Raw genomic sequence first — 140617 nt, 5'->3', positions numbered from 1 at the left:
GAGGGGCTCAAGTCAGAGGCTGTCATCCTTCCTACTGTCTTTCACACTTTACCCAGGCAGGACAGAGGCTCTCCAGCCTCTTGCTCAGTGCAGTGACCTCAGGAGCACACAGTGCTTGCATTTCCCAGGGAGGATAGTTCTGTGGAATATTCCCGGGTCAGGGGCTCCAGGGGACACTTCATCAGACTCAGCATTTTCTGTTGTTTTAGTGGAAACATCTGTGATCACTGACATCAGAAACCTCTTTTCTCTCCGGAGTTAGTGAGTGAGCAAACTGCACCTGCTGTGATGGGATGCTGGCTTGTGCATGGAGGGCTGAGAGGCATTGCTGGCTGTGGAAAAGCTGTGGTGTTTGTGCAGTGAACCATATCACCTCCTGGGTGGCTCACAGAGTGTGAGAGGGCAGAGAACCTGCTCAAGCTCTAGGGAACAGGCCCCTAGTGATGCTTGGGAGGTCCCCTAGAAAGACTTCCAGGTACACATCTCTCAGTGTCCCAGACTCAGATCCTTCATCTGAAGAGAGAAATGGTTGTATAACGCCTTTGGAGAGCTATTAAGAAGATGAAATGAGGGGGCGCCTGGGTAGCTCAGTGGGTTAAGCCGCTGCCTTCGGCTCAGGTCATGATCTCGGGGTCCTGGGATTGAGCCCCGCGTCGGCCTCTCTGCTCAGCAGGGAGCCTGCTTCTCTCTCTCTCTCTCTCTCTCTCTCTCTGCCTGCCTATCTGTCTACTTGTGATCTCTCTCTGTCAAATAAATAAATAAAATCTTAAAAAAAAAAGAAGATGAAATGAGAAATGTATGTCTACACACACATATGAAGTTTTATTAATATAAATTTCCCACATTCCCTCCTACTTCTTCCTCTGTTCCCATCAGTGAACACACTTTCCCAGGCCGGATGACAAGTCCTGAGGATCCTACCAAGACCCCTGCCCTTGTTACCCTATCCTGATTCTTACTGAAGAGAATGATGTTTAACAGAACCACACACACAACCTCAAGTGCAGTATAGATCTGGGTAGTAGGGCAGGAATTCGTGTGGTAGGAATTCATTCAGGCATGGAGTTTGGATGTACACATCACTCATCATCCAGGCTCTGTCCTGAGGTTTTTCCTTTGCTCTCTCGTTTCTTGGACTTCCGTGATGCTCCACTCCTCCAGGTGAGTGACTCACTAGCTCAACATGGAATTGCTCATCCTCCAGGGAATTGCAGAGAGAGCAGCCCACTGAAGCACCTGAACAGCTTGGGTGGGCACACCCTTCAGGAACATGACTAAAGGGATCCCAGGGGATGTGCAGAGAGAACATCAAATGTGTCTGCAATGAGTCAGTCTCTGAAGAGTAAGTATGTAAGTAGAAGTAAGTGAATTTCTCTGCTGTGACAACTATAACAAAGCCACCCCCCACACACACACACACGAAGGAGAAGGCTCATCTAAGGCTCATCAGGACCTTGGTTCATCCTTTCCATACATGGGGAGTCTTAAAGATGGAAATTTGAATGCATTACCTGTTCACTTCCATTCAAACACCTCCTCTTCATGTATCCATTTCACAAGTGTTTACTGATCATATCATTATATATTTTTCTAGTCACAAGAGAAAAAGTAGGAAACAAAACAAAAATGCCTGCCCTTATGGGTGGGTGGCGGGGGTGGGGGGTGGGTACATGGGACCAGAGAAGATACAGACAAATAGTAGATTAAGGTAGAAAATATATGGGGCAGGGGTGCCTGGGTGGCTCAGTGGGTTAAAGCTTCTGCCTTCAGCTCAGGTCATGATCCCAGAATCCTGGGATCAAGCCCCGCATCAGGCTCTCTGCTCAGCAGGGATCCTGCTTCCCTTCCTCCTTCTCTCTCTGCCTGCCTGTCTGCCTACTTGTGATCTCTGTGTGTCAAATAAATAAACAAAATCTTGAAAGAAAGAAAAAAAGAAAAGAAAAGAAAAGAAAAAAGAAAAGAAAGAAAAGAAAATATACAGGGCACCTTGGTGGCTCAGAGGGTTAAGCCTCTGCCTTCGGCTCAGGTCATGATCTCGGGGTCCTGGGATCAAGCTCCGCATCAGGCTCTCTGCTCAGCAGGGAGCCTGCTTCCTCCTCTCTCTCTCTGCCTGCCTCTCTGCCTGCTTGTGATCTCTATCTGTCAAATAAATAAATAAAATCTTAAAAAAAATACAGATTTGAAAGTGTATATGCACCCCAATGTTTATAGCAGCATTATTAACAATGGCCTAAATATCCATGGACTGATGAATGAAAAAGAAGGTGTGTATATGTGTATAGGTGTGTATATACGGTATACACACACAATGACATAATCCTCAGTCATCAAAAAGAATGAAATTTTGCCATTTGCAACAACATGGAGGGAGATAGAGTGTATTACACAAAGCGAAATAAGTCAGAGAAAGATAAATACCATATGATTTCACTCATATGAGGAATTTAAGAAATAGGACAGATGAAAGCAGGGGAGGACAAATAAAATAAGATGAACACAGAGAAGGACGAAATCATAAGACTCTTAACTCTAGGAAATAAACTGAGGGTTGTTGGAAGGTGGTTAAAGGGGTTAGGGGTTGGGTGATGGGCGTTAAGGAGAGCACTTGATGTAATGAACCCTGGATGTTATATGCAAGTGACCAATCACTAAATTCTACTCCTGAAACTAAGAATACAGTATATGTTAACTAAAATGAATTTAAATAAAAAATAAAAACTTTTGCTTTCACTCTATGAGTGGGAACACTGCTTGGGTATTTACCTGAATCTGTGCCCCCACAATTACAATTCTTTAATACCAAATACATGCTCATTTTTGTCTCGTTGTGGTTCTTTATTTTCAGGTTGACAATTCCTTCTTTCGTTCCTTTATTCTAGAAGCAAGTTCTTTCTTTATACTCTAAGCAAATTCTTATTGAGTTTCTACTGTGTGCTAAATACTGTAGTAACACTGGAGCTCTAGGAATGGAAATCCTGATTTCGTAGGGCTGGCTTTCCACTGGAGATATAGAGGAGGTGTGAGATAACTAAGTGAAACGTTAGCCAAACTTAATGTGATAAGCAGAGCAGGGCCATCCTCTACTGCCCACTAGTAGTAGTACTGGCCACTAGTATTTGCTCCACTGGGACAAATATTCAGATGGGGACAAGAGCATGGAGATGTTGGATTGTGAAGATAAGCAGGGCCTGAATTCTGCCTGACTGGAGAGGTGCTCAGCACATAGCCTCTGCACTGTCCTAAGAGGGAAAGAGAAGTTGTCCTGGTTCTCATTCTCTGTGATTGGGTCCTTGTTTTACAGTAGTTTTGCCTGTACACTGGGTGATGCCACATCTTTTATAATTAATATATTTGTATTATAACTTTACTTAATAAAATTATAATTTTATAGTTAATAAATAGTAGAATATATGTTTGACTGACCACTGTGTCAGAAGGAATGAAGTAGATCTAGGCACATCAACGTAGAGAGATGCCCCAAACAATACTGAGCAAGTGAGGAACTGACCCTGTTAGGGGTTTTCATAGAAGTTTTATTACATAGACACAATTGATGCAATCACTGCCATTAGTGGTTGAACTCAGTCTCTAGTTCCCCTCACCTCCCTGGAGTTGGGGGAAGGAAGGAAGGAGGCTTGAAAGTTCTAACCCTCTAACCTTGGCTTGGTCTTTTTGGCCATTAGCAACCCCCCTCCTGAGGGCTCTCTACCCCAGTCATCTCATTGGCATACAAAAGACATTCCTATTGCTCAGGAAATTCCAAGGGTTTTGAGTTCCTTCTAGGAATCCCTTCACACCTACCACCTTGTACCTTCTATACACGCGAGAGCTGTGACAGTATCTAATCAGTTCCTGACCACCTCACCTGAAATCTCTGTGTGGCAGTTTCCCTTGAAATGGAGCAGCAATTATTGCCAAGCCTCAGCCAAAAGTGAGAAAGAAAGGAAGAATAACATTCTGATGTCTAATATACTTAGCTTTATTTTTTTCTTTTCAAATCTTTATTTAAATTCTAGTTAGTTAACACATAGTGTAATACTGGTTTCAGGAGTAGAATTTAGTGATTCTTTACTTACACATAACACCCACTAGCCCAACCCCCACCTACCTCCCTCCATCAACCTCAGTTTTTTCTCTATCACTGATTATTTTATGGTTTGCTTCCCTCTTCTGCCCCTCCATTCCCCTCCTCCCAAATATTCATCTGTTTTCTTTCTTAAATTCCACATATGAGTGAAATCGTATGGTATTTATATTTCTCTGACTTATTTCACTTCGCATAATACACTCTAGCTCCCTCCGTGTTGTTGCAAATGGCAAGATTTCATTCTTTTTGATGACTGAGTAATATGTCATTATGTGTATATACATATATACATATACCCAATATGTACATACATATACACATCTACCCAAATATTGATCTGTTTTCATATGATTTCACTCACATGTGGAACTTAAGAAACAAAAGAACATAGAATAAAAGAGACAAACGAGAAAACAGACTCTTAAATATAGAGAACACAGTGGTGGTTGCGAGACAGGAGCTGAATGGGGGGAGGGGTGAAATAGATGAAGGGGATTAAGAGTACACTTACTTTAATGAGCACTGAGAAGTGTATAGAATAACTGAGTCATTAGATCGTACACCAGAAACTAATAGAACACAGCATTGCTAATTATACTTGAATTAAACATTTTTAAAAACTATATGTGAACCTACAGTTATCTCAAACTTTCATTAAAAAAAATAATATAGATGATATTTTTAAATCCCTAAAGCAAAAACCTAAAAGAAAATTGTTGGCTTTGATGACATCAAAACTGAAGGTTTCTCTTCAATGACAGTCACCATATACACAACAGAAGAAGCCAGATAAGAAAAAGATATAAAAATTTTTTTAAGTGTAGAGGCTTTATTTCCATTTAGGCCCCTTTATCCTCCCCCACTTTAGACTATAATGGTCTTAAATATTTTCTCTACATGCACTGAGAACCACATCAGACAATAATTTTGCTTCAAGCATCTAACACATTTTAGAAAGCTGAAGAGGAAGATAGTTTTTATACCTCCCCATAGTTCACTTTTTCTGTTGTTCTTTCTTCCTTCTTCGTGTTCCAAATCTCCTTCTTTTATCACTTCCCAGAAAAAGATATTTAAAACAACTGTCAATGGCCAGAATATATTCTACAACTTGAGATGAAATGAACAGGCAGCACTATGGAAAAATAAAGATTATGAAAAGGCATTCCACACAAGGAGAAACATAAAAGGCCAATACATACAGGAAAGATTGCTCAAGGTCAAATGTCCTGAGGAAAAATGGAAATTAAAACAAACATGGGGCACTCCTCCATGAGTATCAAAGACGAGGAAGGTGAGGCCACATGTAGGGGGAGATGTTGCAGAAAGAGCCACAGTATACCATGTATACATGTATACCACACATATGCCATGTATACCACACATACATCATGTATACCACACATACACCATGGAAATAGAGTTAACAAATTTCAGACTGAGGCTGTATAAACCAACAATGCATTTATTTGGGGTCTTAGGAGTTGCAATTCAGGAGACAAAAGACTCAAGAGGAATTGAATGAGTGTCCCAATTTAGGGGAGAAATTAGGGGTTATAAAGACCAAAACTGCAAGGTTATATAACCGTTGTTGAAAAAGTTGTGACTGATGCTGAGAAAGTTTAAGCTGACTATCTAATACATGGAAATGTTGCAGGATGTGGTTATGTGGTTAAGGCTCAGGTGTGAGAGTTGTTTCCATCTGGGTGTGGAAGTGCATAAACTGTTTTCCTAATGACCTCCTGGCTCCATTTTGGGAACCCCTAGCAATTATAACTCTATTTTGTAACTCTGTTTCCATTGTCCTCACGGCAAAATGGACATAGATCACAATTCTGTGAGAAAAAATAAAAAAGAACCTGTTCCAGAGAATTGTACTAGTCGTAAATTTAAGATAAAAACACAAACCACAACACAGACTTCTCAAAGATGCAAATGAATTTAATGATACGTGTCAAAGCAGGACAAAAGTCATTGAGCGAGAGAGGAATAGAATGAAAGGATGAAATAGGATTAAGACTTGACTTACTAAAGAGCTGCTAATGTTAAAAAAAAAACTGTCAGTTATTTTATCAGCAAAAATGGGGTTTTGGGGAATAGCAAAGAATTACAATTCAGGACAAGCAAGCTATGGCAAAACCGTAGGCAAGTCTGGAGAGCAAAGGAGAAGAATGCTGTTTTATAGAGAAAAAGGGGAAGTTGGGAGGACCTGTTATAAAAGAAAAGTCCATTGGAGCAAACTAGGAGTTCAAAGTACAGTAGCTTTTCATTCTAGAATGAGTGGTAACTTTATAATTAGTATTTATGATGCAAAATCTCATACCCAGAATAGGGAAATCCAGAGACAGAATGCATATTGGTGGCAGAAAGGGTTAACAGTGTCCCCAAAAAGACATGCTGAAGTCTTAATTAACCCCCAGTGTCCGTGAATATAACCATATTTGGAGATTGGGTCTTTGCTGTTGCACTGAATTCAGTTGGGCCTTAATTCCGTAACTGATGTCCTTATAAAAAGAGAAGAGACACAGAGGAAGGCAGCCATGTGGAGGCAGGGGTTGGGGTGAGGCTTTTGCAATCCAAGGAACAACTGCTTAATGGCTACAGGGCTTCCTTTTCAGGTGATTGAAATAAATTTAGAACATTTTCCAAACGTCAGCTTCCAGTGAAAATGTTTGGAACTGATAGAGGTTGCGAATGTACTAAATGCCACCAAACTGGTCATTTTAAAAAGGTAAATTTTGTGCTATGTGAATTTCACCTCAATTTTATAATAATAAATAAATACCATATGATATCACTCGTGTGCGGAATTTTTTTTTTTAAGATTTTATTTATTTGACAGAGTGAGAATGAGCGAAAGAGAGCAGAGAGGTAAGCAGGAGAAGCAGACTCCCCCGCACTGAGCGGGGAGCCCAATGTGGGACTCCAGGATCATGACCTGAGTCGAAGGCAGTCACTTAACCAGCTGAGCCACCCAGGCACCCTGGAATTTTATTTTTATTTTATTTTATTTTAAAGATTTTACTTACTTGACAAAGAGAAGCACAGTGAGAGAGGGAACACAAGCAGGAGGAGTGGGAAAGGGAGAAGCAGTCTTCCTGCTGAGCAGGGAGCCCAGTGCAGGGACCCTGGGATCATGACCCAAGCCAAAGGCAGATACTTAACCACTGAGCCGCCAGGTGCCCCTCATGTATGGAACTTAAGAAATGAAACTGATGAAGAGAAGGAGCAAAAAAGAGAGAGAGGCAAACCATTAAGCGGGTTCTTACTAAAAAGAATAAACTGAGGGTTGCGAGGGGACATAGGTTAGTGGGCATTAAAGAGAGCACTTGTTATGATGAGCACTGAGTGTTGTATGTAAGTGATGAATCACTAAATTCTACTCCTGAAACTGATACTACATACTACACTGTATGTTAATTAACTGGGATTTAAATAAAGACTTGAAATTAAAAATAAATAAATAAACACAATTAATTAATTAATCGTGCTGGGGTTTCCATTGGCATTGAATTGAATCCATAGAGTAATGGAGGGGAATTAACTATTTGAGACAACATGGATGGTCCTAGATGGTATTGTGCTCAGTGAAATAAGTCAGACTGAGAAAGACACACAGGGTAGGATTTCACTCATAATTGGAATCTTAAAGAAAAAAGAATAAACAAATAAAAAGCAGAATCAAACCAATAAATACATAAAACAAACTGATGGTACCAGAGGGGAAGCGGGTAGCAGGTAGAACAAAATGGGTGAAGGGGAGTAAGAGATACAGGCTTCTACTTATGAAATGACAAAGTCACAGGAATAAAAGACACACCATAAGGAAGATACTCAGTAATATCATAATAGTAATGTGTAGGAACAGATGGTAGCTTGTGGGAAACAGCATAATCTACAAACTTGTCAAATCACTAAGTTGTACACCTAAAACCAAAAAGCGTTGTCTACTACACTCAAATTAAAAACAGTGAAAATTACTTGTGGAGCATAAGGAATAACACAGAGGACATGGGGAGATGGAGAGGAGAAGTGAGTTGGGGGAAATCAGACTGGGAGAGGAGCCATGAGAGACTGTGGACTCTGAGAAACCAATTGAGAGTTTCAGAGTGGAGGGGAGTGGGGGGATGAGTGAGCCTGGTGTTGGGTATTAAGGAGGGCATGTATTACATGGAGCACTGGGTGTGGACAAACAATGCACAAACAATGAATCTTGGAACACTGAAAAAATTTTTTAATTTAATTTAAAAATTTAATAAAAATAAAGAGTGAAAAAATAAAATTTAAAAGAATTTTAAATTTTAAAATTTAAAATCTTTAAAATTTAAAGAATAATTGAGGAGAACTAACAGCTGCAACAGTGAAGCTTCTGACCTGTGAATATGGTATAAGTCTTCTTTATAGGATGGCTTTAATTTGTGGTCCCAGTGTTTTCTATATTGTCCTTAATGTATATACTAGAAAAATAAATATGAATTCTTATTTTTCCCCAGAAGTAGCAGCATAACAGACACCCATTCTCCCAATAGATGGAGATCTTTCCATGTTCCTACACACAGAGCACTTTCATTTTTTTTCATGACAAATAATATTCTACCTGTATCCATAATGTATCATCACATATGCAGCCAGCCCCCGCAGGTGTACTTTGGGTTTGTTTCCCACTATACTGAAACTACAATGAATGATGTTGCTTATTCCAGCGGTCTGTTCTGACTCCCCACTCCTCCTTTAATCTGGAGCGGGGCCACGGCTTGAATAGGGGCCAGGGACTAGAAAATAGTCTGGTTCTGGAAGAGGTTTCTCCTCATGGAGCTCCCTATTTTCCAGCTTATGAGAGTAGGGGTAGAGCTCCAGGGTATAGCCCCTCCAGTCTGTGCGCACCTTAACCCCCTCAGCCCTGGTGACCACACACACGTGCACACACTCACCAAGATGCAGAAGAAACCATTTTAAAGCCTGAGCTCTTGGCTCTTTCCCTCAAAATATCATGCTTGACATATAGCATGGAGGACAAGGGGAGTTAGAGAGGAGAAGGGAGTTGAGGGAAATTGGAAGGGGAGGTGAACCATGAGAGACTATGGACTCTGAAAAACAATCTGAGGGGTTTGAAGGGGCGGGGGGTGGGAGGTTGGGGGAACCGGGTGGTGGGTATTGGAGAGGGCACGGATTGCATGCAGCACTGGGTGTGGTGCAAAAACAATGAATACTGTTACGCTGAAAATAAATTTAAAAAATTAAAAAAATATATATCATGCTTGGATGACGCTTCGAGGCTCCTGCCACCCCCAACCCCACCCTCATCCTGAACCGCCAGTGCCCTCTCTGTCCAGGCGGTTGCTGGTGCTGTACCGCTGTCCTCCCGCTGGAAGCGATCAAAGCTGTCCTTCTCTGCGCGCATGGACACACAGGCTCCTGACGCTGGGGGTGCTGTACCCCCAGTTCCACTTTCAGGTTAGCATGGCCACAGGGTGTAGCAGGCGTGGCAAACTTCCCCTGACCTTTAAACTGCCTTGAAACCGCATGATTCTCATTGACCTGAGCCTAATTTTCCCCTTGAATGGGGAGGCCCTACTGAGGCCCCCTGTGAGACTACTCCTCCACCTGAAGGAAGTTGATCCATCTCCGAATTTACACACACACACACACACACACACACACACACACACACACACACACACCTGCCACTCTGAAAGTTCCCTCTTGGGACAATCTAGCCCTTTTTTTGGCCTCTTCCCAGAAACCAATGGTCCCCATTAATGCTTCGATGGTGCCCCTAAAACCCCGTTTCTGCATTGCCATTCCCTTTCCAGCATCTACAGATACTGTTTTCTCACAGAAGGGACAAAAACAAATACTCCAGCTCCAGGCGGATGTTGGGGGAGAGAAGTGGAGTTCTACGACCGTGGCATTGTCAGACGACTGTATAACCAGAAAAGGCAGAAGTTCATTTATTGCTCACGTACTTGGTAGACTAAGTGCAGCTGACCAAATAAATATTCGCACAAATGAGTACATTAACAAACTTGAATTACACTCTTTTTTTCTAAACTCTTTGGGCCAGGGGCACCTGGGTGGCTCAGGGGGTTGAGCCTCTGCCTTTGGCTCAGGTCATGATCCCAGAGTCCTGGAATCGAGTCCCACATCGGGCTCGGGCTCTCTGCTTGGCAGGGAGCCTGCTTCCTCCTCTCTCTCTGTCTGCCTCTCTGCCTACTTGTGATTTCTGTCTGTCAAATAAATAAATAATCTTTAAACTCTTTGGGCCAATCCAACCTGAGAACTGGTGAGGTGTTTACAGTTCACGAATGTAGTTATTAGGATTAATCTGCCTAGTAACTGATGATGCACGATCAGTTTGGTTTTTTGCCTTTCATTGGACAATGCGGTTCCCACTGGGCCAATCCTTGGTCCCAGGGCTGGTTTTTTTTACTCACCGCCGTCCCTCGGGGAGGCGGGATTTGGACCTAAGAGGCGGGCAGGGTCCAACGAGCCTGAGATTAAAATAAGGGTTTTACCTCGGCCTGCTCTGAGGGATGCTGACTCACAGTGCCTACCTTCCCCCAACTGTCTCTCTCTTCCCAGTCTTTGTCTCCCAGTCTCTCCCTGCCTCCTCTCACTTCCACTCTCTGTTTTCTCTCTTTAATCCGTGGGATCCCAGAATTGTTTCATTTGAGAGGATTTGGGGAAGCATCTTTCTGAGCCAGTTGTCACCTTTTTTTGGTCAAATATATTTTGAGAATATTGTTAAATCTTTAACCAACAACATCCCCCCGCCCCCTTCCACAAAACACACATGGGACATTTGACAATTTCCGGGGGTTCCTAAATCCCCTGGAGCCACAGAACCCAGGAGATCTGGTTAGAATCAATTTTCTCTTTCTCTTGGGAAACATCCCAGGTTCTGGCCTCACTCAGCTCTTCCAGGGACAAGAATGTTACAAATAGCATCTGAGTAAAATAATGACAACAATAACAAAAAGCAGTCTCCTTCAGTGACAATAATTATTAGAAAACCGAAAGCAAAGTGGACTCCAGAGCTAATTTTCACATGAAGGAAAGACCAGAGGTGGAAAAGCAAGTTTAATGATCCCTCAGAAAAACAGCCAAATCCGAGAACAATGCACTCCCGAGGACCACTGGTCCTGTCTGCTTTCTCACATGCAGGGGCTTCTTGGGGGGACCCGGGGTGGTCAGAAAGCACCCTTCCTGGACTGGATGGACAGATCTCCATGAGGCCGGGTCTACTTCCCTTCAGAAGGACTCTAGGTTGTCCCAGAGCCTGACCGCATGGCCAATCATCTGCCTGATAATACCTTCTGTGGTAGGACTAGGTTCTGAAGAAGAAATCTCCCTGCCCTCCTGCCCTTATAGGAGTCTCTGTGGGACCACTTCCTTTAAGCTGCTGGTCAGCAACAAGTCACTTATTCTCCTTTCCTCCTCATCCTCTGACTTCCCTTCCTCCTGTCCTCCTCCATCACCTGTCCTCCTATCCTCATCCTCCTCATCTGCCTGTCCTCATCACCCACCTGTCCTTCTGTCCTCTTGCCCTCTTAGTTCTCCTTTCTCATCCTCCTGTCCTCAGCCGTCTGTCCTTCTGTCCTCCCGTCATTCTGTCCACCTCATCCTCCTCATCTTCCCATCCTCTTCATTCTTCTGTCTTCTTTGTCCACCTGTCATTCTTGTCCTCCTGTCCATCTCATCCACCTTTCTGTCCTCCTGTCATTCTGTCCACTTCACCCTCCTGTCTTCCTATTCCCTTAATCCTCCCTGTCCTCCTATCCTTCTGTCCCATTTGTCCTCCTTTTCTACCTGTTATGCTGGGGTGCTCTGAAATGTATGAGAAGGAGGGCTCTACCAAAGAAGAAGAGGGTCAGGGTCCTTCTTGCCGAGGAGTGACCTCCTACCACAGATGGTCAATGACCACAGTCCTCTTGCCCAGTGCCCTGTGAGCCTCCCCATATGAGCTAGAAACACTCCTATCTCTTTGTTCTCATCTCCCTCTCAGCTGCCCCATCCTCTCCCAAGATTGTGGGAAACCAGTGTGGGCTACATCGTGGAGCAGCCAGGTAAAGTCGCTGTTTGGGACCATAGGATCACAGGATGATTTAGGCAGGGCTGCCCACAGTTTCTGAGTCCTCCTGTCCCTCCTTTCGTCCCAAACCCCATCCTCTCTTGAGGGTCAGAGAGAAATGCCCTCCTCCAAACAGAGGTGTTGAGGTGCAGCCCTGTAGTAGAGGTGGGGAAAGGGTGGCCCCTCTCCAGTCAGGCCATCCTGGGGACAGGAGGGCTAACTCGGACTTGCCCTTCAGTGTGGAACTGGCCCTTCCGAGAGGTGTGTGAGCTTTATAAGGCTGTGGGTCCCATCAGGGTTGCAGGGTCCCATCAGGGTTGCAAGTCCCAGCCATGTTCCCTTGCTAAACTGGAATGGCTTCCTGACCTAAAGCACAAGGTCACTTTAGCTTTCCATTCTCACCCACCAGAAGCCTTCATCTGTTTCCATTCCTTTCTTTCCTTCCACCCCACCCATCCTCCAGCATCCCTCCTGACTGTGGACCTGGCCAACCGTTAGTGTTTCTTCTCTCACCTCATCCTTTCCAGAGGTGATCTAAGCAGACCCTGAGGTGAAGGAAGCATGAGAGAGGTCAAAGCACTTTGTGGTTTCCTCCTGCTCTTGGGCAAACATAGACAGCAGTCCCCCACCAGAGGACACCTCCATCCCTGAGCCAGCAGACATGACCTAAGAGAAATGTGTCCTGTTTGCAGTCTTCCATGTTTCTACCTCCTCTCGAGGGTCTCAGGCCAGAGAAGTGAAGACATCATCCAAGGAGTCTGTTATTGGTAGATGACACCTCAGACAAAGATTGTGAAAGATGAGAATGTGTGACCCCAGAACCTGTTTTCAAGCTGTGTGATCATCCATCAGTGACGACTTGTCCCAATGACCACACTTCTGAAAATCAGCTCACCAGCAACTGACACACAATCAGCCACCACTCTCAAACGGAATATAAACACGCTTGACTCTGAAAACCCCCCATTCCCTGACACTGTGTTTCTCAAAAACCTACAACAGGTCACTTCTGTTTTGCTCAAGGAGATTGTGTCTTATAAGCTTCCCAGGGCTTAAGCACAAAATAGGTTCAGCTTTCCATCTCAGCCTCTGAGCAGTGCTGTCCTCCTTCAACAAGGGATTTGGGCAATCAAAAGAGGTCTCAGAATCTGTGTCTCTCAGCAGAGCCTGCAGATGCTGCAGAAGCCTGGAAAGTCTGCCCACAGAAATCCTGCCCCAGTGCACTTGTAAACATAATGTTGTCCCTGCCTTTACTGCTAACTTTAGAATTGCTGGTTATCTTATTAACTGACTTGTTTCTAGCTAACTATTTGAGCTATAAGGTAAGATGTTAACAACTTAACTTTTATGATGAGCCTCCCCACCCTGCTAGGAGTGGGCCTAGGATGCTGCTCCAGGACTTGGGCCCTTGGTTCTGAAAGGTGAGCTATGCCACAGGGAGGGATCTGGGATCTGAGAGTCTCAGGCACAGCTACAGGAGGACTCAGCCCTCAACTCCTTGTGGGAAAAACTAGAAGGAGAATCACCCTGAAGCTCTGGGCAAGAGGTCAGTGGAGAGAGGGGAGGCAGGGATAGGGGATAGTTTGGACGATGTCCCTGGGAAAGAGACCCCAGGAGAGTGGGCCATGGTGTCTCTGGGCCAAGGCCATAAGCAGGCAAGCAGGAGGAGCCCAGAGACACTGCCTACCCCAGAGGAAGCAGTGAGTGCTTCCAGGATGCCTGGCTGGGTCCCCAGACCTCAGAAAGCCCTATCTATGAAGATGCTGCATGAGACTGGCCTCCTAGGGTGTTTCTCCTCCCCTCTCAGAAAGCTGGTCTCCCATCGTCCCCTGAGAGAAAGAGAGCAACCAAGACACCCCTTGTAAGCCCCCATTAGATGCTGGCCACTCCCTCCCAGTGTCCCCTCTAAACCTCCATCATAGCACCCAGGGTGCTACATATCCTTTCCCAGTCCACAAATGGAATGGTTCAGAGCATGGCGTGGGGAGCCAGATGGCCTAGGTTCAAATACCAGCCCATCTTCTTACCAGCTGCCTGACTTTCGGCAGCTTACTTAATCACAGCCTGCCTCAGTTTCCCCATCTGTAAAATGGAACTAATGATGGTCCTGTCACAGGGAGTTATGGAACAGACTGAACGACAGCTGTAAGGGAAGGGTTTTGAGAACAGGGCCTGTGCAGCGCATCCTCGGTTATCTCTGTGTTGGTGTTAGCTGTTGAGATTAGGGTAATTTATGCCAATCTACCTCTGTCCAGACTGTGGACTTTGCACTGTTCGGGACCCCACCTGATTTCCACCTGTCCCAAGTGCCTGGTGGGGTGCCTGGTGCAGAGCATAGACCCTGCCAGCTGAATGGATGGGTAGGCCTGGCAACTTACAGTGTTCAGGGACCCTACAGAGCCCTGAAGCTGGCATCCAGATTCCTTAGCCTGACATGTAAGGCCTTCCGTGGTTGGGCTTTGACAGCCTGCCCAGATGCATGACCTTCTCTTTCCCCAGCAGCTACCCCAGCTCACCACTCACAACTCTCTGCCGGCCTTGGTATACCTGTATTTACCTCCCTCCCACAAGTCACTTTTCTTGTCTTCTCTCTCTCTCTCTCTCTCTCTCTTAAGATTTTATTTATTTATTTGAGAGAGAGAGAGAGAGCCTGAGCAGGGGGGAGGGGCAGAGGGAGGAGCAAACTCCCCGCTGAGCAGGGAGCCTGATGCGGGACTCCATCCCAGGACCCTGAGACCATGACCTGAGCTGAAGGCAGACTGAGCCATGCAGACACCCCACTTTTCTTTTCTAAGATTTATTTATTTTAGAGAGAGAATACATGAGTGGGTGGGTGGGGGTCAGGAGGGAGAGGCAGAGGGAAAGGGAGAGAGAAATCCTGAAGCAGACTCTGTGCTGAGCACAGAGCCCAATGCAGGGCTCTATCCCAGCACCCTGATGTCATGACCTGAGCTGAAATCAAGAGCTGGTAGCTTAACCAACTGAGCCACCCAGGTGCCCCCACAAGACTGCTTTTCAGGGGCACCTGGTGGCTCAGTGGGTTAAAGCCTCTGCCTTCGGCTCAGGTCATGATCCCAGGGTCCTTGGATTGAGCCCTGCATTGGGCTCCTTGCTCAGCAGGAAATCTTCTTCTCCCTCTCCCACTCCCCCTGCTTGTGTTCCTTATCCTGCTGTGTCTCTCTCTGTCAAATAAATAAAATCTTTAATAAAGGGGGGGAATCCAAAGATAATTTAACCTATTTTAATTCCATAGAATTAAAAATTAAAATCAACATAATGCCCTAATTGTAACAAAAAAAATTCACAATTAAATTATAATATAATCATAATGTAAGGTCCCCCAATAATGGGTCCGTGATTAAAGGAGCAAGACTGATACAAAGTGAAGGTCAAGCAAAGCTTTATTTCGTGCCAAGCATCAAGAATCAAACCGAACATTCAGAGCCGCGCCTCTTACAGAGAGGGTGATCCCTCTCTGCTTCACAGACTAGCTTTTAAGGGCAAAGGCCATGTGGTTGGGCCTGGCCACGCACAGGTGGCCAATGAAATTGTAACACACAGAGAAAACTGCACAGTCATGTTAGGTCACATGTAAGTGACCAATTGAATTACAATTTATCCTAGTAGACATTTGAACCAGCCTATCACCTTGGTCAGAATTGGCGCCCAAAAGGTGCCCAAAGGGCGGGGCCCATACTCCTTGGTAACCAGGGAGACAGTATGTGCCCCCCTCTGATCGGATGTCTCCACTTGGCCTGACCCACCCTTGTATTTGGGCTTTGTTACCTGGGACTGGTTTCTGGGACATGTTTTTAAGTAAGTCCCCTGGGGGAAGGGGGACAGGGACAGTTTAAGTTTTAAACAACAAAGTTATTGTTTAACCGGATGGAAGCACTCTGGCCAAATAGGTCCTTACAATAACATATGTCTCAATATGTAAATGTTTGGCTTGACTATATAGAAAACGTAATGATTAGTCAGACACCTGAATACGCAAAACGTCTATAAATACAACTACAAATGCCACATTCAGTGCAAAAACCGGGACAAGTAGGTCACCCTGCTTTATACCTCGAAACAAACCAAAACTAACTGGATTGTTCTGTTTTGTTTGGCCCCCCCAAAATAAACCTGTATTGCCTAGAAAAATAACTTTCTCCTTGATGTTTGCAATGCTTATCTGCAGATATGTTACAACCTTTGTGACTATAACAATCATATCACAATGCAAACACTAATTTTACAGGTTTTTTCCTTTAAATATTTTTATTTGATTAACCAGACTTTTTGATGCCCACCTTCCCTGCAACTCTGATCTTTAACATTAAAAACTCGAGACGTGGGCTCTAGACCCGGATCACACAATCTGGCTTCTTCCGTGGCGAAGGCCTGACAAGACTCCATGGGCAGCTTGGCCCCAGGACCCGGGAGCGCTAGACTCGTGGCATTCTCGGCCCTGCGCTCTGACAGGCGAGGGGCTCCCCAACCCACCCCACTAAGGGCCGCCTAAGTCCTCCCCATGAATTTTCAAGTATCAGAAACCCCCCCAGGTGAAAACTATTATCCAAAACATGAGGGTTCCTGGTGAGAATTCAGGGGTCTGTGAACCTGGATGGAAAAATAACCTTTATTTTCTCCAACCTCTAGCAGAGATTGAGCCGTTCTTCCCACCGTGAACGTGGGTAGCAAAGCTCGGCAGCTCGGCAGTATTAGCAAGTCCTGCGCTTCCATCCCCAGTGGAAATCACAGGTGTTTCCGAATCACAGGATGGTTGTTGCAGGCGCCTGCGGGACAGAGCCGGCCGGAGCCGAGCGGAGCCGAGCCGAGCGAAGCCGAGCGGGAGCCAGAGCCAAGCCGAGAGGGGCGGGGCAGAGCGGAACCGGAGCCCCGCGGAGCGGAGAGGGGCGGGGCGGGATAGCCGGAGCAGAGTCGGAGCCTAGCCGGGAGGGGCGGAGCAGAGCGGAGCCGGTGCCTAGCGGAGCCGAGCCAGGCCGAGCAGGGCGTGGCAGAGCAGAGCCAGAGCCGAGCGGGGCGGAGAGGGGCGGAGAGGGGCGGGGCGGGGCATCCCGAGCGGAGTCGGAGCCGAGCGGTGCGAGGCGGGGCAGAGCGGAGTCAGAGCCGAGCGCGGAGGAGCGGGGCGGGACGGGGCGGAGTCGGATCCCCGCGGAGCGGAGAGGGGCGGGGCGGAGCAGCCCAATTGCTGTCGGAGCTGAGCCTGGGCCTAGCAGAGCGGGGCGGAGCAGAGCGGAGCCCGGACCCAGCGTGGTCTGTTGAGGTCGCGCGGGCACCCCGTTACGGACCCGCGCGCTAGCTCTCCGGGCTTAGCGCCAGCACCCCCCCTCCCCGCACAGCTGAGGACCGACTCTGGGGAAATCGACGCCTGGGGGCTGCTCGCCAGGCTGGCTGACCCGGGCTCGCGGGTCCTCGGGGACGCGCGCGCCTGGACGCCGCCGCGGACGATGCTGCTGCTCCTGCAGCTGTGGCGTCTATTGCCGGAGAGCGCGGCAGGTGATGGGGCGGAAAGGCGGGGGCCCTGCGAAGGAACCCCTGCGGCGGAACCCCAGGGGACGCCCGGCAGGGCGCGGTTGGGGCGATCGGAGGCCACTTCCCGGTTTGGGGAGCGGGGCGGGTGAGAGCCGACCCAGGCCCGCAGGTGGCGTGGAGCCCTGGGTTAGAGCCCCCGTTTGGGGCTTCCCACCGTGGCACCCGCGTCTGGCTTAGAGCCCTGCGGGAAGCCGGCGGGACGCGGAAGGCTGGCTGTGACGCCGGCCAGGAAGCGGCCGGTGCCGTAGCTTCTTGGGGGTCCCCGTGGGAACCCCCGTTGGACGCCGCTCGGTTCCTGGGGCTGGGTCCTCCCGGGAGGCGCTGGGGAACTCCGTGGGGGCAGGAATCAGAGCAGCAGGCACGTCCCCTGCCTACTAGCTCGGGCAGGCTCCTGCCCTTCACGGTGGGTGTCCCTGGAGGCTTGACGAGGCGGTCTCGGGTTACCAGGGCGTCCCCTGCGGTGGGTGTGGGGGGGGGGACCGGTGCAACGAGGGTTTCTCTGACCTGGCCCGGAATTTCCATTCTTTCCCAGTTTTAATTCTTCTGACATTGCTACCCGAGCCTGACCTCATCCTGGATTTCCCCACCGCTGCCTTGGGGCCTCGCCCCTCCTGTCACACAGATGCTGGAAAGCTTATCAGCACAGACGGGGAAGTGTCCACTATCACAGTAATACCAAGAGGGGGTCACCCTCAGGCCCAACTCTTTGAAGTGCTTCACATACAAGAAGCCATTTCAACTCACAAAGCAGTCCTCGATTTAATATTTACAAGTTTAAACTAGGGCCCGGGGAGGATGCTTCTGGCAGGATCTAAAGTCGGAGTTCTGAACCTTTTTTATGTCTTGGACCCGGTCTCAGAATGTTTTGAATGCATAAAATGAAATACATGGTGTGAGGGGGCGCCTGAGTTGTTAAGTCAGTTAAGCTTGGGAGTCTTGATGTCCACTCTTGATTTCGGCTCAGGTCATGATCTCAGGGTCCTGAGATGGAGCTCCCATAAGACTCCCCAGGAGTGTGAGGTGGAGCATGCTTCAGATTCTCACTCTCCGGCTCTCTCTGCCCCTTCCCTTCTAGCGTGCTGTCTAAATAAACAAACATGAATAAGTAAATAGAAATACATAGGCTTACAAAGGAATCTAATTATGTTTCTATAAAGCTATTAAAAATTTTTAATGTAGTAGTTAATAGAATTTAACTAGAAATATAAATGTGTGAGGTGTAGTATGTGTACTACTAAGTTAACACCTTAAGTAATAGCCCCAAATAGCAACAATTCCAGAACTGGGAACCAGTGAGAGCAGAGCATATGTCCAGGTGTCTGCAACGACTGTCATGTGATTCAGAAGCACCTGTGGCTTCTGTCCAAATCCAAAGCAAGGGTCCTGCTAATCCCGCACAGCTTTGTTGCCTTCACCATAGGAGAAAGGCTAAATTTCAGCCAGAGTTTTGAAAGTAAAGAGTTCTTTATTCCCTCCAAGCCGAGGCTCCTGAACTCAACAGGACGGACACACAGGAGGATTCAGCCCTCAGCGACCCATGGAAAACATTTGAAAGAGAATCACCTTGGATGTCTGGAAAGATTGAGGGAGAGTTCGGTCCTTGGAACAGGACCCCAGGGGCATGGGCCACTGTGTCTCTGGGCCAAGACTGTGTTGGTTTCCAGGTTCACACAGGCCCCCCAACTCTCCCTGGGTGTAATATAGGGGCATATAGGTGATTCCAATTCTGTGTGGCAGAGGTGGTCACGGGTGTTTGCACATAGGCCCTGTCTTATGGAGGGATTGACCGGGGCTGACCTAAGGAGTTGGAACCCCAAGCCAAGGAGGAGGAGGGAAGGAGGGGAGAGATAACCCCAGGATGTACTAAACCGTAGGAGAGAGATGGCACATGGAGGGAAGGTAGCCAGGAGAAGACCCCCTCACAACATTCCTGGGTACCCCACTTTCACTTCCGAAGTTAGGGTTGGGGAAGTGGCTTTCATGGAGCAGGTTATCATGAGTGCTGCTGCAGGGAAGTTTGAAGTGGCTCAACCTTTAGAATCACCCAGAGGGCTTGTTGAACTACAGAAAGCTGAACCCCCCCTCACCCCCAGCCTGAGTTTCAGATTCAGTAGGGCTAGGTTGGGTCCTGCAGATTTGCATTTCTAGCAAGTTCCCAGGTGGCACTGAGGCAGGTGGTTCTGTAACCACACTAGATTGATTAGCCTAGAATGTTCTTCCCTCCTTACCGAGCCCACTGCCTCGTAACTCACAGCTGGTGAGGTCCCCTCCAGGTTTCAGCTTAGAAGGCCCCTGACCCCAACACCTTCCCACCCCAAGGTGTTCCTGGTGCCTGGGACTTCCTGCGGCATGGCACTCATCAGCCCTGCTCAGCTTATTGGACCTACTTGTTTGTTCAGTTGTGTCCTCCTTGTCAGACCTGAGCTTTTTCAGGCCCGTGACGGTCTTGGTTTATCTCTGTCCTCACATCCACCCCCCACCTAGTTCAGCGCCTGGCTTGTAATAGGTGCTCACCAGCTGTTCGCCACATGGGTAATGCAAGAACACAGCTGAGCAAGTGGACAGAGCTGGGCAGGACCAAGCAGAATGTCCAGGAGGGGCTGGAACAGCTGGGTGGGGAACCTCTGGCAGAGGTAGGGGCAACTCAGCCCTGGCTTCCAGGTAGGCACCGTCAGGCCCTACCTCACAGGAATGCAGTAAAAAATGCCATGAATCAATATTTCTAAAGCTCTGGCACCAAACCCAGAACTCAGCCCTGTTGGTTTTACACCTCCATGCTAAAGAAGTTTCTAGTCAATCCTGAGACAAGGCTCCCCTGTCCCTCTTCCCTTCCAGCGTGCCTCTCTTCATCATTTCATACCATCTCTCTAAGCAGAGACAAGGATGTGTAGGATATTTATTCCTTGAGAATCATACTTCCCTTTTCCATTTCCCCCTTGCAGAGAGCCCCTGGGGGTTGCCCGTGGTGGCCGATGGCCCAGCTTCCTTAGCGAAGATGGTGATGGCAGAACTAACCAACCTAAAGTTAGAAAACAAGCCATGGCCTGGAGGTAAGAGACTGCCCACCTGCTGACAAGGGGGCAAGATGGCAGAGGCCAGGAGCCCCCAGCAATGCAGGAGGGCACCTCCACAGTCTGGGAATCTGGTAGGCTGTCTTTGCCCTGGTGGGGGACACAGAGGCCAGACCCTCTGGAGGGTGCCCCAGGGGGCTTCTTCACTCCAGCTCTCTTTTTCCCATCCCCACCTCTCCTTTCCAGATAGGAAAGGACGAAGGCTAAGCACATAATGTCTGCAGAGCCCTTTCTCCCTGCCTGTACTTCTTTATATTTATTAGCTCGCTGAATGCTCCAGCACTGTGGAACAGGTCAAGTAATTGCCCTCGCCTACAGATGAGGAAATCAAAGCCTGGAACTGTGGAACAGAGCCACACAGCTAGAGAGTGGCAATGCCACGTGGGTTGTAGGAAAGGGGTGGGGCACCTCCCTCCCACCCCCCGACCACCAGTCAGAGAAAGAGGGAAGCTGTGTGGAAGAGGGCAGGACTGCCCCTTTCTCGTGGGGCTGGCGAACTGGCCCAGTGACCAGGACGCAGCAGTGACGGAAGAAAGGGGGGGCTGATGACACACGGCCTGAGGCAGCAACGGGCATGTCACAGCATGTCACAGCATGAGCAGTTTCCTCTGGACACCTGCCATGTGGCCCCCACTCCCTCCTGCTGTGGTCTTACTGTGGCCGGCACTGACCCCAGGCTAGTAGGGGTGCTCCCCCTCAAAACTACAGAGGTAGCCTGATGATTCCTCAACTGCTTTTGCCACACTCAGGGCTGGAGCCCCAGGCATGAGGATCCGTCTTGGATCCAGTTAGCTAGGAGGTACCTAGTCCCAGCTCAGACTGTCCTCCCGGAGCAAAAAGACAGGTGTGGGCAGCCTGGGAGCGCCCCCAGCCCAGAGAGCAGGCCAGGCTCCCAGGACCATCTAGTAGGCAGAGTAGACAGCAGTGGGATTTTCAGGGAAGAAGGAATGGTAGCACCCTGACAAGGTCTGTGGGAGGCAGTAGCTGCAAGCCAGCTGAATGAGGGGGCCACAATCATGAACTTGTCCTTGAATTGTCTCCTGACTCCTGGTATGGGCCCCAGATGCCAGGGTGTGGACCATGGGTGAAGTAGACCAAGGCAGAGCAGATGCCAGAAACCAGAACCCCTCTGGCAGGGAGGGGTTGGCCAGAGACTGTATCCAGGCCATTCCAGGAACTATCTGGAAAAGCCTAGGAAGGATTTGGGAGTCAACCCATTCTTTCCCCCTCGCTGCTAACACTTACAGCTCCTGAGTCACACCACCATTTTATTTTTCTCCCATGTTATTGCAAAAGCCTCAGAACACCAGAATAATACTGCTGCCCCCAAGACCTTTCCACCAGCTTTCCCTTCTGCAGACCCAGAATGCCTCTCCTAGACCTTTACATGGCTCCTTCAGGTCTTTATTCAGGAGTCTCCTTGGGGGTGGAGGGAGGCTTCCCTGTCCATTCTTTCTAAAATTTTAAACCCACCCCTAACACGTTGTATGTCTCTGCTTTACTTTTTTTTTTTTTTTTTTTTTTGGGTCTCCTCAGAACTTACTCCTGGCCAGTCTGTCATACATTTTATTCATTTATCTTGCTTATCCTGCATTCATGGGAGCTTCCTAAGAGCATGCACTTGGGGCCATTGTGCTTTCCCAACATCCCCAGGGCTTCTGAGGGGGCCAAATAAACAGCAGGTGCTCAGAAGGTACTTGCTGAGTGGGGCAACAGGGAGGGCCCTGCCTGGCCATATGGGCAAGGCTGGACAGAGCTAAGCCCATTGAAACCATGTCCAGGGAGGTGTCTGTGGAGGGCAAAGAGTGGGGAGATGCCGTGGGGAGAGGGCTGCTTATGTGTGCCCCCACACAGTGTCAGCCCTTCGTGGGTTCACTAAAGGGCAGGTGCAGCCCAGGGGGCATCGTGAGAACCCGGGTGTGCTGTCTGGCCCTGCTTTTTGCTACTTGGCAGGCGACTTTGCATCTTTGGGGCTCAGTTTCCCCATTAGTTATAGATTGGCACAGCAGTACCTGTCCGATAAAATCGTTATGAGGGTTAACGGAGCCAAAATTTTGTAAAGTGCTTGGGACAGGGCCCAGCACCTAAGTGCTTTAGAACTATTTTGTAACTTTACAAAATAATACATGGGTAGGCGTCCTCTCATTTTTAACCAGAAGTCACTGGCTGTTAAAGCAAGTTAACAGTCATAAATAGTCACATGATCTAGCAAGGAAATTGTCTATCTGTCCCAGAAGAACAACCAGATGCATGTTGCTCCCTTCCCTGCAGGCCTGAACTTGGCTCACTTGTCCTTTCCCACCTCCTCACACTGAGGGAGGAGCATATCAGCACCTCTGTGGCCTCTTTGCTTTAGTAGTGGGAACCCCAGGGTCCCTGCGCCCTCACTCGGCATCCCCCAGGTCCCCATCTTGGAGGCAGCTTGAAAACTGGCACAGCTCTCAGAGGACGTCCTTCTTCCCAGACTGTGCATCCTTCTCTCTGTTCCAGGGTAGCAGGACCTCCAGGGTGCCTAGGTTTGAACTGTTCCCCAAACTCACAAGATACAACAGACTTTGGTCTCATATTATGTGTATTTGTTTTCTATAGCTGCTATAACAAGGGGACCACAACTTTGTATCTTAAGGACGACATACATTTATTTTATTTTCATAGAGTTATGGAAGTCAAAAGTCCAAAATGGGCTTCTCTGGGCTGAGACTAAGGTGCCGTGGGACAGCTCCCTACAGAGGCTCTCGGAAAGAACCCATTTCCTTGCCTTTTCCAGCTTCTAGAGCTGCATTCCTTGGCTCATTGCACCTTCCTGCCTCTTTCTCTGTTCCGTCCTCACATCCCCTTCTGTGGTAGTCACAGAGTGTCCTTCTGTCCCCTTTCGTAAGGAAACATTCAGGGCCAGCGTAGACAATCCAGGAAAATCTCCCCATCCTGGGATCCTTAATTTAATCACATCTACAGAATCCCTGTTACCCTATAAAGTAACATTCATATGTTCCAGGGATGTCTTAGGGGTCCAGAATTCAGCCTACCACACCGTGTGGCCTTAGCTGAGGAGGAGAGAGGACAGAAAGTACAACGTGCATGCTTCCCCATCACCCAGGAGGCAACTACCCAAAGACACAGTCTCTTTGCCCTCCCTCACACCCAGGACAGGCAGCTACTACAGATTGGAGCCAAGGACCAGATGGGTCACCTTAGCATAGAGAAGCCACAATCTCTGTTCCTAACAAAGCCTGTGTCCCTGCTCAAAGCTCCCAGCCCAGGAACACCCCACTAATCTTAACTCGGTGGTTTGTAAGGAAACAGCACCCTGAGAGTCCGTCATTTCCCAAGAGGCCCACACCAGCCCAGGCCTGATGTCAGCCCTTCACTCCCTTTCAACGTTGATCCCTCTTGCCTCACATAAAGTTTCACCAGTGCAAGAACAGAGCTCCTCATCCTCTTCCTAAGCTTAGAAAAAACGGGCTCTGGAGAGAGAATCCAGGCTTCTCTCTATCTAGTGCATGGCTTTGGGTACTGTACTCACCCTCCCCTGGGTCTCAGTTCCTTCCTCTGTGAAATGGGGCCAATCACACCAACGTCTTAGGTTCATAATAAGGATCAACTGTGATAGTGAATGAAAGAAAAGCAGTCAGATTGGTGCAGGACATAGAGCAGTCACTCTCCAAAAGTGACAGCTGTGATCATCATCCTTGCCATTCATGCTCTTGTTTTTTTTTGCCTCTCAATAAAGGCAGGCAGTACCCACTGTGTGCCAAGCATGATGTTCTCCCCAAGACCCATGGAAACAGTGGTGACACAGTTAGATGTATTGCCTGCCCCCATGGAGCCCACAGTTTCACAGGGAATGCAGAGGCTGCACTGAGGGTTGGCAGGTGGAAGCAGGAGGGCTTCCTGGAGGAAGGGACACCTGAACTGCAAGCTGAAGGATGAGGGGCATTGGCCAAGAGAAGAGAGGGAGCATGGCTGGGACAGAAGGAACAGCAGGTACAAAGGGCTAGGGCAGAGTTTGCTGTGGCTGCAACGGAGCTTAAACAATGTGGAGATTCCTCAAGAAATAAAAAATAGAGCTCCCCTATGACCCTGCAATTGCACTACTGGGTATTTACCCCAAAGATACAGATGTAGTGAAAAGAAGGGCCATCTGTACCCCAATGTTTATAGCAGCAATGGCCACAGTCGCCAAACTGTGGAAAGAACCAAGATGCCCTTCAACGGACACATGGATAAGGAAGATGTGGTCCATATACACTATGGAGTATTATGCCTCCATCAGAAAGGATGAATACCCAACTTTTGTAGCAACATGGACGGGACTGGAAGAGATTATGCTGAGTGAAATAAGTCAAGCAGAGAGAGTCAATTATCATATGGTTTCACTTATTTGTGGAGTATAACAAATAGCATGGAGGACAAGGAGAGTTAGAGAGGAGAAGGGAGTTGAGGGAAATTGGAAGGGGAGGTGAACCATGAGAGACTACAGACTCTGAAAAACAATCTGAGGGGTTTGAAGGGGCGGGGGGTGGGAGGTGGGGGGAAACAGGTGGTGGGTATTTGAGAGGGCATGGATTGCATGGAGCACTGGGTGTGGTGCAAAAACAATGAATACTGTTACGCTGAAAATAAATTTAAAAAAATTTTTTTTAAATTAAAAAAAAAAGAGAGCTATGAGGGAGGAGGTGTGCTTGACTCCTCCTTTCATATTTGAATATTCAAATATTGAGCATCTTTTATGTGCCAGAAGCTGTTCTAGGCTGGGAAAGAAGGATCCTTAGAGGAATCTCTGCCCCTGGGGAACTGACATTACAGGGGAGAGACTATTAACAAGAGAAACAGGTAGGGATGCTGGGGTGGTTGAGGGTCTGTCTTTGGCTCAGGTCGTGATCCCAGGGTCCTGGGATCGAATCCTGTATCAGGCTCCATGCTCAGTGAGGAGTCTGCTTCTCCCTCTGCCTGCTGCTCCCCCTGCTTGTGCTCTGTTTCTCTCTCTGTCAAATAAATAAATAAAATCGGCAAAAAGAGAGAGAAAAAACAAGTCAAGTGTACATCCTCTATGTGGTGGTAATGCTCCAGAGAAAACACTAGGGGGGAGTGCTGGGAATGTAAATATTTAATAGAGTGGGCAAGGAAGGCTTCACTGAGAAAAGTAGCATTTGAGCAAAACCTTTTAATTTTATTTATTTATTTGAGAGTGAGTGAGCACAGGCAGGGTGAGGGGCAGAAGCACACTCCCCGATGAGCAGGGAACCGGACATGGGGCTCAATCCCGAGACTCCTGGACTCTGGGATCAATACCTGAACTGAAGCTAAGACAGTTAACCAACTGAGCCACCAAAGGGTCCTGAGCAAAACCTTCCTTAATGAAGTAAGGGAGGGGTGCCTGGGTGTCTCAGTTGGTTAAGCATCTGCCTTCGGCCTGGGTCATGATCCTGGGATCGAGCCCCATGGCAAGCTCCCTGCTCAGCAGAGGGAGGACCTGCTTCTCCCTCTTCCTCTGCCTGCTGCTCTACTTGTGCTATCTCTCTGTCAAATAAATAAGTAAATAAAGTCTTAAAAAAAAAAATGAAGTAAGGGAGGGGCCCCTGGGTGGCTCAGTTGGTAAACATCAGACTCTTGATCTCAGCCCAGGTCTTGATCTCAGGGTCATGAGTTCAAACTCAATATTGCGGTGCACAGTTTAAAAAAAAAAAAAAAAAAAAGGAAGGAAAAAAGAAAAAGAAGATGTGAGCTATGGGTGAGTCTCTGGGAGTGAGCCCCTGAGAAAGGTGGGGTAAGTTTTTTAAAGATACAGCACTTGTTTTTATGGCTTGAGTCAGGGTGAGCTGCTAAATCTCATCTCCAGCACCAAGGTGAATGGATAAGCTGGTGCTTCTAGAGATGGTGGAGAACAAACCTTGAGGCAGCATTTGGACTTAAAGAGATGAGTGGCAGTGTCTCCTGTGGGAACAGGAGGGAGTGGGAAATGCAGTCAAGATGCCACCAACTTGGCAGCAGTGGTTCAAGCTAGGAATTGTGGCCTCACTTTATCAGGAAGCTCTGGAGAATGAATAAATCCACAGAAATTAAGCTGCCAAACAACCAATTTTTTTTTATCATACCTTTGAAACTGTGAGATGGGAAACCAGATAATCACACTTACAGAGAAGAGTGTGAAGTCAGTAAGTAAGTAAAGAGTAAGCCCTGAGTGAAGGCAGAGGGGCAGAAAACTTCCACAAGCCTAAAGTCCACAAGCTTTATCACATGAACTCTGGCCTCAATGTTTGACTGAATGATTGATTCTTTATTTAAACTATTTGGCTACCCTTACTTTTTAACCAAAATCCCCAGTTCTTGCTCTTACTGATGGCAAATACCCTGGTTAGGTTTGCATGGCCATCCCCACCAGTCACATAGTCCTGCAGTGTGGCATGGCACACTTGTGGCAGGGCACATGAGTCTGACTGTCTTATGTCTTCACAGGGACACACTCTCTCCACTACCACTACCTGGCCCTGTCAGAGCCAGGCCCGGACCTTCCCCAGTTTCTGGCTGTAGGCTACGTGGATGACCAGCCCTTCATCCATTATGACAGTCGTGTGGACAGGGCCAAGCCCCAGGCCCCGTGGATGGCAACTGTGGACGCCCAGTACTGGGAGACAGAGACTCAGAAGCAGAGAGCCTGGGCAAAGGTGCAGCTGGTGGAGACGTGGACCGTGATGGGCTACCACAACCAGAGCACTGGTGCGTCAGAGGCTCCCGCTGCCCCACCCCTTTCCTGCACACTCTTCAAGCTGACCCTCTGGGCAGCTGCGCCTTTCCATTAGTGGAGAGAGGCCACCCCTCTGAGCCCGTAAGAGGGTTCAAGGCATGGCCCTGATGCATTAACTCTATCCCCACAGGCAAGAGGGGCCTCCTGGGGCTTCAGAATCTGTTGTGGCTCCTGCAGCCAGCCCATGTGGTCAGCAGAGCAAGCATCCACAGTAGCTTGTGCCCCACAATGCCTCCCCTTCGGCTACCTGGGGTTCCAGACTCCTGCAGACTGACAGAGGTTTCCCTCCCTCACACCCATGGCCAGGCTCTCAGACACCACCTCTACCCTGCAGGGTGGGAAGCCACATGAACTTGAAGCAGGCAGACAGCTCAGGGTGGGAGAGAGAACCTAGCTGAGGAACCCTGCTCTACCCAGTGCCCAGGAGGAATTTAGGACCGGTTCCCTCGGGCCACCCCCTCCTCTCAGCAGGGACAAGCTCCCATCCCCTGCTGGCTGCTGCCAGTGCTGCCCCCTGCCCCAGGTGCCTGGAAACCCAGTCTTAGGTATAAAAGCCAGAGACTGGGAAGAGCTACACAGTAGCCCAGGGGCCCGAGGACAAGCACCCCAGCCACTTTGCTAGCAGCTAGCCTCACATCCGAACCTGTCTTTCACATCTCTGAATTTGGGGTGTGACCCAGTCTTACCATGAGTATTTCTTGAGGACCTCTTCCAACCATAAGGAGCTGAGTTCTTCTGATGGCTCTAGCTATGAACCTAAGGGTTCTCCTGTAAGAGGCGCAAGAGGCTGCTCAGCCCTGGCTGCTCATGACCGTTCCCAGGGGAGCCTTCTTTTTTAAATGCTGCCACCTTGCCCCTCACCCTTCAGAGGCACCCTCGGGTGCTGGGCTTCTCTCCAGCTCTCAGGGATCCAACCCCGTAGCGCACGCAAACGGCAGCCTTCTCACCCACATGTGCAGGCATGCACAGCACCCAGCGGATGTTCGGCTGTGAGATCCGGGAGGACGGCCACACCCACAGCTTCTGGCAGTTTGGCTTTGATGGGCAGGACCACCTGTCACTGGACCTGGAGACTCTGAACTGGGTGTCAGCCAAACCTGCAGCCATGCGGACCAAGAGCTGGTGGGAGACAGAGCGCTGCTACGCTGAGTACGACAAGGCCTACCTGGAAGGCCTCTGCCTCGTTTCCCTGCGCAGGTACCTGGAGCTGGGCGGCCAGAGCCTCACCCGGAAAGGTGAGGTGCAGCCTGTGGCCACACCGCGGGGCCCACACTGCCGTGCTTGAGAGTATGGGGGTGGAGGCAAGGAGGCAGACTGTGTTGCCCTGTCTCAGCTAAGCCCACTGAGCCCCAGAAAGAGGGCTGACTAGCCAAGGGCTTCCTCATGTAGAGCAGAACTCGATCTCAGGCCCTCATTCCAGGCGAGGTGGACCACACTGTGGTCTTGGTAAGTGAGGCCCTGACTCTAGGCCTCATGTTATTCACCCATAGAGTGAGTACATTAAACCAGGCGATTCATAAAGCCCTCCAGGGGCTTAACGTCCTGTGGTTCTCCTTCAGAAATGGACCTCAGGCCCCAGGGGATAGCATTCCTCACTAGGCCAGTCCCTGGACTACTGGGGACTGCCAGGGAAGCTGAGGCCCTTTGCCCCTCTGCTCGCACACACCCTTCATGCTAACCATGCTCCTCAGATCCTAGGTGCGTCCTATACTTCTCCTGACTCCATCCAGCAGGGCTGGAGGGATGGACTGGGATGAACACTAGGGAAGGCGGGTGCTTGGGGGTGCTGTGGCAGAAGCCTCGTCGGCTGCTGGTCGGTGGGGCTGGTCAGAGCATCCAGCACACCATGGATGTCTGGTGACTGAGCAGCGCCATGTGAATCAGCTGAGGCAACAGGGAGGATGTTCCTTGAAGGGAAGGCAGGGCAAATAACATCAAGAGAAGATGTGATTACAAGAGCAGAGTGTGGTGGGTCCCAGCTCAGGCATTGGAGCCTAGCGTCCAGAGCCACATCGTGGCTGGCTGTGTGACCCTGGGCGAGTCACTTGCCCTTTCTGTGCCTCAGTGTCCTCGTCAGTATTACAGGGATGGTGACAATAGCCTTGCCTTCCAGAAGCACCATACTGGTGTCTTACATGACTGTTGAGCACTCTTCCAGCGCTCAGGGGATATCATCTACCTGTCATCTGGTGGACCAGGCAGGAATCTCCACAGACACAGAACCAAACAGAATGTGGAGAGAGAGAGTTAAGGAATTGGCTCACGTGACCATAGAGGACCGGGAGTTCCAAGATCTGCAGCTGGCAAGCCGGAGACCCAGGAGAGCCAGTGTTTCAGTTTCAGTCCATAGACAGGAAAAGACTGATGTCCCAGCTGCAGGAGATCAGGCAGGAGGTTAGACTTTCTGTCCTGTTTGGATCCTCAAGTGATTGGAAGGGGCCTCACTCACACTGGAGAGAACAGTCTGCTTTACTGCATCTACCGATTCAAATGGGCATCTCACCCAGAATAAGGATTGACCAAATGCTGAGGCACTGTGTGGCCCAGTAAATTTGACATATAAAATGAACCATCACACCTGCACGATGTCATTTGGAACAACCCTGAGAGAAAAAAACAAAGAATCAGGAATCCCCTTCAGGCCCTGAGAGCACGGGGGAGTGTGGACAGGAGTCAGGCTGGGCTTAATTCCAGGCTGACTCTGGAGCTACACTCATGACCACTTCCTTACAAAGTGAGGGAAGGACCATCCTTGCCTTCACTCAGCCTCTTGTTAGGCACTTACCATGTGAAGGAGTCACGGGGATGCATGTAGTCTCTGAGAAAACCATAGGGTTTCTGTGAGAAGAAGGGGGTTATCAACATAGGACCCAACAGCCCCACCCAGAACCTTCCCGGAGGTTGGGGACAGGAAGTCACATCCCCACTAAGGAATTCCCAGGATTGTGCCCCTTTGGGATGGCTGGCAGTAGGTCATCCCTTCCTTCAACACTGGTTGAATGCCTCCCCTGGAGAGAGACCTGGTCTCCAACTCCTCCCTGTCCTCCACCCTGGACGATACCAGAGGAGCCCAGGATCAAGCATGAGGAGTGGGCAGAGAGCGGCCTCTCACCGGCCTTTCTCCCTGGACCTCTCTCTGCAGAGCCGCCCATGGTGCAGGTGACAAGACACACAGACCCGGATGGCTGCATCACACTGAAATGCTGGGCCCGGGGCTTCTACCCACGGGACATCTCATTGAGCTGGTGGCTGGGTGAGGAGGAGCTGGTGCTAGAGACTGAGTATGTGGAGACACGCCCCAGTGGAGATGGCACCTACCAGATGTGGGCGGCTGTGCAGGTGCCAGCCAGGACGGAGGACCAGTACACTTGCCATGTGCAGCACTCTGGCCTGAACCACACACTCACTGTGACCTGGGGTGAGGAGCTGGACCTGGCGGAGGGGATGTGGAGGAGCGGAGGAGGGTGCCAGGGTCCCTAGAGATAGCCCCATGGCCTGAGGCTGTTGACCCTTCTTCTCTGCCTTCCTTAGAAGCACCCCCTCGTCAGTGGATAACCAGTGCTGTGGTTATCCCCATATTTATCTTTCTCTTGCTGACGGCTGGAGTGTTGATCTTCATCAAGCAGTACTCTCAAGGTAGGTAGGAAGAAAAAAGGGTGGAATAAAAAAAGTTACCCTCACAGCTGGCCAAGCCCTATAAGGAGAAAGGCTCTGCACCCATCCTTCCAGCAGAACGATTCCCTCTTGGGGAGCAGCAACTACAATTGAGCCGTTGTCCCCCGTCTGTGGAAGAGCCCAAGTACTCCCACCCCATAGCCATCCATCATCCTTGAGGACCCTGCGGATCCCGCAGCCAGGGAAAACCACTAGGCCTGACCTTGGAAGGGCCCCAGAGAGGGAGAAGGAATCGAAGGTAGGGAGCGAGGACCGCCTCTGCCTACCACCCACCTGATCACTGGTTTTGTGTTCTTTTTCTCCCCACAGCCAGGAATCAGGAATCTTGCAAAGGAGCCCCAGGTGATTGTGGGATGGGGAGGGGGAGAGAGGAAGTCCCAGGTGCTCCCAAGCATGGCTACAATGCCTGAGAACCAAAGATGGAGGAAGGGTGGTGGGTGAGAGCTTTCTGTCTCCAGCATGGCCTCATCCCTCGCTCCCTCCCGCTGTCCAGGAGCCAGGTGGAGGGGACAGGGAGCCACCGCTGGGTTTGGGGGAGGGCTGGGGAGCAAGCCAGGTCACCTCCCCACTTCCTCCCTGCAGGTGGAGAGGACCCTCCAGTGAGCCCAGTGAGAGTGGAGGCTGCTCAGCTGCTCTGCTGACACACGTTCACAGTCAGGTCAAGGAGGTGTTTTGTGGGGTGTGGGGGGGCCTCCAGGGCGCTAGCTGGCTGGCCGCAGTGACCCCACTGTGAAGGGCCCACCCCACCCCAAAACGGAGCCCTCTGTGGCACCGTCAGCCTCACTCCAAGCAGTTTGTGCCACTAAGATCACTTTCTTCATCTTCTTGAAGTTCTTTTCCAAGTCTGTCTCCTGTCCGAGGAGGACAGGAGTAATTCCTTGGATGGGCTCTCACTGGACGGTTAGCAAGCAGAATGCTTTCCTGTTTTTTTTCGTTTTGTTTTTAAAGATTTTGTTTTAAAGATTTTATTTATTTATTTGACAGAGAGACATCATAAGCAGGCTCCCCGCCGAGCAGAGAGCCTGATGCGGGGCTCGATCCCAGGACCCCGAGATCATGACCCGAGCCCAAGGCAGAGGCTCAACCCACTGAGCCACCCAGGTGCCCCAGAATGCTTTCCTGTTAAGTGTAAATCCCGCTTGAGTCTCTCGGGCTGTCTCTGAGTTGGGCAATGTGATTCTCACCGCCACTTCCCCAGCATGAAAACTGAGGCTCTGGGCAGTTAGGGAAGAAGCAGAACGCTGGTCCAGGAGTTAAGAGAGCAGCATCCTGACCCTACCTGCAGGCATCTGGATGCAATGGCCAAACGCCTGCCTTTCTGTGAAGTGTGTTCTTGCGTGAATGTGTATTTTCTTTTGTAAAGATGATTAAAGTGTTGGGGTCTGTGAGGGGGTGTGGTTGTGGGGGCATGAGTGGGAGGGGGTCCATGATGTACATGCAGGTGTGTAGGGGATGAGGGTGTATGAGGAAGGGTGTGGTGTGAGGGTGTGTGTGTGTGTGGGGGGTGTCTTTGTGTAGCTGAGGACAAGTGCAGAGGGACAGACAGCTGCCCAGGGGCCTGTTAGCCGAGGGCAGCTGGAGGATCAGAAACAATATGGTCAGTATTTTCCATCCTGTCCTTTTGAATGGTTTGAAGTTTTACAATAAGGGACAGAGGAGCTCCACCTTGTCCCGTGGAAATGCTTGTTGAGATTCTTGTTAAGGGTGTGTCTGGGGAAGGTCCAGCTCCGCCTCCAATGTTCAGTGGAGCAGAAACCCCGTCTCTCCTTTGTGAACAAGAATCTCCTGGGGAGCACACATTCTTGTTTATTCAGGAAGCAGTTCTGGTCTCTTCCACCTGATGTGCAGGGTGAGGGGACTCGAGAGCCACAGCACCGGGACCACTGCACTGTCATAAAGGACACAAGGTTGGGCCCCCAGAGAGGACCCCAAGGTATGACAGACCTTCTTCTGGGACTTCTGAAACCTTCATGTCTGCTGCCCTGGGAGGCCTCAGGCCCAAGGATATTGAAGATCTGTGATACTTAGAAAAGATCCATCTTTCCTGGTGGCCTGAAGGGCCTCAGCAGGGAGCTCTGAACCATCCAAATGTACAGAAATTGTTGTCTTACATGTCTGTCTGTCTGCCTGTCTCTGTGATGCCATCCATGCGTACAAAGCAGGGTTCTGAGCACTTCACAGGTGCTAAGCTGTTCAATCCTCATGGCACGCCTGTGAGGGAGAATTAATAAATCCATGCTACAGGAGAGGAAAGGGAAGCTCAGGGTCCTATGGCTGAAATGGGCGTGTTTAAGTCCAGCTCTGCAATCCCTTATCTGCAGTTCTGAAATCCAAAACCCAAAGAAGTTTCTTCCTCAGCATCCAGACCCAACGTGCAGTGAAATGAGGCAATCTGTGGGCCAGTGTGGCCTTTTCACAGTTTTCCACGGATGTACTTATGTCTGATTACTGTGTGTCGTGCCAGACAACCTCTGGAGATGTTATGTGAGGCTCAGCATCTGTGCCCTGGCACTTTCTAAAACCCAAGGAATTCTGAATTCTTAAATATATCTGGCCTGAGGGGTTTCAGATAAGGGCTTGTGGACCTGTATTAATAAGGTTTTGTGGTAATAAAGGTTTTATTTTTACAGGTGTCTGACAGTATAGTAAAAAAAAAAAAAAAAATTGGTGTACAAAGTGGGTCTGGCCCCCACCTGTGGAAGGGCACACATGGTCTTTCCTGAAGCAGGATAAGGGCCCAGGGTATTAGTGGAGAAGCAGATGATGGAGAGGCTGTTCCCCCCCCGCCTTTTCCTGAGTCCAACTAACCCTTCCTCCGCTAGAACAGTTCACGCCCCGGATAGAATCTGGTCTTCCTGCTGCCAAGGGCGCCGCTATCCTGACCTTCAGGCAGTAACTGCTCTGAAACTGGATTATGAGATCTTGGAAACTCAGCTTCACTTTGGCTTTACTTTGTTCCCTAATTCCGTTACAGCCTAGTTCAGTGTTTTGCCCATGGAATCATAAAATACATTCTGGACCTAAAGGGGCCCTTACACATCTCTACAAGCCCCTGACAATTTGACACTCTCACTCCCACATGCCGCACACCATCACGCCCCTCCCTCGGCCTCTCACGTTAGAGTTCCTCCGGTCCAGGATGTCTGCTCTCTCCAGCGCGCATCTCTCTCCCCCTCTCTCTCCTACTTTCCACCCATACCCCAAGCATATATACTGGTTTCAGTTTGGTGCACCTGCAAAAATTGAGGCAAAGGAACATGATTCAGCCAGCACCCCCTGGCCAGGTAGGAGGTGAACCTGGGCATCCTGAGTCTAATTTCACAGAGGGATGAACAGGCCCAGGAAGTATGGCAGTCTGCCCTAACCCAGGCCTTGCTCCCACCCCCATTTTTGCTTCTCTGCTTAGCAATGGCTGGTCAGTGATCTCAACCAAAGACAGGGGCCCTGGACCCAGCTGGACCAGCCCAGGTGCCTGTCTGCCTCCCTGGTTCTTTCCTCAACACTCCAAGGAGAGAAGCTTGTGAGAGGGCAGAAGGCAGGCACAGAGGAACTTCATCTTAGCCTTGAATGTCTCCCTAGGTGCCCCCTCAATAGTGACCACAGTCTTAGCAGTGGACAGAGGCAAAAGAGGAAGGGAGGAGGGCTCTGAGTACTAAAGGGGCCTATAAACCTGGCAGGGGCAGGACAACAGCTTTTCAATCAATCAATCAATAAATAAATGCAGATCTGCAGGAAAAGCAGCCTTTACATCCATCAGAACATTACCTCCACTTGCTGCTCCTGGGAACTGCTTCCCTCTCTCAGCCCACACTGTGCTGGTCTTGGCTCATGACATGGGATCTCCACCTACAGACCATGCCCTTGCTCACCGAGGCCAGGACATCTCCCCTGTGGAGGAATGCTACTGGCCTTCTAGTCCTCAGGCCACCCCAATGTACCCCTACCTACACTCTACACAAACCTTACCTGCTAACCCTTCAGAGTCCAGTCCCAGAACACAACCTTTTTTAGGTCACCAGATCTAGGGTAGAGTTCAGTGTGGCCTGGCAGGAGCTTACCTGTGATGATGTATCAAATGAAGGAAAGCATTGATTAATAAGTAATTTACATTCAGTGAAGGATATTAGATTCTATGCTCCCCAAATACAAGGCTTTTTTTTCCCCAAAGATTATTTTATTGAGAGAATGAGCAGGAGGGCCAGAGAGAGAAAGTATTCAAAGCAGACCACACTGAGCATGGAGCCCAACACAACCCCAAGATCACAACCTCTGCCAAAACCAAGAGTCAGAACTGTGCCACCCAGGTATCCCCAAATACAAGGCTTCCTTACAAGCCATCTCCAATGCAGCCTCAGTCCCCCCAAGTAACTGCACTGCTCCAATCCTAGAATGCCACACCTGTGCTCCCCACAGCCTCCAGGAGCTCTCTGAGACATGCTCAAGCCACCTCCTGGAAGCCCTCCTAGCCACCCCTGCTTTGAGGTTCCACGATGCCCACAGCACATGTCTCTGGGCTATCCCCAGGGCATGGCCAGGCAGTCAGGGTCTGGCTGGCAACAGAGCCCAGCAGGAAGGCCCAGGCCCTGACTAGTTTTTTGTTTTTGTTTTTGTTTTTCCCCCCTCCTCTAACTTCCTGAAGAAGCTCACAGACCAATAGACACAGGAGAGGACTGAAGACACAGGCTGTCTCATTGGTGTCTTTTTAGCCTCGTCCCTATACCGCTGCCACATAACTGAACAGTAAGTTCCAGTATGGAGTCACACAGCAACACCTCAAGGCAAACAGCAGGAGAGAAGGGAGTCAGCCTGCCAGCTCCCCACGTTAAGGGGCTGAACCTCAGCCCAGGCTTCTCCAGGCCTGCTTGCTGGCTGTGCTGATGGAACCACCTGCTAGAGCAAGTCCGGGACAGGGAGAGACACAGAGAGCCAAAGCATTGCAGCGGGGATGGAGAGAAGTTGCGCCTGAGTTAAGGAAAAGGAAGGCTGTATGGTAATCCACTTCCCACTCAGGGCACCAACTCAGAGGGAAGGCAAGGTAGGTCTTTGCAACCACCTCCTTCCAGGCATTTGCCTGGGAAGTAACACAGCAGCCAGTGGGAGGGAGCTGGGGTGTGTCTGGGAAGGTTGGGAGGGAGAAGAACCCTGCCAGTTCCAGGGTGGGTCTTTCATCCAGGTTAGGCCCTGGCCTGACCAGGAATCAGATGGGCCTGGCTGGCGGGAGTGGCAGGTCCTTCTCAGGAGCTCTCTAGTGGATTCTGAAGCACACAGCCCCTCTGCTCTGCCTGAGCACCAGGGGATAAGACACGGGGGAACCATCGTGGGTCCCCTGTCCGGCATCCAGCCTCTGTCCCCACCAGGAGATGAGGGGCCTGGCACTCATCACCTTCAGTTCTAAAGGCTAGCTGGGCAGAAGGGAAGGAGGAGAAGTCCCCTTGAGAGAAATGAGCTTGGGGACAGGCTGAGCTTAAGGTCTCCCCTAAAATCTCTGATGATGAGAACATGCTGTTCTTGAAATCCCTAAGTTCATGTGCTGCCTGAGGACTGGTATCTCATGCCAGCTGGCCTGGCCTACTCTGGGGAGATGCCCAGCAAGGAGAGGCCTGGTGTAGCCCTCCAGGGGCCTGGTTACAGCCTCTCAATCAGCATCAGTGTCCCACTCTGGTCCAGCCCAACCCACCCTGGTGAAATGACCAAAGTACAGGGGGCTCTTAATTCTAAGGTTTAAAGAATATTTAAGTAAGATGTACCAAAAAGTAAAGATATGTATCCCTCTGGTTCAGCAACTGCACTCTGAAATCTTATGCCCAGGAGAAGAAAATGCATACTTTCTGTAAGGGCCTGCCCCTCCCAGAGTAACTAGCTTGTGGACCGTGGAAGTAGGGGTGGGGCAGGCCGGGTGAAGACGTCCAATCGGTGTGGCGTGGGTATATCCACTGGGTGAATTAGGATTCAATTGGCTACCTGTGTAGGGGCGGGGCTCAACCACCCCCATAAAGATTGGTCTGCGAGGCTGGCGAGGGTGTGGAAGGAGAGCTGTCAGAAGAAGAAGAAGGAAGAAGCAGCAGCAGAAGAGTCGGAGGGAGCAGCAGAGAAGAGTCAGCAGGAGCAGCAGCAGAAGAGTCGGCAGGAGCAGAAGAAGGAGAGTCGGCGGGAGCAGAAGAAAGAGAGCTGTGACAGCTCTTGTAAGAGCTGTAGGAGCTGTCGCAGCTCTTGTAAGAGCTGAGAGTGTGACAGCTCTTGTCAGAGCTAGACGAGCCGCCAGTGGACCCGAGCCGCCAGCCGACCTGAGCCGCCGGCAGCTCCAACGCCTGCAGCCCCGCCCACACCGCGGCTTTGGCAGTGGCGCCCCGGGAAGCAGCAGAGCCACCTGCAGCGGACCCGCCATTGCACCGGAGACGCCAGCGGTCCTGACACCAGTGGTCCAGACGCCAGCGGTCCTGACATCAGTGGTCCCGACGCCAGCGGTCCCGACACCAGCTGACCCAGCACACCAGCGGTCCCAGCACTCCAGCAGCAGCCGAGACGCCCGCGGTCCTGACGCCAGCGGTCCCGACACCAGCAGCCCCGCTGACACACAGCGGGGAATGGCCTAGACGCCAGCAACCTCGCTGCGAACGGCCTCGCTGCCAGGAGCGGCCTTGATACCCTGAGCCACAGCCTCGCTGGAGCTGCGCCTTTCCGGGGAGCGGCTTCATCTGGAAAGAGGCTTCCTCGGTGAGCAGCCCTGTGGGAGGCAGCATCGTCAGGAAAGAGGTTTCCTCCAGAGTGGCCTCTTTTTGTGAGCAGCCTTTCCAGGGAGCAGCCCTGAGGAGCGACCTCATCAACTGCGGCCTCGTCCTGGGAGTGGCCTCGTCCAGAGTGACCTCATCTACAGAAAGGCCTTATCCAGAGCAGCCGCGTTGGGAGCGGACTTGCCGGGGTCTTCGTCGTCACCTTTTCATAAGAGACAGCCCTGACCGGTCAGTTTGATTTTTGATGCTTGGCGTGAAATAAAGCTTTGTTTGATTTTTGCTTTAATCAGTCTCGTTCTTTGATCACGGACCCTAACACTTTCATTCACCCAGTGACAGACAGATTCAGATGTTCAAAGCACTGTTCATTAATAGACCCACAGCAGAAGCAACCCAAATGCCCATCAAGAGAAGAACAGATAAACACATCTGCCCTACTCACACACTGGAATGTTTATACCAAACTGGAATGAAGAATGTATTACTATAAATAATGGCATGGATGAATCTCCTGGACGTTGAATAAAATGAAAGAAGCCGAGCATAAAAGCTCACGCCATATTGTTCCTTTTCTGTGACGTTTACAAAAAGACAAAACTAATCTATGGCTAACAGAGTGAGGACAGCGCTTGCCTGCGCGGAAGTGAATGCGATTTCTGGGGGTACTCCATTTCTTGTCCTGGGTGTACAATTTGAAATTTCTTTTGGAGCTATGCCTCTATGATTTGTGCACTTCTGTATGGTCGTCACATTTCAAGTGGAGCCGAGAGAGAACCACCAGCGTTTCTGGAGTCGATAATGGTGAAACCACCCACAAACCGACAACCAGCCTCAAGGCAGACCCGCTGGCTACACTCGCCCTGTCCGGCGAGGACTTCTGGAATCTGACTCTGGAGTGCTAGGAGTAGGGCAAGGGCCTGACTCTCGAACCCAGAGGAGAGGCACACGCCAGAATTCCGACATCAAAAGGCACTCTGGAGATCCCCTCTTCCCTGCATCCTAGCCCAGGCATCAGCTTTCTCTCCAAAGCATTATATAGTAAATATTTTAGATTTTTCTGGCCACAGTCTCCAACCACATACATAGTCTTATTATTTATTTATTTATTTACAGACATAGAGTGATTGATTGATTGGTTTATACATGCATACAACTCCTTTAACATTTATAATTTGGACTCACAAAAAAGAAACCGGGGGCCAGTTTGTCAAGCCCCGTGCAACTGGGCCAAAGCCCAGCCCCTCTGTAGATCCTCCCACAGATGCCCGAGCCCCTCTCTAGAGCCTCCCACAGATGCCCCAGCCCCTCTCGAGCGCCTCCCACAGACGGTCCCCGGTGTGTGTGTGAGGAGGGCTCGCCTCCTCACCGAGAACTGGAGCGGAGATATCGGCGACCGGGAGGAGAGAGTCAAGATGGCGGCGGAGCAGAGACCCTCGCGGCCGCCGCAGGACGCCGAGTTGAGCTGGAGCTCTCCAGGCCGTCAGGAACACCCCCAAAGTCAGCGTGAGATGTAGGGATACGTGTCTGGATCTCTACACGCAGAAGAAACAACGCGGGTGCGGTAGGAGGGGCGGCGTCGCGGATCTGCAGGCAGTCTGGCGGTAAGCCGACGCGGGGGAGCCGCGGTGAGCACGCCCCGGGAAAGGGAGGTAGACGATTCCGGGGCGCGGAAGCGTCCTGCGGGGACGACGCAGAAGCTCCCAGCACCTTAGCCGCGGGAAGCACTGCAGGGCCGGGGGCCCCACCGGGGTCAGGGAGCTGCGGCGGGGAGGGAGCGCGGTCTTGCGCAGACCCGGGGCCCCTGCCCCTTCTGAGCCACGAGGGCAGAGACAGAGCCGGGGCCCCCTGCCGCTTCTGAGGCGCGAGGGGCAGAGACAGACCCGGAACCCCTGCACCTTCTGAGGCGAGAGGGGCAGAGACAGACCCGGGCCCCCCTGCCGCTTCTGAGGCGCAAGGGGCAGAGACAGACCCGGAGCCCCTGCCCCTTCTGAGGCGCGAGGGGCAGAGACAGACCCGGGGCCCCTGGACCGACCTTGGTGGAGGTCGCTGGGGGCGCGCGCCCCCTGCGGCGGTGTTCAGAGGCACCTGCGGAAACGGAGACTGTTCTGGAGGGTTCAGAGAGGAGCGGACTGTGGTCTCTCTGCTCTGGGACAGGGTTTGGGGGCTGGCCATGTTTGCTTTGCCCCTCGGGAGAGGCGGGAAGACGCCCTGAGAGCCACCGGAGATCAAAAGCGCCAAAACTCCAAACGCGGGTTTCGAAGGAGCCGATCTGCCCACCTCAGCAGGGCGGCCTGAGCAGCGGTGAGGCAGGCCCCTGCCCCCCGAAGACGGGCTGGAAGAACCAGAGGGGGCAACCCTAGGGTCCCCCATGTTATGCCCCAATAATGGGTCCGTGATTAAAGGAGCGAGACTGATACAAAGCGAAGGTCAAGCAAAGCTTTATTTTGCGCCAAGCATCAAGAATCTAACCGAACGTTTGGGTCGCACCTCTTACAAGAGAGGGCGACCCTTCTCTGTTTCACAGTCTAGCTTTTAAGGGCAAAAACCAGGCGGTGGGGCCTGGCCACGCACAGGTGACCAATGAGATTACAATTTACCCTAGTAGATTTTTGACCCAGCCTATTACACCTTGATTAGGATTGGCGCCAAAAGGATTCCAAAGGGGGGGGGGGGCTACTCCTTGGTAGCTAGGGAGACAGTATGCAACCCCCTACTGATCAGATGTCTCCACCTGGCCTGACCCATCCTTCTGTCTGGGCTTTTGTTACCTGAAGCTGGTTTCCGGGACTTGTCTCCAAGTAAATCCCCTGGGGGAAGGGGAGCAGGGACAGTTTCTAAATAGGTCCTTACACCCCACACCAGGGGGAAATACTGTATTGAACTCCAGGAGTTGCCTCACTTGTGTCTTTTTCAGATACAGTTCTCTTTTTAGTCTTTCTCTTATGCTTCTTCTCTCTCTCTCTTTTTTTTAACCTTTTTCTCATTTCAACTAGATGTTCAATATATCAACTTATATTTCATAGTAGCTTTTTAACTTGGACTTTTGCACACCTACTTTTTTTTTTTTTTTTGCAAATATATACTATAGCGTAGTCCTTCTTTACCCATTCAATATTACCTTTGCATATACACCAGTTTTACTTTCCCAGTATTTCTGGGAAGTAGTATCCTCTAACAAACACAACAAAATACCCCCAGGAAGAACCGAAACACCCTACACTTTGCCCACACTGAGAGATTATAGCCCCCTTCCCCTCACCCCCCCCTTTTTTTTATTTTAAAATTTAAAATTTTTTTTTAAACTTTTTATTATGTTAGTCACCATACAGGACATCATTAGTTTTTGCTGTAGTCTTTCATGATTTATTGTTTCTGTATAACACCCAGTGCTCCTTGCAGTCCGTGCCCTCCTTAATACCCATCACTGGGCTCTCCCATCCCCTCACCCCCATCCCCTCTAAAACCCTCAGTTTGTTTCTCAGAGCCCAAAGTCTCTCATGGTTCATCTACCCTTCTGATTCTCCCCCTTCATTTTTCCCTTCCTTCTCCTAATGCCCTCCATGCTGTTCCTTATATTCCAAAAATAAGTGAAATGCATGATAGTTGACTTTCTGTGCTTGACTTACTTCACTTAGCATAATCGCCTCCAGTTCCATCTATGTCAATGCAAAAGTTGGGTATTCATCCTTTTTGATGGCTGAGTAATACTCCATGTTATATATGGACCACATCTTCTTTATTCATTCATCTGTTGAAGGGCCTCTCAGCTCCTTCCACAGTTTGCCTATTGTGGACATTGCTGCTATTAACATTGGGGAGCATATGGCCCTTTTCACTACATCTGTATCTTTGGGGTAAATACCCAGTATTGCAACTGCTGGGTCATGGGGTAGCTCTATTTTTAATTTCTTAAGGAATCTCCACACTGTTTTCCAAAGTGGCTGCACCAGCTTGCATTCCCACCAACAGTGTAAAAGGGTTCCCCTTTCTCCACATCCTCTCCAACACTTGTGTCTTGCCTTGTCAATATTTGCCATTCTAACTGGTGTAAGGTAGTATCTCAGTGTGGTTTTGATTTTAATTTCCCTGATGACTGATGATGTAGATCAGTTTTTCATGTCTGCTAGCCATTTGTACATCTTCTTCGGAGAAGTGTCTATTCATGTCTTCTGCCCAGTTTTTGACTTGATTATTTTTTGGGTGTTGAGTTTGAGAAGTTCTTTATAGATCTTGACTATCAGCCCTTTATCTGTAGTGTCATTTGCAAATATCTTCTCTCATTCCATGGGTTGCCTCTTTGTTTTGTTGACTGTTTCCTTTGCTGTGCAGAAGATTTTTATCTTGATGAAGTCCCAAAAGTTCATTTTCACTTTTGTTTCCCTTCCCTTTGGAGACTGGTCTTGAAAGAATTTGCTGTGGCCCATGTTACTGCCTATGTTCTCCTCTAGGACTTTGGTGGATTCCTATCCTATACTATCACACTGAGGTCTTTCATCCATTTTGAGTTTATCTTTGTGTATGATGTAAGCGAACGGTTGAGTTTCATTCTTCTGTATATAACTGTCCAATTTTCCCAGCGCTATTTATTGAAGAGACTGTCTTTTTTCCATTGGATATTTTTTTCCTGCTTTGTCAAAGATTATTTGACCATAAAGTTGAGGGCCCATATGTGGGCTTTCAGTTCTGTTCCATTGATTTGTGTGTCTGTTTTTGTGCTGATACCATGCTGTCTTGGTGATCACAGCTTTTAATGTAGCTCAATCAGGCAACATGATACCCCCAGCTTTGTTTTTCTTTTCCAACATTTCCTTTGGCAATTCAGGGTCTTTCCTGGTTCCATACAAATTTTAGGATTGTTTGTTCCAGCACTTTGAAAAATGCCCATGGAAATTGGATCGGGATGACATGAAACTATAGACTGCTCTGGGCAGTATAGACATTTTAACAATATTTATTTTTCTGATCCATGAGCATGGAATGTTTTTCCATCTTTTGGGGGCTTACATTTCCTTCATAAGTGTTCTGTAGTTTCTAGACTATAGATCCTTCACCTGTTGTGTGGGTTTATTCCAAGATATCGTCTGGTTTTGGTGCTATTGTAAATGGAATTGATTCCCTAATTTCTCTTTCTATAGTTACATTGTTAGTGTATAGGAAAGCAGCTGATTTCTGTGCATTGATTTTGTATCCTGCCACATTACTGAATTGTTGTGTGAGCTCCAGTAGTTTGGGGGTGGAGTCTTTTGGGTTTTCCACATAAAGCATCATGTCATCTGCGAAGAGAGTGAGTTTGACTTCCTCTTTGCCAATTTGAATACCTTTTATTTCTTTTTGTTGTCTGATGTTGCTAGTACTTCTGTACTACGTTGACCAATAATGGCGAGAGTAGGCATCCTTGTCATGTTCCTGATCTTAAGGAAATGCTCTCAACTTTTCCCCATTGAGGATGACATTCGTTGTGGGCTTTTCATAGATGGTTTTTATGAAATTGAGGACTGTTCCCTCTATCCCTATATTCTGAAGAGTTTTAATCAGGAAAGGATGCTATATTTCATTGAATGCTTTTTCTGCATCAATTGAGAGAACCATGTGGTTCTTCTCTCCCCTCTTTTAATGTGTTCTATCACACTGATTGAATTGAGAATGTTGAACCACCCTTGTATCCAAGGGTAAAATCCCATCTGGTCATGATGAAAATCCTTTTAATGTCCTGTTGGATCCTATTAACTAGGATCTTGTTGAAAATTTTGACATTCATATTCATCAGGGATATTGGTTTGAAATTCTTTTTGATGGGGTCTTTGCCTGGTTTGGGGATCTGGGTAATGCTGGCCTCAGAATGAGTCTGGAAGTTTTCCTTCTGTTTCTATTTTTTTTAAAACATCTTCAGGAGGATAGGTATTATTTCTTCTTTGAATGTTTGGTAGAATTCCCCAGGAATCCATCAGGTCCTGGGCTCTTGTTTTTGGGAGATTTTGATTGACTGCTTCAATTTTGTTACTGGTTATTGGTCTATTCAGGTTGACAGTTTCTTCCTGTTTCAGTCTTGGTAGTTTATAAGTTTCTAGGAAGGCATCCATTTCTTCCAGGTTGCTTAATTTATTGGCATATAGTTGTTTGGTAATAATTTCTGATAATTGTGTCTATTTTCTTGGTGTTAGTAATGATCTCTCCACTTTTATTCATAATTTTATTAATTTGGGTCCTTCCTCTTTTCTTTTGGGTAAGTCTGGCGAGTGGTTTATTAATCTTTTCTTTCAAAGAACCAGCTTCTAATCTCATTGACCTGCTCTACTGTATCTCTGGTTTCTAACTCATTGATCTCTACTCTGATCTTATTTCTCTTCCTGTACATGGCTTAGGCTTCATTTGTTGGTTTTGTTTGTTTTTTTTTTTCCCCAGTTCTTTAAGGTGTGAAGTTAGTGAATTCGTGATTTTTCTATATTTTTGACTGAGGCTTGGATGGCTGTTTATTTCCCCCTTAGGACTGCCTTTGCAGTATCCCATAGGTTTTCAACCAGTGTGTTTTCATTCTCACTGGTTTCCATGAGTTCTTCCTTTACCACCCCCTTTTTAAAATTTTTTAATTTTTTTTTTTCAGTGGCAGCTTCTGACACTACAGATTTTCGTCGGATTCATCTTGCCTGAGTCGTAGTTGATATTTTGGACTCTCTACATTCCCTCAACCATCCCTCAAGAGAAGACTAGGAGGAGGAACTCCCAACGAAGGAAAGAACCAGAGGCAATGGCCTCTGCCACAGACTTAATAAATACGGATCTAAGGAAGATGTCAGAAAAAGACTTCAGAGTAATGTTTATAAAGTCGCTATTTTGTCTTGAGAAAATTGTTAGCAACGGTTTAGAATCTATAATGGCAGAATGTAGAGCTCTTGTTGCTGACATTAAAAATGCTATGAAGGAGATGCCATCTCAACTGGATGCTCTGAATGCCAGGGTAAATAAGAAAGAAGAACGAATTACTGATCTAAAAGATCGCTGTTAGAAAGGAAGGAAGTCAAGAATGATAGAGATAAATAACTACAAGCTCACGAGATCAGAAGTAGAGAGACCAGTGACACCATGAAACATTCCAAAGTCAGAATTACTGGGATCCCTAAGGGGGGGGGGGGGGGGAGAGAGAGAGAGGACAAGGATGTATACTTGAGCAAACCATAGCTGAAAACTTACCTAATCTGGGGAAGAAAAGAAGGATCCGTGTCTGAGAGACAGAGAGGACCCCTCCCACGATCAATAAAAATAGACCAACGCGCCGCTATATAATAGTAAAACTTGCTAATCTTAGAGCCAAGGTAGCTAGGGGGAAGAGATATCTTACCTGGGGAAGGAGGAACATCAGAATAACAGACCTGTCCACAGAGACCTGGCAAGACATAATCAGGGTACTAAATGAGATGAACATGCAACCAAGAATACTTCATCGAGCAAGGCTGTCATTCAGAACGGATGGAGAGACAAAGAGCTTCCAGGACAGGCAGAAAGTGAAAGGATATGTGACCACCAAGGCAGCCGGAGCAGGGGGATGCTCTCTATAAAAGAAAAAAGACCCCGAGAGTAATATAGACCAGAAAGTAACAGGTATCTCTAACCTACAGAAACAGGGACTTCAGTGCCATATGATGGTACTAAATTCATATCTTTCAATAGTTACTCTCAACATAAACAGCCTGAAAAATGAAATGGCACAGGGTTTCAGATTTGATAAAAAGGTGGGACTCATCTATATGCTGCCTACAAGAGACTCGTTCTGAACCTAAAGACACCTCCAGATTGAAAGTAAGGGGATGGAGAACCATTTATCATGCAAATGGACCTCAAAAGAAAGCTGGGTAGCAACTCTCATACAAGACAAATTGGAGTTTTAAACCAAAGACTGTAGTAAGAGATGTAAAGGAACACTATTATTATACCTAAAGGGTCTATCCACAGAAAAATCCAACAATTGTAAGTATCTCTGCCCCAAGATGAGAGCAGCCAACTGTTAACCAAAATAAAGAATCATACCGATGATAATACATTAATAGTAGTAGACCTCTCAGCAATGAACAGGTCATCTAAGCAGGAGATTAACAAAGAAACAAGAGCTTTGAATGGCACAGTGGACTAGATGGACTTTGTAGATACATACAGAACATTCCACCCTAAAATAACATAATACTCATTCTTGAATGCACATGGAACTTCCTCCAGAATAGATAACATATTGGTCACAAATCAGGTGTCAACCAATACCAAAAGATTGAGATTATTCCCTGCATGTTACCAGACCACAGTGCCTTGAAACTGGAACTCAAGAAAAAATGTGGAAGGAATTGAAATATGTGGAAGTTAAAGAACATCCTACTAAAGAATGACTGGTCAACCAGGAAATTAAGGAAGAACTTAAACAAGTCATGGAAACTAATGAGAATGAAAACATCAGTCCAGAACTTATGGGATACTGCAGAGGCTATCCTTTCAAAAATGTGGCAGGATACAAATCAAAACCACAATGAGATATCACCTTATACCAGTTAAAATGGCAAAAATTAACAAGACAGGAAATAAGTGTTGGCAAGGATGTGGAGAAAGGGGAGCCCTCTTACACTGTTGGTGGGAATGCAAGCTGGTACAGCCACTCTGGAAAACAGGATGGAGGTTCCTCAAGACATTAAAAAGAGAGTTACCTTATGACCCAGCAATTGCAGCAGTAGGTATTTACCCCAAAGATACAGGTGTAGTGAGAAGAAGGGGCACATGCACTCCAGTGTTCATAGCAGCAATGTCCACAATAGCCAAACTGCAGAAGGAGCTGAGAGGCCCTTCAACAGATGAATGGATAAAAAAAGATGTGATTCATGCAAAAACTAATGATGTACATTATATACATTATAATATATATGTTACATATATCATAATATATATAATATATATATAATATATACAGTGGCTAACTGAATATAATAAAAGTGAAAAAAAATTATCTACCATGGAACTCTTTTTTTTTTTTAAAGATTTACTTATTTGACAGACAGAGATCACAAGTAGGCAGAGAGTCAGGCAGAGAGAGGGGGAAGCAGGCTCCCCGCCGAGCAGAGAGCCCGATGCGGGGCTCGATCCCAGGACCCTGGGATCATAACCCGAGCCGAAGGCAGAGGCTTTAACCCACTGAGCCACCCAGGCGCCCCTCTACTGCGGAACTCTTAAGTGGGCTTCTCCAGCCTAATAAAGCTGATGTGAGTGGCGCCTGGGTGGCTTGGTGGGAAGAACATGCAACTCTTGATCTTGGGGTTATGAATTCAAGCCCCACCTTGAGTATAGAGATTGCTTAAAAATAAAATCTTAGGAAACCAAAGAAGCTAATGTGAGTTTCCATGGATACATTTTCTGAACGTCCTGGGCAGCCCCAGCCCCTGAATACCCCCACTGCTACCATTTTGCCAATGCCCTGAGAAAATGGCCTGATGCCATGGGTGTGCCAGGTCACCTGCTCTGATAACCCACAGCTCCAGGTTGGGTTCAGGAGAGAGCAAGCAGTCCTGCAGATAGAAACATGCCTTGTTGCAGGGATGCCAGGGTTGCAAAGGGGCTTAAAACCAAGCCTCACCTCTCTTCTGGTAAAGATCAGATAAGCTTTACAACAATCTGAGGGAATATGAAGGAAGCCCCTTCCAGCTGGCATTTGAACTTCAGGAAGGGTAATTTAGAGAAGATAAAAGAAATAGGTATTAAAGATGGGGGGGGCGCCTGGGTGGCTCATTGGGTTAAGCTGCTGCCTTCGGCTCGGGTCACGATCTCAGGGTCCTGGGATCAAGCCCCGCATCGGGCTCCTTGCTCAGTGGGGAGCCTGCTTCTCTCTCTGCCTCTGCCTGCCTCTCTGCCTGCTTGTGCTCTCTATCAAATAAATAAATAAAATCTTTAAAAAAAAAAGAAAGAAAGAAAAAAGATGGGGCAGGTGATAACTGCATATACAATTTTTTTTTATTAACATAAAATGTATTATTAGCCCCAGGGGTACAGGTCTGTGAATCACCAGGTTTACACTTCACAGCACTGACACACATACCTTCCCCAATGTCCATAACCCAACCACCCTCTCCCTACCCCCCTCCCCCGGTATTAAAGATTCTTATACACCTAGGTATTCTTTAGAATGGGTATCTGCTATATGCCTTTTAAGTTTTACCAGTTCCTCCAAGATGCTCCCTCTAGCCTTCTCCCACCATCTTCCCTGTACATGTTATCCCTTGCTCTTTTCCTTCAGCCCTCCTTCCTACCTGGGTTCAGTGCACCCCACCCCCCTCCAGGGCAGGCAAGAATTTGCTTTTGAGCAGCCCCCTCTTCCCTTGTTCTCCTCAGCTGTTTCTGCCATTCCATGTGTAAGGTAAAACCTGCATTCAGAGATGGGTAAGTATTCCAGCCCTGAAACACGGTTCCAGTTCTTGTTGCTCAAGATTCTCCCTCCTGGCTCCTCAGGCTCAGCCAAGACCTCTGGGAAGTCTCCCAGACTGCATATTGGGAATTTTTTAGTTTCATAACAAACACTCCCAATAGATGCCCCACTGTAGGCCTCAACCCACAAGCAGGACAGGCCTCAACTCCCTCTCCAAACATACAGCTCTGAGAACCACTAAATGAGAGATGGTGGGCTACTTTTCACCATAGGGTCCCAATCTCTTGATCCTATTCAAAGAGGAAGAGGACAGGAAATGGGGTGAGTTTCTTCTATGGCTCATCTACTACAGGAAAGGAATATAACTGTAGGTAATGGGGATACAAAGATAACACCAGTGGGCGCTGATCTAATTACAGATGTCAATAATAATTGGAATACCAACTTCACAACAACCCTCTTTACTTTCCATATGGGGATATGGCAGCACAGTTGTTAAGAAAACCCAAGGTCACACAGAAAGTGACAGGTGGGGTGCTAACACAGCCTGGGACCAGCCTCATGGAAGAATCTTCACATTGTGCCTGGACAGAGACCTGAAGGATAATTAGGGAGCTATATCTGGGGGGAGCAGTGAGACAAAAGCCTTCTAGGTGGGAGAATATGCCCAAAGACCGAGGCAACAGCCTGGGATGAGTGTGTCAGACTTCCATTTCAGGCAGATGGTTCTGCTGGCTGCAGGATGGACTGAAATGTTAAGAAACTCCGTCCATCCAGCTGGAAGCTGATGGGGTCAGGTCTAGGATGGCAGGAACAGAGACAGAGAAGGCTGCCTAGGTTTGAGGAGAAAAAAATCAGCAGGGCTTGATGGTTGCAGTTTGTTGGGTTGGTTCATTATTTACCCAGCAGCTATGTAAGAAGTACTTGCTGTATGTTTGGCACTATGATAGAGGAGCTGCATGTACAATGTTAACAGCCCTTACCATCCTTCCTCTCTAGAACCTACTGTTCAAGTCTGGGCCCAGAGGGAGACGAGGGATTCCAGTAGTGCAGGTGGTGTTCCTCAAACCAAACAGTGACATATTAATGAGGGGTCCAATCATACCAGTGGATCTTGAACATTTTACTTAAGCAAAATAGAACATATCAGGGTGCATTGAATGCGTAAGGGAAAGGACAATTTCCAGAAATTCTGTTTCTGTTATACATGTGCAAGTCTGTATTGGATTAACGTGTGCAGTGCATTTCTTAGTGAGGGTCAAGTAAAAACAGACCTTGTGAAACCTTGGGTTACAGATAACCACATGCTTATACCTGAACTCCTTGAAGGGATTGATCATGCCCTGCTCACGTTTTTGTTCCTATAAAGTATATGGTAAATGGATGGGTTATGCATGTGTATGATGAACGGGATTAAAATGAATGGGCAGGGGCGCCTGGGTGGCTCAGTGGGTTAAGCCTCGTCTCGGGTCTTGATCTCAGGGTCCTCGGATCGATCCCCTCATCGGGCTCTGCTCAGCAGGGAGCCTGCTTACCCCTCTCCCTCTGCCTGCCTCTCTGCCTTCTTGTGATCTCTCTGTCAAACAAATAAATAGAATCCTTTTAAAAAATGAAATGAAATAAATGGGCAGCCAAGTGGATGGATGAACGGATTCACGCAAGCGTAGGTAGATGGCGAGTGGACGGTGCAGAGCAGCATTATCAATGAAGGCGAAACCGTCTACAGAGTCAGTCAGTGCAGGGCATGCGGAGTCTGAGGTAACTGAGTGGTCACAGAGTAAAAGTAGCGGGAGAAAACCGGCTAGGAGGCCGAGGCTCCTCAGGCAGCAATAAAAGGGTTAACTAGTTTTGAGAAAAGGGAGGCACGCGAGCCCCCACGCGAGTCCCCCTAACCTCACAGTAACTGCACGCCGCAGCAAGCCCCACCCCGCCGCCATTCCGCAGGCCACGCCCCCGAGCGCGACCTCCGAGAGGAGGGCGTTCTTACTACCACCAAGATCTCTGGCTAGAAGGGCCGGAAGTGCACGAGAATGCGAGCTTGGCCGCCGCACTCCGCCTCCTTCCGGTCGGTTCCTGGGTATTGGTTCGGCTGAGAGACTGCTGGGCCTTTTCTATCCTACTAATTGAAGCGGCGCTAACGCGACTCGGGGGAGTAAATAGATTCTCTTTCCACCTCTGCCTCTTCTCACCAGTCTTTTTTTCTTCGGGCCGGCTACATGGCCGGCCACGCTCCCAGCTGTGGCGTCCCCTGCAGCATCATAGAGAATGTGGTCCTCCGTCGGCTCAGTCTACCCTTCCCGAGTGGGGGTTAGAGCGCCTACGTCATTCTCTGTCGCCTCGGGCTGGGTGAGGAGTGTCGACACCTGAGGACGCCGCTGGGTCGGGCAAACCCGGAGGGAAGCGAGAAACGTGTCAGGATCTGGTTGTACATTCTGAGCCTCAAAGGGAAGTGGAGGCTGCATCCTGGACGGAGGGCTTTCGTTCCTTGAGCTGGGAAAACCCTGCGGGAGGGGAGCCAGGCATCTTTTCAGGCCTGAGGAGGAAAAGCAGAGTTGAGAACAGCCTGGGGTCACAAGCGTAGCTTGGGGGCAGGCCCGCAAGCAGTTCCCCAGCTCCGAGCCGAGGCATCCACACCCACAGGCTGCACACTAAAATGGCTGGCTATGCCACTACTCCTAACCCCGTGCAGACCCTTCAGGAGGAAGCGGTGTGTGCCATCTGCCTGGATTACTTCAAGGATCCCGTATCCATAGGCTGCGGGCACAACTTCTGCCGCGGGTGTGTGACCCAGCTGTGGGGCAAGGATGATGAGGAAAACAGAGAAGTGGAGATAGATGAATGGGAGGAGGACGAGGACGACGACGTGGAGGGGGCCATCGGTGGATGGGACACCTCCATTCGAGAGGTTTTGTACCAGGGCAATGCCGATGAGGAGGTGTTCCAGGACCAAGAAGGTTATGAACTCTGGGTTGGTGACGGCGGCGTCAGGGACAACATGGACTATGTGTGGGACCAGGAAGAAGAGGAGGAGGAGGACCGGGACTATTACCTGGGAGGCTTGAGGCATGACCTGAGAATTGACGTCTACCCAGAAGAGGAGATACTGGAAGAATACGACGAGGACGACCAAGAGCTGCATCCTGACACCCACCTGCATCCTCCGGCCCCTCTACGTCAGTTCACCTGCCCCCAGTGCCGAAAGAGCTTTACCCGTCGCAACTTTCGTCCCAACCTGCAGCTAGCCAACATGGTCCAGATAATTCGCCAGATGTGCCCCACTCCTTATCGAGGAAGCTGGGGGAATGATCAGGGTATCTGCTCCAAACACCAGGAAGCCCTGAAGCTCTTCTGCGAGGTGGACAAAGAGGCCATCTGTGTGGTGTGCCGAGAATCCAGGAGCCACAAACAGCACAGCGTGGTGCCGCTGGAGGAGGTGGTGCAGTATAAGGTGAGAGGCACAAGGAGGGAAAGGGGGTGAGGGCTTGAAGGGAGTGGAGAGAAAACAAGGGGAACTGGGAGAGATGGGTACTTGCTAGTTGAACCTCTTTTCTGTGAGAGATGAGGGCACAGTAGTGAAGATGGGCATAGGTAGGCAAATTGGTTGAGGCTGATTGGCTTCCCCTGGGGAAGCTGAGCAAAGACACAACAGTCACCAGAAACATACTACTGTTATTCCCTTTCAATCTCAGTATAGGTGACATATCCCTAGTTCTTGATTTCCCTCTGTTGAGTCTTGAGTCTGTACCTAAGACTCCAGGACCCTTAACACACAGGAACAGAAAGCTTGTAGATAATAGACATTTGGGACCTCAGAGCACAATGTCAAAACAGATGACTGGAGAAGAAACACACATACAGAAAAAACATAACTGGTATTGGTAGACTGAAATGCCTGGTCTAATTAAGTGGAACTGGCCACACCCCTTCCCAAAGTCTGAGGTTGCTTACTCATCCTCTGTAACAATGGATATAGGGAAAAGTTTCCCTACAGTGGGAGGCAGAGGATATAAAAATGTTTTTACATCTTTTTAATGGATCAGAAGAAGCTTCATGCCCTGATCACTCTCCTTTCCTGGTATTTTATCACAGTAAAAGGAGTGAGGGATTGAGGATCAGATGACCTGGCTCTGCCACTTACTGTCTAATCTTGGGCAGGTCTCTACCTCTTAGATTATTTTTCCCTAGGCTTAAGATTAAGAGATCATGTATGTGAAAGTATTTTATAAACCATAAAGCACTGAACAAATGTGTGCTTTTTTTGATTTTCCTCTAGCTTGTTGTCTTTTCTTTGGGTTCTGATTTGATTAATACATTGCTTTCCTGATCGGAGTATTACAGGGTTGTCTCAATGACAGCTGGAGTATTGTCTTTCTTACCAAAAGCCTAGGTGAATGGGACTCGTAGCAGTACCCAAGGAAGGAGGATGTCTCAGGCCCATGAAAGTTTTGTCCTGAATATTAGCAGCTGCTCACATCTTGGTGTGCTTTATAGTTTATAAAATATCTCATGTTCTCCTAGAGTAGCGGTTTCCAAAATATGGGGATTGACCAATTAGTGGGTCTTAAAATAAATGGGTCATGACCAGCATTACTTTAATATTAAACAGAAAATATCAGAGTGCATGGAACACACTAAAGAAAACACTGTCTTTTGAAACTTTTCTATGTACACGTGTATATACTTAGTCTTGAGAGTAAAATGTATTGCTTATTCTGGATTGCAGTTAAAACATAACCAGAACACTGTCCTAAGACATCATATATTTGCTATTATCATTACCCTTCAACTTATAGTTACTGGTAAATGGACACATAAGACACAAATCTTAACTACAAATCACTGCTAATTTCATCATATGAACTTGACTTTACGGACAAATCCTAGCACCATGCTTTTCCCAGGGTAACAGAAGTTGCTGCCAGGAGAAACTATGTCCTATACTTCTGGGTTTTAGCACACTGCCACTTATGTAAGGAGGTAACTTTTCAGTCCTCTGTTAGAATTTTCTGTAAGGATTCTGAAACCAAAATTTTAACTGAAAGCCAATTTAAACAGGAGAGATGGTCTTTTCAACCTGGGAAGCCAGAGAATACTCATTTGAAACTTGAGGGGTTACTTATAAAGCATACCAGTAAATATAAACACCAAAACCAAGTAAAACAAATTGGAGATAATCCCTTTCAAAATATATAGAGTATTTAAAAGGAAATTTAACTTTTATTTTCAAACACATACCACAATTTAGGTAGGTGGTATTGCCACACATAGAATTATACCGAAGAGGTAAAAATTTTTTATGTATGTATAAACTTAGTAATTGATGACATTGTTTTGTTACTGCCTTTCATTGGTCAACATACACATTACAGGAGCATAACTTAGAATTTTACTGAATAAACTCTAATAACAATAGTTAACATAATAAACTATTTTTGTATATGTTTATTTAATATTATGCATTACCCTTCTCACAGTTCTGGTTAGAGTGTATTCTTGACAGCTACCAATTCAACACATTTTTTATCTACTTTGGAGGTAAGCAAGCTTTTTAGTTTTAGGAACTGAGTAGGGTGTTGTCACTCATAGACTCAAGGACTAGTCAGTGATTTTTAGAAATAGGAGAGAAAGGCATTCTCTCCCTCCACAAATTTTATTAGCGCTGCAGATATGGGGAGAGTTATAGTTTATAAAATTGTATAGTTTATAAAATTAGCGTTGTAATGTTAAAAAGAAAAAATATTTCTTAAGAAATAAAGTTGGAAAGAACTCCTTTGCTGGTGGGAGTACAAAGACAGAACAAGAAGCGTTCAGAGTAAGTCCTATAATTAATGAAGTTGGACAGGTTGGGTAACTACATATGTTCACTGTGGGTATGGTGCTATTTATACTGCTATTTTTATAACATATCCAAGACAGTTATATTGTTTTGAGGTCAATGTTTTTTTAAAGTTTAATTTTGTATAAAAAGAGGCTTTTTAGCTCTGAAAGCTTACTTATTTACATCTTCCATTTTGTCCATCCCATAAGTTAGAGTTCATCTTGACTCTTCAAGCTAGAATCAGAGGATTATGAAAAGTAAGATCATTTAGATTTGACCAAGGGCACCATTAAATGGTGTCAGGTTTTAGGCGGCAGATGGGTGTATAAAAAGGAAATGAACAAAGATTTCACTTTTTGGGGTTCAGGCATAACTGGATGCCTATATTGCTCTGCCACCCAGCTGCCGCCAATAAAATCACTCATCGTTCTCCAAGAGGGACCAGATGCTTCCATCATCAGTACTCCTTTTTCTGTTTTCTCCTTTGAGGTAGCTAAAGATGGCAGCCAAAATTTTTTTTGAGGCTTTTATGAAGTATATATTCACATTATGACGCAGAAGATAGGGTCAACTTCTTCAATTGAGTTACCTGAAAATGTTGGCCAGTGACACCATGCCAAACAGTGTTAAATTTACGCTATAAAAATATTGGAGTATCCTGCAAAGCACAATTCTCTGCAGCTTTAAGATTGGACAGTATTGGAATATTAACAGCAATCTTCAAAGGCTATGAAAGCACAACATTAAATAGCCCTTTTAATTGCAAAGGAGAAAAAAATGGAGAAACTTTTGAAGCCTTGCATTCCAAGTGCTGCCGCAACTTTAAGAGGAAATTGAGGAATTCCAGACTTTCTTCATCTACTTCCTGCAGTCTTAACTCTGGATTGATGACTGAGTATATCAAACTTCAAGTTTTAAAAACTTCAGCTCATCCTTCTTTGCTTAGTTGAGAAGAATCTGATAAAAATGTGCTTTGCTTATGTTTAAAATAGGCTTTAAAAACTGTGAGTATGCTGGTTTCACAAGCCTAATACTTGACCACTAAAGACAGTATTTTTGAAGCTGTACAAAATGAACTGAGTTGGAAGAAAGTTTTAATATTATAAGGGTATACATTACAGTAGTGTCTTAGATCTGGGTTTTTGGCAAAACTGAAGAAAACTGTGTTTAAGATGTACTATAACAATCACCACCAAGCATCAACTTCCATCAACTGGCCCATAATCTACTGGAAATCTTCACCTTGCTGTCAGTGTAACCTTTGTGAAAAACAGTAGATTTGATCCCAGTTTGCCTTGATTTTTGAAGATCTGTTGAGAATCCTGTTGAAGAGTATTTTCTGTTACATACTGAGGTTCCTTGGTTGTCAAAGAACTGTATTCAGCTGAATTTGTGGACAGAATGATTTTGGAATACCAATGCAAAACAACATGTCTGATTTTGGAATACCACCTAAAGAGAATCTGTACTTTTAAAATTTCAAAAATTAAAACTTTCAGCAGAATTTAATGCACTGCAGCCTAAAATACATTGACAGTGAAATGTCAGAAGGCGAGCACCAACAATCCCCGCTTGTTTTGAAATACCTGAAGCAAAACTTACCAAAAACCCAGCTACACATAGCAAACTCGTACTAAAAATGTCTAATTTGCTTGGCCATTTGAAGGACTAGATTCATGTTATTTCAAGAAAAAAGCATGAAATGTCCAGAACTATTTTGGGTGATTGTTCTTGACGTTTTTCTTAAAACCTACCTGTGGTAACTTTTGGAAAAAATGTTTTCACTGATACTTGGTCCTCACTGACAGCACTTCAGGAGGAGTATGTGGAAATCAAAGATTGATTGTTTTGACTAGAAACTTCCAGATAAATACTCTAGAGAAACTGAGATGTAAAATGTCTAAACAGATTAAAAGAATTTATTCCATTTTCTCTTTACATCTTAAAAGCTTTCTGAGGGGGAGGGGGTATATCTAGCTCTGGAGAGAAAACAGTACCAGAATATTATTAAAGCAGCCTGTGTTTTGTTACATCTTCTACACCACCCAGGAAAGAAAAGTTAAGGCTTAACAGTGACATGGTTATCACATCATCTGAATAAATTTTGGCTTCCAAAATTACCGTTGCTTTGATTTTTAGTCACGATACTTAATTGTGAAATTTTAAATAACACTGAAGGAGGGGGAGTATGAGATTTTTAGGTATATGAAAAGTAGAGCTATGGGTTACAAAAACGTTGAGAAAAACTAGTATATCCATATTCACCAGATACTCATTTGTTTATTGAATGTTTTCCCTACTAGGTTCAGCTGTTGACTGCTGTATCACAAGTCAGACTGTTTAAACTTGCTCCTCGCTACTCCTGTGACTGTACCTGGGACCTCATCTTTATACAGACTTGCTACACATCTGAAGTCCTCATCTCCAGTTGCACTATGACCTTAGCTCTTAGCCTTCTAGTGTAGTCAAACACCCTCCAGTTATACCTGCCCTTCAGTTTTATGGAGACCACAGTTCCACTGACTACTTATTTTTTTCCTTCCCAAATTAATAGACACTTGCCAGCCTTAATTATTACCCACTGAGTCTGGACCTCATGAATAGTCATGACTTTAAGAACTGATCCACACTATAATCTAGACCAGTGTTTCTCAATTTCAGCACTATTGACATTTTGATAAGATAATTATTCTGGGGGGAGAGAGGCTGTCCTGTGCACTGTAGGATGCCTGGCAGCATCTCTGGACTCTATCCATCAGATGTAAGTAGCACCCCTCCACCAGTTGTGAAAACCACAAATGTCTCCCAACATTTCCAAATGTCTTACGGAGAGGGGAGAGAGAAGCAGAATCATTAGTTGAGAACTAATGGTCTCTACTCAGGGAAAGTGGTCAAATCACAGATGTGCCATTACCAGCTTTACTTATGCCCTATAGCCTGTGACTGAGCTAGGTGTTTAAGTGTTCAGTGGAAGAATAGCTCCACCTAGTTAGAACATTATTAAACATAGTCTTAGCAGATTAACTAATATGATTCCTACTTCTTCCAGCTCTTGGCAAGCAGATGGCAGAGTCAGCAAACCTTTTTTTAAACCAGAGCTGCCTCTGTCACTGCCATTTGGGAGAACAAGGGCTATGACAGATAAAGCAGTATATGAAATGAAGATCTAGAAATGATTAATAAGGCAATCACTTCAGCAAACATCAGTTTCAGCAGGGCCATAGGACAGATTGTTGGTTTTGGGTTTTTTTTTTTTTTTTTTTAATTTATTTGACAGAGATCACAAGTAGGCAGAGGCAGGTAGAGAAAGAAAGGGGAAAGCAGGCTCCCCACTGAGCAGAGAGCCCGATGTGGGGCCCGATCCCAGGACCCTGAGATCATGACCTGAGCAGAAGGCAAAGGCAGGTAGAGAAAGAAAGGGGAAAGCAGGCTCCCCACTGAGCAGAGAGCCCGATGTGGGGCCCGATCCCAGGACCCTGAGATCATGACCTGAGCAGAAGGCAAAGGCTTAACCCACTGAGCCACCCAGGAGACCCATTTTTGCTTTGGTTTTTAAGTATTATGCAGAACTTATAAAACCAGAACCTGTCTGCTCCTGTTGGCTGTGTATGGCCCTGGATTAATACAATATAACATCAACTCCTAAAGCACTTCCTTAAAACCTAGTCTCTTCTGCCACTGGCCATCAACCTCTGGCCCCTACGCCATGCCTCCAGAAATCTTTATAGGACCTAGAGATTCTATGCTATTCCCCACCCCCAATCCCTGACCCCCCACCCCAGAAAGCTATCCTGTAACAGTGAAGTTATTACAAATATTTATCAACTGATAAAACAGGATAACAAAAAGGGGGACACAAGACCGCCTACTGTACGAAGTCTAAAAGGACTTTGCAACAGTGGAATTGTTCTGAGTCTGTGCTGTTTGACATAGTAGGTATTGATAGCTACCTTGAGCTTGAGCTCTTGAAATGTGTCTAGTCCAACTCAGGAATTAAATTTTTAATTCTATTTAATTTTAATTAATTTGAAATAGCCATACATGGCTAGCGGCTATCAAATCACAATGAATTGTATAGTTCCACAGAAAGAAGCCAGGTTGAATTCTGATCCTTTCTAGGACTCTCAGGAGTAGAAGCAAGTCCAAAGGGATGATGAAAAAGAAGTGAGACAACTCTTTTCCCAATCAAGAGATGTAGGCACAAAGGTATTTTGGAGCATGGAAGAAAATATTTAAAAGAAGGCCTTCTTGTATTTTCTAAAAATCTGACTAAAACAGTCTTTTTTTTTTTTTTTTTTTAAGATTTTATTTAATCTCTGACAAGTAAGATCTCTGACAGAGAGAGATCAGAAGCAGGCAGAGAGACCGGGAGAGAGGGAGGGAGAAACAGGCTTCCAGCTGAGCAGATAGCTTGATGAGGGGCTCGATCCCAGGCCCCTGGGATCATTACCTGAGCCAAAAGCAGACACTTAACCCACTGAGCCACCCAGGCGCCCCTAACTAAAACGGTCTTGAACAGTTCCACTTGTGATTCATGTGGGTCACATGTGAGAAATGTGACAGGGGAGAACTCTAATAGGAAGTAGGTAAAATACAAACTGCGTTACCCTCTTCCCAAAAAAAAAGCCAGGACTGGGGCCTCAAAATAGGAGGAATATAAGAATAAATAAGGTTTTATTTGGTGCCTGACATTTTGACAATGGGATGTGGGGCAAAACCTAGCATTAAAGGAGGTAAGTGGGTTCTTCCCCTTTCTCCTCTCACACCCAGATCCTGACAGAGGGTGGTAAAGAGAACAAGGAGTCCTAGAAGGAAAAGTAGTGTACTGGCAGTGATAATGAGAAAAAAAGGAAGTTAGAGGTTTTAGGAATAACAGGGCTGAAAAGGAAGAGACTGTGAGAGCTAGAAGTGGTGACAAATTTAACTTTTAATCATAGTCTTTGCCTACAAACCAGAGTCCTTAGAGCAGTATAAGTACTCTGGGCAGGGGGAAATAGCTTATCTTGGCACGTTAGAAGTTGAAGATGTGACAGTAGACCAGCAAAGAAGGAAGCAAATGGCCCTCTAAGTTACTACTCTTCTCCCCACCTGTATGCCTCCAAAAGGAGGAAAATGGCCTTAAGTAGATTTGAGTTAAAAACAGCCTTAAAACAACAGGGAGGGGCTTATTCTTATTCTTCCATAGCTTAGCCCTTCCTAATATTTTACCCCATCCTAAAAGACTCAGATGCAGAGTTCATCAGAGACTTGATTGACAATTCCACTTGGTACCAAAGCAGAGTTCCACAAAAATGAAAGACCAAGGCCACCTGCAAGAGGATCCCTGGAGGTCACACCCCCTTTTTGTCTGCCATTCCCTAAGCACATAGATTTCTCTCTCTCCCCGCACCAGCAAAGGATGGAATTTCTCAGCAAGCTCTGGCGCTTTAACCCAAGTATAAGCATGAAGGACTCTCTTCTCTTCAGCCAGCCAGCCTCAAAGTTCCATTTCAACATATTCTCCCAACCCTACTTACCAAATTCTCTTCCAGGTAAAAAGCTGAAAAAAGACACCTTGGGTCACCTTCTGTTTGTTTCTCCCTACCACCTAAGGGTGTTTTAAATCCTTTAACAAGCCAGAGGCTTGCCTTCTCCTAGCATGTTTATAATTCTGCCTGGACTACAGCCCAGACCTGCCTGGATCATGCCCACTTCCACAACCTCTGACTGCATATCTGCTGAAGCACCTAGGGCCTGGGGAATCCCACAGTCCCATCTCCTGGGGAAAACCCAATAGAATGCCTTAGATGCTTTCTAGGGGACTATTAGACCTCAGATTTCTGCCTAAAGTGGACACTAAATATTTATCAAGACACATAAAGAAATGATAGGTGATTTTTTGTAACATCTGTTCCTGGCAGTGATTTACCACATCCCTACCTCTCACCAGGAATGGAATAGAACCTACAATAAGAAAAGAACTTCCCATGTTGCCTTCCAACCTTTTTGAGCTTAATTCTTTAGGCCTCAATCATGAAACAGTTTCTTTAATCAGAGCCCAATTCTAGATACTGGAGTGAAGAAGGTGGGATAGGGAGGAGAGAGATGGATTAGAGATGTTGACTTGATCACTCATATGGCCAATGGAAAGTCCTCAGTGCCTCCTTTTATAGGACTCTCATGACCCTCCTTACAGACCCTCCTGTCCAGCTTCTAGATTCTTGTTTCTAGTCTTACTCTTCCAACCTACCCTCCATTCTGACAACAAATGATTGTCAGCAAAATCAAGTCTAAGCAGGAGAGGGATTAGACAATCCTAAAGAGACAATTAGAGGCTTCAGGACAAAATTCCTTTCTAATCAACTCCTTCCTAATAGGGGCTCCCCAACCAACTTGGGTTTCACTCTCCCCTACCTTTCCATTTGAAACCATCTCCCAAACCTCTGCATGCAAACCACTCTAACACCTCTTCCCCATGATGATCCCTCTGCCTGGAACACCCTTTAACTACCTGCCCTTAACTACTTAGCCTATGAGGCTAGTCACCAAGATTAGAATCTTCCACAACCAAACCCTCTACCAGAGGATGCAGCAGCCCAAACAGACCATCAGTCCCTGACCTCAGGGCACCGAGAAAAAGCCCTGAGGGATTCAAATAAGGGCAAACTGAGCTAAGAGCTATGAAGGCCCCAAACACCATCACTATGAGGACAGGAAACAAGGAGCCTAACCTAGACTCGAAGGTCACAGAGGGTTTCCTTGAGGCGGCAACCTGAATTGAGACCTCAAGGAAGCTTAGATTAACGAAGAAAAGTGAGGGTGGGATATGGTGGGCTTCCAGGCAGAACAATGTGTGCATTCTGAGAGAACTGACAGATGGAGAAGCAGAGGGCCAGTGTACCCACAAAAGGAATACGGTGCATGCCAATGCCAACCACACAATTTGTGGAGGAACAGCAAAATGAAGGGAAGCCACTTGCTTTAGCTGACAGAAGCCCTCTGGTCTTGGCCACACCTCTTTCCCAAGCCCCTCCCCTATCTCCCACAGTAGTCCTCACCACCTCATTGAAGGGAAGACCTTTTTCACCTCCTGAATGCTGGCAGGAGGGAATAGAGGCCTCTGTTCCTACAAGAGAGGTCATAGGCCTCTAGCAGGGAAACCAGAGGGACTTCTTCCAGCTGTGTCAATCTTAGGGATTGCCACCAGAAAAGGAATGGTGAGACAGGGATCCTTAGAAATTTCTCCTTGTCTGGCGAATGAAGGTGGTGCCAATGGGGGCATGGGAGAAAACAGGCAGCCCAGGAGACAGGACCAGAAGTGGGTGGGGAACTTACTAGAGGGGTGGCCTGAGGAGCAGAACAACTAGGCAGAGTAACTTTCCCCAATTTCTCCCAAGGTTGGGTGGGGCCCTCCAGCAGGTTTCCACCTTCAAGATGCCAGATCAAAGACACCTGGAAGGAAAAGGCCCTGAGGCCCCCCAACGATGCCTACAGAGGCAGCAGACTGTTGTGGGAAGTGTGAAGCTTATTCCTAAAATGCATCCAGCCGCTGAGATTAGTCCTCCCTCTGGAAGGGGCCAGGCTTGAGGAGAGAGTAGTCCAGGTGGGCCCATATGCCTAGCAGGGAGCCAGGGGGCTGAGAGGGAAACAGGCATGTGTGGGGCTCAACTCCAACTTGGGCTGAGGGGAAGGCTGCCGCTGCACCCCATCTCTACACCTAGCTACACCAAAGTGTCCTGAGAGTCAGGGCCAGGCCTCCCTCCATTCAGGAAGGCCCCCTCAGTGGTTTTATGGCTTGCCGGCATCCTCTCCAAGAGAAAAGAAGCCAGGCAGTGACTGGAGGGAAACTTCAAGGTAGAAAGCCCAATCCTGTGGTCTGGTTGTTCAGGAAGTCTACTACATTCCATTTCTCCCTCTCCTCCGCTGGCATTGCCATATCGGTGCTGGTGGGCTCCAAGGCAAAACCCGAATTCCTCCCTTGGCCCAGCAGGAGGGGGAGCTGCCAGAACTGTCTCAAAGAGTAAGAGGCCGGTGTAGGGAGGGGCCCGCGGAATTGCTGGAGGCCAAAAACAGCTACAGAAATCTTGGTCTGGTATTGGCAGCCTGAGGGGAGGACTTGGGGAAGGGCCTCCCCGACCCCCCACCCCCGCAGAAGGGGCCTGGGGAGGGCAGGGCTAGCCTGGGAACCGACCGGTTTAAGCAAGCCTGAGAAACCTGGAGGCTCATGTTAAACCTGTACTCCTGCGGATGCCTGGGTGGCTCAGTTGGTTAAGCATCAGCCTTCGGCTCAGGTCATGATTCCACATGAGCTCTTTCTCAGCACAGAGCCTGCTTCTCTCTCTGCCTGCCATTCCCCCTGCTTGTGCTCTCTCTGTGATAGGTAGACAGACAGACAGACAGACAGACAAAACAAAATAAACCTGTACTACTGACCCTACTTCAGGGACGCCGATTCCACAGGGGCTCCCTCGCAAAATTCAAGAAAACAGAGAGCCAAATAAGATTTCTCCAGGGTGGCGGGGGGGGGCGGGGAGAGGAGACACATGATATGACTAAGCAATGATCTCTTTAGAGTGTGAGTAGGAGATCAAGAACATGCATGTGTTCTTGAACTGAGAGCAAATCCTCTGCATATATAGGCCAACAGCCAGGGGAGTGTTTGCGCTGTGCATCTGCACTGGAAAATGCATGAAATCTCTCACCCCTCCATTTGTCCCAACCGCCCAGAGTACTTGGCATGACTGGAGCTATGAACAGCAAGCTGGATATCGGTGTGGGTCTCCCATGACCACAGGACAAACAAATCATGGGTGTTGAGTTGGGGTCCAGTTCAAGTTCAGTGTTGGAAAAAAGAAAAGGCAGCTAACTAGGGGTGTTATGGAGACAGGTAACAGGGACCCATGAAACACAGGACCCCACCCTGAGAAGCCATGGCCCTTCGCCAAGCCTGCTAGCCCTCTGTCAACTGCTCCTCACCTCCATCTCACTGTTTGGTTTTCCGAAGCCCCCACACTCCAGCTCAGGACTTTTGGCACTGACTCCTTCTCCCCTCCCCCGCCCCTGCCATACGAGTTCTCTTATGAAATCTTATCTTCCCATATATCCACAGGGCTGTCTCCTACTTCTCCTTTCTCTCGTTGCTCCAATTTCCCTCTCAGTCTCCTATCCGCTCACCCCAGCAAATGTAAACTCCAAGAAAACCAGCTCCTCACCATCTTTATCACAGCTGTATCCCACAAGACTTAAAACAGAACCTGGTACCCAAAAGGTGCTAGGGAGTTTAAGTTTGCCTGCATTCATTCTGCCAGACATTGTTCTGGGCACTTTACCTATCTTAACTCATTTACTCTCCTCAACACCATTTTTGGTGGGTAATATTATTTCCAACCTCCTTTCACAAATGTGAAACTTAACACGTGTTACAAACAGAAAATAAATACTTACGTATAATCCCCTCCCCCCTTATTTTGCATAGATGACAGCGACTGCTGTCACTCTGGTCTATGCATCTTCCCCTTAAAAAAAATTGTGACAAGGGCGCCGTCTGCCAGCGTCGTCTCTTAACAGCAAGGATATGCGGTAGTGGGAGGCACCACATATTCACGTACCATGCGGTTATACGGGAGGCCGGTAAGCAGCCTGGGAGCCATGTTCCACTGCTTCCCAGTCTGAGGGGATACGCCTGGACCCCCAGACCCGCCGACCTTTCTGTGAGGTGGTGAGGCTCAAAGCCGGCTTTCCACCCGAGTCCCCAGAAGTCAGAGCCCGGAGGCCTTTCCTCTCCTTTTTGTTTCTGCGACGGCTCTCCGCACTCCTGCCCCGGCGAGAGCTGGGTGGCCGACAAGGAGCCCACAAGCCAGTTTTTCGTTCCTCGCTGGTTTTCCGCTCCGTAACCCATTCGTGCCTGAACCTCCGCCTGCACTAACTCCTTCCGGACAGGGAGTGGCTTAGCCAATTTCCTCGGAGCAAAAACCTCCTGAGGGAGCAGCCGCCCTCTGCGATGGCAATCCGTCAGGGTTTAACAGTTCACCTGAGCAGTGCACTTTAAAAACCGAGCACTACATTTTTCATATTGCTTACCCTTCCTCGCAGTTCTCACCTCAAAATGAAGCCGAGCTGCAAGCGGAAAGGGCGGCGCTCGCGCTGCGCCACGTGGGGGCAGTAAAGGCGCCGGGCGATCCTTCCGGGAACGTGCAGTGCACTTCTACTCTTCCGCTTCTTACACACCATCCCCCGTGGACGTTTGAGGGCCTTTTTAAACACTTGGTGGAGTTTGTTTCAGCATGTTTTTATATAACACTGCCAAACTATGTTGCGTCGCAGAGAGGACCATGAGGTTTTGTCATTTCAACTCGCCCTTTAACCTACGTGGCGCCGCCATCTTAAGCAGAAGTGAACGACGGGGGCCGCCATTTTTGTTCGAACGGGCGGGTATTTCCGGTTCCGGCGGGGGCCTTTTCTCCCTTTTCCTCTGCAGGGCCGCGGCGGGAGCGGCTGTGCTGCTAGTCTCTCTGAACTATCCAGCTCCATCCTTGTCGCCTCGGCGACACCCGCACTCGCCGCCAACATGACTGAGCAGATGACACTTCGTGGCACCCTCAAGGGCCACAACGGCTGGGTGACTCAGATCGCCACGACTCCCCAGTTCCCGGACATGATACTGTCCGCCTCTCGAGGTACGAGCTAAGGTGCGGGGCAGAGGATCGAGGGGTCGGGGGGTTGCGCGCGTCTCCTAGAGTTGTCAGTGGCGTGCGAGTTGGCTGCTTGGAAAACTCGGTTCGGGTGTGCGTTGCGGTATGCGGCCCCGGCCCTAGGCCTCAGCCCGGACAAGCCCGTGAGACATCCCACTTGGCCGAGATGGAGATCTATCAGCTCGTGGCTGGCAGGAGGATTGCAGGGTTGGGTTTTCTTTCTTGCCCACCTTCTCACAGGTGTGGCTGAGCGTGCACAGGAGCCTACGGAGTCGGGCGGGGCGGTGATGAACCCAACATGCCATCTGAGTGCCTGTGCTGAGATCCAGAGGCTGTTTCTGAGCTTCCGCCCGGCCCTGTGCGTAGTGGGTAGTGGATGGACTCCACGGGAACGTCGTAACTCCAGTCTCCTTGCTGGCCCGTGCCTTCCACCCCACCCCACCCAATATTAAAAGTAGTCTGGGGCCAGGATAATGTTTGGCGCTTAATTGGAAATCTTGCTGAGCCTAACACGTTTCAGTGAAAGCAACCAGTCCCACGGCGTGTAAGGCAGCTTTCCAGCAGCAGTTGTAGGAATCCCATAGCTCGTCTTCCCATACCCAAGCGGCAGTGTTCATGGTTTAGACCTCAGAGCAGACTCAAGAGATGGTGAGTTGATCCGAATATTAGAAGAGGGCATCCATAGTCTAATCAAGTTCTGCACCCCTGAGTTTAATTTTTGTGGCATTACATAGTTCTGCTTGACTCCTTTCTAAATAGCCAGTCGCTTGCCCTTGACTACTAACAGTTCTTAGCCTGTGGTTCTCCTCCGCCCTTGAGTGTCTTTAATTTGTTATCTTTTGAGTCCAGCAATGACCTTGAGGGATCCTGGATTATCAGCAAGTGGCTATGGGATTTCCTCACTGGGTTTCTCTCTTAACCTCCCCTAGATAAGACCATCATCATGTGGAAGCTGACCAGGGATGAGACAAACTATGGCATCCCTCAGCGTGCTCTTCGGGGTCATTCCCACTTTGTCAGTGATGTAGTCATCTCCTCAGATGGCCAGTTTGCCCTCTCCGGCTCCTGGGATGGAACCCTTCGTCTCTGGGATCTCACAACGCAAGTAGCTGCTCATTTACCTCCGGGGCAGTGGGAAAAAGCTGAGCAGAAATGAGGTAGATGCTGTTGGGAGGTGGTTTCCAAGGGACAGTGAGGTTCACTGGGGGAACTGTGAGGCAAGAGAGTACATAGAAAAGCTGGTTGGGGTTGTTAGGTTTCCATCCTTGCTAGTTTTAATTAGTTAGGCAGAATTGTTAGGGGTGGGCGGTTGAGCACTTTTTCCCCACACTGTGGTTGGGAGTAGGCGAGTGTTTGAAGCTGGTTAGCTTGGGAGCTCAGTCTTTGGATCGTCAGGCATAATGGAGGATCCCAGTGATGACAGATGACATTGTCAGCCAATCCCCACGTGGGAGTGAGGACATGTCCTGCAATTCTGAAGGGATGCCTGTTGTGATCAGACCCATTTCCAGGATCATGTGATTAATGGCAGCCCCAGTGAGACAGGAACAAGGTCAGGGAAACAGTGTGACGTGGAAGGATGTTTGTGGCATTTAGAGACTGACCAAGTCCTCCTCCTCAGGGGTACCACCACACGCAGATTTGTAGGACATACCAAGGATGTGCTGAGTGTGGCCTTCTCCTCTGACAACCGGCAAATTGTTTCTGGCTCCCGAGATAAAACTATCAAGCTGTGGAATACTCTGGGTGTATGCAAATATACTGTCCAGGTAACCGTGAAGGCACATGCAGCAAGCACGTATTGAAGATTGTCTCCTCTTAACTTTTGCAGTATGTGGTGATTTCAAGCCTGGCCTGGACTCTAAAGGAGTTTTGTTAATATTAAGGTTTGGGTTCTGGGGGTATGAATACTTTCCATGTAAGTAAGGGAAGGGGGCGTGGTGGGGTTCTGGTTTCATAGGGACAAGACAGTTTCTCCTGATTTCTTTTCTGTCCTTTGCAGGATGAAAGCCATTCGGAGTGGGTATCTTGTGTCCGATTCTCGCCCAATAGCAGCAATCCCATTATTGTCTCCTGTGGCTGGGACAAGCTGGTCAAGGTGAGCGTGGAACCAGGGTGTAGGGCCTTTACTAGCCACAGTGTGCTCCCACTGCCTCCCAGGTGGTCATAGGCTCTAACTTTGAAAGCTTTGTCCTTCAGTTGGCTTTTCCTATTGCTGTCTTCTAAATACAGGTCATTAGTTTTTGATAACTTGCTCTGAGGTAGCTAATTAAGCCCATGGCCCTCATAAAGCAACACAGAACATTTGTTAATCTTTTTTAATCTTAATTGTCCTTGGGTGATCCAGATTCTTTGAACCTTTTTGTTACTGATAGAATGAAAAATGGCCACCCTGTCCTTGAGTGCTTTTAAATAAGGTGCTGTGCCTTTTTGTCTGTCTTGAGCCCTCCTGACCCCAGTGGATTCAGAACCAGTGTTTTCACCTGTTACCCCCCAATGTCCCAAACCTAGGTATGGAACTTGGCGAACTGCAAGCTGAAAACCAATCACATCGGCCACACGGGCTACCTGAACACTGTAACTGTCTCTCCAGATGGATCCCTCTGCGCTTCTGGAGGGAAGGTATTCAGGAACTGGGAGTTACTACTCAGTGGGGGACAGCGTTTTACAAAGAATACTTAATGAGATAGTAATCCACGAATAAGTATTTCTTAAGATTGCTTTCTAGAAATGACACAAATAAGGCATACTCTTTGAAACAAAAAGATTGTTTTCAGTAAAGCTGATTTTTTGAAGCTATTGATTAGGAAGTTTCAGTTTTCAGAACTAATTGTAGTGGTTTACTTAAAAGTTGTCAGGATGTTGCAGGGTTGGTGAGGTTTCCTGGATTAAAGGAAAGGCACTCAGGTAAATACTGGTATTTGAATCATTAGCTTTGGGGACATTTGTTGGGGGGAGTGACGGAATTTTGAAACCATTAACATCTGGAATAGGTTGCATACTGCTTTGGTCACTCCCTTCTCTTTCCAGGATGGCCAGGCCATGCTGTGGGATCTCAACGAAGGCAAACACCTCTATACACTCGATGGTGGGGACATCATCAATGCCCTGTGCTTCAGTCCTAACCGATACTGGCTCTGTGCTGCTACGGGCCCCAGCATCAAGATCTGGGTGAGTGTGGGCTACAGTTAAGGCTGAGCACCTGGCTGTATTCTCTGAGCCCTAGCAGTGTTGTGAGTTCCTGATTTGCCACGGATGGGATTCAAGCTTCTTGAACCGTGGGGCTATCAGTGGAACTCCAGGAAGAGCAAGTTAACAGCTTCCCATGATTGGAATTTACAGTGGTGGCAGATACTTGCCTGCTAAAAGGGATGGCAAATTACAGCTTACTCAACCTCAGCATAAATGACATGTTGGTCTAGGTTGTTCTGGAGGGGAGGAAGAGAGGCAGTCCTGTGCATTTTTAGGCTGTTCAGCAACATCCTCAGCCTCTTTCCCCCTGCCCTGCACCCAGAGATGCCTGTAGTAGAGTCTATCCTTATCCGGATTTTTTTCCTCTTCCTCAGGACTTGGAAGGCAAGATCATTGTAGACGAACTAAAGCAAGAAGTTATCAGTACGAGCAGCAAGGCAGAGCCACCTCAGTGTACCTCTCTGGCCTGGTCTGCTGATGGCCAGGTAAGTAGGTCTCTCCCTAAGTGACCTGGCTTCTACCATTTCTCTCTCCCTTTATGTCCTTGGTGTATCTTTGACATAAAGTTAAAATGACAAAATTTGCCAGGGTGATTTGGGAGGACCAGATTAGCTGTGTCAGTGAATAGAGTACATCTTCCCACATCGGAAGGTAAATTGATATAGCAGTCAGTGATTATCTGCCTTCAGTTAACACCTTAGATGACTTAACCATTTTACAAAAGTATGACTCCTTAATATACTAGCCGTTGCCTTCTCTAGAATACATACCACTTACAACCTGGTGGTTAGAAGACTAGGAATTTTAAAAGAAAGGCCATCCTTATTAGAAATGTAGTGTTCTGTGGCTCTGACATGATCTGTTGCTATCCTTTCTCCCTTGCAGACTCTGTTTGCTGGCTACACAGACAACCTGGTGCGTGTGTGGCAGGTGACCATTGGCACCCGTTAGAAATATGGTAGAGCTTTAGGAATAAAACATTGATTTTCTGACTTTTAGAAAGTGTCTTTTTCTAATAAGCAAAAAAGCTACTTTGTAATGCTGCGCTGTATCACAATATCCTGTGTCTTAGCTATACATCTTCTAGGCCTCCCTTAAGTCTGGAGAAAATGTTCTTCAGGATTAGTAAAACCTCAGTTCTAGCTTCTAACACGTAAGAAATAATTGAACAAATAGGCATTTTGTCATTGCTCAAAGCGGTATTATAAAAGAAGATATTCCGGAACACCTCAGGTTAGGGTAGGCTGTCAGGTTGGGTCTTTTTGTTGGAGATTTTTGAATCCTTGATCTATGATGAAACAACTCTCATGAGAAGAACTGCTGCTTAATCATTACTTTTTACTCCTTCCATTGTTGGACATTAAAAATTGTAGCGTGGTCTGCAGGTATTTGTAAATAAGTCACAGCAGGCTTTTTTCTCAAATGGCAGAGGAGTAACATGGAACATGTTGATGTAGCCTGTACAGATTTTCCATTTCCTTTTCTATCAACTCCTAATGGTAATGAGACCTCTCCAGCTTTTATGGTATTTCAACTAGATAAAATGACAGAGATTATGAAAATGTGAAGATTCTTGGAAAAACCATAGTCTTAAAAGCCTCAAAGCAGTGATCTACGTAAAGCAGGAAACAATCTCAAGTACGTCCTAAAAAGAGTTTCAATTAAAAAAAAACCTGTAGGTCATTCAGATGGGGCTGGGGGATGAGTACCACCATCTGGGAATAAGATGACACCTGGGAAAGGGGTGACCAGTGCAAAAGGCAGGTTATCACGGGAAAGTATAATCAGTCCTCAGTTGTCTGGCATCACAGAACTGGCTTATTATGGAGATTGTCTCATCCTGGTTTTGCTCATCTAAAGGAAAGGACTCCACAAAAGAAGCAAATAAACTTTTTATTTCCACAACACAACCCATCTTCCCTTTTCCCCAGGAACATAAATTGACCTCTGTCATCAAAGTAGAGGACAAAAGCTGACAAGTGACAGAAGGCAAGGGGTTACTAGAAAAATAGATTATACCCAAGGCTCTTCTGGGGATCCAAACCCCTGTCCCCAGGCTCCTGGTCAGGGCTCACCAAATGGAGAAAACTAAAGACATGAAGAGGCTGGAAACTGACACAAGGAACTCCATTGAGCAAAGGGGAAAGGAGCCTGGCAGTGAAAAGACCTGGAGGGGTTGGGTGGGGTGAGCTTTACTCCTAGTTTGAGTGCTGGAAAAAAGGAAGGGGGAGAAAATAATTTATTGGGTGATACAATGGTATATAGTTTCAATCATGTCAACCATTCCAGAGCTCTCAAGCTAAATTCTGGCCAGTCTATGGAGGTAGAAATTGGGGATGGAAGGAGTTCAGAATCCCTCCTACTTCCCCTGGAGAGTATAGACATTTATTACCCAGCTCTACCCTTTCACCCAACCTGCCTCCCCAAAAAGCTTCCAAATCCCTTAGCTAAAATTTGCATCAGAAAATGGAATGGGAGCAGACCTGTGTCTTGCCCAAGTACCCCCAGCCTGGGAACTGACAAGGTAGAAGAGCAGGGGCAGGGAAAGGGAAGTTAAGTAATGGAGTTACATCTCCCCTCATCCCCTACTCAAACTTAGACCCCTGGGTGGATAGAGGGAAGGGAAACCAGGCAGCTGTTCTCATCAGGGACCCATGCAGACCTGTTGGACAGACATTGCAGGTGAGAGAAGGCTGAGCTGCAGGCCAGGAGGGTTCTTTAGACTCCTAGAGGGAGAAGCGGGCCTGGGTCAAAGGGGAGCAGGAAGCAACAAACAGTGGAAGGAGCCTTTGAGCCCCCAAACTTATGGGCCACCCTCCACCACCACCCGCCCCCCAAGTGCTAACCAGAGGGGCCCCTGCGGGTGGCAGGCTAATCAAGGGCAGAGCTTGATACGGGTGCCCTTGGAGAGCACCCGAAAGAAAGGGAAGACACGCTCGCCCAGGAAAGCAGCTGAGAAGGTATGCACGTGGGCTAGAGTCTCCGCATTGTAGAAGCCTAGGCGCCCAGCCTCATAGTCCAGGTACACGCCAAAGCGCCGTGGTTTCTCACTTGGGCTCAGCAGTGTCTGCTCCGTTGAGCTCTGTGCCTGGTAGCGTTTCCCGTTGGTGCCCACACACCACACTTCCCTCTGGAGCAGGGGCTGTTGGGGTAGGTGGAGCCGGCGGCGGCGATGGTGATGGCGTGAGGAGCTGGCATCCCCGCTGCCCACAGAGGACCCCCCAGAACCCACCTTCTCCTTATGATGGGTCGATTCACGGGCAGCGCCCACCGCCCAGCCCCGCCGCCCGCCCACCTCTACCTCCCAGTAGTGCCGGCCAGAGCGGAAGCCTTGGGCCCCCAATACGCAGCAGTCGGCTGAGAAGCGCTTGGAATGGTCAGCAACCTCCTGCCGCCGCTCTGCCAGGCGGACCCCCCGGCGGTCAGGGGACAGCATCAGAGCTGGGTGAGCCGTGTCAGGGTCCAGCGTCAGGTCCACTTGGGGTGGGGGTGAGGGGAGAAGGACAAATACGCCAGAACAACTGAACAAAAGAACAACTTTTTCCCCATCAGTAGCCAACTCTAAGATTCAGCCTTTCCTGCTGTCCACCCCTTGCCTCCCTCCCTCCCAGGCTTCCAGGTATCCTCACCCCACCCCATCCTAAAAGCCAGACTTGAGTTTCTATGGCCTCCACTTCTTGCTTCCATTCTTGTTTCCAGGACACTGGACGGGTCTAACCTGTGGCCCTGGCTCTTCTTGCTACCCACCCCTCCTCCCTCCCTCCCCCTCCCCCACCTACCTGGTCTAGGATAAAAGCTACTCTTGGCTTGAGGCCCCAAGCAGCCTACCTGTATCCTGCTCCACTTCAGCCCCAATCTCCCCCCGCCTGGGGCCCCGATCTAACCCCCGCTCAGAACCCAATCTCAGGTTTATAAAGGGAAAGGGAAAGGAAGGTCGTAAAAGTGACCTCCCTACCTCGGGCAGCCTGACAGAACATCCGGCTCATTTTCCTCACGATGGCATCTGTCAAGAAGTCATGGCTATGGGGTTGACACGGGTCAGGGGACCAGACCTCTGGGGGCTGCAGCTGTACCTCTTCACACCTGGAGGAAGGGGACCGGGCAGGGGGTGGGACCATGATATTCCCAGAGGGAAGAACAAAAGCTGAGGGGAAGGAGAGGAGGGTCCAGAGGCAGAAACTCGGGTCCTGGGGAAGGAAGGAAAGGAGCGGGATATCCAAGAGAGGTAGGGATGGGGAACCAGATGCCACTGGGTCACAGAGGAAAAGGGTGGCAACACACCTATTGAAAGTCTCCTTGATGTCCTGGGAATAACAGAAACAAAAAGAGGGAGAGGGAAAAAGAGACAAAGAGAGAGTCAGCTGCACAGAGACAGCTCCTTTCTCCCAATCTGATTCCAGCCAGAGAAAGGACTGAACTTGAACAGGGAGTAAGAAAAAGCATCCTCAAGGCCCTCAATAAGCGTATGTCTATCTCAATCATCCCTATGCCTCAGCACACCTAATTCATCTCAATCTGTTACGAGACCAGTAACAGAATTTTCAACCCCAGTAAAAGAATTTTCACAACATGACTTGTGAATCTTTTTCAGGATATCTCTGTCAAAACTTCTTTCCTCAACTCTCCTTTAAAACCCTCATTCTACAATTGGATCTTCTTTCTTTTCACTGGGTATAATCACACGCACACCACATTTGGCATTAACTCTGTCCCCAGCCTCAAAAAACCTTTGGTCTTAGGTTAAATCATTGTGGGGGCCTCTCAATGAGGAGAGAGGCAGCTCTTAACAGATGTTTGGTAAGCACTGCCTGACAGAGCAAATAGGGGTTTTGGGGAGAAGGGGTGATAAGGAAGGGGACACTGCTCACCTGGAGCAGCCGCAGGCCCCCCTGCTGGCTCCGCTCCTGGGCCTCAGCCAGCAGGCGGCTCAGCTGGGCAGCCTGCTCTGCCAGGCGGCTGGCTGCTGCTCCTGCACGCCCTAGCTGGGCTTCATGCATCTCTCGGAGGCGCCGCTCCAACCCTGCCTGCTCTTCAGCCAGAAACCGTGTCAGCCGCCCGAACTCCGAGGCCACAGCTGCCAGCTCTGACTTCATCTGGCTCTGGGATGATGCAAAGGGGATGGTGGATACCACCTCAACACACAGAAACATAAACTTCCAATTTTGCAACTGCTGCCCCTCAACCAAGGTAACGGAGCCCTACATCCCAAATGGAAAGAGGCCCCTGTCCCCTTCCCCACCTCCCAGCCTTACCGGACACCACTCTCACACCCCCAGCACACTGGTCTCAAACTCAACAATTTCTGTCTGCAACTTATCTCCACCCTGGCTAACTAACTTCATTCATCCTTCTGGTCTAAGCTTAAAGATATTCCTAGAGAGAAGTCTTCCCTCCCCTCCAGATCTAAATCAGGACCACCCCCATAAGTATCATTGTATATCATGGCATTAATCTTAATTTATAAGTATGTTTACATTGAAGTATCTTTTAACATCCTTTTCCACCACTGCATAATCTCTGTTTACCACAAGGTCCTCAGACCCTGGAAGAGTACCAACCACAAAGTAGGTACTTAGTAAGAACTTTTTGAAATGAATGAATAAAAAATTCAGGAATCAAGATGTCAAGTTAAGATCTTGACTATACCACTAATGACCTGAGAAAAGTCACCTAATCCTTCTAGATCAGGAGTCTAGCGAACTTTTCCTATAAAGAGCCAAATAATATTTTACATTTTAACAGCCAAGAGGCAAAATCATGGGCATCATGGTGTAGGTACTTCTAAATGTAATGACAGAAAACTTCTGCTCACTCTCATCCCATTTGCCTGGGCTGGGGACTCTTAGATAAGGTCATGCTTTCCACCCATCAGCTAGAGACATTCTTGGGACATAGTATAGCAGGCCAGAGAGGGGAAAGGAAGTTCTGACTGACCAAGTGAGTGAAGGAAGTCAGTTTCACCCTCTGTCCCAGAGACGCTCAGATCCTGACATCATCTCTCTGCAACCCAGGACGCCAGAAGTCACAATCTGAGTATCTGACTAGGGGCAAGAGGACTCCGTGACTCCCAGACTCAGATTCCACTACTTGGTCCCTGGCAGTTGCACAGGGACCTAATATGTAGGTACAAAAAATAAGCACAAGCCCTGGGAAGTGGCAAGACCCCTCACTGACCAGGGCAGTAGGCACGGGAGAGATGAGGGAAGAGGCTTGGTCTCCAAAGCTCAGTGCCAAGCCATTCTCAGTGCTTGCTGACCTTACAAAAACAGGTACAGAGTTGGGGGTGAGGGGTTGATATTAGGGGAAAAAATATCTAAAAATACTCTTTGGGGAGGAGTGATCAATCATGAGAAACAGCTGAGAAACACTGGACTGAAAAGACTCAGTCTCTGCCATGCTAATAGTCACAAATTTCTATCCTCCATTAAACACCCTGGTACCCCCTCTCCTGCTCAGGGCTGCTCTGCCATCTATCCTGGGAACTGTATAGTTCCCCGGAACTGGGAACTTCTCTGATGGCTGTTACATGGATTTTCCTTGCTCACCTCTGCCCTCTGTGCTATCTGCTGTGGTGGGGACTGGGCCTGGAGCGAGGTGTCTGGGTGGTAAGCCTGCTTTTTTGCAGCCCTGGGCCAGGGACCCAACCTCTCCTCACCAGGCCTGCTACCACTCTATTTTGGAACCTAGAAACAAACACACTCTCTACCATCCAAAGCCCCTCTCTCTTCCAGATCCTGAGAATATGTTTACTTCTCTCCCAGGCCTCGGCTGCCTCTCTTCAGGGAATCTAGTCACCACTTTTGAGCGTATGCAGCCCATCTTCCCTGCCCAGATTACAGAGCCAGTCAGCCCTATCAAGGACATTCACCCACCTTCAGCTCTGTCACCCGCCTCTCCTCCTTGGCCTTCATCTTCTGCACAGCCTCTAGGTGCTTCCTCAGTGGTTCCACGTGCCCCTGCAATTTGGCCTGAGGGAATGGGAAAGGAAGGTTAGAGGTCTGGGATGGGAGAGGCACCTGCTTTCAGTGCCCATCTGCCCCATCCTCTCTGCAGTGCACTGGGGCCCAAAGCCTGATCCCCACCACAGGTATCAAATAAGCATCATACTCCCTTCCTCCCCTTTCTTCTCTTCAAATGACAAATGCCTCCAATACTCTGCCTGTACCCATGTACAGAAGCCATGTACAGAACCCCAGATCCTCTAAAAGTAGGATTCTGAGGACTACAGGCTCCATACTCAGAGTTGGGTGGACCTGGCTTGAAGCCCTCATCACATGAAGTCCTCCTGTATGATGTTCCTGCCTATGGTCCTTTCCCCCTCATTAGCAATCTTCCTTGTAACTTTCATCTCTAAAAACTTCTCTGACGATTTTGTTCCTGTCCTAAAGATCCTTCTGTGGTTCTCCACCATCTGCAAAATATGAGGCCCTCATTGCCTCTAAGTTTCTAGCCTCCTCTCCTCTACTTAACCCTTTCTAATACAGATTCTTAGTTTTAGCCACATAAAACTACCTGTCTTTTCCTGAATGTAATTCCATATCTTTATCCATGCTGCTCCCTCTACCTGGGATTGCCTTTCGCCATTTGGCCCAAGGCATTTTTCCTTTAAAACCCAGCTACCGGACCATGGTCCAGATCCTCCCTGCCCCCACTTCCTGTCACCCCAAGGAACATGAATACAACCTTTATAATACTTCTGAGGCACTGTCATGATTTTTAAGTATGCTTCCCCCAAGATAGGGGGGCAGGGGCCCCACATGATTTCTATGCCTCCCTGTCCATTTCTCTCCCACTCACTTACTAACTGAAGAACAAAAATCCTCTCTTCCTATGGTTTTAATCTTCACAGCCAATATGCATTGAGCTCTATGTTCCAATCACTTGTAACAGAATCTTTATCTTTAAAAGACTGTTAGAGACCAGAGATGGGCCCAACCTGTTTTCTTCCCTTTTCAATGTTTCCTACTACTTCTGCCTTTCTCTCTCCTTTCCTTGAGAGGCAGTACAGGGCAGAAGATCTTAAGTCTAGACTCCAATCTAAACCTGAATGTATCCAAGTGACCTGATGCAAGCTACACTTCAAGTTTCCTCACCTTACACGGGAATTGGTAATAACAGAATCTACCTAATGGACAGTATGCTTCACACAGTCTGGCATGTACCAAAGATCAGTAACTGTTATCTAATATTCTCTACCTGTGTCTAAGCTGCCAATGACAACCTGATAATGACCCTTGAACTAAAGAGGTTACTGACCCAGAGTACAAAAGGCAGTTGTTGCACAGGATAAGTGGTTGTAGAAAAAACAACATTAAAAATATTACAAGTAATCACTAACATGAAAGTAGCATGAACTACAAAATTCTCTTTTCATACTACTTTCTACTTTTCTCCAACTCTATTCAGAATTTATGATGCTTAAATTTCTCATTTAATATTTTTCCTAAATACTGGAAAATTGACAAAAAATTCATAAGCACAAATCCAAACAGAGTACGATTTAAGAAAAATTATCAAGGGCTTTCAACTTTTTAGGAGCTTTATTTAAACATCATTTGTATTATTACCTATTCAATAAAGAAATACTTCTACAAAACAACACTGTTTCAAGCTAGTGCTAGTTAATGTACATATTTGAAAAGGATTAACTATCTGCCCATAACATAGCCTGTAAGTTAGAAAAGGAATCACTCAATTTAGTTCTATATAGTAAAACTTATGTATTTACATCTGCTGATCAGTTAATGGCAGATTATTTGCATCTATATGGCCTCCTCAAACTGCAAATCCCTACTGGGCTGGCATACAACAGATGTGGCTAACACAAATTAAAATCCAGTTTCAGAAGCTCTTCAGAAGAGTCCTGTAGGAGGAGGGTGGAGAAGGGGTGGAACGCCCATGAAGAGTCCACCCCAAGATTCAGTTAACAAACTGACTGTCCATCGATGTGTATGGTAAACTAGGAGTCAAAAAAAAAAAAAAAAGAGAGAGAGAGAGGTAAAAAAGGACAAAAGGAGATCACAACTTTCCCCAATAATGCAGTGTTTAAAAAACAGGTGATGTTACCAATACAGTGATTCCCATGCTACACTGGGCTTTCTTAAAGATATTCTGATAATCTCCCTGTCTCTGACTCAGAATCTCGAGTGGTAGGGCCCACTGTACTTTTGAAAACTCCCCCAGTAACTGGGACAATCACTGCGTGGAAGAAACAGTTACTTGTCATGAAAGGATGTTAGGTTTGTCTTAGCTGTTACTCATAGCTGAGAAGTTCTAGACTGGTTACTCTAAAATTAGGGTAATGATAAGATTACCTAAATGAGGTTACTGTGTGAGAAGATATGAAAACATGGGTCATAACACAAAAAAGTTCCGCACATGGGAGCTACCCTCTCTTCCTCCTGGACCCACTATTTCAAACTAATCCCAGCTTTCACTAAGTGGTGCTATTTGTGCTGGCTGTCTCATAGACAGATCTTCACTTATATCCCCAAAGACTGAAGGCCAGAAGTACGGTGCAAAGTATTAACCAAACTAGAATCAGACTCCAAGAAGTCACATGTCAGGAAAGTCAAACAAGACATCTAAATGGTGGTGACACTGTTAACAGTATGCAGGGGCGCAGGCACAGGGGAGGGGGATCATAACCAAGTCCATCACTTACTAGTAACTGTGTGGCCCTGTGTATATTACTTAAATCTGTTTCCTAACCTGTAAAACAGGGATAGAAACTATATCAAACTTACACAATTGTTTTGAGTTTTAAATGAGACAGTCCATGAAAAGTGCTTAGTACAGTTCCTGGTGTACATCATAAGTTAACTGTTCACTAAAAATTAACTTTTAATCCTGGAGAAACTAGAGTTCCAAAACTTTCAGAGATGCCTGAGTGAATATTCCCAAGTGCAGAGCCCGGTCTTCTGACTTAAGAAGCATCTCCCTTTCCCCTGCGTTCTCAGGAAAGGTAAGTTCTAGTCAGTACATAGACTGATGCAGATCCAGCAAAAGTCCGTGAGGAGAAACAAGCCCTATCGGGGGTAGGTGAGAAGCCCATCAAATGGCAAGTGCAGAGTATCTGTGTATGACACTAGTAATCATTTCTACATTCCTGCTCCTTAAGGCACTTTCTTTTTCCTTGAGGCCCCAATTAATTCCCAACTCTAGGGGTCTGAGTCAAGGACAGAGTGAAGACTCATCCAGAGGAAAATGAGACTGGTGGTAAAGCCTGAGGAGCCTGTCACCTGCACTCCTACACTTAAGAGACACTGGAATTGGGAAACAGGAGTGCTTTTCCTAAGAGATGCAACCCAATGATATGCTATCACCTGGGCTTTGCCCAATTTCTTTTGAGGAAGCCAATCTTCCTGGTCTTCTTCACTGTTCTGCTTTGTCTGTGTGCAGGATCCTTCTCAGTCTAACCCACCTTGAGGCCAGTTAAGTGCTAAAAGGAGAATCAGCGCACCAGGGCATGAAGTTCTGGGGTTAGGAGGGGACATGTTTCCTTTTCCCAGCTCCTCTTACTTCCTCTCCACCCCCACTAAACTCCCATCCTCTACTTCTCTCACCTTATACTCCTGCACCACCTCCTCCAACGGCACCACGCTGTGCTGTTTGTGGCTCCTGGATTCTCGGCACACCACACAGATGGCCTCTTCATCCACCTCGCAGAAGAGCTTCAGGGCTTCCTGGTGTTTGGGACAAATGCCCTGCTCGCTCCCACGGCTCCCTCGACCAGGAGTTGGGTGCATCTGCCGAATCACCTGGACCATGTTGGCCAGCTGCAGGTTGGGGCGGAAACTCCGCCTGGGAAAGCTCTTTCGGCACTGGGGGCAGGTGAAGCACCTCCGAGGGGCTGGAGGCGGGGGCAGTGGGGTGACGGGGTCTAGCTCCTCTTCCTCGTCCTCCTCCAGCACTTCCTCCTCGTCCTCCTCATCCTCCCCTCTCAGGTCCTCCTCCATGTCCCCCAAGTAGTAGTCCAAATCTTCCTCCTCGTCCTCCTCCTCCCACACGTAGTCCATGTTGTCCCAGTTGGACCCTCCCATGCCACTGGTCCAGAACACACCCTCCTCTTCCTCCTCGACCTCCTCCTCCATGTCGCCCTCATAGTCTTCATCCCGCATGGGGGTGTCCCACCCCCCACCGGCCCCCACAGCCTCCACTTCCTCCTCCTCTCCGTCCTCCTCTTCCTCCTCCCGGTCCAACTCGTCTCTGTCCTCCTCATCCTCCCCTCCCCACAACTGGGTTACACACACTCGGCAGAAGTTGTGCCCGCAGCCGATGGACACGGGGTCCGTGAAGTAATCGAGGCAGATGGCGCACACCGCCTCCTCCTGAAGGGTCTGCACAGGGTTGGGTGCCATGGCAACGGCAGCCATCTTAGTGTCCAGTCAGCCAGTGTAGATGGGCGGTGGGGGGGGCTGGGGGCGGGGGTCTTCCCTCTCAGACGCCCTGACGACCCGGCCCCACCCCCACCCCGCCTCTCCACACCTTGCCTCAAGCGCAGACAGAGGAAGGTCCTCCCGACAACCCACCCCTCCACACAGAGTTCCCTACTCCTAGACGACAACCGTGTCTCTGCGAGTGGAGGGTACAGAGCTCAGCGATACAGCCAAGTCCCTCAGGTGGCCCTGAGTGCAAATCTGTCCCAACGCTCCCTTGGCCTCCTCATAAACCCCCGCCCCTCCTCACTTCCTGGCTCCGCCCCCTCACTTCCGGTCTTCCTTCCAACACTTCCGGTGTCTGCGAGTCTCCTAAGCTCGCGAGTTCCCTCCGCGGTAGCGCTACGCCCCCTTCTTTCCTCCCGGGCCCCTGGGCGACAGGAAACGGCGAGGAGACGCTCTAGCAGGCACACGGGAACAGGGCGGGAGGGCTAGAACGATGGAGGCCCTCGTCTCTGTAATATGAAGGAGCAGGGAACGCGGACGACCTGGAAGATCCGGCCTCCCCCATCCCCCAACACTGGGGGTAAACTTCGGGGAACGGCGGAAGCGCTTAGCGGCTGTCCGCTCTCGGTGCCGTGACCGCGTCGGCCCGGCGCCATCCTACTAACCGAACACGGACGACTACACCAGGGACTCCCCACAGCCGATTCCGGAAGCGGAGGGGCGGGTCCCGTTGAGCATCCTCAAGTACTTCCGGCCCTTCTAGGCCGCGGACTTTGTTGTTTGGGAACTCAGAGTTCCTCGGAGAGGGCTCGGGGCGGGGATCGGAGTCCTTGCCCATCCTCCCCCAACGCAGTGGGCGTTTCCACGCGCGTTTGAGGAACTGCCGTGAGCTAGCTGCCGTATCGTTCAGACGAGTCGTTCAACTGCTCCTTCGTAAAGGAGGAGCGAAATCATGACTTGAACATTCACACAGTGAGACACTCTTTAGCTGTAGAAAGGGAATCCTCTTCAGGATGTGTCATGAGGTGAGGAAAGCGAGGTGCTGAGAAGTGTAGAACCATGCTACCGTTTGCAACACGGGACGGGATGTCGGGTGTATCTGGTAACTTTGTCGTCCTGCGTTTGCTCATGTAAAGTAAGGGCAAGCGTCCCTGTCAGAGGGTTTTGTGAAATTAGAGTCACCGTCATTTCAAAGCGGTTAGCAGGTTGTTGAGCACACGGTGGGTGAGTTTGGGGCCGTCGGTTCATTCGATGAAGCTTGGCGCTGGGCGCCACGCACGCCCCGTGCCCACACCGCCTCGAGGTGTGCGTGCGCGCGGCCCAGCCCGAGAGCAGGGCGTCAAACCGGGTTTGCGGTGCTCAGTTTATCCGAGAGGCTCCCGTCCAGGCTGCGGGACTGTGTGACTAAAAGTGCCGCTTTGGGACGCAGGGCGTCTCCGTCAAATACACCTTTGGGGTGACCGAAACAATACCCGAGGCTTCTGAAGAATTTCTCCTTTAATGAAACAAGACAGGGAAGCCTGCAGGGGCAGCGACAGGAGCGTTCTTCGCGGGCCGACTTCCCGGGGAGCGCCGGCCGCCGCCGCGGGATGCCCGGACTGGGCGCGCGCGCTACTCACCCGGTCCTGGAGGCGCTTTGCCGCCCGTGGGGACGCGCCCGGAGGACGCCCGCTTCCTCAGAAGGGTGGCTGAACACGTCCGAACCAGCAATGCTCGTGGGTGAGCAACCAGACGAGGCCGTGCCCGGAGAAGTGTGGCAGCGAGCCCCGAACACAGCTCGGCCGCCAGCGCAGGGAACGCGCGCCGCTCGGAGCCCCGGCTTCGTACAACCCTGTCACTCCTGACCCTGTGTAGCTTCAGGGTGGTGTTTGCCAAGACTGATTAGCGTCTGTTTCCGTAGTGTAGTGGTTATCACGTTCGCCTCACACGCGAAAGGTCCCCGGTTCGAAACCGGGCGGAAACAACTTTTGGTCTGTGGTCACTTCGCGCCCCTCCTGCACCCCAAGGAGGGGAGGGGCTGGGGTCACGCAGAGGATGGTCTGTGGTCACTTCGCGCCCCTCCTGCACCCCAAGGAGGGAAGGGGCTGGGGTCACGCAGAGGAAAGGACATGTGCACATCTCCCTCTTTTTCTTGTTGGAGACAGGCAGTAAAACGGGACAGCACGGAGCGCGCCCTCCATAAATTCTCCAATGTAAACTGAGGCTCGCTCCTCAGCTGATCTCTTGCTCTTCCCCCACAAGCGTGCGCAGAGCCTCCTCTCCCGGGTTGGGGCAGCCTTATCGTCGGCTCCTCCAGCCCTAGTCACGAGGATGGTCGGACACACACAGGTGCTCCATATTTGCCTCGTCCCTGCGTGGGCATTTCAGTCTTCTAGGATAGAATAGAAAGTGCGTGTATGTGCCCGGCTAGCTCAGTCGGTAGAGCATGAGACTCTTAATCTCAGGGTCGTGGGTTCGAGCCCCACGTTGGGCGCACGTAATTTTGAAAAGGGGGAAAAAAAGAACTTTTGAAACGAGGTTCTCTCCAGACCCGCAGCGAGTGGAACTCGGCCCCCCTGGCAGGGCGCGCGGGAACTAGGCAGGTGGCTGCCGGTAGCCCAGCTAGAGACTGCTCCCAGCGCTCGGGCCCCCGCTGGCTTAGGCAGCAAGGACGCGGTCGCTGCTGCCCGCGGGTAAGTTCCCCCCAGGGCCTGCTCCTTGGGCCACCATTCCGCTCGCTGAAGTCCGCCCGCCTATGATCGAGGCGGATGGGGCCCCGTCTGTGAACTGGACTGGCAGTCCGGTGTCCGCAGCGCGTAGGAGCGCAGGGTGCGGCGGGGCTCCCGGAAGCTGAGGGGGACCCAACGGCCGCCCGATTCGCGACCACTTTACTGGATGGCTGAGAGGCTGAGCATTCTCGCGCTCTCGCCGCGCCGCGGGGTCTTTTTCCAGGGAGACAAGAGTGCCCTTCCCGATGGGAGGCCCTCCTTTTCAGTGCATTCCTCTTTTTAAGGGTCCATCTGTTGGGAAATGTTGCTCCTACACAGAGAGGCATGTAAAAATATCCTTTATTTTGGAAAAACCCTAGCACGAACATCGTCAGTTTACTGGTCTCTTCAGAAAATTCTTCCTTAACTTCAATTGAACTGCTTTTCCAGTCCTGCAAATTCAGTCCGTTTTCAGGGTTTCTGTATGTACGAGTTTCCCTGGATACCCGTCAGACCGCCGGAGAAGTCTATCAGGCACAAAGCTGGTTTGCTGGACTTGCTAAGCAGAGGGCTGAATCGCCGTCAGTCTTGAGAATCCTGTGTCGAAGACAGGAATTAGGGGAAGTTTAGCCTGACACCGTATAAGGGCTGTCTGGACAGGAATTGGCCAAAGTTTGTAAAATAGGCAGATTTGCTGGTACAGTCCTACTGGCTCATGGGACTTACTTTTACTGTATGGTCTTAGCTTGGAATTAATGGTCCTAAATAAGCTTGTGTCCCAGGAGTTTCAACTTTGACATTTTTTCTTGGACAAATATTTGTGGATTCATTTGCAAATTGTAGTTTCAGGGTTTTAATTTTTTTTTTTTTTAACCTTCTTCCCTGGAAATGGAAAACATCCTAAAAGATCCTGGCTTTCATTAAGGGGAAGCCAAAGCGGACAGGCATCCCGTTGCCATCTCCCAGCAAGCTAGGGGCATCCCCGCTGGAGCTTTTTGCTACAATTCCTGCTTCTCTTTCCCCTCCACTGCTTCCACGGTTGCCCCTCCAGCCAGGCCCAAATGGGAATCCCTCTGGTTGTTATGCCCGAGTTTTTGCATCCGAGAGACCACCAAGGAGCTAAGCACTGATGCAATCACACGAGGGTTTATTTGACAAGCTTAAGCTTGGGCCCAAGTATACCCGACACAGCAGAGTAGGGACTTGGACCCCAAGCCAGATTACAGTTAGAGTTTTTAAAAGGCAGAGTAGGGGTGGACTCGGCGGTGGGTGAGGACAAAGGGGGTTCTGGATGAAGTAAGTCTCTAAGGAATTTTGGAAGCGAGGTCTCCAGGACCTTGAGGGGCCAGCTATAGTCTGGGGAAAAGGTTATTCATTACCAGTAATAAAAATCTTCTCGTGAGACCCTTTAGATGTATATCAGTGGGTGATATGCTTGGGAATGATTGCTGACACAATCTTGGAGGTTTAGAGATAAAGTTTCACATTTCTCCTCTCAAGTGTCCTTGTTAGTGAGATTTAGGTTTAGAAGAAATTTAACTTTATTTACATTTCCTTCTGCCTCAGCCTCCTTTAGTTTTATGGTGGGGAGGGCGACATTGTTAAGATAGCTTCTTTGTTATAAATCTCTAGGACTTTTGTAAACCAAGGGAGACTCCTGTCTTGCAGAATTGTGATCTCTGCAAGTTAACTATTTGTTTTTCTTTAGGGCAGCCAGGGGTGCCTGGGGAATGTCACACATACTACCGAGGGGAGGGGAGCGGGTGGAGAGGAGGTGCGAGGTGCAAGGTGCCAGCTTTTGCTTTGTCAAGATGGCTGTACTTATGTCAGGGCTAGACTCGAGGTGGGTACAGCCTTTTCTTGGCCTCCACATGGTAAGTGATCCGCTGCTCTTAGCACAAAAGAGGCAAGCGCTGATCAGTTCAGACATTCAGCAAACACAAGGAAAGTAGGAGTTTTGGTCTTTCTCCTCCTTGGCAAAGGTGGCCATGGAGGCAGAAGAACTCTCTCTGATTTACCTTTCAGAAGGTAAATCCTTCAGGAACGGTGACCAGAAGGTGAGACGGGAGTGAGACTGAGTCAGAGAGAGGAACTGGAGGTACACAGTCATGGTCTAGACAGGAAGCAGTTAGCACAGCAGTGGGGAGGCAGCAGTCAGATGGGAGAAGTGGGTGAAGGAGCTAGGTGCATGGTTTATACCTGGGCAGGAGAGGGGGCTCCTTGGGTTCTGCTTTAGATGGTTTAGTAACAGAAATCAAAGTCTGAGGGCAGGAGTACGGCCAACACTGACTCCACTTTTGGCCCTCCATCCTCTTCAAGCCAGGGCAATGACCTCCCTCCCACTACATGTTCCAGGCCCGTGGACGTTAATTAATGCCATGACACAGAATTTGGGAAGGCTTGTTCTGATCTTCCCTAAAGTGGCACACAGAAGGCACCACTCTAGGTAACTAGTAGAGATCCTTTGATGTACAGATGGCACCACTTTAGATAACTACCCTGTGACCTCACCACCATACTCCTCATTCCATAAAATCTAGGGATTAAGGTCTGGACTGCACAGAGAATAGCTGTGGAGAATGGCACAGCACCGCCTGGATGGTCTGTTCCCACCCATAGTCCCTATCAGTAAGTTACCCTGAATGAAACTCTCCATAAGTGATACAGAGTGGCTTGCTTTATTTTTTCCCTCTTAATGTGCCTTCTCACTCTAGAGTATACATTACTGGCTCTCCACCTTCTAACACTAAGGAGTGGGGTGGGGGGTGAGAGAGAAGTAAGGAGTTCAGTCTTGAACAGGTTGGACATGTCGAAACACGTCCAAGACACATGGATCTGAAGCTTGGGGAGAGCTGTCTTTGCTGGAGCCACAGATGGGTGGGGTAGAGGTTAGGTCAAGCTGTCAATCGCAGTGTGACTCTCCAGGGAGATAGTATTGAGTAGACAGATGGAGGAGTCAGAATAGGAGTAAAGCTAGCAATGAAGCTTCCACTGAGGCCAAGGGAGTCAAGATGTACAAAAAAAAAGAGGAACAGATCTGTAGAGTCAAATTCCATACATGGTCTAGTAAAGGAATGTGGTAAGGCCTCTACGGATTGAGCCACCTGCAGGCCCCTGGTGATCTTGATGAGAGAACTAGACTCATACAAGAGGACCTCCTGCCCAGTGGTTTGGTGGATAGGGGATTACAAACTGAAGATGCTCAAGATCCCGACTCAGCAGAACTCTGCCTCCATTCCAATTCCTGTCTCCACATGTCTTCCAGAATCAGCATAGGTGACCAAAAAAAACCCCATTTTGCAATATTAAATCATCAATAATAATCTTACATTTGCAGATATAGAGATCTACATATACCATGTGTTAAGCCTCATCCCAATTATGGACATTCAATGCTAGAATTGATTAGTTTTATTTTTAGAAAATACTTAAAAGATTTAATTACATTTCAAATTTAAAATTTTCAGCTTTATTTAAATAACATTGACTTAGAATTTGATATTTCAATATCCTTTTTATTTTTAATAGATAATTCCACCTAATTTAGAAGAAACAATCATTTCTGAAGCATATGTAAAACTAATTTTATTTTTGGCTAATTTATATCTACATTTTGACGAAATATATTCAAAGCTCATATTCTTTGAATGTGTTTACCATTTCCTTAATCCTTTAGATCGTTAGTGTCAATCCAGCTCAAAATGGGTGAAAACTTACCCTTGAGCTGTCTTGCTAGAGGAAAGAGACAAAATGGAGAGAATTATCTAGTCTCAGACCTCCAAAGCCGCATTTACCTTCCTTGCTGCGACGCCTGCTTTCTTTCATTCCCTGTTTTGTTTTGAGTTGCTGAATGTGACTGGTTTCCGGATCTACTAATCGGTGGAGCTGGGCAGTTAGACAATATTACTGGGGCCCACGTGGAACGGTTCCAAGAACTCTGCCTCCCGGGTTAGGTAGAGACCCTGGCAGTGCCCATGACTGTAAGTCTTATTAGACTCACGAAAGACATGTATTGCTATCTGTTTCCGTAGTGTAGTGGTTATCACGTTCGCCTAACACGCGAAAGGTCCCCGGTTCGAAACCGGGCGGAAACACTGGAAAGGCATTGGTTTGTTTTTTTTGTTTTTTTTTTCCTCTTCTTTTCTTTTCTTTCTTTTTCTTCCTTCTTTCTCTTTATCTGGAACAGTTTCAGTGAATTTGTTTACTTCAGTCATCTGTCTTTGGAACGTACGTGCATATATGTTTGAATACTTTTTATAGTTTTGCACGTACTCTTGTCTTTTCTCATTCTTGACCCGTTCACTTCAACCAATACAGTCCAGGCCTCGAGGTCTGTGGTATTAGAAGGTGGTGGATGTCTTTGGAGCATTCCTTCAAAGAACTTAAACGAGCGTGACCGGTTAAAAGGCAACAAAAGGCAAGAAGCCCCCGCAACCATACATGAAATATTAAAAAGTGCAAGCAGGCATGAGCTGGAAATATATGGTGGAAGTCAGGCCAGGGAAAAGTACTCTCAGGAAAGACCGTAGCGGTGCTAATTACCGCGCCAGGTGCACGCTCTGTGCTGATGGTGTCCGGTCCTGTTTTAGGGGTCCGCCTCAAAGGAGCCTAACCACCCCGGGAGGTACGTAACATTGTTGTCCCCGGTTTCCAGGTGACGCCGTTGACGTACAGACACTTCACAGAGGGTGAGGGAACCTGGGGGTACAGGAAACAGAAGTGGGAGCTAAAGGATGGAGGAGAGGAAAAGCCGCAGGGCACCGAGAGAAATTCAATCAAGCCCAGCGGGGAAAGCAGCTTTGGTTCTGCCCGCGGACTGTCAGTGATTGGCTGGGTGAGGCCAACGGCGACTGCGGCCAGTCCACACCACCGACACTCCCACGTGCAAGTTTAAATTCTTCTACCCTCCTGGTTTCACTCCCAACTCGGGGCCTCCATTCACCTGTCTTCAGGGGGCCCAACCTTACTCCTCCAAGTGGCGCCCTACTGCCGCTCCCCGTGTGCCCCCTAAGGCAGACCCACCTGGCGTCTACTCTGCATTCCTCCCACTGTGTTCTCCTCAGCGGTGGCGAACCGTCAAAAGGACCATCAGTCCCTCCAGAGGTGTCTCACCCAGGCGCCCTCTTCACCCAGCCTCACCTACAGCTCGTTGGTCTGGAGCCTGTGGGATGCTGCAGGTGTGTAGAAGCAGGCTCTAGAGTTCAAGGGGGCTAAGAAAGTGAAGGCTTCAGGGAAGCAGCCAAGCGACTTTTGGGGGAGCCCCCCAAGCCCAGTGCTCCTGGCTTGAGAGATGTCGGTAGAGATGCACCCCTGTGCACCTCTGTAGTGCAGCTTGCTTTCCCGCCTGGAAAATAGGGCTCATGCTGTCACACCTGATGGGGCATGCTTAACACATCTGACAAGCAGCTTCTTTCCCAGCACTTCTATCAAACTGGGAGGCCAAATAAAACACCAGTGTTGTAAATGACATTGCCTTTGAAGTTTCACACATCTTAAATGCAGACAAAACATTACCAAAAAGAGCATAAGGTTCTAAAAAAAAAAAAATCAATGCCCATCTCTTTGTCATTTCTCTTTCATACTTATTTGTACACGTTCCAGAATTTACAGATGTAACTCACCCACCATGAAGGCTAGGGATTAGCCATGGAACTTAAGAGACCCAGAGGAATGAAAAAGGAAGGATTCTGGACCTCACCTGGAGAATTCTTCTCCTTCTGCTGCTGATGCAATTTTTTCTGTTTTTGTTTTGTTTTGTTTTGTTTTTCATGTTTTAATGAGTTGAGGTGAGTCAGTACATGCCCCTCACCCCAGGTTCTATACTGCTGGAGTGTCTCCCGCACACCCTCCAAACTGACTTCCTTGGTGGCCCCAGAACTCTGGGAGGTCAGTACTATCACTCAGCCACTCTTGCCAGAAGGATTTTTGTTTGTGCCTCAGCTAACCTAAGAGTTTTCATCCCTGCTCCTTGTGGAGACAGTAAACAAATCCAAAGCCACAAAGTTAACACCAAAAAACAAGCTGGACTGGGACAACAAGCTCCACAGGAAGCTGTCTAGTTTGAGTCATACTTCTTCTGGCTTACACGTAATGCTAACTTGTCATTTAACATTGACATTAACATTGTCATTTAAAGCTTTCCTAGACTTATCTTGTTTCAATTAATGCTATTATTCTCTTGTTGATGCTTAAATTATAGCTGCTTATCAGTGGGAGCCCCTTCACATTGGCTACTTTATCTTTTCAGCATTGCCCTCACAATTTGAAAGTATCTTTGTTTCCTGGAAGCAACTCATGCTTTGGATCCTTCTGTAATATTTCCTGCCTTAGGATGCAGGAGGTTGTACAGGGAGCTTCAAATTTTTTTTTTTTTTCAGTGATGAGTAAAAGAAAAGGCCAAATCTAAGTGCCAGGACAATGCATGGAGTCCAAGGTCTCTGATTCCCCCACTTCCAAGTACCCTAGGGAAATAGTTTAAAGGCCATGAGTTAATACTGAGCATTCTATTTAACTGTAGCTTTTGCTAGATCTTTACATTTTTTCAAATAAGCCTCAATATCATTACTGTACAAAATTACTTAATTTTTTAAATCTCTCACTCATAAGTATATAAACTTTTGCTTTATTTAAAAAATATTTTTATTAGGAAATTTAAAGTAGAGACAATGGTATTATGAAATGCCAAGTACCCATCATCCAGCTTCAGTTTTCTCTCTTCTACAATTCCAATTTTATCTCTTCCCACCCCACTGGCTCTATCTCAGAGGGTGAAAAGGACTGTGAGAAAATTAATGAGGGAGATCTGATAGAGTGGCAAGCAAACAGAGGACAGCATTAGAGAAGGGCTAAGAAAGATGTATCAGAAGAGGTGACGGTGAGCTTAGTCAGGAAAAAAGGAGCCAGCCTTTCAAAGATCTTGGGAAGAGGCCTTTGGGAGAGGGAGCTGAGGGTTGGGAGGCTCCGAAGTAGGAGTGTGCTTGGTGGATTCAAGGCGAAAAGGAAGACCAGGAACTTGGAGGATAAGGATTCACAGCCATACCTCCCTGGCTCTGCATTCTGGTGATTCCTTCCACACCAGCTGCTGATTTTGTTTACAAGCGGTTAGAAAAATGTGTGGAGGACACCGGATCTATACTCTTAAGAGGACTTCCAGGCTAATGAGAAATACAGTAAGACTTCGATATGGAGTTTTTAAGGACAGATGAATGAACACATAGGCTCATTCAGAAGATTGCAAGTAGACAACACACGTGGTGTTTCTAACTGCTATGAGTTGGTGGTTAGGGAGACAACAGCAGCAACTGAGGTTCAGTTCCTGGCTCTCCACTCCAGCTGTGACCTAATCAGTGCCGCCTTCTCCTCCATACTCAGTGGGGGTTCAGTCCGTAATTGTCACCTGGAATGTCTAAGAGAAAATATCACCAGTGGCTCAGTTGTTCAGAATGATGCCTTTTGATAATCACAATTCATGAAGGAACTAGGGAAGGAACTAGTTAAAGGAACTAGTAACTTTTCCTGTTCCAGAAATTGCTGGTTTGATTAAAACAAACAAACAAACAAACAAACAAACAAACAAAAAAAACAACAAAAAAACCCCCAGTATTTGTAAATTGAACTTCAAACCTTGAGAAAAACTAGGTTTTAACATTTACAACTAGATAAATTGAATATTAATCACACAACAAGTTCGTGTTCTTTTCCATATTAAAAAACCTTCCTTAGTCCTTGGACGTTAAACATCTCAAATAACAGCAGAGAGAGTTTCCCAAAATATCCAGTGATTTTAATCCAGTTGGTCCTGACACAAAATGGAAGAGCAGGTCATTCTGGGTCATCTATTTGGCCACTGTTCCTTTAGCATGCAGTCCTCCAGAATTAGGTTGCTCTGGTTAACATTTTGTCTTCCTATTTGCCCCAAATTTACATTCCCCAGGACAACACAATGTGACCGAGACCTGCCTTTTATTTAGGGGATTTTGCACCCACAAACAAATGTGATATACTATAAACAGGGCAGCATTTGATGGTAGTTGAACCATTTCTCCTGATGCTACACAGACCCTAAGAGAAAGGCTTTGCCAACTCTAGTAAAAGGAAACCACTGACCGTTAAAGAAAGAGCTGATATTGGAGTATTTTTAGACTAGCTAGAAAATAGCTGTAAATAGCTTAAACAAGGAGATAATTTTCTGTCTCAAATGAGGTTTTAAATGAAAATATTCAAGGGGATGGTTTATTTATTTATTTATATGTAGATTATATATTTATATAATTATATAAGTAAATTATAAATTATATATAATTATCATAAACCACAAGTCACATGCATGACCTAATAATTTAAATATGCCCCATATGACACCAAGACCAAGTGGAAAAATCACATACAAATTTAATTTCTTATATTTACTTGGATTCTTTCTGTCCAAGGGAGAAAATTCTCAGAATAAGAAATAATTGAGTAGGCCTTTCCAGTTGTGTCGTGGCTTTGCAGTGATATCATGGTTTTGAAGAAAACATGATAGCCTTCACAGAAACAAGCCTGAAAAAAGAAAAAATGATGTTGTCCTATAGAAGCCATAAATAAGAGTGACGCTGATCTTCAGAATCTTTTGCCTGAGTATGTTCCTGTGAGCTGCAAAAAGAAGGCCCCTCTTCCCGTCAGACAGTGCCCTGCAATGGATATCATCTTATCTTGTAGGACAAGCAGTGAGGGAATTTGGGGGGATGGAGTCATGTCAGATTTGTTAAAGCTGCCCGTTGTCACCAAAGCAGTGGAAAAATAGGCAACCTGGTTCATGGCTGGCAGGAAGGATTATCAATCACCCCGTAGGATCTACAGTCCAGTGATTTATTTCCATAAAGTTACAATCACATATAAACCTTGACCCAGCAATCTCACTCCCAGGAATTTGGCCCACAGATATGAGTGCAAAAGTGCAAAATAACAACACTACATACTTATTTACTGCAGAATTTATTATAATAACAAGAGATTGGAAAAAATACAAATGTCCACCGGTAGATGATCTGTTAAATAAACTATGAGTCATCTACAGGTGAACATTATGCAGCTGCAAAAAAAAAAAAAGATTTAGAAAATTTTCTACATCTTGAGATACAAAGATCTTCAAATATGAGTTATAATTATCTTTTTGTATAAAATAGAGGAAAATAGAAATATATTTGCATCAAAAGATATATGACTGTGCAAGACTGTATACAACAGGTACAAAAATTGTCACCTAAGGAGGGAAGATGACAGACCCTTTTTGCTGAATATTTTTATGTATGGTACAATTTTTGAACAGTACAGTGTACAACCTACTCAAAAGAATGTTTTAAAAACTCATTTTGTGGAATTCTGTGGAAAATGCTATGGTCGGTTCTTCAAAAAATTGAACATAGAAATACCATATGTTACACTGGAATTAAAATTAGAAAGAAAAATAAGAAAAAAAAAAGAAATATCGTATGTTCTGCAATTCCACTTCTAGGTATATCCTCAACAGAAGTGAAAACAGGAACTTGAACAGATATTTGCAGACCATGCTAATAGCCACATTATTCACAAAAGCCAAAAAGGCAGAAGGAACCCAACCAAGTGTTTATAGACAGATGAAGGGTTAAAAAAAGTGTAACGTGTGGATATATATATAATGGAGAGTAGTCATAGTGATAGTAGAATGGTGGTTGCCAGAGGCTGGAGGAAGGACAGAATGGGGAGTTAGTATTTCCTATGAAAAAGTTGTGGAAATGGATGGTGGTAATAGCTGCACAACTGTGTGAATGTGTGTAAAGCTACAGAACTGTACATGTAACAATTAGTGAAACAGTAAGTTTTATTACGCATATTTGAACAATTTTAAAAACTAATAATTCACATACACTTCTGTAAAATTCATTTTGTTAGCAGTAAATCACAAATTAATGAACAAAGCTATATCCACAATACCGCACACAAGAAATTGCCAGAATAGAATTTCTCTAATCGTCTCCGAGAGAGTCAAGAAGTGAACCAAACTGAAGACATAGGACAAGAAAAGAGACGCCGCGCCCAACGTGGGGCTCGAACCCACGACCCTGAGATTAAGAGTCTCATGCTCTACCGACTGAGCTAGCCGGGCGCCCGGCTAAGTAAACTTCAACAACTCTTACTTCAAGGTAGGATTCAGGTTATCGGCCGCTTCAGACACAAAAGGAGATTTATTTGCAAACTCCAGCCGCTAGGAAGACCTGGAAACTCAACCTCCGCAGATCCTGCCCGACCGCTCCTCCCACCTGGGTCTGTTTTTTTTTTTTTTTTTTTTTTTTTTTTGCTTGCTCTGCTCTGCCAGCCAGCCAGCCTTTTCCCACTCCCGGAAAGCGCAGGGCGCAAAGGAGGAGAAACGTGGGCCTCATAATGCCACTAGCACGCTCACCTTGTGATATTTTAATCAGGAGTTTAGAGGTAGGGGCTTGGGTGGGTCCCGCCGCCGCCGCTCTTTCCAATCTGGGCGAACTCCAGATGCGGGATTTGCCCGCAGGGCTCTGCGAACATTCGCCGTTTGAAAACTTGGCAGGGAAAGAAAAAAGGAAACCGCAACCCCGCGTTGGAGATGCCGGGGATCGAACCCGGGGCCTCATACATGCAAAGCATGCGCTCTACCACTGAGCTACATCCCCACTTTGCTAAAACCTTCTCTGTACATTCTCTTGGCTGCTTATTAGTATGGGCAGTGGGTGTACTACGAGCCCGGTAAGACAGCCCAGATGCTTGCAAAGCCGGTCGGGCAGGGCCGGAGGTGTGTTCGAGCCCTTCACTGACTCCAGGGCAGCGGGTGTCCACTGAGGGACACCGGCGGGGAGAACAGAGCCGGAATAAACACCCGAAGGCAGCCGTGGAAAACGTAGGGGAAACCATCAGGCACGATGCCCCAAATGAACTGTGAGCCAAAAAGGGAAAGCAAGGAAGACTGTGTACAGGCTGCTACGTTTGTTAACCAGGAAGAACGGGAGTGTAGTAAACGACATAATATTTGTGTAAAAATAATTCAGAATCGCAAAGTTGATCGTTTGGGATGGAAGGAGCATAGACCCTGGGCACATTTTTCGCTGTGAACCACTTCTGTAAATCTGAATTCGGAACCACGTTTAAATCAGTTCAACCCAAGAAAAGTTTACTTTTCTTACTGTGCAACAAGAATTGCTCTAGAAACCTGGGGATCCAGCCACGAACAAAACTGACACAGTCATCTCCTCTAACAGCTCAAATTCCAGAGTGTTAGAGAGAAAACAGAGCCAGGTTGAAGGACAAGAGTGTGGTAAGAGGTGATTTTAAACAGTGTTGTCCCGGCCGGCTTCACTGAGAGATGACATTTGAAACAAGACTGGAAGGAGGTGGGAAGTTTGGGAAAGCCATGCAAGTATGGGAAAAGAGAGGTCCCAGTAAAGGTAAAAGCCAGTTCAAAGGTGCTGAAATAGGATCTTGCTGGCATTTTGCAGGAATAGCAAGGCAGTCCCTGTGGGAACAGAGGAGTCAACAGGGAAGAGTGATAGGAGATGCAGGTAGAGAGGCTGGGTGCAGGGGGTGGGGTCAAAGAACAGGTAGGGCCTTTGGAGGATTATAAAAGACTTCAACTTTTACTTTGAGCAGTGGGAGCCAATGGAGGGTCTGAGCAGAGGAGAACTTAAAATTGATCTGACTTAACATTTCAACAGGACTGTTCTCATAGCTGGGTGGAGAAGCTGGGGTAGGGCAGTGTGACCGAAGGGGAGAGAACTGTTGTGATCATGAGGTCATTGGAGATGGTGTAGTGGAGGGCGTGAGTGAGGACACACAGGGGATTGAGGGTGGAGCATGTGCATTTTTTCCTCTAGGGAGTCGCAGGGAGAACTCCCAGTTTGGCCTGAGCACCTGGAGGGATGGAGTTGCTGGTACATGGGGTGGGGTGGGGAAGGCTCTGGAAGGAACAGGTGGAGGGGCAGATTAGAAGTACAGTTGTGGATATGGTGATTGTGTGATATCCCTTAGAACATGCTACTGGGAATGGGATGTGAGAGCCCGGAATAGCAGGGGATGCTGGGTGGGGATGTGTACTGTGGCATCCGCAAGAAGAGGGTCTTTCAAGCCAAGGAAGTGGAAGAGATCAGGAGTGAGTATAGACAGAAGTCCAAGATCTGAGCAAGTGCAGGAAGAGGAGGAGGAACCCACGAGGGAGGCCAAGAAAAAAGTAGGAGAGCCAGGGACTACAGCATCCACAAAGATGCCTGGAAAGAGTGTCAGCAAGGAGGAAGCATCCGAGGAAAGGGCAGGTGAGGTAGACCCGAGGAGGAGCCTTTGCCTTTAGGTTACTGAGGTCACTGGTGACTTTGACATGAGTGGTTTCTGAGGAGGGTGGTGTCTAAAGCCCGCCCCGAGTGCCCTTTGGGAATGAGGAATGGTGGTGGAACCACATACTCCTGGCAGTTCTGGAGGGACAGTAGAGGACTGGGTTCGTTTGGTGGAGATTAAAGTGGGAAAATGTATTGTAAATGTATTATTTGTTCAAAGCCAAGAATTAAAGAAAGAATAAACAAGAGGGAGAACAACGGTGGGAGAAGAAGCCACAGAAGTGGATACAAGCCACGCTTGGGGGTGGGGGCAAGAGCCACGTTCCAGACCCTAAATTTAGCTCAGCCCCGGGCCAGGACAAACCTACACTCCGGGAACCTGACACTGCGGCCCGGGCGCTAGGCCCTTGGCCCGGCCGTGCTAGGTCGAGCTCGGGAGTGGCGCCCAGCTGGGTGTGTGCGCCCACCTGTCCAGGCCCGTTTCCCACCGCTGACTGGATCAGGCTGGGGGTGGCCTAGAGAGGCTTGCGGAGGGTCTGGGCGAGGTGGGGGGTGGGCGACGGAGAGGGGACGCCAGGGGACAGAGGAGGCTACAGACCAAAGCCAGTGTTTGAGGGGCCCCGAGTGGGGCGCACGGCGCCGGCCCTCACTTGGATCCGATCGGTAAGTGAGGTCTGGCCCGCCCACCGCGCGCTCGCGCCGGTCTCGCTTCCCGGCCGGGCAAGCTCTCAGCTCCGGTCTCCGACAGCCCGGCTCCAGCCCCGCCCTTCCTCTCCCAGTGGGTGCTCAGAGGCCGGACCTGGCCAACCCACTCGGAGCCGCGTACTGTCGGGCCCCTCGACTTCCCCAGCACCGCCCGGCTCAGGCGCGCCGAGGGAGCGCATGGCGGCGGTGGGGCCGCGGACGGACCCCCGCGCCGGGGCCGAGGCGCTGGCCCTGGCCGCGGAACTGCAGAGCGAGACCACCTGCTCCATATGCCTGGAGCTGTTCCGCGAGCCGGTGTCCGTCGAGTGCGGTCACAGTTTCTGCCGCTCCTGCATCGCGCGCTGCTGGGAGCGCCCCGGCGTGGGAGCTCCCGCGGCGTCCCGCGCGCTGCCCGGCCCGCTGCCCTGCCCGCAGTGCCGAGAGCCCCTGCGTCCCGGCCAGCTGCGGCCCAACCGGCAGCTGGCCTCGGTGGCCACGCTGCTGCGGCGCTTCAGTCTTCCGGCGGCCGCGCTGGGGGAGCGCCGGCCCGCGCAGGCGGCGGCGGCCGGGTGCGTCCAGCACGGCGAACCGCTCAAGCTCTACTGCCAGGACGACGGGCGCGCCATATGCGTGGTGTGCGACCGCGCCCGCGAACACCGCGCGCACGCAGTGCTGCCGCTGGACGAGGCTGTGCAGGAAGCGAAGGTGAGCCCCGCGCCCCGCCCCCACCCCGCACAGACCGCCAAGACCCAGCTCGCGTGGCGTTCCCGCGCGCGCGGCGCATACGGCCGGCGGGCAGGCGGGGGGCCTGGGGGAGACCCTGTCTCTTTCCTCCTCTGCCGAGCTACCCAGCGCTGGGTGCTGAGTGCGGCTCTCTCTGTGTCGCCGCCGCTCCGCCAACACCACCCTCCCACCCACCTCGAGTTTCCCTCTGGGCTCCCTACTGGCCCGCCTTCGCAATACCTCCACGGACTTGGCGATTCTCTCCACGGCTTCCAGCAGTATCTCGGCCACACCCACACTTCCCTGCCCGCTCTCTCAGCCCTTTCCCTGGGCGTGGCTCTGTGCTGCGCCCTCGCGTCCTGGGGTCGAGTGGGACGGCCTTCCGAGGGGTTGGGGCCAGGCAGTGGGGGACTCCTGGATTGAGTAGAGAACCAAAGACTGTCTTGGGCTGTGTCAAAGATATGGATCTGGGGCAGTCTCTTCCCTGCCTCCTTTATGGGGTGTCCACAGAGGCTTCGGGCACACAGCCCCCAGTCTTTCTTTACTCCTTACTCCACTCCAGCCCTCCCACCCAGGAGGCTTTCTGATGGTGAGGAGGAAAGCAGAGGGGAAGACAGGTAGGCTGGGCTTGTACATAGCCTGCATTTCAGCTTGGATGTGTACAGATGGTCTTTAGGAAATAAGACCTTGGAGCTTAGGAGTTACCCTTCAGTTGCCCTCTTCCCTTATGTGAGCCTGTGCAGGTGGTAGCCATCCCTATGTCCAGATATGGCTTCAACCCTGCCTCCTCTCTTCAATGAAGAGGTTCTCTTTCTCCTGGATAGCTCCAGAAAGGCACAAGTTGGGGTTTTCAGAGTCCTCCCCCCATAATGTCTCCCTTCTCACCCCCCTGCAGGAGCTCCTAGAGTCCAGGCTGAAGGTCTTGAAGAAGGATCTGGAGGACTATGAGGTGTTTCGTTCCACGGAAGAGAAGGAGAGCAAGGAGCTTCTGGTGAGCTGAGCATCCCCCAGGTGGGCCCTCTGTCAGTGACAACAGAGGACCGCCCACCATCCTGGCCCTGTGGGGGCATTCTTTAAAAAGAAGTAAAGTCAAGGGGCACCTGGGTGGCTCAGTGGGTTAAAGCCTCTGCCTTCGGCTCAGGTCATGATCCCAGATCAAGCCTCACATCGGGCTCTCTGCCCAGTGGGGAGCCTGCTTCCTTTCCTCTCTCTCTGCCTGCCTTTTTGCCTACTTGTGATCTGTCAAATAAATAAGTAAAATCTAAAAAAAAAAAAAAAAAAAAAAAAGGTAAAGTCAAGATTGAAAATTGGAGGGATGACAAATGTTAAAGGAGAACATTTAGCTGAGTAAAATTTGCAGATATTATTGGCTTTATTCAGCAATTCATGAATGGGGCAGCAGCCCATCTAGCAGATAGGAAAGAACTCTGAAGGGGCACCTGGGTGGCTTGGTTGGCTAAGCGTCTGCCTTCGGCTCAGGTCGTGATCCCAGGTCCTGGGATTGAGCCCATGTCGAGCAGCCTGCCTCTCTGCCTGCTGCTCCCCCTTTTTGTGCTCTCTCTTTCTCTCTCAGACAAAAAACAACAACAAGAACAACAAAAACAAAACAAAACAAAACCCCAAAAACTCTGAAAAGCTATACAAGGCAAAAGATTTTATAGGCAGAAGGGAGCAGGAAGAAGGAATTTATACTACGCCAAAAAGCAGATTGGTTATTGCAAAGTTATTTTCCCTCTTGGGGAGGGTAGGGGTTTATCAGGTAGTTACTTAACTAATGCTGATCAGGGGATTCTTGCTTGTCTTTTTAAAAATTCTATTTCTGGGAAAATTGAATCTCTAATTACGTCTCTATTTCCTGGTGTGGGACTTAGCATGGGTGACTCCATTTTGGGCCCGCTGTCTTGTTTTTAACTCAAAATACATGTGTTTGGGCATGAGGAGGAGGTGACCTCAGTTTAATCCATACAGTGGCTCTGGGAGACCCTAATTTATTCTTCCTCCTTTCCAAATGAGACAGCTATAGCCCGGGGTGATTCTGTGGCAAGTTTGCTGTTGCTCTAGGTTGGTGAGAAAGCACATTTGTGACAGGGGACGTGAAAGCATGTGTTGAAGCTGCTGTGTGCTCAGAGTTGGGATATTTAAACTAGAGGATGTGGGTGGTGGGTATGTATAGGTGAGCCTCTGACCCCTGAACAGTGAGGTGGGTGGAATTCTGTCCTGTGGGATGGCTGAGGCTACTGTCCAAATGCTAGATCTTGATGTGCCATTGCCTCTCCAACTTCTACTTTCCTGAGACAGAAGCAGATGGCAGCTGAGAGAGAAAAGGTGAGCGCAGAGTTCCAGGCACTGCGGGCCTTCCTGGTGGAGCAGGAGGGCAGGCTCTTGGGCCGTCTGGAGGAGCTGTCCCGGGAGGTGACACAGAAGCAGAATGAGAACATAGCTCAGCTTGGGGGTGAGATCACCCAGCTCTCCAAGCTCAGCAGCCAGATCCAGGAGACATCTCGAAAGCCTGACCTTGACTTTCTCCAGGTGAGTCTGGATTGGCCAGAGGTATGAATCATTTATCCTAAGGCATCACAAATGGCAAGTGAGAACAGAGTCAGATTCTGTGAGTTTAGTAGAATCACATACTTGAGCAGAAGAGGACTGGAGAAGACTGCCCTTATTCTCCCGGGGTTAAAGTTATAAAAAGATAAAGAACTTTCTTGACCTTTAGCCACAATAAAGATCTTTCTGGTTTTACTCAGCGATTCGTGAATTGGGCAGTATCCAATCTAACAGACAGAAAGGAGATCCAAAGAGCTATATACAAGGCGTAGAGAAGCCTTGAGACAAAAGTCTCAGAAAATAATACTTCTCTTTAGTACATGCATTTGACATTTTGACATTTTCTACTCTACTTTCTTTGAAAGTAAATAGTCACGATCCACAAATAAACATCACAGGTCACAAATGGGTCAAGCATGGTCATTTAAAAGATGCTGATCTGAGTGACCAGTCATTGCCAAAGGACTGTGTCTTATCTGGGGCGGTGTCGAGAGTGCAGGAAACACTGGATCCCAGCACATGGCTCCAGTGATGAATCTGTAATGAAGGGAGCCTTTGCAAAGCTGTGGGAAGGGAGATGATGAGACACCCAGTCATCAGCCACCAGCAGAAAGCCATTGCCATCTGGACCCATGCAGATGGTGGGGGCTGGTACACCGTACTGCTTATTCCTCTAGAAGCAGGACAAGAGGCCAGTTTATTTTATCAAGGGTGACTGGAGGTTACCTGATGCTGAGTTGGTTTTCTTTTATCTTTCTTTCCAGGAATTCCGAAACACACTAAGCATGTGAGTGGACCTATGAGTTACTTAGGCCTCTCCAAGCTGGCTCTTCTCCTTTTCCACTGAGCTGTCTCTCTTCATTCCCTCACCCCTGACCTCTCACCTCCCAACTCCTACACTGTCTTACCTGTGTACCTCCCTAAGGCAAATGTCCACCTGCCTGACTGTGCATATTTTGGTGTAAGATCAGCCTCTCCTTTCTTCACCTCTCCCCACCAGGAGGACCTTGCCATCCTAATTGTCTTAGCCCATTGGGAATAGGACAGTGTTTGGGGGCCTTCCTCAGGGTCTTTGTCCTGCAGATGCAACAATGTGCCTGGCCCCAAGCCAACCACAGTCTCTTCTGAGATGAAGAATAAAGTCTGGAATGTTTCCCTCAAGACCTTTGTCTTAAAGGGGTTGCTCAAGAAGTTCAAAGGTAAGAGGCCTGTGTTTGGGGCTGGGCCATGCAGTGCTGGTGCCATGTTGTGTTTCTGGTAGTTTAGGGTCCCAAGGATATGCCTTTCCAAAAGTTATGTGAGAAAATAGGAACTAGGGTGTGTCGAGGCCAGATTGGTGCAGGGAAATGGTGGTAGCAAATCCATTCAGCAGCAGTTCCCACCCCCCATCTTCCTAGCACAAAGATTCCCCCAGGGACAGTCAGGGTAGAGGTGGGTAGTAGGAGCAAAAAGAGGGATGAGGAAGAAGAGCTCAGCTCAGACCAGCTCAGGCAAAAGAGGGGGTAGCTGGAGAGGTAGAGCCAGGATACTGCCCTTCCCCATCCCCCACACTTGACCCAGTGCCTGCACATCAACTCTCAGCCTTTGGGGTGTCTGGGGAGTGGGTGAGCAGGTAGGGCTATAAATGTCAGAGGAGGTGGTATTGCTATCATTGCCAAATAGACAATCTCCCCAGTCAGTTACACATACACTGCTTTGTTTCTCCTCCTCAGAGGATCTTCGGGGAGAGCTGGAGAAAGAGGAGAAAGGTATGATGGTTGTTGTGAAAGGGAGTTCCCATTATCTGGCCATGCAGAGAATCCAATCCTTGACCATGAGGTTTCTCTGGGCTTTGTGCATGCTTGTTCCTTCTGCCTGCCTGCCTCTGCTTTCTGCTGTCTGCTTCCTCATCCTTGCCCCCCAATTCTGGCTCCCTCAGGCTGCAGTGGGACCTGTAGGCCTATAAATTGTGGGTCACTCCCCTGGACCAGGCGCTCTCCCCTCTCCCCACTCCCAGACAGACAGAGACCTCTCCTGGGGACACAGGTTGTATGTGTGTGTGTGGGGGGGTGGGGGTGGTCAGGGAAAGCAGGAGGAGACTGAAAAGAGGAAGGGAGGCAGTTCTGATTACTGCAGAGCTCTGGGGTGAATGGGAGCCAAACCCACAGGAGGGCAGGCGAGGGGAGGGCACGTACTCCTGATGCTGATGACTGAACAAGCTAAGTCAGAATTTACCTTAGAAGAATCTAAACCAGCTGAGTCAGACCATGCCCCTCCTTTGTGCAGAACCCTGGGACAGCCCCTCTCCCTCACCACAGTCCTCACTGGTCTTCCAGGCTGAGGGATCAGGCCTCAGTGCACACTCTTCCCCTGGTTTCCTCTGTGCAGACAAGACAAACCCTCCTAGCTGCTCTTGAAGTGCACCAAGCACACACCCACCTCAGGGCATTTGCACTGCATTGGCTGGGGCTCAGCCTGGTATATGCTTCCTCTAGACCTCAGTATATGTGGCTTCCTCACTTCCTTAATGTCATTGCTGAATTGCACAGTGAGGCTTTTTCGCTTTCCCTCGCCACTCTGGTTGAAATTACAGCTTTCTCTCCTGATTCTTCTTATCATCCATATTTATGTTTTATTGTCTCTTCTCCCCTCCCCCCAGAAAGGAAGCTGCAGGAGGGCAGGGATACTGAACTGTGGGATTCCCCGGGGCCACAGCAGTCCTGGAAGATAGTAATTAGGACAAGTGTGCACATTTTAAGTTTTTATTATGAAAATTTTAAACATACACAAAAGTAGGAGATCTCAATGAATATTACTTTCTCATCACACACCTTCAATTAATATTTTTCTTAAACACCCTTACCCACTTCTTCCCACTGGAAGCAAATCACAAATAAGTTCTTTCCATAAATATTTCCATAAATGTTATCTCTAAAGATATACTTAAAAAAATTAGAAAACCACGAAACCATAGTCACCATTAGAAAAGGTAACAGTTCTTCCAGTATCTAGTGTTCAAAATCCCCGCCCCCCATTGTCTTTTAAATGGGATTTGTGGATCTCTTCGAACTGGGATCCCAATCAGGTTCCTACCCTCCACCTGTCTGACTTCCCCGCGTGCTTGTGGGGGGATGGCGGTGGAGAGGTAGCCGGGGAGGGCTGAGCGAGGGGCTTGCACGGGACGTCCCTCCCTGTGTCTGCCTTCAGTGGAGCTGACCCTGGACCCGGACACGGCCAACCCCCGCCTCATCCTCTCTCTGGATCTGAAGAGCGTGCGCCTCGGACAGCGGGCCCAGGACGTGCCCTGCCACCCACGCCGCTTTGACACCAACACGCGAGTGCTGGCGTCCTGCGGCTTCTCCTCCGGGCGGCACCACTGGGAGGTGGAAGTGGGCTCCAAAGACGGCTGGGCCTTCGGCGTGGCGCGGGAGAGCGTGCGCCGCAAGGGCCTCACGCCCTTCACCCCCGAAGAGGGCGTCTGGGCGCTGCAGCTCAACAGCGGCAAGTACTGGGCGGTGACTAGCCCCGAGCGGACGCCCCTCAGCTGTGGCCAGCTGTCCCGCGTGCGGGTGGCCCTGGATCTGGAGGTGGGGGCTGTGTCCTTCTACGCCGCGGAGGACATGCGACACCTGTACACGTTCCGCGTCAATTTCCACGAGCGCGTGTTCCCCCTTTTCTCCGTCTGCTCCACCGGCACCTACCTGCGAATCTGGCCTTGAGAAGGCTTCGTCCGCCTGCCCCAGAGGGTGAGTCAGGCAAGGGTGCCTTCCTCCTTGTCCCGGCTGCCCAGGGGAAGCAGTGTCGGAGCCTCCTGGTGACTTCGGGCCTGCCCCCCTCGAGGCTCCCCGGACTTGGCCTGGGCGGCCTTGGAGGGGCACCTGCAGACCCACAACACTGGAGCCAGCGGAACAGGCGATGTGGAAAAGGGTTCGGGCACCTGAGCGGGGGAAGAGAGTCCTTGGCCCCTGGGGCCTGCCCTCTGCCTGCTGGCGGCAGGTGGATCTGGCCTGAGCTATGGGGAAGTGGAGGGGGGTGAGGAGGGAGCCCAGTGCTGACAGAGGTACTTCCCATCTCTGGGGCTTCCTGCCTGGGCTTGCCATGGCCTCTGGTTCTGTCCAGCAGCACCAAAGCCAGTGCTGTCCTCAGTGCGCAGGGTCAGGCCCAGATAGCCGGGTTCACCATCCTTTCTGGTTTCCCTTCTTGTCTGCAGTCAGCTCTGCCTCCAGACACCTGGATCCAGCCGGCCTGGGGTCTCTACTCATAAAGGAGTACTGTACTCCCTCCCAGCTCAGAGAACAGCCTGGGCCAGAACTGGAAGGAGATTCTTGACCTGTACACGAGAGGAAAGCCCAGGACCTGGCTACCTTCCAGTACCCCTCAAGCTGATGATACAGAAAGAGTGATATGTACATTCTCAGCCACAGTGACAGCCCTGTGTTCTCACAGATGCCTGAACCCCTTTCAGATGCCAAGGTATAATCTCCCTTGAGTAAGGAGACCACAGGTTATGGAATTTTGAAACACAGAACAGCACTTACAATTTTACAGACACAACTGCCATCAGCAGACATGTCTCTGACATACCCTTTCTGGAACTAGGCAAATGTACGCCAGCAGCAGCCTAGTGCCAAGGTCTGTTCAGCCTGTGCCCTGGTGGGGGTATTAATCCCTTGGCTGATTGGTCCCTAGCTTCTGTTTGGGTGGGCTTTGGGGAGGGGGTGTTGGGCTGTTCCCCACTTAATGCTCCCCAGGGAAAAGGGATGAGGAGATGGAAATACAGATTGAGCTCATTTCTAGGGTGGCTGAGCTCATTCTTGACTCCCCCAGTCTGAGTGCAAGAGCACGGCAGGAGCAAATGTTTCTGCTAGACTGGGTGAGCAGGTGTGTTTAAGTGTGTGAGGAATGTGTGCACATGTGTTAATATCTCGGATGGAGGGGGCAGGGGTGTATGTGTGTGGATTACAAAGAGGGCATTTATCAGCATGTGAATAAGGTTTAGGTGTTGCAAACAGACCTATGTCAGTTTGGTAAGACCCTATTTTTCATTTGTTGTTAAATATTAGCCACCCCATATTTAGGTCAGGGGCCTAGGTTTCCTCCCCCACTACCTGGTTACCTGGCTAGATGAAAGTCAGTCTCAGGCCTATTCTGTCCCGCACAGGTTTAGACAGGTGTATGGGCATGTAGGGACAGTGACAACTGGATATTCTGGTCTGCAAGTGTCATGGAGTTCCTGTGCTCTGTCCCTGAGAGGTTTCAAGCACACTTTGCATACAATGGTCTTACAGGGCAGGCATGATACTGTTCTAGAGGCAGACCCAGTGGACAAAGCACCAGGTAATCAGAATCCAGTGACTTGTGGGCTGGGGACAGGTTCATATAAGAGTCCAGCCTACAGGGGTGGCTGAGTCAGTTAAGTGCCTGGCTCCTGACTTCAGCTCAGGTCATGATCTCCAGTGGTGAGATCGAGCCCCTTGTGGGGCTCTGCGCTGGGCATGGAGCCTGCTTAAGATTACTCTCTTTCCCGATCCATCTGCACAACTCCCCCCGCCCCCACACCAGCTCATGCTCTCTCTCTCCAATAAATAAATAAATTTTAAGAAAAAAAAGAGTCCAGGCTACAGTATTATTGTCTCATTCCAGAGGGTGAGTCCTATGTGGAGAGTAGCTTTAGAATACTATAGCCAATACATGTATTTGAATCCCACTAGTTTCCACAAGGAAAACCCATTTTTAACATTCACTTGCTAATTAAATTGGCTGATGTTATCATCAAGCCCTAATGGTATCTGGGCTTGTATGGGTTTTGGATTGAGTAGCACAGTTAAAGTCACATAACAACTGTGCTGCAGGATATATTACAGGTCACAGAAGGGGGGTGTCTGGAGAAGGTGCCTGTAGGGCCAGGTCTGGGGACTGCAGGGCTGGCTGGCTGTGTGTGTATTTCCAGCTTTTGTGTTTGAGAATGGGATTGTGTGCCTACTGGAGTATGTGTGTTTGCAGAATAACTACACAGATATCTATATATCTGAAGAAATATAACAACAGTTACAGTAACAATCACAGATTGGGGATAAGAGACGCTCTCTTTTGGTCACCAGAGCAGTGTAGTGACTTCGGATATCACTCTGCGGGTGTGAGGATTTGTGTGATTGTGTGCATTTTTCTCTCCCATCCTTTGGGCATCCCAAGATCTGGGAGATGTTTGGGTCTCTGAAAGCAATGACTGGCTTAACTTGGTTCGTTCAGATCCCACCCATGAATCCCAGATCCTTGAGTTGCATGAGCCATTTCCCTGAAAACAAACAACAACAGCAGACCATTACATGGCTCAGCCTGCAGACTGGAGGGCACCCACAGACCCAAGTCACCTGGCCTTGCAGGGACCGTGGGGCAGTTTGGGCCACCAGGTCAAGGTCCACCATTTGTAGCCATCACTTTGTTCTTTTAAGTTTTATCTCAAGTCTTTAATTCCAGTGAGTTAGCATCCAGTGTTTTATTAGCTTCAGGTGTACAATATAGTGACTCAACACGTCCCTACATCACCCTGTACTGCTCCTCATGACAGGTGTACTCCTTAATCCCCATCCCCTATTTAACCCCTCTTCCCACCCCATCCCCTCGAATAACCATCAGTTTGTTCTCTACAGTTAATAGTCTATTTCTTGATTTCTTTCATTTTCCCCCCTTTGCTCATTTGTTCCCTAAATTACACACATGAGTGAAATCATAGAGTATTTATCTTTCTCACTTATGTCCTTTAGCATTAGGCTCTCTAGCTCCATCCATGTCCTTGCAAATGGCAAGATTTCGTGGGGTTTTTTGTTTTTTGTTTTTTTTTTTTTGGCTGAATAGCATTGTATTGTGTAAATATACCCCTTCTTTATCCATTCATCAGTGATGGACACTGGGCTGCTTCCATATCTTGGACACCGGCCACTTTCTCATCTCCTGTCCCTCACCTGGGCTCTCATACTCTCCATGTCCCGTATCCCTTGGGCCTTTAGGGGCTCTTAGGAAACTGGTTCCGCAAGAGTTAAGGCGGGCCCAATGGGTTGCCTTTTCCTAATTTGTCTAATTTTCCTAATCCTTCACGCCCCGACCTTCTGATTTCTCCGACTCCCTCTCTCGGGTTCTCCCCCCAGATCTCTCGCTGCCCACTGAATCCCACCCTCCAAGCCCGCACCTGGATTTCTTCAGGACAGGCCTGTTGACACCCTCCCCGTAATGCCTCCCGCGCAGCCCTGATCTCGGGCCCTCAAGCTCGTACACAGCCATCCTTGGCCCTCTCCAGCCAACGGGTCTTCGCCCCTGACCCCTAAGCCCCCGGAAGACCTTGGGCCCTCCTAAGGCCCGCCCAGTGGAGGTCCCGCCCCTGACCGCGTAGCTTCTTGCCCTCCCCCGTCCCTCACAGCCCGGAAGGGCGCTGCGTCTGCCCTCTCTCCGCGGGTATTTCTCTCAGGGTCTGCGGCTTGGCCTGCTGCCCTTGGCACTGGCAGACATCAATGCTGAGACGGCGGCGGCGACATTAGGCTCTCTTTGGCTGAAAGGCGGCGGCCCGCCTCTCAGCACTTGGTTCCTCCCTGCGGCGCTTTGCGGCTGCGCGGTGGATGTGGCGGTGTCAACTGCTCTTGCGCAGAGAGCCCAGTTGCAGTTGGCTCCATAGCTCAGGGGTTAGAGCACTGGTCTTGTAAACCAGGGGTCGCGAGTTCAAATCTCGCTGGGGCCTTCGCTCAGTTTTTTCCACTCCTTTGCAAAAGCGGAAGATGCGTGAACCAACACGAATTTCCGCCCTTCTGGGAGCCAGGCCCTAGGTTGAACTGACTTGTCTTGGCTCCTCGGATGCGGGGTGACGAGAAGTGGCCGCATTTCTCGAGGATCCAGACCCCCTGCACCCGTGGCGTTGAGGTCACAGGCTCCGCGGGCTCCGCGCAACCTCTACAAAGCGGTCCCTCGCGCGTTTCGCGCGCTCTCGGGAAGTCTGCGGCGGATCCTTCCGTTCTCCTCTCACCCCACTCAGCCCAGGGCCAAGTCCTCATTTCCTCTATCTTCTTCGTTTAGTGGGGACGAGCTGTCTACGCCCACCTTCCCACAACACACCCTGGGAACCTGTTTCAGTCGGGAGGGGGGCTAGGTTTAAGCCCCCGCTTGGCTTGCCGTGGGTCCCCACAATCTAGGCTCTGTAGTGAGGTAGTCGCTCCCGAGGCCAGGCCGCTCCCGAGGTGCCCTGCTCCTGAGGGTGGGCGCATAGGGGTGGATGAATCCTGGGAGTCCGGGACGCGCAGGTGTCGGCAGGTGCAGATGCGGCCCGGCTCATCCCGGGCGCATCTGTCCGGACCTTGATGCAGTCTTGGCTCTTTGGATGCGAGCGGGCTGATGGGAAGGCCTGAGCGCCCATTCAACAGTCCACTCATCCCTTCTCCCGCGTCTCCCCAGGGTTCCGCGAGTGGTTTTCTCCACTTTGGGGCACCGGGCCGGGTTGTTTCCGAAACCCACACGGCGCTGGAGTGCGGCTTGGAGTTACCGCGGGGACCTTTTTGAAGGTCCCCTTTGACCGGACAGAGGGCTCCTGCGGGCTGGGATGGCGCGGCGGGTCAGGGTCGCAGCCTGGGCAGAGGCCGCCTGGTCGTGTGCAAGCAAAGGCCGTGACGGGCGGGTCCCCAGCCCTCCCGTGAGCCTGGCTCCCTCCCTATCCGGCAGCGCCCCCATCGCTCTCTGGGGATATACCCGCATTTCGTACGCTTGACTTCCTTGAACAGCATAAATGAATGAAAGTCAGTTTAGTATATATTAATTCTGTGTTTAAAAGAAAACCGAAATGGTTAAAAAAAATGGCTAAAAAAAAAAGCAAATGTCGCAATGAAAAACTTTAGGGCAGGTGTTCCCATTTTTGGACGTCTGCTCGCACTTTTCTGATATAATCCCATAGAGAAGGGAAGCCAATGCTTGCAACTCGGAGGCGGTCGTGACCAGGAGCGCGAGGACATACGGTGGCCCAGGACAGAGCCCATCCAACACTTCGCGCGCACGAAAGGAGGCGAGGTGCCAGTTAAGGAAGAGGCCGGTTAGCATCTTGTGCTCCGAGGAAGAGGCCGAGGTGCCAGCGAATGAAGCGGTCAACGCAGAGGCCTGAGCAAGATCCTGGAGTGGCAGTGGGGACATGAGCACTGTGTTTCCTGGAAGAGGGTTAGCCCATTCGTCTCCCACTCTGTTTTGCAACAATCTTCGTAGGGAATTTTTCTGGGAATTTTTGGGCCACCTCTGAGTGGAGTTTCGTGAATTTTACATCAGGGAACCAAAATCAGTTTTTCTTTTTCTTTTTTTTTTTAATGGGTTTGGTTTTTTGTGTTTTTTGTTTGTTTGTTTGTTTTGTTTTGTTTTTAATTTGTTTGTTTTTTGTTTTTTAAATTTCTTTACTTCCGGATAACCCAGTGCAGTTAAAGCCTTTTGGGGGAAAGCAGGTCCAAGACGAAGGAGGAGCGCACCCTCACAGCCTTGGACTCTGGTTCGCCGCGAGCGACCGCTACTCCCGGGCAAACGCTTCCACGCGGAGAGCCGGGGCGCCCAGCCTGCGCGACGAGTACGCACGCGCTCTGGTGCGAGCCTCCCGAGCTGGGCACCCAGGCACTGCCGCCGGTCATCTCGTTTCTACCCTCCGCTTCCCTACATTTGCAAATAGCTTTGCAAAGCTTTGCGTTGCTTTTCACATTTGCATTAAAAACAAACAAACAAACAAACACGAAAGCCCTTTTACCAGGCGCCCCACCTGAAGGGACCACTCGGGCTTCATTTCGCCCGTCGCGGCGCGAGAACCCGTCTGTCCCGCCTCCCCTCCAAACCTCGCTTCTTTTCCTCTCCCGGAGCACTCCGGCTGCTCCCGGACTCGGCGCCCAGGCCCGGGGCCTCCAGACTTGGGCCTCGCTTGGGCTCCCTTGGGCGGGGGCTCCCCGTCCCCAAAACGGAAGGGTGCCCCTGCCTGCTGTCCGAGGCGCGCTCGCGGGGAGGCTCTCCCAGCGCACAGAGAGGGGCCGAGGGATCCGGGAGCTTTCGCGGGGCGAGCTGCCCACAGGTGAGGTTAACGGCATAAGTGGGGATTGCGACCCCGAGGTCCAGGGGATAATTCTAAAACGTTAAAAATAAAACTTCCCATTGGTGACCAAAACCTATTCCAATCAGACCTAGATTACGCACTGAACCAAAACAAGAGGCACGGGGTGGCTCGTTGGTCTAGGGGTATGATTCTCGCTTTGGGTGCGAGAGGTCCCGGGTTCAAATCCCGGACGAGCCCGCTTTTTTCATTTTACGTGGTTTTAAACTCCATTTCTTCTCGGGCGGAAGGTTGGGGTCTTGGGCAGGCAGATGGCGGACCCGAGAGTTCCGAGGGGCTGGGGGGTCGGGCAGAAGGGCGGGTGGAAGAGCGAGTGCGTCGCCCCGAAACCGACGGTCGCTCGCACAGCGGCTCGCGGTTGTTTTCCGCCGATTCGGGAAGCGGCGCCTTCTCTTCTCAGCCATAGAGCACTGTGGCCGCCGCCACGGAAGGCTTTCGCGACGATTAAGAATATTACAGGGATGACGCCGCCGGCGGGTTTCCGTAGTGTAGTGGTTATCACGTTCGCCTAACACGCGAAAGGTCCCCGGTTCGAAACCGGGCGGAAACAACGTGTGCGGCTCCTATTTTTTTTTTTTTTTCTTCCTTTTCTTCCTGCTAAAATTTGGGGGAGACCATGAGCCAAACTCGGCCCCGGCTTAGAACATCCACCGTCAACTACTATTCGGGATTTATTACCCTGGGGTGAATTTTGGAGACTGTACGGGACAAACCTGGCTTCGGTTCAGGACGTCCACCATCCTTCCTCTCCGCCTATTTGGAGACGTGGGCGCCTTCTGTGCGCTCTTCCAGGACGGAGGCAAGGATGGCCGCCCCGCACGCCTGTAACCACCTGACCCCAGCCCCACCTGAGCGCACAGAAGGCGCAGAGCGCGGCGTCCCGCCGCCCGCTGTGTGACACTGAAAGCAGACAGTGCCCAATTCCGCTTCGTCCCACTCTTTGGGATCGATAGCAAAACGGCACACTGCGCGCCTCGGGTGGTAGCGGTGGGATTCGAACCCACGACCCCGAGGAAACTGGAGCCTTAATACAGCGCCTTAGACCGCTCGGCCATACTACCCCGCCGGACTCGTGCTTAGGGTGTCGCCTTTCCCTGCTGGTAACTTTGCAAGGGTCTTCAGGGAAAGAAAGCGCTGGGAAGAATTTAGGGTTAGAGCAGACCCCTATCCCGACCGGCGGGGTTAGTCTGACCAGAGCCCCCGGGCTCCACCCGCGCGCAGAGGAGAGGGACTCGCGGAGCGCACGCCCTCGGCCCTGGTTTGGGGAAGGACTCTAACGCCCACCCTTCACTTTGGAGAATGGGCGTGAACCCCGCGGAAGGGAAGCCTATAGCACCTGCAGGTTTTTTTGTTTTCTGTTTTGTTTTTCCAATTTGTTCCGTGAGTGTCCATTATTTTTAGAAATTAAATAAAGGAGAGGGGAACCCTGCATGCACCCCCCCCTTAATTTTTTTTTAACCCATAACCTTTTTTTTTTTTTTTCCTGGCAATAGAACCAGCGCTTTTAGAAGAGGCCGTGATCTCAGAGGTCACAGTTCTGCTGCCTGAGGTGTCCACCCTTTTAAACAAGTGTTCCAGCTGGAGATATCAAACCTTCACAAAACACGCTGGATGGATACCCTATGAGGAATCCTCCCTCCCCTCCCCGTTATAAAAATCCATTAAAAAAGAAAAGAAGAAAAAGAAAGGAAAGGGAAGAAAAGAAAAAAAGATAAGAAACAGCACATTCAGGGAAAAAAAAATAGAAAAATATTCACCGGAAAACCCACAACTTAGAGATAACTATCAGTATTTGGTGAATTAACCTCCAGTTTCTTTTTCCGTTAATTACCCCCTGCACCATGTCTATCTGCTATAGATACAGATTTGAAATATGCTTTTTAGATTATGTCGCTAAATCTTCCCAAACCTCATTTGAATAGCTGGGTCTAAATTCTTGCTGATGAGAGAAGTTTGAATTCTGTCCCTGGGGTTTTGACTTTTAATGAGAGATTGAGGAGGGGTGGGTAGCCAGTGCTGGAGTGGAGTACACTAGGGTTACTGTACCATCCTAGTAGATTTATTTTTCTCTTGCTTAGTTTCTTAATGTAAAGATTGTCACGAGATTCTTAGAACTGTATACAGCTGTGTGTTTTCAAGCCAAAGTGTGTATCTTTCAGGGCTTATGGGCATTCAGAGGCGGTCTCAGCTGAGTATCTCCTGTTTTAATAACAGGACCTTCTACTCAGTGAGAACCATCTCTGTCCCACACTGAGATCCTCAGCGTAGATTAGAAAATGTGTCCGCGCAGCTGCAGGGAACTGTGAATTGACCACAGCCTCTGCCATTAGCAGGGCTCTCATGGTCTACACATCTCCCCAAGTTAGAGTATCAAGTTCTTACAAGAGAGTGCCAACCAGTTTGGAATCTGAGATCTTCAAACAAAAAGCAACCTTCCTCCTGGCCAAAATTTTGAAATATAGATTCCACACAGAATTGCAAAGAAATGCAGGGAGATCTCATGCCCTCTTCACCTGCCCTTCCCAAAGTTGACATCTTGCATTACTACGGTATGGTCACAAAACTGGACATTGATTTTGGTACAGGCCACAGGGTTTATTCAGATTTCTCTATATAGTAGTTTTATCACATGTGTAGCTTCTTCTTACTGTCACCACAATCAAAATACGGAACAGTTCCATCACTAAAAGGCTCCTTTGGGCTACCCATTTCATAACCACACACAACCCCTTCTAATCTACCTTGCTCCCCATCCCTAGCATCTGGCAAGCACTAATCTGTTCTCCATCTCTGTAATTTTGTTATGCCAAGAATTCCATGTGAATGGAATGAGTACGTAGTCTCTAGAGATTGGATTCTTTACTCAGCATCATTCCTTTGGGATTCATTCCAGGTGTCAACAGTTCATTTCTTTTTATTGTTCAGTAATGCTCCCTGGTATAAATGTACCAAACCTTGTTTAACCATTCAACTGTTTCCCTTTATTCCTAGTTTGTCAGGTGTTTTTTATCATGAAAGGGAATTGAGTTTTGTCAAACACCTTTTCTGCATCAATTGAGGTACTCATGTGGGTTTTTTTATCCCTTTATTCTGTTAATATTGAAGACTTTTTCAATGTTGAGTTTTGATAGTTCTTTATATACTTCAGCTACAAGTCCTTTCTCATATTTATGTGGTTTGCAAATATTTTATCGCCAATCAATTTTTGACAAAGGTGTAAAAGCAATTCAGATCCATAGGCAAGAGAATATATGTCCCTAAGCAAAAGAATGAATCTCAATCCAAACCTCCCAGTTTACACAAAAATTAATTCAAAAGAGATCACAGTCTTAAATGTAAAATGTAAAACTATAAATTTTTTAGAATAAAAATAGAAATCTTTAGGACTTAGAGCTGGGTGAAGATTTCGTAAATTTGATACCAAAGAGGAAAAATGTATAATTTGGACCTCATAACAATTAAAAACATTTCCTCTATGAAAAACTGTGTTAAGAGGATAAAAAGATTTTAAAGTAAAAATGAAAGGCCTACATAATCATGGGTCGTTTTGCAAAAACAGCAATCTTCAACCTGTCCAGATTTCTTCCAGAACCACCTCTCTATTTATGAGTCAGAAGTTAGAATCTACTAAATACCTCAAAATGCCTCTCTCCCCCCAACTAATTTCCATCTTCCACAGAAGGGCAACGGGAGAGGAAGAGAGAGAATCTCACGCAGACTATTTGCTGAGTGTAGGGCTCAGTCTCAGGATCTTGAGATCATGACCTGAGCCTGAATCAAGAGTCCAACGTGGGGGCACCTGGGTAGCTCGGTTGGTTAAAGCCTCTGCCTTTGGCTTGGGTCATGATCCCAGAGTCCTGGGATCGAGCCCCACATCGGGCTCTCTGTTCCACAGGCAGCCTGTTTCCTCCTCTCTCTCTGCCTGCCTCTCTGCCTACTTGTAATTTCTGTCTGTCAAATAAATAAATAAAATCTTAAAAAAAAAAAAAGTCTAACATGTAACCGACTGAGCCACCCAGGTGCCCCGCACACTTGTGTTTATATAAGGTCAAGACAAAGGTTGTGTGTGACAAATCTTAGAATTACTGCAAGTATATCTTGCATGATGACAGAGCAATTCCACAGACATGAGTGCAGAAATAATGAGAATTATGTGCAAAAATGCTCCCGGCAGTTTTACTTATAACTCAAACCTGGAGAAAGTCCAAAGGTCCACCATATTTACACTGAATCAATAAAATCTTACAGAGTCGTATGTGGAATGATTACAACAACAATAACAAAATGGTCTGAATGTTTGTGTCCCCCCAGATTCAGGTGTTGCAATCCTAATGCTCAGCTCCCTGGTCCCTTCTGCCGTATGAAGACACAGTGAGGAGCCGACAGTCTGCAGCTTGAAAGAGAGCCCTCATCAGAACTCCATCATGTTGATCTCGAACTTCCAGCCTCCAGAACTGTGAGAAATAAATTTCTGCTGTTTATAAGCCTCTCAGTCTGTGGAATTTTGTTACAGCAGCTCATGCAGACTCAAACTAGCTTACTGTTAGAAACAACAACATGGGAGGTTCCTGGGTGGCTAGGTTGGTTGTGTCTCCCTTCCTGTCAGGTCATGGGATCTAGCCCAACATCGGGTTCCCTGCTCATCAGGGAGCCTGCTTCTGCCCCTCCCCCATTCATGCTCTCTCTCTCTCTCTCTCTCTCTCTCTTTCTTAAATAAATAAATAAATAATCTTTTTTAAAAAAATATTTTATTTATTTATTTGACAGCCAGAGATCACAAGTAGGCAGAGAGGCAGGCAGTGAGAGGGAGAGGAGGAAGCAGGCTCCCTGCTGAGCAGAGGGCCGGGTGCAGGGCTCAGGACCTGAGCCGAAGGCAGAGGCTTTAACCCACTGAGCCACTGAGGCACCCCTCAAAAAAAAAAAAGTCTTAAAAAAAAAAGAATCAACAACATGGATGGATTTCACTTACATTAATACTGAGCAAAAGAAGTCAGGGATAAAACATCCTATATTCTGTTATTTGCATACATAAGACATTCAAGCATGAGCAAAACTGATAGAAGTTAGACACCCTCTTACCTGGGGGAAGAAAGTGCACATACTGACTGCACAAGCACAGAGGAAACATATTGGTGCTGGAAATGTACTGTCTTGATCTGGGTGGTGGGCACGTGTGTGTGTGTGTGTGTTTGTGTGTGTGTGTATTCACTTGGTTGTGGACTTAAGATCTTTGCACATATAAAACTATTTATATAACAAAGATATCTTTGTGCAACAATTTTTAAAAAAAAATATGAATTCCTTAATTGGAAAGGCCATTGTATTCGATGTTTATTGCTGAATAACAAATTAACACAAATTTAGTGGCTTAAAACAACACAAATTGTTTTAGTGTTTTTTTAATTTAAATTCAGTTAGCCAATGTATAGTACATCAATAGTTTCAGATGTTGTGTTCAATGATTCATCAGTTGCATATAATACCGAGTGCTCATCGCATAATGTGCCCTTCTTAATACCCATCACCCAGTTACCCCATCCCCCTACTTCCTCCTTTTGTAACCCTCAGTTTGTTTCCCAGAGTCCATAGTCTCTCATGGTTTGTCTCCCTCTCTGATTTCTTCCATTCAGGTTTCCCTCCTTCACCACGATCCTCTGCAGTATTTCTTATATTTCACACACGAGTGAAACCCTATAATAATTGTCTTTCTCTGATTGACTTCTTTCACTTAGCATAATACCCTCCAGTTCCATCCACATCAATGTAAATGGTAGGTATTCATCCTTTCTGATGGCTGAGTAATATTCCCTTGAATATAGGAACCATATCTTCTTTGTCCATTCATCTGTTGAAGGACACCTTGGCTCCATCTACAGTTTGGCTATTGTGGCCACTGCTGCTATGAACACTGGTTCTTCTTCTTTTCACTACATCTGTATCTTTGGGTTAAATACCTGGTAGTGCAATGCTGAGTCATAGGGTAGCTCTATTTTTAATGTCTTTAGGGACCTCCATTCTGTTTTCCAGATGGCTGTACAAGCTTGCATTCCCACCTACAGTGTAAGAGGGTTCCCCTTTCTCCACATCCTCGCCAACATTTGTTGTCTTCTGTCTTGTTAATTTTAGCCATTCTAGCTGGTGTAAGGTTGTATCTCATTGTGGTTTTGATTTGTATTTCCCTAATGACTAGTGATGTTGAACATTTTTTCATGTGTTTGTTGGTCATTTGTATGTTCTCCTTAGGAGAAATGTCTGTTTGTGTCTTCTGCCCATTTTTTGACTTGACTCTTTGTTTTTTGGGTCTTGAGTTCAAGGACTTCTTTATAGATCTTGGATATCAGTCCTTTATTGATATGTCCTTTGCAAATATCTTCTCCCATTCCATAGGTTGTCTTTTAGTTTTGTTCACTATTTCTTTCGCTATGCAGAAGATTTTTATCTCTATAAAGTCCCAAAAGTTCATTTTTGTTTTTATTTCCTTTGCCTTTTCAGATGTGTCTTGAAAGAGGTTGCTGTAGCTGAGGTCACAGAAGTTGCTTCTTATGTTTTGCTCTAGGATTTTGATGGGTTCCTGTCTCACACTGAAGTCTTTTATCTATTTTGAGTTTATCTTTGTGTATAGTGTAAGAGAATGGTCCAGCTTCATTCATCTGCATGTGGCTGTCCAGCTTTCTCAGCACCATTTATGGAAGAGACTGTCCTATTTCCAATGTATATTCTTTCCTGCTCTGTCAAAGATTGGTTGACCATTTTTTTCTTTTCTATTTTGTTTTCTGTTTTTATTTCTTTTCTATTTTTTATTTTTTATTTTCTGTTCTGTTCCATTGATCTATGTGTCTGTTTTTGTGCCAGTACCATACTGTCTTGATGACAGCTTTGTAATGGAGCTTGAAGTCTGGAATGATGATGCCCCCAGCTTTGGTTTCCTTTTTTAACATTTCTCTCACTATTTGGGGTCTTTTCTGGTTCCATACAAATTTTAGGACTGTTTGTTCCAGCTGTGTGAAAAATGTAAATAATAGGGGTTGCACTGAAAGTGTAGATTGCCCTGGGAAGCACAGAAATCTTAAAATGTTTGTTCTTCCAATCCATGAGCATGGAATATTTTTCCATCTCTTTGTGTCTTCCTCCATTTCTTTCATAATTGTTCCGTAGCTTTTAGAATACAGATCCTTTACCTATGTGGTTAGGTTTATTCCTAGTTATCTTATTGTTTTTGGTACAATTGTAAATGGAATTGAGTCCTTAGTTTCTCTTTCTTCACACTGTTAGTGTATAGAAATACAACTGTTTCTGTGCATTGATTTTGTATCCTGCCACGTTGCTGAATTGCTGCATGAGGTCTAGCAAATTGAGGGTGGGATATTTTGGGTTCTCCACATGAAGTATCATGTTATCTGCAAAGAGTGAGGGTTTGACTTCTTCTTTGCTGATTCCAATACTTTTTATTTCTTTTTGTTGTCTGATTGCTGTTGCTAGGACTTCTAGTACTATGTTGAACAACAGTGGTGAAAGTGGACAACCTTGTCTTGTTCCTGACCTTAGGGGAAAAGCTCTCAGTTTTTCCCAATTGCGTTTGATATTCGCTGTGGACTTTTCATAGATGGCTTTTATGATATTGAGGTATGTTCCCGCTACTCTATACTTTGAAGAGTTAATCAAGAAGGGATGCTGTATTTTGCCAAATGCTTTTTCTGCATTAATTGAGAGGATCATGTGGTTCTTGTCTTTTCTTTTATTAATGTAATGTATCATGTTGATTGATTTGCAAATGTTGAACCACTCTTGCATCCCAGGAATAAATCCCACTTGGTAGAGGCGAATAATCCTTTTAATGTACTAACAACACAAATTTATTATCATACAGATTTGTGCATCAGGAGTTTGGGGACAGGTTAGCAAGGTACTCTCTCATGTTTCACCAGGTAAAATCATGGTGTTAACCATTGCTGCCATGTTCTCTGAGGCTTAGGATTCTCTCCCAACCTTATTAGCTGTTGGCAGAATCAAGTTCCTTGTAGTTGTAGGACTGAAATCCCCATTGGTTTGCTGTTTGTTGGCTGGATGCTGCTCTCAGAGCCCCCTTGCTGGTTCACTGGCCCTTGCACAACAGGCATTTTACTTCTCCCTTGAGACCAACAAGGCAGCCTCTCTCCAGCACTTCACCTTTGTCTGAGAATTCACCTTATTAAGTCAGGTCTACTCAGCATAATATGACTTTTGATTCATTCAAAACCAACTGACCAGTGGCCTTAATTACATCTGCAAAATCGCTTCTTCCATAAAATGTATCATGACCACAGGCATGATATCTCTTCATACTCACTCAAGGGAAGAGGAGTATACTGGCGTGGACACCAGGATGGGATACTTGGGGCCCATCTTTGAATTCTGCCTGCCACAGTTACAGACACAAGAACCAGATATGGGAGCATCACCCGGCAGAAGAGCCTTTCCAAGTTCCTTCAGTCTTTTCGTTTTAGTATTTGTTGAAAACATGAGCAAGTGAGAGGGAGTTCTGGCTTTCCCTCCTTCCCGTGTGTCCACTCTAACTTTCTGTTTTCCCTTGGCAACATGAGACTAAGTGGGCTCGCTGTTACATTACACCAGAGTGGGCAGAAACAGAGGCACCCTTGGGTGCTGGGGTGCATCTTGGGGTTCTCCCTGCTGCATGTGTTATGTGGGTGGTCAACTTCCTCTAGTTCCTTAGGACTTCCCATTTGTATTTTTAGACACTTAAAAATTATTCCATTAATATATGCACACTGTAGAAAAAATAGACAGGTATAAGAAGAGTAATTAGCATAAAGAAGCATGAAGAAAATGAAAATCACCCATGACATCCAATTCTTCATATTTTGCCTTAGAGCTTTTTGGATTCTTTTCATGCATATTTTAACATATGCACTTTTTTTAAACAAAAATGCTTCTCATTGTTTTATAACTTGCTTTGCAAAGATACTTATGAAGTATAATTATTGTACTTTCATGCCATAAATTCCTTCTACATCATTTTCCCCTACTTTTATGAAATTTAAGCAAAGAGCAATAGGCCAAGGGGGTGGGGCAGGAGCAGACCTTAATGGATTCGTGGTTTCAGCTCAGGTCCTGATCTCTCCGGGTGGTGGTATCGAGCCCCCTGCTGGGCTCCATACTTAGAACCGAGTCTGCTCAAAACTGTTTTTCCCTCTCCCTCTCCCTCCGCCCATTCCCTACTGCATGTGCTCTCTCTCTTTCTCAAACAAATAAATAAGTTCTTTAAAAGAACTAAACCAAAGAAGCCCATTTAAATGTTTTTTTTGGTAAGTCAGAGAGATGGATACCATATGATTTCACTCATATGTGGAATTCTTTCTTTAAAGATTTTACTTATTAATTTATTTGTCAGAGAGAAAGAGAGAGCGAGTGCACAAAAGTAGCCCAAAGTGGGACCCTAACCCAGGACCCTGAGCCGAAGACAGGCGCCCAGCTGACTGAGCCACCCAGGCATCTCTCATACGTGGAATTTAAGAAACAAAACATAAGCAAAGACCTGCATTTGCATGGTCATGGCTTTTTCCTTAAAAGCAAAATCTTTGAATTTCTTTCGGTTAGTGTAAACAGGTACTAATTATCAAATATACAAATAACAAATCACTATGTCATGCACCTGAAATATAACGTTATATGTCAATTATGCCTCAATAAAAAAGTTACGAATCCAGAAAATGTTTTGCGTTATCTTTATATCTCGCTTTATAACTATAAACATTATGTAAGTTTCTATTGGAGAGTAAGTAAAGCCTGTTATTAAATGTTCCTAAAAAAAGGATATTGGATTTTATCAAGTGCTTCTTCTACATTTACTGGGGTAATCAGATTTTTTTTTTTTTTAGTTTGTTAATATGGTGAATTACATTGATTGAGTTTTCAAACGTTGACCCAAGCCTTGATCAAGAGCTAAAATCATGTGGGTCACTTGTTGGTTTTCTTTTTTATTGTCTGGCTCTCCCCTGTGTGTAAGCTCCTGAATCCCTAGACTAGATTGCTGTTCCATCATCTAGATTTTCACCCAGTTTTATCAAGGTAGGATTGACAACTAAAAATTGTACATATTTAGGGTGTACAATGTGTTGTTTGATATACATATACATTGTGAAATAATCATCATAATCAAGCTAATTAACACCTCCACCATCTCACATAATTAATTTTTTATGTGTGTGGTAAGAAAACATAAGATCTACTTTCAACAAGTTTTAGGTATACAAAATATTATTATTAATTATAGTCATTATGCTGTACATTAGGTCTCAAAAACTTATTCATCTTATAACTGAAAGTTTGTACCCTTCAACAATATTTCCCATTTCCCCACTTCTCAGTCCCTGGTGATCACCATTCTACTGTCTGTTTCTTTGAGTTTGACATTTTTAGATTCCACATATATGTGAGCTCATGTGGTCCTTGTGTTTTGGTGTCCGGCTTATTTCCCTTAGTACAATGTCCTCCTGGTTCACCCATGTTGCCACAAATGGCAGGATTTCCTTACATTTTAAGGCTACATAAATAATATTCCATTATAAATAGATCAAATTTTCTTTATTCATTCGTCTTTATCACATTTCTTTATCACATTCATCTTTATCACATTTCTTTATTCATTCGTCTATCAGTGGACACTTAGGTCGTTTACACATTAGGTATTGTGAATAATGCTACAATGAACTTGGGTGTGCAGACATCTCCCAAAATACTGATTATATTTCCTTTGGATATATATCTAGGAGTGGGATTGCTGGAAACCCAAGTTCAGGCAGGGTGGAAGCAGTAGTATCCATGCTGGATGGTGAACGAATGACCCAATGCAGCTTTCACAACGGTGGTCGGTGACCTCCAAGCATGTAAAAGTCACCAGCACTCTACAGTCACCATCGTTTTCAGTTTTCTGGAGCATCAACACACTGAGTTTGTAATATGATACCACATCTGGTTTCATCCCACCTCCTGGGACTCAGGGTCTGACTCTCCTCCTCCATCTGCCCTCAGTGTTGGGATTCTGCAGGACACGGGCCTGGGTCTCTGCTCTTCTCATGCCCACTGCCACGGTTGCCAGCAGGATCAAGGCCTCCTGATTTTGTACCTCCAGTCCGGCTCTGGCACCTGGCTTCCTCTTTCATTTCTACTCCAAGTCTCTGCAGGCCTATAAGCTCTAGCTCCACACCAGAACAAATGCATGCCTTCTCTATGGTCCAATCAGCTCCTCCTCCCCGCCCCCATCCCCTCTGGAAATGCTTCCCGCTGTCCAACTCATATGCCCACCAAGCAGCTCCAGACAACTCCATTGCTGCCATCCTCTCTCTCCAGGATCGTGGGCACACCCTCGAGTTAGGACTTTCACACCCCTTTACCACCAGAGCATCAGAAAAGAGTCATTTCTTCTGTGCTCAATGCATTAACCAAGCTCAAAGGGATGCGTGAACAAAGCCCAGAATTTGCAGCGAGAAACAAAACAGAAGAGACACTCGCGATGAGGGGGAGACCAGACTTATTACCTCTAGTAATAAGTGAGCAAAGACCGGGCACTGCTCACCCTCTTGCCTGGACAGAGCAGGGGGCAGGTGTATGGACAGACTTAATTCCTCCCAACCTTGTGAATCATTTCCTACCTCAAGGCACATATTTCGTGAAACACGACCAGTCTTCCAGAGAAAACCTTCTTTGTCATGCTCATAATGACATTCCCAATCACACAAGCTGCTCAAACACAGTTTGCAGCCTCTCATTTTGCAGGTCTTCTGGACTCTAGCCCCACACGGGGCCAGAGTGCCTTGCTGTCGGCGCCCTCTACTGTGGACAGGCGGTAGTTGGAACTTTGGAAGTGAGGGACTCAACCTAAATCACAGAAAAGAGGTTTGCTGACTCTGGGGGTAGCCACTAACAGTAAGGGCCTGTGAACCTGGATGGGAACAACATCTGATGTAGGAAAGACGTTAGGGCTCAAGGCTGACAGTGAAGAGAGAATTCTTGAGACGTCTTCAGTGAAAAGTGTGGTTTTAAAAAGGGACAGGACCCGTGAACAGAAAGAGCTGCCCCCCGGTCCCAAGGAGTGGTCCATTATACACGGTCAAGCTGGGAGGGGGTTAGGGGTAGTATAGGTCTCCAAGGAATTTGGAAGCAAGGTTTCCAGTACCTTGAGGGGTCCTGGAAAAGGCCATTTATTACTGTCTCGTAAAACCCGAGTCATGAGACCCTTCAGATTATACATCGGTGGGCCCTATGCTTGGGGGATGATTGCCGACGTGTATCTTGAGGGGTGGAGATAAAGGGAGTTTCCAAAAGAATTTTTATATGTTAAAGTAGGCTTACAGGATCCTGGGGATTGGGTTAAGGTTGCCTTTTGCCCTTAGCAAAATATTAGCATTGAGGCTGTTGGGTCCCTAGAGGAATGTCACTCTGCCTGTTTCAAGGGCTTGTTTGTGGGCTGGCTGTAGGTAGTAAGGACGTTTAATAGTTTTTCTTCTACCTTTGTTTCTCACATCAGCACTCATATTTTTCTTAATCACTAACTGAAATCGAGTCTTTCCTTTTATTATGAATGCAGACTACAGACCCCAGTAAGATTTTTTTTTTTTTTAAAGATTTTATCCATTTATTTGTTAGAGAGAGAGAGAGAAAAACAGAGAGCGAGCACAAGCTGGGGCGGGGCGGGGCAGAGGGAGAAGCAGACTGCCTGCCCGGCAGGGAGCCTGATGTGGGACTTGATCGTGGGACTGCGACCCCAAGATCATGACCTGAGCTGAAGGCAGACACTTAACTCATCGAGCCACCCAGGTGTCCCTGGATCCCAGTAAGATTAACGGGACTTTTTTTTTTTTTAAGATTTTATTTATTTATTTGACAGAGAGAGAGAGAGAAACAGCACAAGCAGGTGGACCAGCAGGCAGAGGGAGAAGCAGGCTCTCCACTGAGCAGAGAGCCCTGAGATAGGGCTTGATCCCAGGACCCCCAAGGATCATGACCTGAGCCCAAGGCAGATGCTTAACCAACTGAACCACCCAGGCACCCCAAGATTAATAGGGTTTGTAATTTCATTGCCAGTAGAAACCTCAGACGTTTTCGTATTACATCCTAGTTGAGGCAGATACCTTGAGTTACCATTTATGCTCCTTGGGATTTAGAAAATTACGGTAATTATTAGATAAGCTTCTATATCATATTCTTAGGTCAATAAAGCAGCACATTTCTTTCTTTCTTTTTAAAAAGATTTTGTTTATTTGAGGGAGAGAGAGAGAGAGTATGTGTCAGCGGGCATGCACCAGAGGAGGAGCAGAGGTGGAGGGGGAGGGACAAGCAGACTCTGCCTTGAGCACGGAGCCTGACATGGGGGCTCCATCCCAGGACCCCGGGATTAGGACCCAAGCCAAACCAAGGATTGGATGCTCAAATGACTGAGCCACCCATGCATCCTGCAGCACATTTATTTCTATATTATAAATTTAAAAAAAAAGATTTCATCTATTTATTTGAGAGAGAGAAAGTGAGAGACAGAGCATGAGCAGAGGTGGAGGCGCAAAGAGAGAGTGAGAAGCAGACTCCCCGCTGAGCTGAGCAGGGAGCCCCAAGAGTGAGACCTGAGGAGGTAGGGCTCAATCCCAGGACCCTGGGATCATGACCTGAGCAAAGGCAGATGCTTAACTGACTGAGCCACCCAGGAGCCCCTCTGTATTGCAAATTGATTCCTTTTTTTTTTTAAGATTTTATTTATTTATTTGACAGATAGAGATCACAAGGAGGCAGAGAGGCAGGCAGAGAGAGGGGGAAGAAGCCTCCCTGCTGAGCAGAGAGCCAGATGCGGGGCTTGATCCCACGACCCTGAGATCATGACCTGAGCTGAAGGCAGAGGCTTAACCCACTGAGCCACCCAGGCACCCCTGATTCCTTTTTTAAAATGATTTTTATTTATTTATTTGACAGAGAGAGATAGAGCAAGCACAAGCAGGGGGAGTGGGAGAGGGAGAAGTAGGCTCTCCACTGAGCAGGGAGCCCCATGTGGGGCTCAACACCAGGACCTTGGGAGCAGGACCTGAGCTGAAGACAGACACTTAACACACTGAGCCACCCAGGTGCCCCTAAAACCACCTTTTTGCACCTCAGATATCTCAAGAATTCTTTCTTGGCCATCAGCTCTGGACCACACCAACATTTCAAAAACTACGTCATTCTGACTGCAAAACTAAACAAGTTTTCACCATTAGTTCTTCTGAGAGTCTGAGACCCAAAGACCTAGTTTACGCTGACATACCAGAAGTTTTTCTCAACTGCCAGGTGGGGTCCTACCAACCCCTGTCACCCGTGTCCTTGTAGATCTAGGGTGAATATGAATCTCCAGATTCAGCCTGATTTAAGTGAGTGGCCTGCCCTTCTGAGGCCCTCCCAATCCTGGGAGACACCCTTGCCCTTGTTGCCAAGATAAGGGGCCCCAAAAAGAGTCACTTATGCTAAGCCACACATCACTGGACTGAGAATTATAGCTTTGGCTCTCACAGAAATGGAATCTCTTTTTTTTTTTTTTTTTAAGATTTTATTTATTAGATACAGAGAGAGACAGTGAGAGAGGGAGCAAAAGTAGGAGTGGGAGAGGGAGAAGCAGGCTTCTCGCTGAGCAGGGGGCCTGATGTGGGGCTTGATCCCAGGACCGTGGGATCATGACCTGAACCGAAGGCAACGATTAAGGACTGAGCCACCCAGGCGCCCCCCAGAAATGGAATCTTAAACCAGCCAGCCAGGAACCGCCTGATCAGCTCTCGTTAGGTAATCTGCCTGACTGACCCCTGGCCTTCTAAAGAAACATGACCTTGCCATAACCAATTCACTTTTTTGCTTAGTGGAAATTCCTTGCTTCCTCTCCTTTGCTTACAAATGTTTTCCATTTTATAGGGCACCTCAGAGCTCCTGCTATCCACTAGGTTGAATGCTACCCAATTCATGAATTTTTGAATAAAGCCAGTAAAATTTTTAAGATTTATTCAGTTGAATATTCAATATTCTGGTTTTTTTTTTTAATCACCCTTGATAAAGGTGACCCTTTACTAAGCACTCGATAGCTCATCTGTTTTCTTCTCATCCATTGACTTGGATCAACCTGAGACAAGGAAACTGAAGGGACCCCATGAAAAAGAAAAAGCCGTTTTCTCCCTTTGCTCTTTTTCCAGCTTTTCTTCTTGCCAGGACCTGTATCCCCACCGTGCTCTACACATGCCTTGTAAGTAGCAAATGTATGTATCCTCCTGGTAAGGGAGGATGAGTTAATGTTGTCTTCAGAGTCTTCCAGCACAACAGATAACATCTAAGCAGTGAGGGGGCGGGGTCACCATAAATGAAGGTTCTCCGAGACCCCTGACTCCAAACGCCTTCACGCCGAGACCCCCAGCTTCAGGGAATGACTGGTTTTTGAAGACACCTGGACGCTGTCCTTTTCTGACCAGTTCCCGGATGCCTAAAAGGACATGTGCACCAGACCATAATTGCCAATAAAAACCCCAGCCCCCAAGCAAATGAGACTCATGCTCTTTTCCTTTCCGAGTCTCCTGGATGCTCTATCCGTAACTCTCTCTCTATATATGTATCTTCAGTAAACTGTTTTCACCTCCTCCTGGCTCATGTTCAATTTTCATCCTACAGGAAGCCAAGGACCCTCTTGGCTAGTCCTGTGGGACTTCCCCTCTCTGGGTCCCTGAACCTGGCCTGCAGGCATCAAACCCACTTAAATATTGTCACAGCCCTAGAAAGTAAATTTATAGATAAGGAAACTGTGCCAGCAAGAGGTTAGGGTCACATAGCATGTGGTCAGAGGATCCGACAAGCAGATGCCAGGCCCCAGAGCCCCTCATCAGCAGGCACTCTGGACAGCGGTGTTAACTGTTCTAACAACACCGTCCGCAGCATGGCTTCTCAGGTGTCAGTAGTGCAACCATCAGTCATGACCTGGGAGGTTCTCCTCTGTTTTACCGGGAAGATGCCCAGGTTCAGAGCAGGTGTGTGATTCTGCTCAGGTTAGCTCCTGACGTCAGGCTGACACTTGAATGTCACACCTGGCATACACCCCATGGAAACTCACTTGGCTCATAGGTGGCATCCCAAGCACACGGGGCACAAGGCAAAGATTTGCATGCAGGAGATTTGTTGGCAAGTGCTCCTCGGATCAAGACCTGGAAAGGCAGCTGGCAGAAATGGGCAACGGGAGAAGCTGAGCTGCAAGGCAGTCATGACTGAGGCCTCAGCTATTCCAAGCAAAGCTGTGGAACTGGAAGGAGCCTGCAGAAAAGTCCCATTTGAGGGGCCACTGAGGTGGGTGGGCCAGGCATCAGTCACTCTTTGTGGGTGAGGCAGCTCCCTTCCCCTCAGGCAAGTCTGGCCAAGGGCCTCCACTGCGGGCAATGGCTGACCACAAAGAATTGACAAGGCAAGAAACAACAAATGGAGAGGATGTGGAGAAAGGGGAACCCTCCTCCACTGTTGGTGGGAATGCAAGTTGGTGCAGCCACTTTGGAAAACAGAGTGGAGGTTCCTCAAAAAATTAAAAATAGAGCTTCCCTATGATCCGGCAATTGCACTACTGGGTATTTACCCCAAAGATACAGATGTATGAAAAGAAGGGCCACATGGACCTCAATGTTCATAGCAGCAATGACCCCAATAGCCAAACTGTGGAAAGAGCCAAGATGCCTTTCAACGGACGAATGGTTAAAAAAGATGTGGCCCCTATAAACAATGGAATATTACTCAGCCATCAGAAAGGATGAATGCCCAACTTTTGCATCAACATGGATGGGACTGGAGGAGATTATGTTGAGTGAAATAAGTCAAGCAGAAGGAGTCAATTATCATATGGTTTCACTTACTTGTGGCGCATAAGGAATAACATGGAGGACATTAGGAGAAGGAAGGGGGAACTGAAGGGGGTTACTTGGAGGGGGAGACAAACCATGAGAGAGTGTGGACTCTGGGAAACAAACTGAAGGTTGTAGAGGGGAGGTGGGTGAGGGGATGGGAGTAGCCTGGTAGTGGGTATTAAGGACGGCATGTATTGCATGGAGCACTGGTATTCTACGAAAACAAGGAGTCATGGAACACTGCATCAAAAACTTATGATGGGGGCACCTGGGTGGCTCAGGGTTAATCCTCTGCCTTCGGCTCAGGTCATGATCATGAGATCTCACGATCTCAGGATGGAGCCTACCTCCGCCCTCCCCCACTTTCTCTGTGTGCCTCTCTGCCTACTTGTGATCTCTCACTCTGTCAAATAAATAAATAAAATCTAAAAACAAACAAACACAAAAAACTAGTGATGGACTGTATGGTGACTGACATAACACAATAAAAACAAACAAAAACACGTTCTGTTCTGTGGCTGATCACTCCAGCCTCTCACCCCACCCGCCCACAGGGAGCTCATTTGAGCTTTCCTGATCACTTCCACCTAATCTTTGAGACACTCTCAGATCTCACAGGTCTGAGCCTTCCCTCTTCTGCAATAGCTCCTCCCCTTGTTACAATGGTCCTTTTGAAGAAAGCCTCTCCTTACCTAAATCAAGATGCTTTTTTATTCGGCAGTGAGTTTGCACAGAGTCGTATGACACAGCGCCGACAGTGAAAAACTAGTACAAACTGCACACAGCGACATGGACGGATCTCACAGGCACGATGTTGAAAGACCTCAGCCCCACGAAAATGTCACATACTACAGGAGTCCGTTCACCTAGCGCTCAGACGGGCAAAACTCATCAATGGCACGGAAATTCGGAAATTCGGGCTGGGGTTACATTTGGGTGTAGCCCCGGGGGATTGGGCAGGCAAGAATGACCTTCTGTGCTGTTGGTAATATGTTACTTCTCCAGGGTTTTGGTTACATAATATGTTCCCTTTGTGAAAATCCATTGAGCTGTATTCTTAGGATTTGTGTGCTTTCCTTTGTGTTAAGCTTCAGTAAACAAGTTTGCAAACAACAGACGAAAAAGACAAATGACCTAATCCACCATGCTAAACACACAGATAGTCAGGCCTTGACCTTGCGTCGCAGAACTGCTGGGAGAGAGAGAGCTGTTCTGTGCAACCGTCCTCTGGGAGCAGGTGGGAAGAAGTGCGTTTGGCCAGGACTAGGGGAAGCTCATGTAATCTGAGAGAGGCAAGTGTAGGAGGTGGGAGGGTGAAGAGGCCCCTTCCTGCGGAAAAGGCTGGGTTTGCACCTCATCACTGCAGGGTTCTGAATCCCTTGGGATTTATCGTTTGTCCTACAGAAGGAAGAGATTAAAGCTGGTGATCTCAGTTCCCAGAGGGACTGGACCATCAGCTGAGGTGGGACCAAGGAGGGCTGGATAGTAGGAAGCATTTCTGAAGAGAAAGTAGGGGAAAGCAGGACAGGTGGCCTAGGGAGGTAGAAAAACCATCCTCGAATATGTTTTGGGTTGCAGGGAGACCTCCATAGGGCTGCGGGCCTGGCTGGTGGCAGGAGGCCCAAAAAGAGAGTGTCTCTGTTTTTGTTCTGTGTCTCTGACACTGAACATTACCTGATGGAGTGGTCCTGGAAAACAGGAGTCTCCTACTCTCCCCTGTTCTAGGAAGTGGCTTGCTGCAAGTGTTACAGGCTTTTTTTATTTCAAGGGTGCCTGCAGTTCTTGGTCACACCACTTTGGAGAATGAAGAGGTAGAACAGACAGAGTGATGGGCAGCAAAGCGAGGTTTATCAAGCGTTAGCAAAGTTCCTGAGGAGGGAGGGGACCCGAGAGGGTTGCCACAGGAATTTCTCCCTCTTTTTAAAAAAAAGATATTTATTTATTTATTTGACAGAGAGAGACACAGCAAGAGAGGGAACACAAGCAGGAGGAGTGGGAGAGGGAGAAGCAGGCTTCTCACCCAGCAGGGAGCCCGATGCGAGGCTGATCCCAGGACCCCAGGATCATGACCCAGACGTGTAACCAACTGAGCTACCCAGGTGCCCCGCCATGGGAACTTTTAAGTCTAGGGGTTTTTATGGGTTTGTTGGCTGGCTGTTTTAATCTGATTAATCCTCCCTGAGCCTGTCATCCAATCAGGTTTTGGTCACCTGGGAAATGGTGGAGGGCTCCTTCCAGGGTGGGTAAAATCCTTTTAAGGGTGTTTTCCTCTTGGTGGAGGGTGTGCTTGTCCCTGCCTGCCTGCCTTCCAACTATCCTTTATTACGAGGAACCAGCCTTCCCCATGTGACCTGAGATGACTTTACGTATCTGTGAAAAAGTCCCACTCAGAAAGACTAGCTGAATTGACCAGTCTGGACAAAATGCCTGTCCACATGAGGTGACTAAACTTCAGTCAGCTTTGCCCCTCCCCACAGGCCCCCAGACCCTGACCGCTCTCGAGCAAACTTTGAAATGGCTCTTCCCCAGAACCAGCATCCCCTGACGAGCAGGCCTACTGCGTCTACTCATCCTTCCCCATCCTCCACCTCATTCCCAGTTCTATCTAGTTCTGTCTACTTCTACCTATGAAAGATGAGCCCTGGGGGTGCCTGGGAGGCTCATTCCATTAAGTGTCGGCTCTTGATCTGAGTTCCCAGCTCCATCTCTGCCCTGGTCTCCATCTCAGTGTCGTGAGTTCAAGCCCCACTCTGGGCAAGAGGGGTGTGCAGCTTACATTAAAAAAAAAAAAAAAAAAAAGAGGCCCCTCAACAAAGTAGAAATAGAAGGGAAATTCCTCAGGCTGATGAAGTGAGTGTACAAAAGACTACAGCAAACTTCACGCTTACGGTGAAAGACTGAATGTTTTGGAACAAGACTAGGGTATCTTCAACATTTCATTTCAACACAGTACTGGAAGTGAGAAAAAAGGTTGAAGGCATCAGACTGGAATGGAAGAAGTAAAATAGTCCTTTTTTTTTAAGATTTTATTTATATTTCAGTTAACATACAGAATAACATTAGTTTCAGGTGTAAAATCTAGTGATTTAACACTTTCCTACAACACTTGGTGTTCTTCACCAGGACCCTTTTTAAATCCCCATCACCTATCTAACCCATCCCCCAACCAACCTCCCTTCTGATAGCCTTCAGTTCGTTCTCTATAGTTAAGAGTCTCTTTCTTGGTTTGCCTCTCTCTCTCTCTTTTTCCCCCTTTGCTCATTTATTTTGTTTCTTAAATTCCAGTAAGTGAAATCATAAGGTATTTGTCTTTCTCTGACTTATTTTGCTTGACATAATACTCTCCAGCTCCATCTATGTCTTTGCAAATGGCAAGATTTCATTCTTTTTTATAGTTGAGTAATATATATATATTTACTCTTCTCTCTATATATATACTTCTCTCTCCATTTATATCCTTCTTCTTTATCCATTCATCAGTCAATGGACACTCGGGCTGTTTCCATAATTTGGCTACTGTTGATAATGTTGCTATGAACTACCCTATGTCAAAAATTGTAGGTATTTACCCAAAGAATGCAAAAATACTAATTCAAAAGGATGCGTGCAACCGGATGTTTATAAAACAGTCTTTATTAACTGAATACATGCTCTTTTTAAAAACATGCACACACAAACCTGTATTAGAACTAATAAATGAATTTGGCAAGATTGCAGAATATAAGATCAAAATACAAAGTCAATTGTATTTCTTTATACTAACAATAAACAATTCAAGAATGAAATTGGGGGATTAATCCAGTTCATAACAGCATCAAGAAGAAGAAAATACTTAATAAATACAATCAAAAAAGCGCAAGCCTGTGCTCTGAAAATTGCAAAACATGATTGAGATAAAGTTCTATAACATAGAGAGACAGTCCATGTTCAGAGTGGAAGAGTCTATTTTTTATGAAGGCAGTTCTGCCCAAATTGTCCTAGAGATTCATCACAACTGCTATCAAATTCCAGCAGACTTTTTTTGGTGTAGGAATTGACCAGCTCATCTGAAAAATGGTATAGAAATACAATAGACCTAGATTAGCCAGAACAATTTTGAAAAAGAAGAAAGAGAACTACTTGATTTTAACATTTTTGAAGAAGACTTTATTTACTTATTGGACAGAGAGAGACAGATCATAAGTAGGCAGAGAGAGAGATGGGAAACATGATCTCCACTGAGCAGAGAGCCTGATGCAGGGCTCCATTCCAGGACCCTGGGATCATGAGCTGAGCCAAAGGCAGAGGCTTAACCCACTAAGCAAACCAGGTGCCCCTCAATACTTCTCATAAAGCTATAGGAATCAAGATGGGCGGTATAAAGACCGACATATAATAGTGCAGAAACAGACCTTACATTAGGGTCAATTGACTTTTTTTCTCTTCATATTTTCATATACTTTTTAATTCATGTAATCACCACCCAGATCAACAAATAGAACATTACTAGCAGCCCAGCGGCGCCCCCTTGTGTTCCCTCCCAGTCAATATCCACGGTCCTCAAATGTCACAATCCTGGTTTCTAACAGCTAGAATAGTTTTTGAGCTTTACTGACTAGAATCACCTAGTATATATTCTTTGGTGTCTGAATTACTTTCCTTAATATTATATTTTTGAGATTTATTCATGTTGTCACATGCAGGAGTGTGTTTTCTTTGTTGCATTTTTAAATTGAGATAAAATTCATGAATCATAAAATTCACCTTTTAAAAGTGTACCGTTCAATTGTTTTTAGTATATTTGATGTATAGTATGTTTTTTAGTATACTCATAACATTGTGCAACCGTCACCACTATTAAATTCCAGAAGATTTTCATTACTCCAAAAAGATAGTTGCTTTCCCCATTAGCAGTCATTCCCCACTCCCTTCATCTCCAATCCCTGGCAACCACTGATCTATTTCTGTTTGTGTGGATTTGCCTCTTTTGGATATTTCATATAAGTAGAATCATACAATTCTTTGTATCTGGCTTGTTTCACTTGGCATAATGTTTTTGAGGATTATTCTTATTACACTATATACCAGTTCAGCCCTTTTCATGGCTGAATAATAATAGTTCATTGTATGGATATAGTATATTTCGTTTACCCATTCACTTTTTGACTATTACAAATAACATTACTATAAACATTTGTGTACAAGTTTTTAGGTGAACACGTGTTTTCTATTTTGGGGGGTGTATACCTGGGAATTGCTGGTTATAGTATAGTATAGTATAGTAAAATACAAACTCTATGTTTGACAATTTGGTATAGCAAAGTTAAACTTACCACCTAGCAATTCCATTCCTACCATTTATTTATGTGGAATTTCCAGAAAAGGCACATATGTAAAGATAGCAGATAAGCAGTGTCTGGGCCTGAGGAAGAAAGCCAGGATTGACTGCAAATGGGCATGCAGGGAATGTATATTTACAGTAATGGAGCTGTTCTGAAAGTGGATTCAAGTAATGGTTGCCTAACTCTGAACATTGACTAAAAAAATCATTGAACTGTATGCTTAATAATGAGTGAAATTTACGGTATATAAATTATACCCAATAAAACTGTTATGAATGGCGCCTGGGTGGCTCAGTGGGTTAAAGCCTCTGCCTTTGGCTCAGGTCATAATCCAAGCGTCCTGGGATGGGAGCCCCACATTGGGCTCTCTGCTCAGCAGGGAGCCTGCTTCTCTCTCTCTCTCTGCCTGCCTCTGCCTACTTGTGATCTCTGTCTGTCAAAGAAATAAATAAAATCTTAAAAAAAAAAACAACTGTGGGGTGCCTGGGTGGCTCAGTGGGTTAAGCCTCTGCTTTTGGCTCGGGTCATGATCTCGGGGTCCTGGGATCGAGCCCCGCATCGGGCTCTCTGCTCAGCGGTGAGCCTGCTTCCCCCTTTCTCTGCCTGCCTCTCTGCCTACTTGTGATCTCTCTCTCTCTCTCTCTGTCAAATGAATGAATAAAATCTTTAAAAAAAAAAAAACTGTCATGAAGCACTGAGACAAAACAAAACAGAAAAACCCAAACACAAGGAAGCAGTTGCTTCCTAGGGAATGGTACAGGGTCAGCTCTGGTGTGCAAAATAATTTCAGTGACCCAGAGACATCTTTACTGCTTACATAATGCTTTAATGGAGCTTTGGACACACGTACCCTGCATCTTGAAAATTGAACTTATTGATTGTATTGGTTGTATAGGAAACAGAGATCTGAGTAAATTTAAAGAAATCACATGGCGATTGCAAGATTGGAGAAGTTGGATGTGGGGATGGAAGCCATCCAGTCCAAAGTTGCCCAAATGGAAAACTTGCCATGGGATAAATTTCGGAAGTGAAAGGTGCATGTCATGGAAATGAAATATAGAGGCATAAAATGATCGAATTTATGGTGGAGATAAGTATGTCCACCCCATGGTGTGTCTGCATGAGGTGCGGGGTGGGAGGGTAGAGTGGGGGGGGCATGATTTCACCTTTTACTTCCTGTATCTGTCTTTTTAAATCAGAGAGAAAAAAAAACCTTTTCTTTGTGAGCGCTCAGGGTTGCAGAAGAGCTGTGGTGCTGAAAGTGTGTGGCCTGTCATTATCAAGGTGGTCCAGGGCAAGTAAGGCTTCACCTGGAGGTTCTGGGCTCCTTATCCAAAGAAAAGATGATAGTAGTAGTGCCTTCCTTATAGAGTGGTGGGGAGGGTTAAAGGAACAGTATGGGCAAAGCCCCAGTCAGGACTGAGAACTGCTTACTGAATCAGCAGGAGTGTCAGCGAAGAAGGCTCTATTTTAGGCTCAGGGGATACAGCAGGGAACAAAGGAGACAGAAGGACCCTGCTCTCCCGCATTTATAGGGTGGGAGGAGGAACATTAGAAGGCAAAATATGCAGCCCCAAAACAATAACGAGTGCTCAGTGATGGAACAGGGGTGGGAGGGGACATCTGGGGTCTGACCCGATCAGAAAGGTAGTAGAAGACAAAAGGTGGAGAGGCTGGGGATGCTGGGTTGAAGTCAGCGTGATTATCAACAACAATAAAGATAATAAGAAAACAAGTGTTGGGAGTTGGCCTGTTTCTTGCAGCCTAAACTTCTATTTTTCTCTTAACTGATAGAGCATATGTTAAGCAAGTGGCCCAGAGCCTGGCACTCTTGAAGCTCTTTTAGGAGCTTCCCAGGTGGGATGCGATGCCCAGGGAAGTTTTAAGTTACCCTAGGTTCCCTCTGAAACCTGTTCTTCAGGCCTCAGACCCCGCATAACCCCTCCTCCGGCCCCAGCCCATTCTGCACCCTGCCTCCCTCCAGGGCTCGTTAATGCCAAAGTTTCTATCAAGTGCCCTGCCAGGGAGGCAATTATCCCTCAGGAACCATAACAAGGCCCTTGGTCGCACCAAGAAGCTTACTGAGCCTGCAAGTCTGCTGGAAGGAGCGGCTGTAAGCTGAGCTTGTTGGCTGCTCCCAGTGGGTGAGGTCCCCGAGGTCCCTCTGAAGCCAGATGTTCTTGGCAACAGCTGCAGGGAGACCTGCCAGGGCTCCAGGGCAGTTCCTTATCCAAAAAAACAGCATTGTTGTTCCCATTGCAGGAGCAGGAACTGCCCTTTTCTGCTGGACCCTTTCTCTGCGGGCCCGAAAGTTCCTCCAGCATTCCTTCAATGCCCATAGCCCACAGCCCTACTTCTCTCCTGGATGGGCAGTTTGATGGGGACATGACCTTGGCCATCCACTCCCGGGGTTGGTCTAGGAATGGAAGAGAGCTTGGTGTTTTCACTGGTTCCCAATGAATGTTTAAGCACTCTGTCCCAGATAGGATAGAATGAAGCAGATGCCAAAAGAGGGACAGAGAAGATACTGAAGGAGTGTGTGTGTGGGGGGGGTGGTGGCGTCTTCCACCTGGGGACTCCAGGCAGCTTTCTGGCAAAGGTTTCAGACCAGCTCCCCACTTCATCTGACCTGGAGGTTGGTGCTGGGCTCAGATCCCACAAGGTTTCTCTTGGCCTTGGGCTACTCTAGGAATGGGCCTGGGAGTGCCACGGTCTCTTGAGAAAGTGACTTTGGTTCACCAGTGCTCTAGCTCAGCACAGAGGCAGAGCCCAGACTTGGAAAGGCCCATCATAAGTCAAGCATCCAAGGGGAAGCCAGATAAGATTGGTCACTGACCATTAGGAAATCCATGAGGATTCAGTTCTAGGGCTGCATTGTTCTGAGAGACCACAGGCAAAGCCCTGAGCAGAGTGGGGACCTGCTCTGTGACTTGAGCTAGTCACACCCATCTGAGACTGTATTTTTCATCTTAAGATGAGAAGGTAGAATGGGGTGATCTCAAGTGGTCTCTTCTGACTTTGATATAAGCTGCTTTCATGGCATTCAGATTTGTCTGTTTCTAACGTCTTTGCTGAATATCCTGCCCATCATCAGGGTGAGTTAAGGTCAAGATAGAGTGTATTTTCTGGACTGCTTTTAGTACAGTTGGAGGAGGTGGCCCATGTGACATGTGATGAGGCACCCACCCCCAAATGCTTCCCATGTACCCCTTCCTGGCATTGTTCTTCCTACCTAGTTGATCTCTGAAGCCCTTGGTCTGGGCCTGGGACGTAGCCAGAGTTCAGAGATGGAGCTGTTTGTTATCAGAGCTCTCTACTGGCACCCTGCCCTGGATTGGGACAAAGCTGGCCATTGTCTCAGAAGGACCCATGGGGGCATCTTTAAAGATAGGGAGAACATGAGGAGATTCCCTCTAGCAGTCTGTGCCTACTCCCATTATGATAGAGTCGGGGTGAGTTTGCCAGAAAAGTCCTCATCAGCCAGTCCTCAAAGACAAGAATTCAAGGAAGCAAAATGAATGGTATAAAATAGGATGGTTAACAGGGAGGGACTGTAGAGGTTATTTATTCAAGTATCCTGCTTCCAGTTTTCAATAGTGAGGAGACCAGGAGTAGAATGAATGCTAGGCTGACCACAGACCATCTCTCTCTTCCAGCCTCTGTGAGGACAAAGTGGTGGGAATGTTCCTTATCTGGTCATAACTGACTTATTTCCTTCCTGATCACCTGCCTTCATGCCCTGGTTTAAAAACATCGGTTTGGGATTTCATGTCCAGAGCTGATCAGCCTTCACAGTTCATTTCTGTTCATGATTGGTCTTTGTGACTCCCTCCTCTAGCTTTTAAATTTATTCATTTCATCAAACTCAATTGTTTATTCTCTGTTTTACCCTTGGCCCACTCACTTCCCTACCATGACATTTCTGACATGTTAGGAGGTTTGTATGCTAGTCCAGGATGCCTGGATTTGTAACATGTGCCATGTACATGTAACATGTAACAAATGACATGTGCCTTCCATCTTTTTCCATTTCTCCCCTTTTCCTGGTCTGTGTCTTTCAGCTCAGCCACACAGAAAGAACCAAATAAACTGGACTTTTCTGGATGGCCCTGGATGTGGGGACTGTTGGGAGGAACTGTGCCTGCTCCATAAAGGGGCCCAGAATTGTCCCGCCAGATTGCAGTTGTAGGTCTCCAGTCCTGTGGACCTTTTGACAGCGACCTCGGTAGGCCTTTAGGAAGTACATGGACATACGCCAGTTCCAGGAAACTCAGAAATAGTGGTGGCTGTTGAGTGGAGAGAGGAGAAGCTCATTCCATCAGGAACTCTCAGCAGCATTTGGCAGTTTCTCCATCCCCCCCTTCCTCTCCAGCTTACTCTGTCCATGCTCCTTGATTTCACTTTTGAAATTCCAACAATCATGACTCATCCTCTCTGCCTGCATGTTTCCTACTACCCTCCAAAGGGCCCATTCTACCAAGTCCCATCACACCCATTTTCATCAGCATGCCTTTGCTAAGATGAATAATAACAGGCAAGAACTAGCATCTGTTCTTGCTACATACTGGGCCCTGTGCTTACTTTCATAGACTTCACTCATTTTACTGCTACAGCAACCTTCAGAAATAGGTGCTACCATCCCCATTTTACAGATCACATTACTGATTCACAGACAGGCTAGGAAGCTTGTCAAGGTCAGAAGACAGGAAAGATGGAATGGTCTAGACTTCCCAGTAGATTTATTTTTCCAGGCCCAGCTCAAATCACTATGAAATCCTTCCTTGCTGGTTCAGACCAGTGTGAGAACATAATGTTGCATTTTAATAATAACTCTTTTAAGAAAAACCCCAAACCCTATTTCTGGGATCTATGTTCACCTTTACTTTTTGATGAAATGGCTCAGGACTTGAATTTCTTCAAGAGAAAAACAACAAAATCCATAAACAAGCAACCACTCTTTATTGTCTGGCCTCCGTTGGGTTCTCGGCTCTCTGCCGCGCTCTGTTGGCTACTTGTTTTCCTGTGTTGGGAGGGGCAGTCTATCCCAAATATAATGCACAAGGGCAGATGTGGGTTTTGAAGGGTCAGGCTACTGGATGGAGTGTGACTATGATAGATACAATCCATGCTTTCTAATAAACTAATTTAATAAACTAAAATAACACAGTCTTTGCAACTGCATGTGTAAAGCAAGTTTTATATTCATTAAAGAACCCAACAAGGTCAGACAATAAAGGATGGGTGCCGGTTTGTGGATTTTTGTTGTTGTTGTTTTTGCTTTTTTCTTGACCTACCTGATTACTACGGAGATTTGTTATACATGCACACAAAAGTCCCCCAGTGAAGTGAACTGGAAACCTGGTGGAAAGGGATTGATAAGGTAAAACCCAGTGGCCTATGAGCCTTTTAAACTGTTTATTTTTTATTTGTTTTTTTATTGTGTTATGTTAGTCACCATAAAATACATCATTAATTTTTGATGCAGTGTTCCAAGATTCATTGTTTATGTACAATACCCCGTGCTCCATGCAATACATGCTCTCCTCAATACCAACCACTAGGCTCACCCATCCCCCCATCCCCCTCTCCTCTAAAACACTCAGTTTGTTTCTCAGAGTCCACAGTCTCTCATGGTTCGTCTCCCCCTCAGATTTCCCCCAATTCACTTTTCATTTCCTTCTCCTAATGTCCTCCATGCTATTCCTTATGCTCCACAAGTAAGTGAAACTATAAGATAATTAACTTTCTCTGCTTGACTTAGTTCACTCAGCATAATCTCCTTCAATCCCATTCATGTTGATACAAAAGTTGGGTATTCATCCTTTCTGATGCCTGAGTAATATTCCATTGTATATATGGACCACATCTTCTTTATTCTTTTTTCTGTTGAAGGGCATCTCAGCTCTTTCCACAGTTTGGTTATTGTGGACATTGCTGTTATGAACATTGGGGTATATATGGCCCTTCTTTTCACTACATCTGTATCTTCGGGGTAAATATTCAGTAGTGCAATTGCTGGGTCATAGGGTAGCTCTATTTTTAATTTCTTAAGGAATCTCCACACTGTTTTCCAAAGTGGTTGCACCAACTTGCATTCCCGACAGTGTAAGAGGTTTTGCTTTTCTCCACATCCTTGCCAGCATTTGTTGTTTCCTGCCTTGTTAATTTTGGCCATTCTAACTGGTGTGAGATGGTATCTCAATGTGGTTTTGATTTGAATCTCCCTTATGGCTGGTGATGATGAAGATTTTTTCATGTGGCTGTTAGCCATTTGTATGTCTTCTTTGGAGAAGTGTCTGTTCATGCCTTCTGCCTATTTTTTGACATGATTATCTGATTTGTGTGTATTGAGTTTCAGGAGTTCTTTATAGGTTTTGGATATCAACCCTTTGTCTGTACTGTCGTTTGCGAATATCATCTCCCATTCCGTGGGTTGCCTCTTTGTTTTGTTGTGCAGAAGCTGTGCAGAAGCTTTGAATCTTTTTTTTTAAGATTTTATTTATTTATTTGACAAGAAGCTTTGAATCTTGATGAAGTCCCAAAAGTTCATTTTTGCTTTTGTTTCCTTTACCTTTGGAGACATGTTTTGAAAGAATTTGCTGTGGCCAATGTCGAAGAGGTTACAGCTTATATTCTCCTCTAGGATTTTCATAGATTCCTGCCTCACAATGGGGTCTTTCATCCATTTTGAGTTTACCTTTGTTTATGGTGTAAAGGAATGGTCAAGTTTCTTTCTTCTACACATAGCTGTCTAATTTTCCCAGCACCATTTATTGAAGAGACTGTCTTTTTTCCGCTGGATATTTTTTCCTGCTTGAGAACAAATAGACTTTACTGAAGAAGTGCACCTCATGGACTGCCTAAACCCAAGTACGTGTTTTGTGGACACCCAGAACTTCATTTTGTTGAGTCTCTCTTTTTCTTTTTCAATGTTTTTTGTTTGTGCTCTTGTTTTTGTTTCTGGTTATTGGTCAAGTTTGGTTCAGCCTCTGTGCAGACATAGCAGATATTTATTCCCATTTGGTGGAAAATTGAGAATTATTATTGAGAATCTGGTTTCATGGTCTGTTGGATGATGATCTCTGTCAGATAGATGATGAGGGAAAAAAAGGTAGTCTTTTTAAGATTGAGTTTGCAATTTACTACCTGGTTTGAGCCCAAATACTGGGAAGTTCATTGTTAATTTGTGGATTTATTTCCAGTAGAAAACACAATTGCAAACCATGGTTTTATTGTCTGATAGGACATTAAACACTTTTATATCTTGAAAATCTTACCTAAACATGCTTTTGTTTTTATTTAATTTTATTTAATTCCACTATAGTTAATGTACAATGTTATATTAGTTTCATGATACAATATAGTGATTCATGACTTCCATACAATGACCAGTGAATGATTTTTTTTCATTTTTAAAGAATACTTTATTTATTTGTTTGAGAGAGAGAGAGAGAGAGCGCATGACAGAGAGAGAGAGAGAGTGCACAAGCAGAGGGGAGGGGTAAAGGGAGAAGCAGACTCCCCTCCAATCAGGGAGCCCAATGTGGGACTTGATCCCAGAACCATAGGATCATGACCTGAACCACAGGCAGACTCTTAACTGAGACACCCAGGCACCCACCCAATGAATGAATTTTTTATTATTGAATTTGGTTTGCTAATATTTTCTTGAAGATTTTTTGCATCTATGTTCATTAGAGATATTGGCCTAAAGTTCTCTCTCTCTCTCTTTTTTTTGTGGAGTATCTGGTTCTGGTATTGGGGTAATGTTGGTCTCATAGAATGAATTTAGAAGCTTTCCTTCCTCTTCTGTTTCCTGATAGTTTGAGAAGAATAAGTATTAACTCTTTAAATTTTGGTAGAATTTACCGCTGAAGCCACTTGATCCTTGACTTTTTTTTTTTTTAAAGTAGGCTCCATAGCCAGAGTGAAGCCCAATTCAGAGCTTCAATTCATGACCCTGAGATCAAGAGTTGGAAGCTAAACCAACTGAACCACCCAGGCACCCCCTGGACTTTTGCTTTTGGGAGTTTATTCCTGATTTTAGGATTACTTGGTTAAAATGTCTATGCTTCCCAGAGCAATCTACACTTTCAATGCAACACTTATCAAAATACTTACAACATTTTTCACAGAGCAGGAACAAACAATCTTAAAATTTGCATAGAGCCAGAAAAGACCCAAATTGTCAGGGAAATTATGAAAAGGAAACCAAAACTGAGGCATCACAATGCCAGACTTCAAGTTATATTACAAATCTGTGATCAACAAGACAGCATGGTATTGGCACAAAAACAGACACATAGATCAATGGAACAGAATAGAAAAGCCAGAAATGGACCTTCAACTCTGTGGTCAATCAATCTTTGACAGAGCAGGAAAAAATATCCAATGGAAAAAGGACAGTCTCTTCCATAAATGGTGCTGAGAAAATTGGACAACCACATGCAGAAGAATGAAGTTGAACCATTCTCTTACACCATACACAAAGGTAAACTCAAAATAGATGAAAAACCTCAATGTGAGACAAGAACCCATCAAAATCCTAGAGCAAAATACAATAAACAACTTCTGTGACCTCAGCTGCAGCAACATCTTGCAAGACACATCTCAAAAGGCAAGCGAAACAAAAGCAAAAATGAACTTTTGGGACTTCATCAAGATAAAAAAACTTCTGCACAGCAAAGAAAATAGTGAACAAAACTAAAAGGCAACCTATGGAATGGGAGAAAATATTTGCAAATGACATATCAATAAAGGCTGATATCCAAGATCTATAAAGAACTCAAACTCAACACCCAGAAAACAAAGAATCAAGTCAAAAAAATGGGCAGAAGACAGAAACAGACACTTCTCCTAAGAAGACATACAAATGACCAACAAACACATGAAAAAATGCTCAACATCACTAGTCATCAGGGAAATACAAATCAAAACCACAATGAGATACCACCTTACACCAACTAGAATGGCTAAAATTAACAAGATAGGAAACAACAAATGTTGGCGAGGATGTGGAGAAAGGGGAACCCTCTTACATTGTGGGTGGGAATATAAACTGGTACAGTCACTCTGGAAAACAAGATGGAGGTTCCTAAAGACATTGAAAATAGAGCTACTCTACAACTCAGTAATTGAGCTACTGGGCATTTACCACAAAGACACAGATGTAGTAAAAAGAAGGGGCAGATGCACCTCAGTGTTTGTAGTAGCAATGTTCATGATAGCCAAACTGTGGAAGGAGCTGAGAGGTCCTTCAACAGATAAATAGATAAAGAATATGTGGTTCATTTTTACAATGTAATATTACTCAGCCACCAGAAAGGATGAATATCTACCATTTGCATCAACATGGATAGAACTGGAAGGGATTATGCTAAGTGAAATAAGTGAAGCAAGAAAGACAACTATCATATGTTTCACTCATATGTGGAGTATAAAGAATAGCACAGAGTGTAAGGGCCTGGTTGGCCAGAGGGAGCCATTTTGTTGCAGTGAACTTAGATTGACCCTATGCAGTGAACTTAGATTGACCCTGCCTCTCCCAGAGGAACTTACTTACAAAGCCTAGATACAAGGGCGTGTCAACCCAGGTGAAGACATCCAATCAGAGGGGCGTGCATATATTTACTGAGGTGAGATCCTATTGGCCACCTGTGTGTGGGCGGGGCTCAACCACCCCTATAGAGGTTAGTCTGCGAGGCTGAGGCTGGGGAGGAGTAGAAGAGTCGTCAGAGCTGGGAGAGCTGTCAGAGCTCTTGTAAGAGCTGTAAGAGCCATCAGAGCTCTTGTAAGAGCTGAAAGAGGCGTCAGAGCTCTTGTAAGAGCTGTAAGAGCCGTCAGAGTTCTTGTAAGAGTTGAAAGAGGTGTCAGAGCTCTTGTAATAGCTTAAGAGCCATCAGAGCTGTCAGAGCTGTCAGAGCCATCAGAGCCGTGAGAGCCACCAGTGGCCCTGCCGCCAGCAGTCCCGCCACCCCGAGCCTCGGCCTCAGGGAGCGGCCTCGCCAG

At 47.5% G+C, this 140617-nt stretch overlaps 5 protein-coding genes and 9 non-coding genes across 21 annotated transcripts; 10 read left to right on the top strand and 4 right to left on the bottom strand.

Moving 5' to 3' along the window:
• Positions 1–17448: 17448 nt before the first annotated feature.
• Positions 17449–32154, top strand: LOC111139664 (H-2 class I histocompatibility antigen, Q8 alpha chain-like). The gene is given in 10 exon segments (XM_022491990.1): positions 17449–17663; positions 18232–18305; positions 18307–18353; positions 20646–20749; positions 27227–27487; positions 28475–28750; positions 29718–29909; positions 30658–30933; positions 31047–31151; positions 31773–32154. Coding segments are annotated over 10 exon segments (1443 nt in total). The 5' UTR covers positions 17449–17614; the 3' UTR covers positions 31832–32154.
• Positions 32155–50394: 18240 nt separating this feature from the next.
• On the top strand, positions 50395–56706 carry LOC111139677 (tripartite motif containing 52). Of its 3 annotated transcripts, none has more exons than XM_022492022.1 (2): positions 50395–51759; positions 56433–56706. In XM_022492022.1, exons 1-2 carry the CDS (start codon positions 50965–50967, stop codon positions 56592–56594), a joined length of 957 nt encoding a protein of 318 aa, XP_022347730.1. In that variant the 5' UTR covers positions 50395–50964; the 3' UTR covers positions 56595–56706. The 3 variants fall into 3 exon arrangements, with proteins under 3 accessions (XP_022347730.1, XP_022347732.1, XP_022347731.1); XM_022492024.1 differs by having other exon boundaries at positions 54688–56500; XM_022492023.1 differs by lacking the exon at positions 56433–56706 and adding an exon at positions 54532–54743.
• Positions 56707–64542: 7836 nt separating this feature from the next.
• Positions 64543–68989, top strand: LOC111139678 (receptor for activated C kinase 1). Its single transcript, XM_022492025.1, has 8 exons — positions 64543–64784; positions 65729–65900; positions 66421–66568; positions 66802–66897; positions 67311–67421; positions 67830–67970; positions 68366–68476; positions 68877–68989. The coding sequence occupies exons 1-8, from the start codon at positions 64676–64678 to the stop codon at positions 68940–68942; spliced, it is 954 nt and encodes a 317-aa protein (XP_022347733.1). The 5' UTR covers positions 64543–64675; the 3' UTR covers positions 68943–68989.
• An 878-nt stretch (positions 68990–69867) lies between these two features.
• Positions 69868–79423, bottom strand: LOC111139674 (tripartite motif containing 41). Of its 6 annotated transcripts, XM_022492018.1 has the most exons (7): positions 78557–79423; positions 74864–74959; positions 72860–73090; positions 72273–72295; positions 71947–72074; positions 71293–71468; positions 69868–70717 (listed from the first exon to the last, which is right to left on the bottom strand). In XM_022492018.1, exons 1-7 carry the CDS (start codon positions 79364–79366, stop codon positions 70577–70579), a joined length of 1605 nt encoding a protein of 534 aa, XP_022347726.1. In that variant the 5' UTR covers positions 79367–79423; the 3' UTR covers positions 69868–70576. The 6 variants fall into 6 exon arrangements, with proteins under 6 accessions (XP_022347726.1, XP_022347723.1, XP_022347725.1 ...); XM_022492015.1 differs by having other exon boundaries at positions 69868–71468; positions 72860–73123; XM_022492017.1 differs by having other exon boundaries at positions 69868–71468.
• Positions 79424–81265: 1842 nt separating this feature from the next.
• Positions 81266–81338, top strand: TRNAV-CAC. The gene has a single exon. It is a non-coding gene; the product is annotated as a tRNA-Val (tRNA).
• A 437-nt stretch (positions 81339–81775) lies between these two features.
• TRNAK-CUU lies at positions 81776–81848 on the top strand. The gene has a single exon. It is a non-coding gene; the product is annotated as a tRNA-Lys (tRNA).
• Positions 81849–86083: 4235 nt separating this feature from the next.
• Positions 86084–86156, top strand: TRNAV-AAC. The gene has a single exon. It is a non-coding gene; the product is annotated as a tRNA-Val (tRNA).
• A 5959-nt stretch (positions 86157–92115) lies between these two features.
• Positions 92116–92188, bottom strand: TRNAK-CUU. Its single transcript has one exon. It is a non-coding gene; the product is annotated as a tRNA-Lys (tRNA).
• Positions 92189–92654: 466 nt separating this feature from the next.
• On the bottom strand, positions 92655–92726 carry TRNAA-UGC. The gene has a single exon. It is a non-coding gene; the product is annotated as a tRNA-Ala (tRNA).
• Positions 92727–95240: 2514 nt separating this feature from the next.
• Positions 95241–102630, top strand: LOC111139676 (tripartite motif containing 7). Its single transcript, XM_022492020.1, has 8 exons — positions 95241–95762; positions 96676–96771; positions 98079–98309; positions 99092–99114; positions 99411–99526; positions 100040–100075; positions 101514–102052; positions 102517–102630. The coding sequence occupies exons 1-7, from the start codon at positions 95256–95258 to the stop codon at positions 102023–102025; spliced, it is 1521 nt and encodes a 506-aa protein (XP_022347728.1). The 5' UTR covers positions 95241–95255; the 3' UTR covers positions 102026–102052; positions 102517–102630.
• A 3332-nt stretch (positions 102631–105962) lies between these two features.
• On the top strand, positions 105963–106035 carry TRNAT-UGU. Its single transcript has one exon. It is a non-coding gene; the product is annotated as a tRNA-Thr (tRNA).
• A 2487-nt stretch (positions 106036–108522) lies between these two features.
• On the top strand, positions 108523–108594 carry TRNAP-UGG. The gene has a single exon. It is a non-coding gene; the product is annotated as a tRNA-Pro (tRNA).
• A 297-nt stretch (positions 108595–108891) lies between these two features.
• On the top strand, positions 108892–108964 carry TRNAV-AAC. The gene has a single exon. It is a non-coding gene; the product is annotated as a tRNA-Val (tRNA).
• A 429-nt stretch (positions 108965–109393) lies between these two features.
• TRNAL-AAG lies at positions 109394–109475 on the bottom strand. Its single transcript has one exon. It is a non-coding gene; the product is annotated as a tRNA-Leu (tRNA).
• Positions 109476–140617: the final 31142 nt, after the last annotated feature.

The sequence above is a fragment of the Enhydra lutris genome, unplaced genomic scaffold (genome assembly GCF_002288905.1).
Source record: "Enhydra lutris kenyoni isolate GAN:26980312 unplaced genomic scaffold, ASM228890v2 scaffoldscaffold112, whole genome shotgun sequence".
NCBI lineage: Eukaryota > Metazoa > Chordata > Mammalia > Carnivora > Mustelidae > Enhydra > Enhydra lutris.
The sequence above is the reverse complement of the archived record's forward strand: the minus strand, read 5'-3'. Positions and strand labels throughout refer to the sequence as shown.

Bases quoted from the DNA above. Each gene is read 5' to 3' on its own strand.
- LOC111139677 (XM_022492022.1), top strand. From the start codon at position 50,965: ATGGCTGGCTATGCCACTACTCCTAACCCCGTGCAGACCCTTCAGGAG. The intron at 51,760-56,432 runs GTGAGAGGCACA...TTTCCCTACTAG, and splicing joins AGGAGGTGGTGCAGTATAAG to GTTCAGCTGTTGACTGCTGT.
- LOC111139678 (XM_022492025.1), top strand. From the start codon at position 64,676: ATGACTGAGCAGATGACACTTCGTGGCACCCTCAAGGGCCACAACGGC. The intron at 67,422-67,829 runs GTATTCAGGAAC...TTCTCTTTCCAG, and splicing joins TCTGCGCTTCTGGAGGGAAG to GATGGCCAGGCCATGCTGTG. The intron at 68,477-68,876 runs GTAAGTAGGTCT...TCTCCCTTGCAG, and splicing joins CCTGGTCTGCTGATGGCCAG to ACTCTGTTTGCTGGCTACAC.
- LOC111139674 (XM_022492014.1), bottom strand. From the start codon at position 79,366: ATGGCTGCCGTTGCCATGGCACCCAACCCTGTGCAGACCCTTCAGGAG. The intron at 74,960-78,556 runs GTGAGAGAAGTA...CCATTCCCTCAG, and splicing joins AGGTGGTGCAGGAGTATAAG to GCCAAATTGCAGGGGCACGT. The intron at 72,296-72,859 runs GTGAGCAGTGTC...TGTTATTCCCAG, and splicing joins GGGGCCTGCGGCTGCTCCAG to GACATCAAGGAGACTTTCAA.
- LOC111139676 (XM_022492020.1), top strand. From the start codon at position 95,256: ATGGCGGCGGTGGGGCCGCGGACGGACCCCCGCGCCGGGGCCGAGGCG. The intron at 96,772-98,078 runs GTGAGCTGAGCA...TTCCTGAGACAG, and splicing joins AGGAGAGCAAGGAGCTTCTG to AAGCAGATGGCAGCTGAGAG. The intron at 100,076-101,513 runs GTATGATGGTTG...GTCTGCCTTCAG, and splicing joins GCTGGAGAAAGAGGAGAAAG to TGGAGCTGACCCTGGACCCG.